General features: G+C 40.1%; 1 protein-coding gene across 1 annotated transcript; it reads left to right on the forward strand.

The window, feature by feature from the left end:
* The first annotated feature begins 30664 nt into the window (after positions 1 to 30664).
* On the forward strand, positions 30665 to 102561 carry LOC126335501 (serine/threonine-protein kinase polo). The gene is made up of 10 exons (XM_049998838.1): positions 30665 to 31235; positions 31325 to 31549; positions 31623 to 31840; positions 31942 to 32037; positions 48812 to 49017; positions 56697 to 56804; positions 62254 to 62424; positions 72906 to 73059; positions 89827 to 90073; positions 101417 to 102561. The coding sequence occupies exons 1-10, from the start codon at positions 31143 to 31145 to the stop codon at positions 101600 to 101602; spliced, it is 1704 nt and encodes a 567-aa protein (XP_049854795.1). The 5' UTR covers positions 30665 to 31142; the 3' UTR covers positions 101603 to 102561.
* Positions 102562 to 144179: the final 41618 nt, after the last annotated feature.

Here is a 144179-nt window from a genome sequence, read left to right on the forward strand (position 1 = left end):
CCACAAAAGTCTTTGGTCACTTACCTAATAGCATCAAAAGTCAGACAGATAGCCATTTAAAAGGAAATTAAAAGAATTTCTTAATGGCAACTCCTTCTACTCATTAGATTAATTTTTGGATATAGTAAGTAGGTAACTTCCCAACATTTCATTAACCTGACACGTTCTACATCATTACGAAGTGTCGTATTCATGATCTATGGAACAAGTACTAATCTAATCTAATCTAAACTGTATATTAATGGTTAATGTATCGTTTTAGGAGTAGAAAATGGCTAGTGAATAGCAGTCCAGAAGCTCTTATGAAAAAAGACCATGTTTACCTTGATAATAATGTTCAGTTTTGACCGCTACATGTCGAACAAAACCAGTTTATGAATGTAGACAACAATAAACTGATGTGGAATGCAGTTGATCACATTGTTTGACATTTCAAATACATCACCTCAACTGACGATGAAGGGGCGATTCCGCAAAGGTTCGACAATCCGTCTAAAGCTGCAAAACACTCCTATGACACAGAAGCAGCCAGTTCCTCTCTCATTCTATTAGTGGCAGATTAATCTGAATCGTCAAAACAGACGTGCTTTGACGATTAAGTGGTAAAATTAAGAGCAGTTATACGTGTTTAGAAAAAGCTTGTGGAGTATCAGAAAGTGCAGATCGCCAGACTTCATGCAAAACTGTCATGGCACAAGGAAATACAAGCACAAGTATAGACAGTAATAGATACTGTATCAGAAGGATCATGCGAAGAAGGACAAATAAATTTTGAAGACCATATGATCCCAATACTTAGAAAAAGATGCCCCTGGCTTGTTGTTAAACCAGATTAGCATGCTATCTGCATGACTGAAAGACAAAAATAAACTGTTTGCTCCAAATTTATTATATTACAGCACTCAGGCATACAAATTTTGTCGGAATGTTTTATATTTCGGTCAGATAATATATTACAGAGGTATGTGGAATGCATACAAGTAAAATGTGGGATAAGTGACAATATGTTTCACCTTTTAAAGCAGAAGGTACAGCATTTCTCCGATACTCACTGGCTGACAAGTCTATAATGGCAAGTTTAACATATGACAACACTTCTGAAAATGTTATTGGCTTCTAGGACTTGGAGTTTACACTCACAGTATATTTCTCCCACTATTTTGTGGTTGCTTGTCCCACTTAGAGTACCGGTAATATAAGATTGAAGGTCGTACTTGTGTCGACAGGTGGCAATGACTAAAACACAATAGGCCTACGGACAAATGGGGTGTCGATCCCTTTTACATGTAGAGGTACATGTCTATGCTTCTTATGTGTGAATCCATGTGCTTATATTCCGTTGATATCAGCGTGGTAAGATGCAGTTCTATCCAACGTCGCAAGTGTTTCTTCAGGAATGTATTGTAACTTGCTACTGGATTCATGAGCTTTATCACTACTTGTGCTTACTTTGTAATCATTTTTAGAAACATCTGTGTCTCCTGATATTACACAAACTCTTGGAGGCAAAAATCTAATTCTAATATTTCGTAAATCACGTAGGAAAAAGATGCAAAACAAACACGGCGCTTCGATGCATCTGAAGTTCTCCTTTCTCGGCGCTTGGAGCGCTAGTGACGCTCCAGCTGTCAAACAGTAACAACTTTTACAGCAGTGAGTGTCGCGACTGTTATGTCAGACATATGTCAGTTATGTCTGACATTTTAGACTGTCTCTACCAAGTATCAGGTATCATTTTCTTCAAAGGCCTGCATTTGTTATTCCATTGAATTAAACCATTTATTAGAATCACAGCTTTCTATAACTGAACTGAACTTTGTTAGTATAAGCTCTTCTTTGACTGTTTTCGTCAGGCGAACCAATGCATTTGTTCCATGATATTGATAGCCCAGTAACCAAATTTGTAATCATTAAATCACTCTTGTGGATGTATTTTAAGAAGCCGACAGCGTTTTTTTATTCAGCCGAACTTTCTTGATTGATAGCCTCAGTGTGATCAGTAGGCAATTTAACTACATTCTCATTTGATCAAGGATTACTAATAAAGTCACATTCATCTTATATTTTTTCAGATACTGCGCATTTGAATTCCATGTCATATATATCGCCATCTCCATCCATGATCTGCGAAACACTGCAAAGTGCATTGCAGAGGGTTTGTCCCATTATGTAAGTCTTTAGCGCTTCTTCCTATTCCATTCACACGTAGTATGCAGGAAGAGTGACTGTTACCCCTCAAATGGTAAGATAAATTTTGTTACATTATTAGCTACATCGGTTCCCAGACCTTATAGTTTTTATCTGATTTTATTTGCACATTTTCACTACAGTATTGAGTATACTTCTTGCACAAACACTTATTAGAAAGGAATGAAGGTTGAATGAATTCATTTTCATATACCCCACTACTACACTGATATATAATTGATTTCACTTAATAAAAATATAACATTGTGTTCAATAGTGTCTTTCTTGCTCATAAATTTGCATTCTCACCAATAAAAAGTTAAAATTTCATTACATATCCTTTACACAATGTCTGAGAAAATTCGAAGCAAGTTGGTGCCCCACAATTGATGCACTTGTAATTAGTTTTCCTGCATTTTTCATATGGGCGATAGTGGCACATCTTTCTTTTTTCAAGTCTATCTGCTCTCTGGTCTGTGTTCCTGTCTGCATCCTGTTGTGTAAGAGTGTCTGTTACTGTTTTCCTCACTTCAGCTGATAAATTTGGAACATGTAGTCTTCTTGTCATATAGGTTTTGCACATTTTATATCCATTATGTCAACACGAGATTTGGTGGCATTATAGAAAACAATAGTGTTAAATTACTGGTAAAGCCATGCATTGAAGAGACAACTTCTCTAATTTTCTTAGGAAGAAACTCTTTGTGGACCTGTTTTGTACTCTTCTCTAGAGTTACAGTGTAGGTGAGTTTCCTGCTTGCCATTTCAGACACCATATCAAGAGATGAGAACCAGTTGTCTTCCATCATGTTGCGATTAGTTCCCATTATTGGTGCAGCAACCCGCACTACAGATTGAGTTGGCTTGCTCAACACTTTCTCTTGAATTGACAATGTCTTTCCATTACTGTCCTTCCCCAAGTATATATATGAATTTAGAAGATATGTGTTATGAACATCAGTAAGACACATGAGTTTTATTCCATATCTGGCTGCTTAATCTGGCATGAGCATTTGGAACTGACACCTGCCTCTGAACAGAATTAGTGCTTCACTTACACAAGCATGCACTCCAATGTACTGTATAGTTTATGACAATTTCATATCAATTTGTTGAAAACAAAAAAAGCTGCTGCAGCTGAATCTTCTTTTTCTCTTTCGTTTCGAGTAGATGAGTTATCAAATCGCAAAGGCTATAAGAGGACTTGACATGTTTCTAAGAACATAAACCCACGTAAAGCTGGGCAGCCAATCGTGTCCAAAGAGATCGGTGACTGGAAATTCACTTATCCAGATTTAAAGATGGCACATAGTCTCATCAACTCTATTACAGATCCAATTTCATTGAAATCAGTGCCTTTGTACGACAGATTCTAAACAACTTTCAGTTTCCTTCTAAATACTTCTAGCTCTGTATTTGTGTGCTTAACAATTTCGATAATTATCTCATCATTGACTAACAATCGCCACACTTCACGGGACAGAGAATTCTTATTCAGACTGAATTTGCTGCCTTTTAGTGATGTTAGTTATAATTTTATGACATTACTTTCCCTCCCTTGTGAAACACTTATTTTTCCCACAGAAAAACTGACTGCTATCTTCTTCTGTTGCACCCCCACTGCTATGGCATTCACCATTTTCACTTTCATTTTCATCATTATGATTATAAGATGACAGATCATCACTCTCAGGAACAAAAAGGTCATCTGGACCATAGTCATCATCACCAGATCTGCTTGTTGTTAAGCTAACTGGACCATCAGGTGACATTCGGCTTGACACATTTACATTCAGGGTCTGTTTTGACATTTTCATTCAAACTGAAATAAAAACGGTAATATTCAACTGAACAGAGATTGTTTACTAAGAGAGTGAACTATTTACTTGTAATATTCTAAAAAAACAACGATCTTTTGTAAAATAAGATATCAGAGGTATGCAAAATATACTTATATTAATTGTAAATTTCTAATAAATTTGTGATAATGGATGGTAACAATTACAGTGTCTCGTTTTCACATCGAAGACAAAGATTCATATGACACATAGCTCAGAGTTCAAGGTTTGTGACATGAACAGTCTAGGTAATATCGGAGATAAATAGAGTGTCATGGTCTGAGGGACCACTTGCTACAATTAACCTAATCTTATCCTCTCACTCCCTATGGGAGTGACATGTACGGGGTCGTAATATATTCCTAGAGTCATAATAAAGCTGGTTTCTGAAACTTTCTAAATAAGCTTTTTCAGGATAATTTACATCTATCATCAAGAATCTGCCATTTATGTTCTTTTAGCATCTCTGTAACACTCTTCAAGAGGTTAAACAAACCTATGATCTTTGGATCTGCTCTTCCTTGTGTACATTCAATATTCTCTTTCAGTCCTATCTGTTATGGGTCCTACACACATGAAAACTTGTGTAGGACATGTCGCATGAGTTGTTTGTAAACAATCTCGTTTGTAGACTGAATGTATTTCCCTACTAATAGACTCAAGTGTGCTAGCTGCTTTATCCACGACTTCACCTGCGGTATCGATCCATTTAATGATGCTACAAAATCACTATAGCAGAGATATTCATCCCAAGAGAATCAGCAGCTTTATTGATATTTAAAACAATTCTCATTTATTCATCAGCCTCAGTCCCATTAAAGTTGTGCAACTGACACCAAAGACAAAGAGAATTGCAAATTCCCTACAAGTGTTACACCCAGCATTGGTATGAGTTTGCGGTTTCCTGTTTGGATTCACTAATATTACAGTCACAGGATGCTACATTTTGTTTCGTTTGTGAAGAGTACAGTTTTACGCTTATGAACATTTACAGCGACTTGCCAATTTTTGAATGCCCATATCGAAATCTAACAGAATGTTTGTGCACTTTCTTTCAGGCTGGGCTTTGTTGCAAATAGCTTCATAATCTGTGAAAAGTCTTATGCTACTACTAATATCGTTTGCAAGGTCATTAATATACAACATGAACGGCAAGGGACTCTACAAACTTCGCTGAGGTACACCCAAAGTTGCCTCCACATCTGTTCATTACTCTCCATTCAAGATAACTTGCTACGAAATCTTCAGTCCAGGTACAAATTTCACTTGATGGCTGATTCGATCGTACTTTTGATAAGAAGTGTAGATGGGGTACCGAGTGAAATGATTTTCGAAAACTGAGAAATACTGCATCTGCCTGAAAGTCTAGATCCACATCTCTCAGTATATCAAGTGAGAAAAGTGCGAGTTGGGTTTCACATGATCGATCTTTTCGAAATCCACGCTGGCTGGCATGAAGGTGGTCGTTCTGTTCTAAATACTGAATTATATTTGAGCTCAGAATATGTTCTAAGATTCTACACCAAATAGGTATAAAGGATATTGAACAGTAGTTCAGTGGATCACTTCTGCTACTCTTCTTGTGTACAGGTGTGGCCTCTGCCATTTTCCAGCTATTGGGAAAGACTTTTGTTTGAGGGATCTACGACAGACTATAGTTAACAGAGGGGTTAACTCAGCTACAAATTTGATATATAATCTAACAGGGATTCCCTCAAGCCCTGGGAATTTGTTAAATTTTAACGATTACAGCTGTTTCTCAATGTCACAGACACTAATACTTATTTCACTAGCTTTTCCAGTGATACGAGAATTAAATTGTGGGAAATGCACCTGGGTTTTAGTTTGTAAAGGAACATTTGAAAATGGAGTTAAGCTCTTTTAACTTTGTTTTGCCCTCCACAGTTTGTTCATAGCTCATCTGTGAGTGTCTGATGTAAGTGTGGTGCCAGTGACAGCCTTTAAATACGACCAGAATTTCTTTGGATTTTGTGGAAGACCATTCCACAGTATTTTGCTACGACAGTCACTGGCGCCTTCTTGCTCCCTTGACAGCCAAATGTGTTTCATTCAACATCTGTCTATCTGTAGGCCTATACTTTGTTTTATACCTATTACACAGTAGCTATTGTTTCCTTAACGGTTCCTTTACAGTAACAGTATATCATGGAAGGCCTCTCGCATCAAGAATAGTTTTCCTCAGCACATATCTGTACAGTGCATGGTCAACTATTCTTTTACGCTTAAGCCATAGTTCCTCTAAATACTCCTTTGACACTACTACTTCTTTATCTAATTCACTGAACATTAGTTCTTCTTAACATGTAGATAGTCATTGATAGCAGTTTCGATGTAGCCACCCTCAAAGAGGTCATGTCCATTTGTTGCCATTAGATCAAATATATTTCCGTCTTGAATGGGGCTCTGCACTGTCTGTTCAAAGTGCTCTTCAGAGAAGGCCTTTAATAATTTTGTTGCACATAACTTTTCTGGTCAAAAATCAACATTGTGTGATTTCATCATACAGTAATTTTATAGTATCCACATTCTGTAACCTTTGTGGTCCCTCCTTTGCTGACATAATCTACAGGCTGTCTGTGAAGAATTAATCGATAAAGACTTTTGTTTCTCATCTAGTTGCTGATGTGATCATGTCACCACACCACAGGTGCAAATCATAGTATAACCAGGACACAGATGAATCTGCAATAATGTTCATAAAACTCAAATCTTCGTCTATTTAAATGAGATTCTTCTTTAGCAGATCCCTTTCGCTAACAAGGAGTAGACTCATGGACAATTTGGGCGTATAGTGTTGAATTATGTTCACGGGAGAAGCTTGTGATCTTGTGGAACAAATGAAGACCCCATAATCAGTGTTTCAAAAACACGATAAACTCTTGTGTCAGTGTTCTCTTTCATGCACTTTTGTAATGAAAGTATTTAGCGGTATACCTTTTCTTGAGTGCATAAGCATTTAAGTAACTCAATTCAAATGATACCATTAACTGCACCTCATGAATAGATTTTGAATACCAGTGTTTACATCATTTGTGAGTTGCAGTCAAAGATAACACACTTGTTGATACCGGCGTAATATGTGTTCAAATATCACTCCAATATTAATTCTAAGTGGTTTGCAAGGCACCAGTAACCCACCAAAAGTCACACTTAGTTCTCCAACAACGCCTAAGTGCCACTAATAATCTTTTGGGTTCACTTGGCGTAACTCACATGCATTGAATTTGTAGTAATATCGTTCACTGATTTCCCTCTAACCATTAAATCACTATTAAGCAGGTTAAACAGGCGCTGATAGTTTGTAAAATTTGACTACATACATGTTGTATACTGAAGTGCAAAATAATCAGTCTAAATGTTCATAATATTAACTGTCAGGGGTACTGCAGCACTTCCAATCCTATTCTGTGCATAAGAACACTTCTTTTGATTTAACTGTCAATTTAAGCCTGTAATATATTCCACTGAGTTATAAGAATAATCATTTATAGTTGCCTGGCTAATCTACAAGCAACAAGAAAGTCAAAAATTAAAGAGTGGCATATCAACCATTCCTCAAAACTGGGCTATCTTAATATATCTTCTAAGAAATATTATATACAGATCATTCACCAACATCACAATCTTTTAATGTTAACAGTCAGGCATCATATATACACTCCTGGAAATTGAAATAAGAACACCGTGAATTCATTGTCCCAGGAAGGGGAAACTTTATTGACACATTCCTGGGGTCAGATACATCACATGATCACACTGACAGAACCACAGGCACATAGACACAGGCAACAGAGCATGCACAATGTCGGCACTAGTACAGTGTATATCCACCTTCCGCAGCAATGCAGGCTGCTATTCTCCCATGGAGACGATCGTAGAGATGCTGGATGTAGTCCTTTGGAACGGCTTGACATGCCATTTCCACCTGGCGCCTCAGTTGGACCAGCGTTCGTGCTGGACATGCAGACCGCGTGAGACGACGCTTCATCCACTCCCAAACATGCTAAATGGGAGACAGATCCGGAGATCTTGCTGGCCAGGGTAGTTGACTTACGCCTTCTAGAGCACGTTGGGTGGCACAGGATACATGAGGACGTGCATTGTCCTGTTGGAACAGCAAGTTCCCTTGCCGGTCTAGGAATGGTAGAACGATGGGTTCGATGACGGTTTGGATGTACCGTGCACTATTCAGTGTCCCCTCGACGATCACCAGAGGTGTACGGCCAGTGTAGGAGATCGCTCCCCACACCATGATGCCGGGTGTTGGCCCTGTGTGCCTCGGTCGTATGCAGTCCTGATTGTGGCGCTCACCTGCACGGCGCCAAACACGCATACAACCACCATTGGCACCAAGACAGAAGCGACCCTCATCGCTGAAGACGACACGTCTCCATTCGTCCCTCCATTCACGCATGTCGCGACACCACTGGAGGCGGGCTGCACGATGTTGGGGCGTGAGCGGAAGACGGCCTAACGGTGTGCGGGACCGTAGCCCAACTTCATGGAGACGGTTGCGAATGGTCCTCGCCGATACCCCAGGAGCAACAGTGTCCCTGATTTGCTGGGAAGTGGCGGTGCGGTCCCCTACGGCACTGCGTAGGATCCTACGGTCTTGGCGTGCATCCGTGCGTCGCTGCGGTCCGGTCCCAGGTCGACGGGCACGTGCACCTTCCGCCGACCACTGGCGACAACATCGATGTACTGTGGAGACCTCACGCCCCACGTGTTGAGCAATTCGGCGGTACGTCCACCCGGCCTCCCGCATGCCCACTATACGCCCTCGCTCAAAGTCCGTCAACTGCACATACGGTTCACGTCCACGCTGTCGCGGCATGCTACCAGTGTTAAAGACTGCGATGGAGCTCCGTATGCCACGGCAAACTGGCTGACACTGACGGCGGCGGTGCACAAATACTGCGCAGCTAGCGCCATTCGACGGCCAACACCGCGGTTCCTGGTGTGTCCGCTGTGCCGTGCGTGTGATCATCGCTTGTACAGCCCTCTCGCAGTGTCCGGAGCAAGTATGGTGGGTCTGACACACCGGTGTCGATGTGTTCTTTTTTCCATTTCCAGGAGTGTACATTGAAACGTCCCCTTAGAAAAATTATACGAGACTGGTCTATGTGAAACGTCCTCTTTGAACAATTATACACGAATGTGCTTAAACTGACACACAATATCTTCAGCGCAACGCAATCTGACTTCCAAAAATTATTATTTAACATATCTGTTGACAGAAAGTTTTCACATTAGCAAATGCTGGAAAACAGATATCAAATGAAACAAGCAACTATGAAAGGCAAAGCATAAAAATATCATTCAATAGTCATGTGACATTTCATAAGTTAGTACAAATTCTCTCAACTCTCGTAGAAAGACGCTTGTCATTGTCAGGTGTGCAGATGTAAGAATGTTTCCAAGTAATGAGCGTGTCGTATTTGCGGTGCTTTCTACAAAGGAATGTCAATAGCGAGGATAATGGCCTCCTTTTTTCTTCACCTGTGCCTCTGAAAGGCACACACTAATGGCTTTCTTTTGTCAGGTGGTTGTCGCGCAGCTGGGTGCCCACGACGCATTACGTGCAGGTGGTCACTTAACTTTCTTAACGAAATATTTACGACAGCAGTTTCCGCTACAGTGGCAGTCTCATATAAATAATTTCACAGGTCAAGAATTTGCGTTATTCATCTGTAGAAACAAAATCCTATTGATATAACAGTGTCCAAAAAATGTTAGTCGGCAGTGTAATATATTCAAGCATTTGCATACATTTCATAACTCTTAACGTACGATTCTTGGTTTCCAACATCCCTTTTCACAAACCAGAGTCCCTAACCACTACTCATTATTCCTTACCTTATTAGACATATACATATTCGTAGACACTTCTTCAATTTTTCATCATAACAGATACGTAGCATAATCAAATAACTCATATAGCATCAGCTTAAACATACCTCAGCAGCATAATTCACATCGTCGTCGTAATAATAACATCATAACACCACAGTCAAATTCTCAAAATCTCCGTAGCTTCCTCCAATAATTTCAAAACCTAAAAAAATGCTCTGCTCATGTCAAAAGTGTCATCTACCTCAAACGTACTTTAAAAATCATGATCTCATACCAAATACGTCATTCAAAGCTCTCATAGTATCACAATGGTTCCGAAAAAGTTTGAACAGTTCACAAAGTACAATTTCATAAGTGTGAAGTTATCCAACTGTGTAATTACGTAAACATCTCTCACTGATGTAGTAAAATGAATGTTTGTCTCTCCCTGTTAAATGATCAGATAGCTGTGTAATTAATGTGTTAGAGAAATATGGTACCGATGTGTAAAGTTATATAAGCAAATACCATATTAGCTAGGGCTCCTTGTGCTTGCCAAACACATGGTACACAAAGTAAGCGTGTACCCCCCTGAGGATCAATGTAATTATATCCTCAGATGTTACAGATTACAGCAATGGAATGAAATGTATCCCGGAAAACCTTTGTATCATTGTACTTCAAATATCTTTAAAAATAAATGTTTTAAGTACAAAATTAATCATTCAAATACGTGTACTGTAGCGATAAACTGTGCGTCTTGTTGTAAGATAATTATGTGGAAGTGTCGTAGTTATCGTCCTCTGTAAGCAAAGTTCTGCTGAAGTCAGTGTACTTACCTCGTGACGAACGAAAGTGAAATGCTTTGCATATAGATATCGTAGTTACTAACCTTATTGCCGTGATGAAGTAAGTACTATACTGTAACGTATTGTTGTGCTACAGAAAAGGCTGTCTCATTGTAGCTATACCACAAAGTTACTACTAAAACATGTTTTGTGCAGTCTGAGTTTAGTTTGCATTGTTGTCTGCCATTGTAGTGTTGAGCACCGGCAGCTGGATGCTAACAGCGCGTAGCGTTGCGCAGTTGGAGGTGAGCCGCCAGCAGTGGTGGACGTGGGGAGAGAGATGGCGGAGTTTTGAATTTACGTGCAGTAATGAACAGCTTATAGTCAAAATCAACGTCTAAGCGGGTAGCATATCGGTCATTGTTACGTCGTGTCGGCGTTTCCATCTCAGAATTCGGTGTACCTTGCCAATTTCTTTCATAATTTCCGAAGTGCCCTGTGTTATTATTTTGTGGCTGTTCCGTATTTCTATGTCCCTCTTTCCGTATTGGAGCGCGAGTGTCCTCTGAAATACGTAATTGTTGTATTACCTGTGTCAGCTGATCTTGTACTTCCCGGATTTCTCTTTGGTGTTGCGTACTAATTTGATTCAGACTTTGTTTGAATTTCCTAATTTGTTCGCACTCTTCTGTGTCATTAAAGACTACCGGTTTTGTGTCATTCAAATTATCATCTACCTTCGTAGATAAATTAGTGAACTGATCCGAAAGTTCGGCTACTTTCTCCGATAGTGAACACATTTCCTCAGTGTGTTTTTCTGAACCAAATTTCAGAGTGTCCATTTGTGTTGAAATCGAATCTACTGTGTCCTTTAAGTTTTCCTGAGTTCTTGCAAGTTGCGTAACCGAATCGGTGGATGCAACTGAGTCCATTTTAGCTTGCAAGGTGTCGTGATTTTCACGAACAACAGTTTGCAATTCTTTTATGGCTGCTTCGTGATTCTGTAATGAGTTTTCATGCCGCGAAAAAATAGGTTGAAAATGCTCACAAATTTGTGTTTTTACGTCATTACAGATTTTTTGACATTTCGATTCAATGTTATGTAACCAGTAGTTAAATCTTCACGTGTTTGTTCAAGTGTGGTGTCTAACTTCCGAAGATTATGTTCCATTGTGTCCAACTGTTGCTGTGTTTGTCTCTGATTTTGTTCCATTGTGTCTAACTTTTGAAGATTTTGTTCCATTGTGTCTAACTTTTGAAGATTATGTTCCATTGTGTCTAACTTTTGAAGATTTTGTTCCATTGTGTCTAACTGTTGCTGTGTTTGTCTCTGGTTTTGTTTCATTTGTTGCATTAATTGCAATAATAATGTATTAGTGTCTGGAATCTGATCATCTATGCTTTTCGGCAGTGCATTTGCACCGGCAACATTCACAGTTTGCCAAGCAGAAAATGTGTCTCGGCTTATTTGAGAAAACGGTGAGGACGCAAAACCTGAATGTACAGTATTTGCAAGATTGTGTCCTGTCATATCGGATTCCTGACGCGAGCTGTTGCCGACCAATCGATCGATAATGCTTCCCTGTTCACTAACTGTTTCACTTCCTACACCATTATTTGCAGCCCGCTCCATTTTCCTATGCACTATTACCAAATTACTACTTTGAACATTTGTGAATTCATTACATGGTGGCGCAAACACATTGCTTCCGTCTTCACTGTCATTTCTCAGTTTACTTTGTAGCCTAGTATTACGTTTTTCACACGCCATTATTGTCACAATATTTCACACGATAACACAGAAAAGCACAATTTGAAGAGCAAAAATAAGAGAACACATTAACATAGCACTGAAAATAATATCTAGTTAATTGCAAGCGCAGCTGCGAAATACTTGGTGCAACTCTACATGCACGCCACAACTGTTGTACTGTACAACAATGAAAGACTACAACTACAAAGGAAATTCACTCTAAGATTACGCACTAGCAATAAACAAAGGCTACACTAACTACACAAACTACGAGAAAAAAATCAGAAGATTCCAGTGAGGTATCCTCGGCTAAGGGTCGACATATGAAACGTCCCCTTAGAAAAATTATACGAGACTGGTCTATGTGAAACGTCCTCTTTGAACAATTATACACAAATGTGCTTAAACTGACACACAATATCTTCAGCGCAACGCAATCTGACTTCCAAAAATCCCTACGAAAGAATGGCCCTGACTATCATTAACCTATACGTTTCACAAATCACTTACCTCACAAAAATCTTCGTTGCTCAAGCTACTGCAATACATCGAGCGCCACTACTGCCAGCTAAATAAAAGATTCAAACTACTGAAGGCACTAACTACTGATAGGCATAGTTAGCAAATGAAAGATTTTAATAGAGAACAAACAATGTATTTACCTCACTAGTCATAATATATATAGCAGTTCATGACACCAATTCTTACAAATTTCAAAACTCCGCCATCTCTCTCCCCACGTCCACCACTGCTGGCGGCTCACCTCCAACTGCGCAACGCTACGCGCTGTTAGCATCCAGCTGCCGGTGCTCAACACTACAATGGCAGACAACAATGCAAACTAAACACAGACTGCACACGGCACAGCCAGTGATTTTTTCATACCGAGCGCTATGTGGCGTTACCAATAAGAAAACCTAAACAGCCTACTTACAACATAAGTGAATACAATCGTATGTTTGTTTTTTAGCAATAAATTTTTAATAATTAATTATGTCTTCCAGGTCGTTTGTCATGTACTAGCCATCAGTTGGACCCCAGTAGTGACTGGTACAATTTGTGTCTCATTGTCAGAACAGCACTGGAACACCTTGCTGAACTTGATAGTTGGTCATGAAACAAATTCCAAATAAACATTTTCAGTACACTAACTCATATGAAATCTATAATATAAAATTATAACACACAGTCCTACTTGCCTGGCATCGCTCAGCAGAACCTGTCAGTGTTTGTCATGACATATTGTATTTATTTATTTATATACACGTCACATTCCATAGGACCAAATTGAGGAGCAAATCTCCAATGTCATGGAACGTGTCAATACATGAAATTACAACATAAAAGTAATAAGAAATAAATTAAAATGTCTATGAACATAAAAAAGTCTGAAAACTCTTCAGTTTCAATTTGAAAGCGTGTGGATTACGGCTAAGATTTTTGAATTCTAGTGATAGCTAATTGAAGATGGATGCAGCAATATACTGCATACCTTTCTGCACAAGTGTGTAAGCACTATATACTCCCCCCACTAGCTGAGCGACTCCAGGTTACCAAGTAATAGTTTAAACTGGATCCTTTAGTCTTGTTTTATGGCTTTATACAGCTACACAGGTAATGTCATCTCATGAATTAGGCTCATTGACTTCACTATACCTTAGCTCTTTTGCTTTGATAATAATCCTTTACTCGTATATTATACATAAATTACACAATTTGACGTTATGACATTTATCTCCATATGGCTATCATTTCTTCATTATAGTGACTTACATTTCCTTTATTTGACTCAGACGTATTAATCTTTACTACTTCATTAACAATAAGATACAGAACTTTGAGGTACAATAGCATTGCTTTCTGTATTAAGTTTGCCACAGTACAACAAATGATTACATACTATGTTATTCATAATCGATACTAAATATAGATTCATAATTATCTTTACATTAATGATTAAATAATAGCATCTTAATATCGTTTGTAAAGACACTGATTTTGTATTAAATCTTAGTGGTCTTTCCACTGACTGCTCTCTTATTGACTATACATTACATAGTTGCAGCAGTTTCGCATTTCTTTTTAGCCAAGGATCATCTTATACTTCTAGTATTATTTGTTGAAATAACTTATGTGTCATATTATTCATCATTTTAACCAACTTCCGTGCTGTTTTAGGACACACACGCCCATAACTTTACTTACCAACTTCTCTAAAGTGTAGTTAAATCTTTTTTTATAGCACAGGATAAAACTTAATGGCAACCTTTCTGATAAAGAAACATTTACCTGTTTTACTTTAAGTGACTACCGTATGCTACCACTTATATCAGCAGAATCTCTCTCAAGCAGTACTATTAGTTTCCCACTGGATAACAGTCCATTTACCTTATCTTTCTTTTCCCAAGAAAACATAGATGACATTACCCTTTCCCTCATATGGTCTGCCTGAAATTACTGCTTCTCTATTTTGTTTTCAAGATATTATTAGCGCTCCATGTTTGGTCCTACTTTAAGCATGTTCAGTAATAGGTCCAATTCTTGTCTATGTCAAAATCTAGGGAATTTTAGCTGTGTTCAAAAATTTATATTTTGGAAAATATCGAATTTTAAATACAAAATTAACACTATTTAGTCCAATTTTGTCTTCTTTCATATGCAACTATGAACAAAATCGTTTCTGATATAACATGGACAAATTATATTATTATCCATGACTTTGTTTTTGTAAAATTAAAAAAGTCATACATTCATATACATACAGTAATGGTTTCATAAATACATAATGATCAGTGCTGAATATCGTATTTAACTACAATAGCGCTTTCTACATGGATTTATACTGCATTTTAATATGAAATATTTTAAAACAGGTTTCCATACACAATGCCACACAGCACTTTTCGCACTAATAACGTATTTTGTAGCAAGATTCTTTCCCTCTTTCTTTCTCTGATTATGAGGAACCAACATAACATACATGGGAGGCATATTTTTTGCAAGTGGGTGGTAAATGTTGCAGGAAATGCCTCTGTGCCAGTCAGTCTACAGGTCTGTTTTGATTATTTGGAGCTGTTGGCAAGATTGGTAATGAAATCAGTTACTTTCATTTTCTTGGTCTGAAATGAACTGTGTAACCAAAATGCATTTTATACTCCTAGTATGAGCAAAGGAAAAAAATGGTTTCTGCAACCATTTTACAGTTCTGTGCATAAACACATCGCACTACAGTCGCCTTCAAAGATATCTACGTCGTCCACACAATCTTCACTATCTAGAGCAGCGAAAATATCTTCAAAATTGAGCAAATCGTCAATTTCTTCATCAGATAAATCATGATGCGTTATTTCTCTTACACAGAATGCCAATAATGTGCTCTATCTGCAGGCGAAAACAGTGACTTGTAACGAAAGATGTACAGCGAAAAAAAGAGGCGTGTTCACTCCATCAGTCTGTGCAAACTAATAAATAACAGTATAAACATCGTATATCGATACCCAGAGTTGCGAAACAATGCGAAGCGCTTTTTAATCAACAAAATACGCTGCCCCATAGAACCTATATGCTTGGCACTTTTGGAAGGGAGCACAGCCCATAGAACCTGCGGGCTTGGTGCTGAGAGAGTAAACTTGTGGGATACTGTGACCCTTCTCTATCGTGTTACCATAACCTTTAAGTGAGCACAAGGGTCTCTGACAACACTACATATGTCAATCATGTTCTGACTACCATGCAGCCCTAGGTACTAAGTACTGAAATTTAGGAAGTACAGCTCAGGTAGATCAGTAATAGTATGCTGCTCATGGGCTTATATGATATTTTAAAATAGTTTCCTTCTACCACCTAATTTGATACATGCATATTTATGTATTACCCCATTTAGGTGTGCTACTAATCTAAGATTAACTGATTTATATTCTTTCCTTCCGGTTATCGCAGATGCTTACAACATCACAGTTCTTTTTTAAATGAGGGTTAGCAATTATTGCTGTATCTATACTTGTAGTTCCAACCTTACTTATGGCTCACTGTTTCTCTTTAGATTTCTACCTAATTATTTAATTACTTTGCAGTACTTAGTTTACCATGTTGCATCCAAGGTAATCTATTACAACTCCTTGCATTCTTTTTCCCTTATTTGTTATCATTAGTATTAATTGTGTTTCAAATGCAGTGTTCTTCATATCTCTGATACTGTAATATTTCCAGGCAGTTAACTTACCTTAGGTGCTTTTGTAAGCTCAACATTACTTACAGTCCCTCATGATACATAAGTATCGGTGATAAATGACATAAGTCTTTTATTATTCCAATGTTTGGATCCCATAGCACTACTGCTTTAGGATGGGGTACTTCTAACACCTCCCATAGCCCTAGGAAAAACCTGAAAGAATATCCCAAGTCCTTTACATGATTTTGAACGTCATCCATAGGTCTGAGCCATTACTTTATCTCCTACCTGAAAACTAGACGCTAGTGCTACTTCATTATGCTTCCTTAATCGGCAATTAGCTTAAGTCACATTCACTTGGGCTTTTTGTCCCACTGGCTAGTCCAACAAGGACAACAATGGCTCTCCTACCAATTCCTTTCCTACAATATCCATAGACACTACCTTTTAGTGATATGAGATATTTCAGTCAATATAATCTCAAATTCAGGGACAAGATCTGTCCATTCAGTATGTCACTCAGAGTATTAAGTCCTACAAAGCAGTCCCACCTCTCACATACTATGTGCTGTGAGATTACTTTACATATATCAAAATCATAACATGTTTGATGTCAAATCTTTCCCAACAGCTCCTTAAAGTCCTTACTAACAAATTTTCTATTATTATGAGACAAAATCCGTTTGGGGTCACCTACATTTATTGCGTAATCCTTCTCCAGTCTTTTGGTGGCTCCTACTTTTAACAAATATAACTGCTCATGTTTAGAGCAACATTCACTCGTGATGAATACATGCTGTAGCCCTCTTTTTCTCTTTGGCAACAGTCTAAAAAAAATCCACAAACACGAGGTCCATAGACCTTTGGACTGAAGGGACGAAAGTAGTTTCGTGTATACAAGATATAAAAATGCAGTGCATTGGCAGAACTGTCATTTGTATTGAGCTACTCATGTGGAAAGGTGTCCGATATTATTATGGTCGCACGCCGGGAATTTAAAGACTTTGGATGTGGGATGGCATTTGGAGCTAGATGCAGGGGCATCCCATTTCGGAAATCGTTAGGGAATTTAATATTCCGAGATTCACAGTGTCAAGACTGTGCCAAGAATATAAAATTTAAGGCATTACCTCTCACCAGAAACAACGAAGTGGTCAACGGCCTACACTTAATAACCGAGCTAATAGACGAGCAACACTGCATGAAATAATCATTGTGGGAGGTAACATAAACGTATCCATTAGGAAAGTACGGCTAAATTTGGCGTTAATCGACTACGGCAGCAGACGACCGACGTGAGTGCCTTTCCTAACAGCACGACATCGCGTGCAGCCCCTGTCTTTGGCTTAAGATAATATCGGTTGGAGCCTGGACTAATGGAAAACCGGGACCAGACAGATGAGACTCCGATTTCAGTTGGTAAGAGCCGATGGTAGGGTTCAAGCGTTGAACAGATCCCACAAAGGCATGGACCCAAGTTGTCAAGAAGGCACTATGCAAGCTGGTAATGTCTCCATTATGATGTGGGCTCTGTTTACATAGAATGGACTGGGTCCTCTGATCTGATCATTGACCATTTGCAGCCACTGATAGACTTCATGTTCCCAAATAACGATGGAATATTAATAGATAACAATATGCCATGTCAGCAGGCTACAACTGTTCACAATTGGTTTGAAGAACAATCTGGACAGTTCGAGTGAATGATTTGTCCATCCAGATTGCCAGACATGAATCCGATCAAGTATTTGTAAGATATAATGGAGAGATTAATTCGTGCACAAACTCCTGCACTGGCAACGTTGGCTATAGGGGCAGCATGACTGAGTACTTCTGCAGTGGCGTTCCAGCGAGCTGTTGAGTTCATGCTATGTCCATTTGCTGCAGTATGCTGGACAACATGAAGTCTGACACGATATTTGGAGGTCTCCTATTACTTATGTCACCTCATTGTAGGTATGTTAGCATACATTTTATATTTTACTGGTTGCATAGTTTCCTTCACTAACTGGCATTCTGGGCATGACCTAAGAATTGTCCATACTAACTTACTGATACTCTTGAAATAATAATGTCTGACCTTATGTTGGAGACATTTCCAAATACTGTACTTGCCATAATCTTGGTAGATACATTGTATTGACCTAACTACAGCAGGATGTGCTATTTTCATTATATCAGCAATATAAAATGTTGTCGTGCAATAACCAATTATTTTCCTTTCTCATCTTTTGTAGCATTTAATAATGTAAGATCTAAAACCAGATCCAACATTTTTGTTTAATAATCATGTGAGCTAATTTTCTAGCACTTGTGTTATGTGCACCAACCTTCAAAAAGTATATTATAAATTTAGTTGCATTTCCTAGGAAAGCATAATCAATGTCATAGTCTAGTGGCACTCTGATTAATGGATCAGTTGCCACATTTTGAACTCCTTCTATGTATCTTATTTCAACATGAAATTTCTGTAAAAATAATGCATGCTTATGATGCAGGAGTTTACTGTTCATGTGGAATGTGATGCTTGGTGATCTGTGTAGACTATGGGTTTATTATCTGCTAAAAGATAGCAAAAACAAAACTGCTAATTCTTCCCTTTCTATTGTTGAACAATTTTGTTTCTGTTTATTGAACGTCCTACCAAATGACAAACTGTGATAGTTATCGCTTTCTTAAGATAGATCCTCTTGGAAAACTTTGCATACTCTAGACCAACTGTTCATCTCACTTGGGGCCTCTCAAATGAAAAGACAATAATGCCCAAAAGATAAATGTTTATTTATCTGTTTTACCATGAAATTGGCTTTGGCTTTTCATTTAAATACATAAAGTTTTTAAGTCGTTTACAAACTGATGATTCTTTTTGAATAATCTGCATTCTAGTACATCTCATTACACATCTAAACTATTCTACATGTGTAAATACACCATTTAACTAACTACAGAAGTACACATTTCATATTATATGTGGTATATCTACATTTTACATAAATGCTGAAGTATATTATGATTACTTATGTGATTTGAATAATTATGTAGATCTGATACTTTTAATTACTAGTAATTAGGATATTTTTCCTCATTATACACATTCTTCAAATTTCTTTGAACATGTTCTTCCACTGAATAACAGGCCATATTTTTTAAACCATATCTCTAATACCACCTTAAATATAGGATTTGTACTGTCTGCAAAAGTTCATTAATTGTCTGGAGACATAGGTGTTTAGGGGTACAATGTATCAATGACAGCCTTAAATATGGCCTGTCCAGCATGCAGTTGTTTCTGTACTGTGCTTATATACAGAATTACCCTGACTTAATCGACCCTGTTTTTAGCTGGGACTGAATGAATGCATATTAATAGGTAACCAATAATTTTTTATTGATAGAATGTCTTAGTTTATGTGGTAGAAAATCACATGTGCAAGTTTACATGTCACATATTTTATATAATTATCTCATGAGAGTCTTTGATATGTTGTGATGCACAACAATTTGACATGCTGTTTCTTTTCTTCTTGTGGATTTAGGTTATAACTAGTTCCTCTTTTTCCGTTATACTTACACATAGCTGGTTAGATTTACATCATTGGCAACTTTTGTTGAATACTTTCTTATTTTGTCTGTCACTGACTGTATATTCATAATGGATGAAATCAGTCATATCATCAGCATACTGGTCATTTTTACAGGCCATGTAGTTGAGAAATCATTAACATACACAATAATAAGGGTGTTCCAACTATCGGTCCTTATGAAATTCCTCTCTTAATTTTCATTAGGATTGATGTCTCCTTGTTTACATAAAATAATATTTGCCTGATGATTGGGATAGATTTAACTAACTTGAATGGTAATTTCAACAATGTTACATGGATTTAAGTATAACCTGTGATGTGCATACACATAATATCAAACAGAAATTTGAGTATTGTAGTAAAATCATCTGATTCAAATAGCTTATTTATATTTGAGAGAAGACAAGTCAATCTCTCCCGTATTTTCTTATTCAAGGCTAGTCTTTAATATTACTATTGCCACATCATATTTTGTGAGATGACAAGAACTTATCAACATTAGCAGGCATTGATGGGACCATGTACATTGTTAAAGCATGTGGGATCTTTATGGTAGTTCTCCATAAAATAGTGCTAACTGGAGCTGAGAACAACCAGGTGTCCTGGTTATTTATGGATAAGCGTTAAAATGGTTTAAGCCACCACACTACCTTTGTCAATACTTAAATAATGTGTAGAGCATGTCATGAGCAACTGTGTACACTTGTCACCTATAGTACATTTGTTGACAGCATAAGTTGTTTACTCTTAATATATGCTGTAACAAACTGACTTTTCTGCCTTTCATTCCAAGATCTAGGCAGGACACTTGTAAAGTCCTTTATGAAGGCAATGGAGTGAGGGGATTTCTCTTCAGGCGAACATACCTGACGTTTTGGAAGATGACTATCAACAGCCATCAAGTAATGTATAACATGAATGTTTGACCATTAGTTGCTTTTATTTTAAACCCAAATATCACCCAGTTTCAGACATGGGCCATCTTTATGGATAAGGGTTAAAATCGTTTAAGCCACCACATTACATTTGTCAATACTTAAATAATGTGTAGAGCATATCATGAGCATCAATATATAATACAGGATTTTCAGAAGCAAACACGATAATACTAAGTGCACACAGAGTAGTACTTAAGAGAAGATACTGAAGAAGAGTAAAAGTTAGAACAAAAACAAAATAGTAATATGAAATCCTTCATCATCATACTTTTCTCAATAAGCAATTCTTTCATGCATTTGCTGTAGTAATGTTGATTTCAGATTGATACGTACTTGGTGTGACAGAACGTGATGGAACAAATCAGAAAATCAAGGTCAATATTTCTCAGGAATATTGACATTACAAGTTAACCTATTTTCGCAATGCCCACACTTTTTGTAGTAGTGGATGTTAAGCTTTGACGTTTTCTTAGTTCAGTTCTTTTTTTGTGGCATTTTACGAAAGTACTATGATGTTCATCCTAAAAACAAGACAGATATCTGAAAGCGAAAATGAATTTATTTTTTCTATGCCTGGCTAAAGAAACTCAATTGACAACAGACACTGAAATCGAACGTTGGATCCGAAAACAGATTTCGAGCAGTAATAAGTCAGGACTCATAAACATATTTATAAAAGAAATACAGTAAAACTGGAAAACGAAAAATACTGTCTACCATGGCAAACTAACCACCAGCTGGCATGTAAACATCACTTTCAGACATGCCTATCTTCCAAGATTTTAAATCTTATTGTATTCGTTGATGTAGGCATTTCCAACAAATAATTTTATACTTTAACAGCTGCCACATCCCACTCAGAGGCTATTTCTTGTATATAAATCACAATATTTATACAATACTTTGTCTCACAAGCTGCAAGATTTATATAAACTCGCTTTCTTGGCTATAGATTAAGTTTATTTATTAATCCAAAAATCTTTCATGACTGTGGGTTACATCATTTGTTTGCAAATATGCGCGTACACACACACACACACACACACACACACACACACACACACACACACACATATGCACAAAATACACACACACATAACACAAGTTGCTCTACTTTGACTGCGGCAGGATAACTTAATATATAGTATGATTCACCTAACACTTGCACTGTATATATTGAGGAAATGGAAAGTGCTACTGATGTGAAGTTTTCACAGAATGGATTGGTAGTCAGGAGCTCATACTGTTAGCCAATATACAAAATGTAATAATATAGAGACAGTGTATTTTTTATGCAAATATACTTTTTATATGGAGCAATTTCTATTGATATTAACAAACTAAAAGTAGTGTAAATTAGAATGTCAATGGTGTGTTGAAGGAGTCTAGAGCGAGTCGTTTACGAGATATCATATTGTGGAAAGTTTCCACACTGATGCTAGTTTGTGCTGTTCAACCTCTGTTAGTTGCTAGGTATGATGCTGTTATGTTTGCTTATAGTGTGCTTATGTGTTCCTTTGTGCATTGTGACTTGCTGGTCAGTTAGTGTGTGACAGTCCATGAAGTAGGTCCTGAGTGGACAATGGGATTTACCAATACAGGAAAAGCTGGCATGCTCATTGTGTATGGAAAGTGTAGGAAAAACGCAGTTCATTGTTGTACGGTGGATGTGGCAAGATATTCTTGTATACATTAACCATCTCGGCAATTATTTATCACCATATTCAACCAGTTAAGCGAAAGGGCTAGTGTAACAACTAGACAACGTAGCTGAAGGATACAAGTGAAGACAAAAGAGTGGGAAATTAATGTTCTTGCTGCTGTTGCAGTTGTTCTGCATGTAGGGTCCCACTCAATCACACAAAGAAGGAGCATGAGTCAGACAAGTGTCCACTCTCCATCGACATAGGTTCCATCTCTCGGCATCAAGAGCTGCATAGAAGCGATTATGATAATTATGTTAACTTTTGTACCTGGGCATTATGACAGGATACTCCAGATGTATCACATACCTTGTTTAGTGATGAAGCCACATTTACCAATCGTGGTCAGGTAAACCGCCAAAACATGCACTACTGATGCCTTGACAATCCCCATTTGCTTTATCAGCTGGAATGTCAGCGCCCATGGAATGTAAATATGTGGTGTGGAATAGTGAACCATCTGCTAATAGGGCCATGTTTCTTACATGGAACACTGAACACACAAAAGTTTCGCCTCCTCCTCAAAGACCATCTTCCATGTATACTAGAATGTCCTCTGCAGACTAAGAGTAACTAGTGGTACCAACGTGATGTCTGTCCAGGACTGGATTGGGCGGAGAGGACCTGTACCTTAGCTGGGCCATTCCCCAGATTTGACACCTATAGACTGAAGAAAAGGCAAAAATACGTTTCTAGCATTTGTAGACTTAGAGAAAGCTTTTGACAATGTTGACTGGAATACTCTTTTTCAAATTCTAAAGGTGGCAGGGGTAAAATACAAGGAGCGAAAGGCTATTTATAATTTGTACAGAAACCAGATGGCAGTAATAAGAGTCGAGGGACATGAAAGGGAAGCAGTGGTTGGGAAAGGAGTGAGACAGGGTTGTAGCCTCTCCCCGATGTTATTCAATCTGTATATTGAGCAAGCAGTAAAGGAAGCAAAAGAAAAATTTGGAGTAGGTATTAAAATTCATGGAGACGAAGTAAAAACTTTGAGGTTCGCCGATGACATTGTAATTCTGTCAGAGACGGCAAAGGACTTGGAAGAGCAGTTGAACGGAATGGACAGTGTCTTGAAAGGAGGATATAAGATGAACATTAACAAAAGCAAAACGAGGATAATGGAATGTAGTCAAATTAAATCGGGTGATGCTGAGGGAATTAGATTAGGAAATGAGACACTTAAAGTAGTAAAGGAGTTTTGCTATTTGGGGAGCAAAATAACTGATGATGGTCGAAGTAGAGAGGATATAAAATGTAGACTGGCAATGGCAAGGAAAGCGTTTCTGAAGAAGAGAAATTTGTTAACATCGAATATAGATTTATGTATCAGGAAGTCGTTTCTGAAAGTATTTGTTTGGAGTGTAGCCATGTATGGAAGTGAAACATGGACGATAACTAGTTTGGACAAGAAGAGAATAGAAGCTTTCGAAATGTGGTGCTACAGAAGAATACTGAAGATAAGGTGGATAGATCACGTAACTAATGAGGAGGTATTGAATAGGATTGGGGAGAAGAGAAGTTTGTGGCACAACTTGACTAGAAGAAGGGATCGGTTGGTAGGACATGTTCTGAGGAATCAAGGGATCACGAATTTAGAATTGGAGGGCAGCGTGGAGGGTAAAAGTCGTAGAGGGAGACCAATAGATGAATACACAAAGCAGATTCAGAAGGATGTAGGTTGCAGTAAGTACTAGGAGATGAAGAAGCTTGCACACGATAGAGTAGCATGGAGAGCTGCATCAAACCAGTCTCAGGACTGAAGACCACAACAACAACAACAACAACAACAACAATCTCATTAGGCATTAGTCCATGTAAAAATTATATATTTACAGAAAAAACACATTCTAGGTATCATTACAATCTTTTTATTGCCTGACAACACAAGTGTCTGACTACCAGTCCATTCTATGAAAACCGCACATCAGTAGCACTTTCCGTTTCCACAATATTTGCGGTGCAAGTTTTAGGTGATTCACCCTGAATAACCAAAAAATTGAGTTGTATAAACCTTGTAGTTTTGAGACAAAGTACAGTATAAATATTGTACATTATATGCTAGAAATGGCCTATGGGTAAGGTGTGGCACCTCTTAAACTAAAAAAAAATACTTGTTGGAAACGACTACATCTACATAGACAACAAGATTCTAACATCTTGGAAGAGTGACACATCTACAGATGACAGTTATATGCCAGCTGTTGGATGGTTTACCATAGCAGACATCATTTTCGTTTTATAGTGTTACTCTTCCAAAAATGTGTTTGTGGTCCCTGATTGATCCCTGTGTGTCAAAATACAGCCGCCAAGGAGTAGTGGTGGAAGGCAAGTGGCACTATGGAGTACGAAGGTTGTCTGTAAAATAAGGTTCCCATGGCGCTACAGTCCCGAAAAGCGATGTTACGGTGGATCCCGCGATTCTGTGATGTACCTTGGTTCCCCCACTCCAAATCCCCTCCCTAGCGAGCTGTCTGCGGAGCTCAGTCTTGGCTTGGCAGCTGTAGGTGATGGATCTCCTCCTCGCTTCACACGCGAGGTGTGAGTTGCGCTCGGTGATCCGTTTCCTGACTCCAAAAAATATTGCACAGGCAGAAATCCATTCCCAGCTATGGGAAATCTGTGGAGACAAGTGTATGAGCGTACAACACGTGCGCAAGTGGTGCAGAAAGTTCAAGAATGGGCATACTGACGTCCATGATGAGGAGCGTTCCGGACGGCCATCGGTTTATGGGCGAAACAATCGCAAAAGTGGAGGCAGCGGTGCTCTCAGATCGAAGAGTGACGGTTCGTGAGCTTTCCGAAATGATCCCTGATGTCAGCAAAACCTCTGTTGACTACATTTTGACGGAGAATCTAGGGTATGCTAAAGTTTGCGCAAGGTGGGTTCCAAGAATGTTGACCTAAGACCACAAACGTCAAGCGTTGAAGCGGCCCAAGAACTTCTTCAAGATCACTGAACTCATGGCGAGGAATACCTCGACTCCATCGTCACTGGAGGCAAGACTTGGGTGCACTATCGGACGCCCGAAACCGAAGAACAGTCCAAACAATGGAAGCACCCTGAGTCGTCGAGATCGCGAAAATTCAGACAAACGCAAAGTGTCGGCAAAGTGATGGCAACACTGTTTGGGACAGAAAGTGGGTATTGTTGTGTGAGTTCTTGCCCACCAGTACAACAATCAACGTTGCCTGGTACTGAGAGACACTGCAAAAATTTCGTGGTGCAATTCAAAACAGGAAGAGGGGTATGCTGTCCAAGGGGGTGCATTTGCAGCAGGATAACGCTCAACCGCACACCGCTAAAGCCACCAACTAGCTCATCGCAAAATTTGGATGGGGTATTGTCTAACACCCGCCCTACAGCCCGATCTTAGACCTAAGTGACTACCATCTCTTCTCTGACATGAGGACACCCCTGGGTGGAACGCGTTAAGGCGACAGAGAAGAGCTGGAAGAAGCGGTTCTCAATTATCTGGCGGCTTGGCGGCAGATTTTTTTGACTCGGGCTTCAAAAGCTCGTACACTGCATGCAAAAATGTATTGACCCCAGTGGCGACTAAGCAGAGAAATAGGTTAAGTCTGAACTTTCCAAAAATGTACGCATTCATGAAATAAACAAGTTTTATACTGTACAATTGAGCTGAACTTTTTGTGGAAATACAAAACTTGCATTGAGTGATGGTACTGAATACTAGTTGTTCACTACAGTCTAGTATGCAGGGTGGTCCATTGATCGTGACTGGGCCAAATATCTCACAAAATAAGCGTCAAAGGAAAAAACTACAAAGAACGAAACTTGTATAGCTTGAAGGGGGAAACCAGACGGTACTATGTTTGGCTCTCTAGATGGCGCCGCCATAGGTCAAACAGATATCAAATGCGTTTTTTTAAAAAAATAGGAACCTCCATTTTTTATTACATATTCGTGTAGTATGTAAAGAAATAAAAATGTTTTAGTGGGACCAATTTTTTCGCTTTGTGATAGATGGCGCTGTAATAGTAACAAACATATGGCTCACAATTTTAGACTAACAGTTGGTAAAAGTTAGGTTTTTTAAATTAAAATACGGAACGCAGGTACGTTTGAACATTTTATTTCGGTTGTTCCAATGTGATACATGTACCTTTGTGAACTGATAATTTCAGAGAATGCATGCTGTTACAGTGTGATTACCTGTAAATACCACATTAATGCAATAAATGCTCAAAATGATGTCCATCAACCTAAATGCATTTGGCAATATGTGTAACGACATTCCTCTCATCAGCGAGTAGTTCGCGTTCCATAATGTTCGCACATGCATTGACAATGTGCTGACGCGTGTTTTTAGGCGTTGTCGGTGGATCACAATAGCAAATATCCTTCAACTTTCCGCACAGAAAGAAATCCGGGGACGTCAGATCCGGTGAACGTGCGTTCCATGGTATGGTGCTTCGACGACCAATCCACTTGTCATGAAATATGCTATTCAATACCAATTCCACTGCACACGAGCTATGTGCCAGACATCCATCATGCTGGAAGTACATCGCCATTCTGTTATGCAGTGAAACATCTTGTAGTAACATCAGTAGAACATTACATAGGAAATCAGCATACATTGCATCATTTAGATTGCCATCGATAAAATGGGGCCAATTATCCTTCCTTCCATAATGCCTCACCATACATTGACTTGTCAAGGTCGCTGATGTTCCACTTGTAACAGCCATCGTGGATTTTCTGTTGCCCAATAGTGCATATTATGCCGGTTTAAGTTAACGCTGTTGGTGAATGACGCTTCATCGATAAATAGAATCCGTCCAAAAAATCTGTCAGCGGCCCGTAATTTCTCCTGTGCCCAATGGCAGAACTGTACACGACGTTCAAAGTCGTCGTCATGCAATTCCTGGTGCATAGAAATATGGTACGGGTGCAATCGATGTTGATGTAGCGTTCTCAACACCGACGTTTTTGAGATTCCCGATTCTCGTGCAATTCGTCTGCTACTCATGTGCGGATTATCTGCGACAGCAGCTAAAACACCTACTTTGGCATCATCATTTGTTGCAGGTCGTGGCTGACGTTTCACATGTGGCTGAACAGTTCCTGTTTCCTTAAACAACGTAGCTATCTGGCGAACAGTCCAGACACTTGGATGATGTCGTCCAGGATACCGAGCAGCATACATAGCACACGCCCGTTGGGCACTTTGATTACAATAGCCATACATCAACATTATATCGACCTTTTCCGCAATTGGTAAATGGTCCATTTCAACACGGGCAATGCATCACGAAGCAAATACCGTCTGCACTGGCGGAATGTTACGTGATACCACGTACTTATACGTTTGTGACTATTACAGCACCATCTATGACAAAGCGAAAAAAGTGATCCAACTAAAACATTCATATTTCTTTATGTACTATACGAATACATAATAAATAATGGGGGTCCCTATTTAAAAAACGCAGCTGATATCCGTTTGACCTATGGCAGCGCCATCTAGCGGGCCAACCATAGCGCCATCTGGTTTCCCCCTTCAAGCGAGACAACTTTCGTTCTTTGTAGTTTTTTCGTTTGATGCTTATTTCATGAGGTATTTGGCCCGGTCACGATCAATGGACCACCCTGTATACAGTCACGACTCTCCTTGGTGTTACATTTTGACAGCTGGATCGACACTAATGCTACAAGTGGTGAGCAAGCAGACAGTCACATGTGTTGTAAGGATAGTGTTTGTTTTTAATTGGTTGGTTAGTTCATTTGGGGGAGGAGACCAAATGGCGAAGTCATCAGTCCCATCGGAGTAAGGAAGGAAGTGGACCATGCCCTTTCAAAGGAACCTTTTTTCCTGAAGCGATTTAGGAAAATTACAGAAAACCTCAATCAGGATAAGATGGATGTGGTCTGAACCATCATCCTCCAAAATGCGAGTCCAGTATGCTGACCACTATATCACCTCACTTGGTGTGTTTTTAATTACAGTTTGCTTAATTAACTAGACAGTTGCTACATTTTTTCGTTCTCTGAGTTAGTAACTTATCAAGAGACATGAATTTCATGAAATACATGTAAAAACAGCCAAATCGTATTGATTCAATGACATAAGCTATGCCTTATTCATGAAGACATACTTTCGAATATGTGTACATTTGCAGCTTACTCTGCTGAAAACAAGAGGATATAAACACATATTTCATGCATGAGAAGCATGCACTTCTGTTTGCCCATGCTTGCACTTCATTGGACTTAGTAATAAGTGGATATTGTGTAAATTTAAATACTTTTTTTCAAAAGCGGATGTATTGAAGATTCTTGCCGTTTGCGATGCAGATTTAGCAATAACTGTCCAGTTGGTTTCTTGTGTGTTGGGAAACAGTTTTATTGTTTTTGACGATTTACTATCGCTGAGTGGTTTTCCCTTACGCTACAGGTTTGTCGGCTTATTTCGTACCTTCAATAATGTAGGTATTACATTCCATACAGATTTCCTACATTCCACATTCACTGGTTTGGCTGAAAGTGTTTTGAACAAATCTCTGCTTTGTTGGATAGATATACAGTGTCTTTCTGCAAAAGGTTAGGTCTTCTAGTGTTTACTACCAATTTTTTGTTGTTAAATGAACACGACGATTCAGTAAATATCTGTACATTACAAGAGAAAAGTAAATAAACTACTCTGGAATGTACCGTTTTGCATCTCTCAGAATCCTTTGGAAAGTAAAGAATGACAAATGTGCAGCCATTTCTTTAATTATTTCTGAGTTTTATGTCTTTACATATACTCTCTATTGTGAAAACTCTATTATAAATCAATATAAACGTTAGTATTGGCACTCATCCGATGTCGTATTCAGAAGTGTCGCTTGCTAGCCGCTTGGGCCATTGCTGTCCCTGTGGATAACGGAAACGAGACGGAGTGTCGCGACTCTTATGTTGAACTATGGTGTTCACACTTGCTACTGCAGTGACACTGCTCTATGCCATTAGCTGTGGTGGCATTTTAGTTGTGTGTGTGAACCCAGCTTTGGAATATAAGTCAATATGTCATAGATATTATAACCAATCCCACCACCAAATTAGGTTGTAAAAAAAGAGAAAATTCTCCAGATAAGAGTTTTGGAGCAAAAGAACACTCTCCAAGAAATTTCTCAGTTTCATATGAATAAAAAATTCGAAGGGCATTCTCTGACGAGGCTGTTCCTTCTCACTATCTTCCCTCCTTCTTGAGAAGCTTCTTGGTGTGTGTCGCCTGCCATTTCTGGCACAGATCACACGCATAATGTTACATTCAATTCGGCTCGTTCAAACAGGCAGATTGTTCAGTATATGGACCTGGCGTCAGTGTGTTCTGGAAGAGTAACAATGCGTTTCAATTTTACTTTTCTGTGCAGCAACAATACAAATATAGCAAGACGATTATGGACAGATCACGAAAATGCATTTTGTTCTGATGTTAACCTGCCATTTTTACTAAAGAAGAAAAAAAACTCGGTAAAACTCAACGTCAACAGAACTTATTCTACTCGAAATATGCTATAGAGCTTACGTCAAAAAGCGGAGAATGTTCTCCGCTTGTGAGAAACTCCTCCAGTTTTGCCCACACGAAATCAGAGGAATGTTCTTTGTTTTGAGCAACTTCCCCCACCCTTTTACTCACGCCGAGAACATTTTCGGGTGAAATATATACTCCGAATTGCTTTATTTATGCGAACCTGATAATGTTTTCCGAAATTCCGAGTATAAGGTACATTCTCCGTTTTATTCACGCGACACATTGATTATGGCTAAAATTATAAGCCACATTCTTGAGAATAGTAATAAAAATACTCTCTGTATGGTTTACAAAAACCTACCTCTAACAGCAAACGCGATAAATACTCCGAGAATAGTTGTCCGGCTGTTATCGTGAGTTTGTACAAGCGGCTCTTTGATGTATCTTGTGAAACAGCTAGTGGTGTCACTTATCACGACTTTTAACTTTTCGTGGCATGGAAAAGAGTGTTGTCACTCGTGTTCCGCACGCAAATTAGGTAACGCATTCTGAGTGGCGTCATTTGAGTTTCACGTGGAAGCCCACACATGTAAAAATATGATCTTTGCTGCGCTGCGATTCATCGTAGAAACTGTGGTTGTAACTGACCAATAGCTGCGGGGTAGACGAGAGATCTTCCACTGTATTGGCTCTCAGGTGTCTTAAACACATTCAAACTGCTGCTGTCTAGTAGTATGCGAAACGGTCAACATAACACATTGATCGAAGTTTTGGAAGCACTGTGTTTTTTTTAGAAAATAAGTTTTATATGTTTATGTAGTAGTTTGTGTTCTTTTATACAAAATGACAGCAGCGAAAGAAGAAACATACATCCCTGATATCATTGTTGATTCTGCTTCTGGGGTGACATACAAGAAAGGGCGGTTTTTCGGAAAGGTGGGTTGTGTAAAAGGTGTTGGATTGGATGTGATTTTATTTAGATACGGAGTAACTGTTTGTGCTACATTATACATCATGATTTGCAGGGTGGATTTGCAAGGTGCTATGAAATTACAGACACAAAAACGGGGAATATTTATGCCGGGAAGATCATCCCTAAACGCTTAATGAAATCAAGTAATCAGCGAGAAAAGATTAGTCAAGAAATACAGATTCATAGCAGTTTAAGCCACAATAATGTTGTTGGTTTTTACGGATATTTTGAAGACAATTACAATATTTATATCGTCTTGGAGTTATGCCGCAGTAGGGTGAGTACGATTGTATTTGCCGTAGTTAGGTCGGTGTTAACCAGTTGCAGAACATTGTGAATTTCTTTTTTAGTCGCTCATGGAACTTCATAAGCGGAGGAAAGCATTGACGGAACCAGAAGTTCGGTATTTTTTGCACCACTTGACTCTTGGAGTGATGTATTTACACCAACGTAAAGTGATTCACAGAGATTTAAAATTGGGCAATCTGTTTTTAAATGAGAATTTAGAAGTCAAAATAGGTGATTTTGGTTTGGCAGCGAGACTGGAATTTGATGGCGAACGAAAAAAGTAAGTAGTTATTGTGTATTAATGGCTTAGGTCACCAAGTAGCTAAAGTGTTGAAATTGGTGTTGAAGGATCAATTTAATAAAGACTTCATTTCGTTACAGGACTGTTTGTGGTACACCGAACTACATAGCTCCCGAGATTATCAACAAGAAAGGACATAGTTATGAAGTGGATATATGGTCAATTGGCTGCATCATGTAAGTCTAATTTTATAATCAAGTTGTTATAAAATATAGCGATACCATCTATTTATAAATAATAAACTGTTGTTTTTTCGGTTTAGTGTTTCTTCGGATTCTAAACTTGTGTGGTCAGAATGTGTATGCTCTGGTATGAGGTAGGCCTTGTGTGTGATTTAAGATTTAACATGTCTCATGTGCAAGTAGTAAAACAAGTGTATCTTGAACTTAAATCGTGTGTATTCCAGTGCCTTGTAGTAAATTATTTTTGCTTCCCTTCAAAGATATTGTCCAGCTACTTCAAAATTACCTATAGGAACCATTCTCTAGCCTGTTAGTTTGGAGGTTGTAGCAGATATTCTCGAATGATTTGTTAGGCATATGATGTGCTGTTAGGCTGTCTAACTCTTCATGTGTAACATACAGTGTTTACTTCCTATGTGAATAATTTTGTTACCATTATGGTGCCCAATTTAACATATAAAAATTCACCGTTTAGGAATTCAGGGTAGTAACAAGAAGGAAAGCAGTGGACAGAAGAGGCAAATAAGCAGCAAAATGAGATTTATGAACATTAAAGTTTTGCTTTGGAAGAAAGTCTTTTGACAGAGACGTAAAATGTATAACAGTTTTTCCTTTGTGCTTGTCTGCAGCTTTCTCGTTTATATGGTGTTTGAGCCACAATTCTCATAAGACCTTTATTACATCCTGGACTTCACATTGTTTTGATTAGCAATTTCCTACAACAGCTGCAGTCTCATGGAGTCTGATGGCTTCCTGTCACCATGGATTGTTTCTGCCCAAAGCCAAAGTTAATGTGTAACTACATATCACAGCACTGTAGTATACACTACCTGTGCTGTGAGGATGTGGTGGTGCTTATTTCCTCCACACGTAACCCCCTTCTCCCCATGTCCACAGCTGCTTGTAACCTAGCCAGCGTTAGTGTGCTTATGCCATCAACATCCACTGCCAAAGGGGGTTGGGGGTGATATTGTGTGTATAGTTCATTGAAATGACGTGATGCATAAGATAGCACATAGGTGTATAACCTGAAATTCTTGTTGGAAAATGAACAGTGTGGGCCCCTTTAGAAAATCTTTTGTGTTCTTGGGATTAGATGGTCCATTTTGTTTCCTTGAGCCATGCTGTCAGATTCTGTAGAATAAAATTCCTGTTCACGATGGTGGAAGACATGCTTCAGCCTGTCATATCAGTGGTAGTGAATGTAACAGAACATATCACAGGAGGTGCTGTATTCTATGTATGTGATAATGGAATTGATGACTGAAAATGGAGGTTATTAAAGGTACAACAACAAGACATCTCCTAATCTATTGGATGCTTGTGTGTTTTCATCTGTGAAAGACTAACTTCAGAGTGCATTACTTTCCACACTTGGTAGCAACAGCTTTGTTCTACTGGTCTGTTTATTAAGTATGATTAGTTTTGGCCCATGATAACATTTACTCAAGGAAAAATTTCTGGATAGGCTTAATAGAAGGCTAGAAGTCTATTATACTCAGGAAACAGATGCCCATATAATGTCATAATTTCAGAAGTTACTAATGTGCAAGTACACTTTTTTAATGCATCTAAAAACATTTGTTTCCTTCTTCACTTTTGATACATGTTCAGCACAAAACCAGATCTGTTGAGAAAATAGTGGAACAACCAATAACAAAAAACTATAAACCTGTTATTTATTTTCTGTAATGGATGATAAATGTGAAGTCGTGTATGTGCCTGAGGAAGGAATTACAGCATTCACTTATCCATGGTGGTGATTTCTTCCTCCTACAAACCAGTAGTATATGCATTTGGGGACATTAAATGAAGCACAATAGGCTGTTGCACCTTTTTTGTGCGATTATTACACTTTGTACCTGTCCCCTTCTATTCCATATGTAAGCACCTCTCTCCCTCCCCTGCCCCCATTTTTAACTGTGTTGACATTCTTTTCCTGCTCTCTTCATCAACAGGATTTTATGATTTGGTTCAAGCAGAATTACACAATGATCAATACATATTAAAAGGTAATTTATGTAAAGCCCCAGTAATTATTCCTGCCACCAGGAACAGTGGTTAACCTTACTAACAACAGTCAACCTCAGTAACAGTGGGCAACTTGTATCTGTGAAGTCTAACGAAATTTAAACAAGGATGCTGTAGCTGTTGACACTTAATTTAGTGCTGGCATGAATTTAACAGTTCCCAACTATTTACTGTGTACTGTCTTGTTCACAGCATCAGTGTTTTACCAGAACTGATTTTTCACAATAAAATCGTGCCAAATGTTAAGAAGTTGTGTTCCATTCCAGAAGAATTTAAGACTCAGTTTTTCGAAATTGATAGTATCATTCAGCTGTGTGCAGTCGTGAAGTAAATTTATCCGTGGATGATGAATATCAAAGAAACAGAAAAACAGAGTGCATTCAGAGTGACAGATATCGTAAGAATGTTGAACTTTGCTAGTTGAAACCTAAGCTAACTACTCTTTGCTTCAAAATCTGAACAGCAGTAGTCTCTGAATGATAAGTGCAGATGTTACCTTGGCATTAATCCAGTCAAGATTCCAGCCCACAAGGTTAACAATACTGCATCTAATCATTTTAGAGAGGTATTCACAAAGGTATAGGTCTGCCTCCTTAGCTGAGTGGTTAGTACGTCTGCCATACAGCGGGCTCGGGTTTGATTTGTGGCAGTTGGAGATTTTCTCTGCTTGGCAACTGGGTGTCCATGTCATTATTTCATCCTCATTGACATGCAAATCGCCCAATGTGACATCTGAAGACTTGCAACACTGCGACCAAACTTCCCTAGGTGGGGACTCCTGGACGTCAATGCAATCAGATTTTCATTTCAAAGGTCAATACTGAGAAAAAGTAACATACAACCAATTTATGAGAATGTTTAATGAAAATGAGGCAGTCAGTAAATTTTTGAAGTGGGGTATGTTTTCGATGAATCTACTGATTTGCAAAGGTATATTCTGAATGTGGTGATTTTTTTCCATCATCTGGTGACTTGGTAAAACCTATCCTTTTCAAAATGTATGAACTTGGAAGATAAATTCCTGCATGATAATGCAGTTATTCAGTGAATAAAGTAGGGGCTTACAGTATGAAATTCCGGCTTATGAATGACATATCGTGCTGCATATTTCAGCTTTTCAACAGTTTAAGTAGGACATAACCCAACCTCAACAATGTGAGATGTCCATATTGTATTTGCGAAAGTAACAGGCTGAATTACTGCTGGGTAAATGACTTCATCATAGCTCTGAAGAAGATTCTGATAAAGGCTGCCAGCTATTAAGTTTGCTATCAAGTAATAGCAGGGCTCCATGTTCCACAGTTTCCTGCCATCACAAGGTGGGGTACTGTTTTCTTGTGCAAATACATTGATAAGATCAATCATTTCAAATGTGCCCTAGCCTCAATGGATCCATCAGCCATCAAGCAGGCCGAGCATTTCAAAGACCTAGAGTTGGAACTTCTTGTTTTTGTGGTTTATGGCTACAAGTATTTGCTTGATGTGATAAAAGATTTGGAAGATGATGGCGTGGATGGATTAGGAGTAACAGTGGAAGGAGTGTTACGGACAGCCTTGGTGGATTTACTAAAGTCAGATTCGAATTAAATTTGAAGAACATTACAGATGTGTAAACCTCTTTGAGTGCTTAGACAGGGTCCCTTATTTTCAGTAGATGTCAAGCAGATCTTTGGCAGTGTAGGGAGTTATTGAGCTCAAAGCTCCAGTAACTTGGCACCAAAAACATTGAGATGATATTTGTAATCCAGTATGGCAGAACCCTGTAAATGGAATAAAGTTAATGTAGCTGATTTAACCCAAATAACATTATTTCATCAGATCCTTTTTTGTATGTATTTCCAGAACCTTTTTGCCCCTCTGTTCTTACCATAATTTGCATCTTAAAATCCTTTCACAACTTATAAGCTACTGTTTGTCTTCATTGTTAAGTAATTGCTACTTCTGAACCTGGAGATCCTCACTTTCTCTATATTGACAGCCTGTGCCCTACTGCCAGGTCATTTATCATTTTGCTGTTGTTTATTTATTTCCCATCAATTACAAATTGCATGTTATCATGTGACTGTTGTGCTTGCAGTCCGTTCTGCCTACATCCATTTTTATTTCTTTCTATACCCAAGCTATGTGGGAAAATGGTTTGCACACTGCACTTTCATACAGGAGGACAACTGTTCAAATCCCCAACTTGATATCCAGAAGTAGCTTCCCTGCGATTTCCTTAAGTCACGTAATGCAGATTCTGGGACAATTCCTTCAAAAGGGCACAACTGATCCCCTTCCTGATGCAAGATTGTTCTCCATATTGATGACATTGTTGTTGGTGTGTCATTAAACTTTAATCTTCCTTATCTTTATCTATTTACATATTAAATGTTACCTCATCCTTGTGTATATTTCCATGTATTTGTGCCTATCCCACTTCTGTTACCACCTGATCAGTTTTAATAAGCTTTCTGATGTGATCAATACCAAATAACATGCAGTATAGGTAATTATAATACCTGCACAATTGGCATAATGTTGTCAATATTGTATTCACAAGTTGGTAACTAAAATACGTGAACTTATGACTGCAATGATGATATTTGTGTGTTTCTGATTTACTGCTTTAGATTGCTGTACTGTTTGTCTTGAGGAAAAGCACCCTGGGTAATAAGAGGGAGGCTCCGGAAGTAACACCCCCCCCCCCCCCTCGATCTTGCAGCTGGCATGTTGAAATTCCACTGCAGTGTAATTTAAAGTTTGTACTACACAGTGTATTTTTTCATGTTGTTGTTGTTGTCTTCAGTCCTGAGACTGGTTTGATGCAGCTCTCCATGCTACTCTATCCTGTGCAATCTGCTTCATCTCCCAGTACCTACTGCAACCTACATCCTTCTTAATCTGCTTACTGTATTCATCTCTTGGTCTCCCTCTACGATTTTTACCCTCCACGCTGCCCTCCAGTGCTAAATTTGTGATCTCTTGATGCCTCAAAACATGTCCTACCAACCGATCCCTTCTTCTAGTCAAGTTTTGCCACAAACTTCTCTTCTCCCCAATCCTATTCAATACCTCCTCATTAGTTACGTGATCTACCCATCTAATCTTCAGCATTCTTCTGTAGCACCACATTTCGAAACTAGTTATCGTCCATGTTTCACTTCCATACATGGCTACACTCCAAACAAATACTTTCATAAACGACTTCCTGATACATAAATCTATATTCGATCTTAACAAATTTCTCTTCTTGAGAAACGCTTTCCTTGCCATTGCCAGTCTACATTTTATATCCTCTCTACTTCGACCATCATCAGTTATTTTACTTCCTAAATAGCAAAACTCCTTTACTACTTTAAGCGTCGCATTTTCTAATCTAATTCCCTCAGCATCACCCGACTTAATTCGCCTATATTCCATTATCCTCGTTTTGCTTTTGTTGATGTTCATCTTATATCCTCCTTTCAAGACACTGCCCATTCCGTTCAACTGCTCTTCCAAGTCCTTTGCCGTCTCTGACAGAATTACAATGTCATCGGCGAACCTCAAAGTTTTTATTTCTTCTCCATGAATTTTAATACCTGCTCCAATTTTTTCTTTTGTTTCCTTTACTGCTTGCTCAATATACAGATTGAATAACATCAGGGAGAGGCTACAACCCTGTCTCACTCCTTTCCCAACCACTGCTTCCCTTTCATGCCCCTCGACTCTTATGACTGCCATCTGGTTTCTGTACAAATTATAAATAGCCTTTCACTCCCTGTATTTTACCCCTGCTACCTTCAGAATTTGAAATGGAGTATTCCAGTCAACATTGTCAAAAGCTTTCTCTAAATCTACAAATGCTAGAAACGTAGGTTTGCCTTTTCTTAATCATTCTTCTAAGATAAGTCGTAAGGTCAGTATTGCCTCTCGTGTTCCATCATTTCGACGGAATCCCTAACTGATCCTCCCCGAGGTCCGCATCTACCAGTTTTTCCATTCGTCTGTAAAGAATTCGCGTTAGTATTTTGCAGCTGTGACTTATTAAACTGATAGTTCGGTAATTTTCACATCTGTCAGCACCTGCTTTCTTTGGGATTGGAATTATTATATTCTTCTTGAAGTCTGAGGGTATTTCACCTGTCTCATACATCTTGCTCACCAGCTGGTAGAGTTTTGTCATGACTGGCTCTCCCAAGGCCGTCAGTAGTTATAATGGAATGTTTCTACTCCGGGGGCCTTGTTTCGAATCAGGTCTTTCAGTGCTCTGTCAAACTCTTCACGCAGTATCTTACCTCCCATTTCGTCTTCATCTACATCCTCTTCCATTTCCATAATATTGTCCTCAAGTACATCGCCTTTGTATAGTCCCTGTATATACTCCTTCCACCTTTCTGCTTTTCCTTCTTTGCTTAGAACTGGATTGCCATCTGAGCTCTTGATATTCATACACGTGGTTCTCTTCTCTCCAAAGGTCTCTTTAATTTTCCTGTAGGCAGTATCTATCTTACCCCTAGTGAGATAAGCTTCTACATCCTTACATTTGTCCTCTAGCCATTCCTGCTTAGCCATTTTGCACTTCCTGTCGATCTCACTTTTGAGATGTTTGTATTCCTTTTTGCCTGCTTCATTTACTGCATTTTTATATTTTCTCCTTTCATCAATTAGTCAATATTTCTTCTGTTACTCAAGGGTTTCTACTAGTCCTCGTCTTTTTACCTACTTGATCCTCTGCTGCCTTCACTACTTCATCCCTCAAAGCTACCCATTCTTCTTCCACCGTATTTCTTTCCCCCATTCCTGTCAATTGCTCCCTTATGCTCTCCCTGAAACTCTGTACAACCACTGGTTCTTTAAATCCAGGTCCCATCTCCTTAAATTCCCACCTTTTTGCAGTTTCTTCAGTTTTAATCTACAGGTCATAACCAATAGATTGTGGTCAGAGTCCACATCTGCCCCTGGAAATGTCGTAAAATTTAAAACCTGATTCCTAAATCTCTGTCTTACCATTATATAATCTATCTGATACTTTTTAGTATCTCCCGGATTCTTCCATGTATACAACCTTCTTTTATGATTCTTGAACCAAGTGTTAGGTATGATTAAGTTATGTTCTATGCAAAATTCTACCAGACGGCTTCCTCTTTCATTTCTTAGCCCCAATCCATAATCACCTACTATGTTTCCTTCCCTCCCTTGTCCTACTGACGAATTCCAGTCACCCATGACTATTAAATTTTTGTCACTCTTCACTATCTGAATAATTTCTTTTATTAGATCATACATTTCTTCAGTTTCTTCGTCATCTGCAGAGCTAGTTGGCATATAAACTTGTACTACTGTAGTAGGTGTGGGCTTCGTATCTATCTTGGCCACAATAATGCGTTCACTATGCTGTTTGTAGTAGCTTACCCGCTTTCCTATTTTCCTATTCATTATTAAACCTACTCCTGCATTACCCCTATTTTATTTTGTATTTATAAGCCTGTATTCACCTGACCAAAAGTCTTGTTCCTCCTGCCACCGAACTTCACTAATTCCCACTATATCTAACTTTAACCTATCCATTTCCCTTTTTAAATTTTCTAACCTACCTGCCCGTTTAAGGGATCTGACATTCCACGCTCCGATCCGTAGAATGCCAGTTTTCTTTCTCCATGCAGCTGTAATGAGAAAAACCTGAACTAAGAAACAAACATAGCGTGCAGGTTACTGTTGTTAACTTACGGAGAGCAGTGAAGTATAGTTAAATATTTATGGGTCAAAGAGCATAAACAGGGTGAAATTCCCAGGAACATGTGTGACAAGTATGGGGACAATTGTATGGGCCATAGCAATGTCTCCACATGGTGAGCATTTTCAAGGACAGCAGAGTGAACCTTAGTGATTCACAACTCTCTACTTGGCTGGTAACAGCTGCAATCTTGCAGAATGTCGGCGCCATTGAGGCAGCAGTTTTGAATGACTGGTGTGTGTGCTACTGTGAACATTAGAGCAGCAGTTGAGCATCTCCTGTGGTGTGTGTGATATTATTAATTACATACAAAAATTTTGTACAGTTACTTCTCACTGCCATATTTACTCGAATCTGACACACTTTTTTCTGGTTTTTGTAATCCAAAAAACCACCTGTGGCTTAAAATTGAGGGCAAAGTAAGGAGTAGTTCTGAAAAATGTTGGTAGGTGCCGCCACAAGTAACTTCTGCTGTCGAATATATGTAGCGCTACACAGGCATGCTTTCAGGCACAAAGATAAATACTGGCACCAAAACCTCTTCGTCAGTAAATAAATTTAAAAAAAAAGTGGCAGGCGAGTTGTTTCTTTGCTCCGAGTTTTGACCAAAGTGTTTTCATACATTCCCCAATGATGTAAATAAAAATTCTGTATTGTTCATCTTCGAATGTAGCAATATTTCAATGTACTACGAAAATCCGACTGGCAAGACCGTTTGGGATGTTTGTCAATATGGCCAACTGTACGTTCTGAATTTTTTCCTAGCTGTCAGAAGAGATGGTTGCTAGAAGGAAATTTTATGAATTGTGAATCACATTCAGTATTCTCTTAATTATAAGAATAATACGAATATAAACATTTTGCCATGTATTCTTTCATGTTTGCTGCTATCTCATTTAAATCCTGTCTGCTTAATAAACTACGAAACTAGAGTGAGACAACAGCAAACGAGGAAGAATAGACATATCATGTCATGTTTGTATTCATATTATTCTTATACTTAATAGTGATAGTCAGAAATAAAGCACGGCAAATGACTAGATGTTAGTCTTAGATGACTCCAATTTCTGTTCAGAATGTAATGTACTAAAGAGGCGTCTGCAAAGATTTTCAAACGCAGAAAAATTTTCGCTTAACTCTCGTTCAGAACATCTTCTATCATACGCAGTCTATTATTTGGTTCTTGTTGATCATTATCAAAGAAAGGAGCAGTGTAAGTAACAACAAATAGCAGCCTCTTGCCATTGTTTCGCCAGTGAGACGTTTCCTTGCGGCGACAGGCCGTAAACACTAATTATCAGAATGCGACAAGCAATGCATGACACAGTACCACAATAAAGTAATACATTTTCTGCTTAGAGTGACGTAAACATCTATAACAAAGAGAACGACACTTATCATATCAAAGAAAAATAAGCAATCAATTCAAACCAGACGAAGCATGTGAAAAAGGAAGAGTGCCCGTATAAATACTGACGGAGAACCTGATGCACAGCATTGGCTAACTGCTAAGCTTAAGACTCAAACCAAACTACTGTAGCTGTATAGTCATTCGTTTGACCTAAATTGTCTCATATTCCAATGGACCATCTTTGTTTCGATTTGCAGGTGCGGCCTAAAACTTTTCTCTCCCCTAGAATTTAGTCTCAAATTTCAGGTGCGGCTTAGATTTGGAAAATATTTTTTCCTTGTTTTCGAGTCTCATTTTTCAAGTCTCATTTTTCAAGTGCGCCTTAGATTCGAGTAAATACGGTAGGTGTCTAAGAACCTGGCCAACACAATAATGACAAGCTTGGATCACTGCAAAAAAGTGGCACGGCTTTCTGAAAGGGGTCAACACTGGTGATGAGTTATGGGTGGGCTTAACTGTACGTGCCTCTCTGGAGTGGAAACATACCACTGGTTCCCCACTACAAAAACAAAACAAAAATATAAATAAATAACGGAGCGATTCAATCTGCTTGGAATGTGCTTGTGACACTGTTTTGGAATAGGCACGATGTGCTATTGGTGGACTCCGCTGAACACAGGACCACAGTCAGTGATGCAGTCTACATGAAGACTTTGGTTAAGTTGCATTGTGTCCTTCATGATAAAAGCCACAGCATTAATGCCGACGGTGTCAAACTTCATGACAATGCTTGTCCCTTTGTTGCTGTTCATGTTTGTGAGAAAATCGCCGGGTTTGGGTTGAAGGTGTTGCAGCATCCACCGTGCATTTCAGACCTTGCACTGTCGGACTTTCACCTGTTTGGTCCCTTGAAGAAATTCCAGACCGACGAACGTCTGTGTAGCAGATGCAAATGTGTAATCAGCAGTCCACAGATGGCTATACTCCAATCGAACGGACTTCTATGAACAGCGAATATTGAAACTTACAGCATGATGAGAGGAATGTGTTGAACATTGCTGTCTATTTAGAAAAATAGGTGAAGATGCTAGTTGATTTGTGATTTTTTATTTATTTTTTTCGTATTTCATTTTGTTACTTATACTTTCTGGCAGTAAAATTATTGTGCCTCTTACCTTTCATTTCTGTTACGATAAACTTCAGTAAACTGGTTGGGGATGGACTTCGGAGAACAAAAACCACACGAACCAGCATTTAAAATTGAATTAAAAGAATTTCAAAATGACAACTACTCTTATGCAGTGTACCTAGAAGAATTTTTGGATATAAATTATTAATTTTACAATTATTAAAAAAATAAAATAGTGTGTAAAGATACATTCTGACATGTTTAACATCCCCTCCCCTGCGGGTCCGGGGTAAGAATAGGCCCGAGGTATTCCTGCCTGTCGTAAGAGGTGACTAAAAGGAGTTACAACCATTTCGGCCTTACATGTGATGGTCCCCCTTGGGGTTTGACCTCATTTTTCAAAATTTTACAGAAGTACGAGCCTTTTGGGGAAGGACGCCTTATGTGGTGTATCACTGGGCCTCAGTGCACTAAGACCTTGGCACTCAGCATTGTAACCGCACCCACTGTTCCTCAAATTGGGCCTAAACGCCTGATGGGTTGCACAAGTTATGCCCATAGTGCGTCCCCATCTGCCCCTACGATCATGATGGACTTTCCATAGCACCCGAAATTTAGCACGGTAGCCAGCCCGTTGTGGTGGGGTCGTCATGTACCCTCTAGGTTGTAGCCCCCTGATAACACAGGGATCGTACTGCCGATACCTGAGCTGCACCCTCCCCACGTCGGCCAAGGAGTAGATGCCTCTCTCCTTGGGGCATCAGGACTCCCGGCAATGGTCATCCTGCCAGGTGGCCCTTGCTGAGGCTGGGTGGCACTCGGGGGGAGAGCCCCTGGTCAGATTGGGTGGTATCGGGGCGGACGTTTCACAGATGAAACGTCACCATGTATCAGGTCGATCTGCGGCCGAGTCTTTTAAAAAGAAAGTGACTGTCTCCTGCCCTTTCCCCCTTCGCCACTCCCTGGGAGGAAGGACAGGCCCGCCGGCTTGGGGCGAAGTACTTCCCCCGCTATTTAGTCTGTTCTCGGATCAATGGGGGACGTTCGCCACCTCCAAGCCCATGTTCTTTGTCCAGCACATCGAGGACATCTTCGGGGAAATCGAGGCTCTCAGTAAAAAGCGTTCGGGGTCCATTCTTACAAAGACCACCTCCGCTACAGTCGGCGGCGCTCCAGGCGTGCGACCGACTAGGGGACATCCCAGTGCCCGTTGTCCCGCATCTGGCACTGAATAGGACGCAGGGGGTTATTTTTCATCAGGACCTCCTGCTGTAATCTGATGAGGAGCTCAGGGCCAACCTGGAGCGCCGAGGCGTGCATTTCGTCCGGTGAGTCCAGTGCGGCCCCAAAGACAGTTGCATTGACACCGGGGCCTTTATCCTCGCCTACTAGTGGGACGTTCTCCCGGAGAAGGTAAAGGTGATGTGCTACCGGCGCGACGTGCGACCTTACGTCCTGCCTCCTATGCGCTGCTTTCGGTGTTTGCGCTTCGGGCACATGTCGTCACGGTGTGAGGCTGAGCTCCTTTGTGGCGATTGTGGACGTCCTCTTTGTGAGGAACATACATGCACCCCACCACATCGGTGCGTCAATTGTGCTGGCCTCCACTCGCCTAGATCTTTAGACTGCCCCACGTATCAGAAGGAGAAGAAGATTCAAGAATTAAAAACTTTGGACAGTCTCTTATTCTGAGGCCAGGAAGAAGTATGACTGCCTCCATCCCGTGACATTGACAACTTCGTTTGCCTCAGTCGTGTCCACTCCTTCCGCAGTATCCTCTTCTCAGTCGTTTATCGGGGAAACATTCCGGACCCCGGTTTCCGAGGTCCGGTGTTCCAAAATGGACCCCGCGTGTGAGGACCTTCTTCGGGTCCCGCCCATCATCCCCGTGCCTCATCGGACTTCCAAGAAGGCCTCCAAGAAGAAGTATTTATCCCCCTCTCCACCCCGGCATGTTTCGTCATCGGCGAATGATGCTGCCCCTCCTACGCAACCCAGGAATGCGGCCGCAGCTGGCGACGACTCGATGGAACAGGATCCGCCTCCCGTCGGTTGTAGCGTTGTTCCCTTGAAACCTGGCCCTCCGCGGCCGTCGAGGTGACCAGCTCTTCATCCGTTTCGTTCCCCCTTTTTTCTGACTATCGATGGCTTTGTTACAGTGGAACATAAGAGGTATTCGATCTAATTGGGAGGAATTAAAACTGCTCCTCCTCCTGCACTGTCCGCTCGTCCTTAGTCTCCAGGAAACCAAGTTGTGCCCAACTGACCGTATTGCTTTTACCCACTATACCTCGGAGCGGTCTGACCTCACCCCCGTGGATGGTATTCCAGCTCATGGTGATATGATGCACCTGATTGTTCAGCTTCCTCCGCCGTTTTTATTGTTTGGCGACTTCAATGCCCATCATCCCCTTCGGGGCTCTCCTGCATCCTGTCAGAGACACCCTCTTTGCGGATGTCGTCAACCATCTCAACCTTGTCTGCCTCAGTACTGGCGCCCCGACTTCCCTCTCGGACTCTACTCATACCTACACTTGGACCTCTCGATCTGTTCTACCACTCTTGCCCGTCGGTTCGAGTGTTATGTCCTTCCTGACACCTATTCGAGCGACCATTTCCCCTGTGTCGTTCGTCTCCTGCACCACACCCCAAGCTGGAACATACCGAAAGCTGACTGGGGACTTTACTCCTTCCTGGTGTCCTTTCCGGACCACGATTTTCTCAGTTGTGACAGTCAGGTCGAATACCTCACGGCTGTTATCATCAATGCTGCCGAACGTTCCATTCCTCGTACTACCTCTTCTTCACGTCGCGTTTCTGTCCCCTGGTGGAATGAGGCTTGTAGAGACGCTATCCGTGCTCGACGACGTGCTTTACGCACCTTTCGCCGCCATCCTACGTTGGCGAATTGTATTGGATACAAACGACTCCAAGTGCAATGCCGTAGAGTCATCAAAGACAGCAAAAAAGCTTGTTGGGCCTCTTTCACCAGCTCCTTTAACAGTTTTACTCCCTCTTCTGTCGTCTGTGGGTGGCCTGCGCCGGCTGTCGAGCATTAAGGCCCACTCCTCGGTACGTGGCCTGACTTCAGGTAATGAGGTACTTGTTGATCCTGTGGATGTCTCAAACGCCTTCGACTGCTTTTTTGCGGAGGTTTCAAGCTCCGCCCACTACTACCCTGCCTTCTTTCACAGGAAAGAGGCAGAAGAGGCTCGGCGACCTTCTTTCCACTCGCTGAATCTGGAAAATTATAATGAACCCTTTACTATGCGGGAACTCGAACGTGCACTTGCACTGTCACGGTCCTTTGCTCCGGGGCCAGATGCCATTCACGTTCAGATGCTGACACACCATTCTCCGGCAGGCAAAAGCTTTCTTCTTCATACCTACAATTGCGTCTGGACCGAAGGTCAAGTCCCCATGCGTTGGCGTGACACCATCGTTGTTCCTATACCCAAACCCGGGAAGGTAAGGTGATGGAGCACATGGTTAACGCTCGGTTAGTTTCGAGTCTTCAATCTCGACGGCTACTTACCAATGTTCAATGCGGCTTTCGTCGCCACCGCTCCGCTGTTGACCACCTTGTGACCTTGTTTGCATTCATCTTGACCAACTTTTTGCGAAAGCGCCAAACGGTATCATTGTTCTTCGATTTGGAGAAGGCTTATGGTACCTGTTGGCGACTAGATATCCTCCGCACTATGCACAGGTGGGGTCTATGTGGTTGCCTGCCCCTTTTTATTGATTCCTTTTTAACAGATCGAAAGTTTAGGGTACGTGTGGGTTCCGTATTGTCAGAAGTCTTCCTCCAGGAGAACGGAGTGCCTCAGGGCTCCTCCGTCTTGAGCGTAGCCCTTTTTGCTATAGCGATCAATCCAATTATGGATTGCATTCCACCTAATGTCTCAGGCTCTCTTTTTGTCGATGACTTCACGATCTACTGCAGTGCCCAGAGAACATGCCTCCTTTGCATCAACTTTTGGCGATATAAAGCGTGCCTTCCGCCATCCCTACGTCTCGGTCCCGTTGTTTTCCCATTTGTGGAAACAACTAAGTTTCTAGGGCTCACACTGGACAGGAAACTTTGTGGTCTCCGCACACGTCTCTTATTTGGCTGCCCGTTGTACACGTTCCCTTAATGTCCTCAGAGTTGTTAGTGGTTCATCTTGGGGAGCGGATCGCACTGTCCTGCTTCGCTTGTATCGGTCCATAGTCCGATCAAAGCTGGATTATGGGAGCCTCGTCTGCTCGGCCATCCCTCTTACGCCGTCTCAACTCCATCTACCATCGGGATTACGTCTTGCAACCGGAGCATTCTACACTAGTCCCGTCGAGTCTTTATGCTGAAGCTGCCGAATTACCATTGACCTACCGGCGCGGCGTACTGCTTTGTCGGTATGCGTGCCGGCTGTTGTCAATGCCCGACCACCCCTCTTATCAGTACTTCTTCGCCGATTCTCTAGACCGTTAGTATGGGTTGTACGTGTTTGCCCTGCTGCCCCGTCGCCTGCTTCGGCAATTGGATTTTGCCCTCCCTACCATCTTCAGAGGTGGTGAGAGCCCGACACCACCTTGGCTCCAGGCTCCGGTTCATATTCATCTCGATCTCAGCTCGCTCCTGAAGGAGGGTACTCCGGCTGCAGTGTATTGATCACGGTTTGTCCAACTTCATGCGTGACTTGCCAGTCTCACCTTTATTTACACTGATGGCTCCAAAACTGACGATGGTGTCGGCTGTGCCTTTGTCGTTGGGGCCGTCACCTTTAAATACCGGCTCCTCAACCAGTGTTCCAGTTTTACGGCCGAGCTTTTTGCTCTCCATCAGGCCGTTCATTATGCGTGCCGCCACCGCCATTCATCGTATGTACTCTGCTCTGATTCACTCAGTGCTCTTCAGAGCCTTGGAGTTCCATATCTGGTCCATCCCTTGGTGCAACGGATCCAGCAGTCCCTCCATTCTTTTGCTGATGATGGCTCTCCTGTCAGCTTTCTGTGGGTTCCCGGCCATGTAGGAGTGCCTGGGAATGATGCTGCTGATGCTGCAGCCAAGGCTGCAGTCCTCCTGCCTCGGCCAGCCTCCCATTGTGTACCGTCGTGACATTAGTGGGGTTGTTTGTAAGAGGCTTGTGTCATTGTGGTGGGATACTTGGTCATCACTTCAAGGAAACAAGCTCCGGGCCGTAAAACCGTTGCCAACTGCTTGGACAACCTCCTCCCAACCATCTCGGCGAGAAGAGGTCCTTCTGACCAGGTTGCGGATTGGGCATTGCCGGTTTAGCCACCGCTACCTGTTCTCCGGTGACCCAGCCCCGCAGTGCCCTTGTGGTCATGCATTGACAGTGCGCCATTTTTTGTCGTGTCCCGTTTTAGTCAATCTCGTGTTGTCCTGTCTCTGCCATCTACTTTACAGGATATTTTAGCTGATGACGCTCGAGCAGCTGCTCTTGTTCTTCGTTTTAATACTTTCACTGGCTTGTCCAAAGACATCTAACTCTTTAACTTATTTTATCTGCATCTTTGTAAGAACTTTCTGGTGTCCCCCCCCCCCCACCCCCCACCCCCCTTGGGTTTTTACTAGATTCCATGTGCTCTTAAAATTGTGACTGGGCGCTAATGACCTCAGTAGTTGAGCACCCTTAAACCCCAAACAAAAAAAAGTTCAACGTCGTTACACGGTGTTGTGTTCATGACCTGTGGAACAACTATTAATCTAAGGCAACACTTACACTGCTGGGCAGTAATTGAATTCAGTTTCTAACTGTAGCTGGTAAAATAAAATAATTATATGTAGTGTAAATAATGAGCAATGAAATTAAATTTACTCACTGATCTCTCTGACAAAACTATTTTAGCTAAGTGCATTCTGAAAACTAGACTATTTCTCTCGGCCTTAGTTATTGTAATGTAAGTGATGCTGCTTACATTACTGCTCATAAGGTTGGGGACAGTAGTTCCCAGCGGAGACTTCTGCCGGAAAACATAATTCTTATTGCTATATGAAACTGTATTGAATATTTAAAGTCGTCAAGTAATGTATAAAATGCTTCTTGGCAACCACCTGCTTTTGTATAAACTCATAGTGGTTAGTCATATCCCATCTTTGTGGATTAGGGTTAAAACAGTTTAAGTCACATCACTCCTGTTGTTAATTAAATAATGAACATGTTTCGTGTGCAGTGGATGTCATGAATTCCAGTTCACAACACAGGACTCAAAAGCAAACATACTAGTAAGTGTAAACAGAGCTCTGGCTCTGCACATGAGTTATGGCCAATTATTTAAGTGATGACAGCTATGTTTTGTTGCGGCTTAAACTATTTTATCCCAGATCTGTGAGTGAAACTCGTCAATATTTGGGTTTAAAATAAAAGCAGCCGATTGTCAAACATGTAATTGTCACGAACCTGTATTGGGTGTTAAACCTGGTTGTAGTTACTTGTGGAGTAATAAAAAAAATGTCATGTTGTGGCTGTTTTATTTTACTGTTCTTGGTTGAGTGTTGGAGAGTTGTCTTATTTATGGTCATATGTAGTTGGTTACGTTAATGTATGTCTTCCAGGTACACATTGTTGATTGGGAAGCCGCCATTTGAAACAAGTAGTTTAAAGGAAACCTATTCAAGAATAAAACGATGTGAATATTACTTACCGTCACAAGCAAAGATTTCAAAATCAGCCGCAAAACTTATTAGACAGATGCTTCAACCAGATCCAAAATCTAGACCAAAAATTTCGGAGATTCCTCTAGCTGAGTTTTTCACTGATGGTAAGTAGCTCCTCATTCCTTCTTATTAGAGTTGGGTTATGTAAGTTTCACTTTCACCTTTATCCTATTGCTTCCCCTAATTTTCGTGTTAGAATCTATTGGGAAATTTGTTAGATTGATTTTCAGCTAGAGAAACAGGATTGTCATTGTTGACACTGTTACATGCCAGTGTTCTTACTGCCAGGATATTTACATTTTGGTTCCATGTAGGCATGCCTGACCTTCAGTACACACATTGAGTTTAGTTAAGCATTTAGTGCTCATTAACATTTTGTTTGAGAAGTTGGGTATTTTGAATTGAACAGTTACACATGTAGTATTATAACTGTTTTGCATAAATAAATGTGAAGTTAGATACTGAATGGGCTCAAACTCTAATTGTATTTGGCCTTCCCCAGTATGTACCATTTTCTATTTCTGCTGGCATTCTGATTCTAATATCTAGTAGATAGAATGTTTAATAGTTCAATTTGGAACTACAAAAACACTGAAATTGATTTACTTGCTTGGGGGGGTGGTGGTGGTGGTGGTGGTGGTGGTGGTGGTGGTGGTCGCTTCGGACAAGCGCCATTATGGTCGCAGAATATGCTTCCTGCAACCACCCTAGAAGGAAAACAGAGGAAGAGATGGTCAGATGAAGTTAATCGACACCTCATGTTCTGTTATTACCAAGCAACAAACCTAGGAACCAACACAACTGGATACAGATCACAAGTATACACAACATTTATTACCAGATACCCAGAATTAAAATTTTTAACAGAACGACTAACTGATAAGATCAGTGTAATAATCAAAAATAACAGGATACCCCAGTCGGAATTAGAAAACATCAAACAAGTACAACAAATACTGGAACAAAATAATGTGCAATCAGAAGAAGAAGAAGAAAATAAAGTAGTGGTCTCAAATGTCCCAGAGCAAACAAAGAACAACACGCATCAATTAAACAATCAGAGGAAAACGATAACTTAAGACAGCCACCAGAACAGGCACAAACAGAACACAAAGTGACACACATGTTAGATATAGATGGAAAAAATTTCAGCTGATACATATATAGAATACAAAGGCAAAAATACAGACATTAGACCATTCTAGCATAGAACACTAAATAACCCACAAGTTGAAACAACAATAACAACTATCAACACAATCATACACAATAAAATAGATGAGAAAAACAACTATGGAAGAGTTAAAACTACTGGTTTATATAGGAGCACTCACTACACTAAATATACACGCTAGGCAGAGATCAGAACTAACCAACGCACAGAAGAAACACACAAAACCAGCATGGCAACACAGGCTACAGATCAGAATAGAACTGAGAAAAGATATCGGACAGCTAACACAATTAATAAGGAATGAAATATCAGACAAAAAACGAAAAAGGTTAGGGAAAATCTCACAAGAAGAAGCGATAGAGCAATTAGACGAAAAGAAGCAGAAATTACAAGCATTGGCTAAACGACTTAGAAGATACAAAAAAAGTGAAAATAGTAGGAAACAAAACCAAACATTCAACACAAACCAAAAGAAATTTTACCAGACAATAGATAACACGCACATTAAAATAGACAATCCAGCAAACATAACAGACATGGAACAATTCTGGAGCAACATATGGTCAAACCCGGTACGACATAAGACATGCATGGTGGATACAAGCAGAAACGCACATAAAAAAGTGATACCACAAATGCCTGAAGTGATAATTTTGCAACATGAAGTCACCCGAGCAATAAATTCTGCGCACAATTGGAAAGCCCCTGGGAAAGGTAAAATAGCAAATTTCTGGCTAAAGACGTTCACCTCAACACATTCACATCTAACTAAATTATTTAAACAGTTAAATTTTAGACCCATACACATTCCCTGATACTCACACATGGAATAACTTATCTGAAACCTAAAGATCAAGCAGACACAGCAAACCCAGCTAAATACCGCCCCATAACATGCCTACCAACAATGTACAAAATATTAACTTCGGTCATTACACAGAAATTAATGACACAACACAGAACAAAATTATAAGTGAAGAACAACAAGGCTGTTGCAAAGCAGCACGAGGATGTAAAGAGCAACTGGTAACAGATGCAGAGGTGACATATCAAGCTAAAACTAAACAAAGGTCACTACATTACGCATACATTGATTGCCAAAGAGCTTTTAATAGTGTACCCCACTCATGGTTACTACAAATATTGGAAATATACAAAGTACATCCTAAATTGATACAGTTCCTAAACATAGTAATGGAAAAATTGGAAAAGCAGGCTTAATATCCAAAAAAGTTCAAATAATATCACATCACAGCCAATACAGATTAAGCGTGGAATATACCAAGCAGGCTCATCAAGTCCTTTCTGGTTCTGCCTTGCTCTGAACCCATTATCCAACATGCTAAATAATACAAATTATGGATATAATATTACTGGAACATACGAACACTGAATCACACATTTGATGTACATGGATGATCTAAAACTACTGGCAGCAACAAATCAACAACTCATCCAATTACTGAAGATAACAGAAGTATTCAGCAAATGCCTATAAATATCTAAGATACAGACAAAATATAGGAATAGATAATACAAATAATAAAGAAGAACTAAAAGAAAAATATAGACAAATACTAACAAACATACTGAAAACAGAATTGACAGAAAGAAACAAGACAAAAGCTATAAATACTTACACTGTATCAATGTTGACCTACTCATTTGGAGTAGTGAAATGGAGTAACACAGACCTAGAAGCACTCAATACACTTACACGATCACAATGGCACAAATATAGAATACATCACATACATTCAGCAACAGAAAGATTCACATTAAGCAGAAAGGAAGGAGGAAGGGGATTTATTGACATAAAAAACCTACATTATGGTCATATCTAAAAACAAAGTTGATGTGACTTAACAAACAAAAGCGCTGTTAGGTCGATAGATACACATACACACAAAATTCAAGCTTTCGCAACCAACTGTTGCTTCTTCAGGAAAGAGGGAAGGAGAGGGAAAGACGAAAGGATGTGGGTTTTAAGGGAGTGTAAGGAGTCATTCCAATCGCGGGAGCGGAAAGACTTAGCTTAGGGGGGGAAAAACGGACAGGTATACACTCGCGCACGCCCACACATATCCATCCGCACATACACAGACACAAGCAGACATTTTTTCCTCTATTATATTCATCTACATTGTGGACAGGTAGACAATTGAAGAAAACTCTTTATAGAACGAGCAGAAACTAGAAAAATACACAAAGCAATCACGCATATAAATACTTCGGCTACACCATTGCAATTTCATAACCACTTGGACAACCCTTTAGATCACATATCAACAGTTACGAAGAAAGTAAATTGGAAAAAGAAAACACTACATGGCAAGCACCCGTATCATCTCACACACACACACATAGATAAAGATGCATCCAACACATGGCTAAGAAAAGGCAATATATACAGTGAGACAGGATGATTCATGATTGCAATACAGGATCAAACAATAAACACCAGATATTACAGCAAGCAAATTATTAAAGATCCCAATGCCACAACAGATAAATGCAAACTTTGCAAACAACAAATAGAAACAGTAGATCACATCACAAGCGGATGTACAATACTAGCAAATACAGAATACACCAGTAGACATGACAATGTAGCAAAAATAATACATCAACTACTTGCCATACAACATAAACTAATAAAACAACATGTTCCCACATAGAAGTATGCACCACAAAATGTGCTGGAGAATGATGAATACAAATTATACTGGAACAGAACCATTATAACAGATAAAACACCACCACATAACAAACCTGACATTATACTCACCAATAAAAAGAAGAAATTAACACAACTAATCGAAATATCCATACCCAATACAACAAATATACAGAAGATAACAGGAGAAAAAATTGAAAAATACATCCAACTGGCTGAGGAAGTCAAGGACATGTGGCATCAGGATAAAGTTGACATCATACCAATTATACTATCAACTACAGGAGTCATACCACACAATATCCACCAGTACATCAATGCAATACAGCTACATCCAAACATATATATACAACTACTAAAATCTGTAATTATTGATACATGTTCAATTACCCGAAAGTTCCTAAATGCAATGTAACATATGCCGTACAGTTAAAAGGAAGTCACGCTTGATCAAGGTCCGTGTCACTTTTCATTTTTAACCATACATAATGTCTGAGAAAGGAAAGAAATAATAATAGTAGTGAAACTAACAGGACAGCCATGGAAAATAGGGGGTTTAGGCAAGCACAAGCTGAATTTATAGCAATATGAAAAACACTACCATCACAAAACAAATATTATCCACAAAAACAAACAGAAAGTTTTCAACATATTATACAAACATGAAAACTGTAGGAATCGCAAATATCACTTCACTTATATAGATCAAACGAAGCGCTCGATACCAAACATCTAACACATGCAACTCCAAAATGTGGTATGGCAAAATTCTATTTACTTGTATAGCTCAAACAAAGCAAACTTTACCAAAATGCCATACACGAATCAAAAACCCAAAACTCCCAAATTCAGTTCACCAGTTGAAACAAACACAAAAAACTGCATACCAAAACAAAGAAACCATAAATAATGCATTAAAAACAAAATGAAAAATAAATTACTTATCAACCAGCCACTGGAAAATACAACCAGGTTGACCACCACTCCCCCCCCCCCCCCTCTTACCCCTGCCCAAATTACACACACACACACATACACACAAGAAAAGCCCTTGGAAACCAAAACAAAATAACTCCTCAAATTATAAAGATGAAAGGTAAAACAAAAATTTTAATTGAGTCAACTGTGGGTTCTTGGTGACACATTGTAAATTAACTACACAAACACTGTTTTTAGCCTTGTTTCACATTTTATTATTAATGTTATTGCACAACCTAGGTTTCAGGTTATAAGCCCATTTTCAAGTACATCCCTGATTCCCAAAGATGACAGAGCAAGGTAGAGCAGTGGCTAGCACACTGGACTCGCATTCGGGAGGGCAATGGTTCAATCTTGACTTAGGTTTTCCATGATTTCCCTAAATCAATCTGGGCAATTGCTGGGATGGTTCCTTTGCAAGGGCACAGTGGACTTCCTTCCCCATCCTTATCTAATACGATGAGACCGATGACCTCGCTGTTTGGTCTCTTTACCCAACCAACCCAACCCAAAGATGATAATGCACAGATAAATGAAATCACAAGGCAAAGATAATCATCTCAACTTCATAAGGTATTGATCCATAACTTAATGTACAACTACATCAATGACCATTTTTAACAAATTACACACGTTGTTACCATTCCCTAATTATACTACAATGACCGGACTAAAATTATGCATCATCCAAGACATTTTTCAATACAATGGACTGGGGCCCAAAGCTCGCTTCTATCCTGTGGTTGTGTTCTCATCTAAAAGAGGTGAATAATTGAATTGGATTTGCTCATTTAATAATAGGTGTGGGGGGTATACATATCTGTTTTTTAATTTCTAAAATTTCCAGTTGATAGTGTTTGGCTCCCTATTCCTCTGTTTGTAAGACTTGGTATTGTGCATTCGTGGTTATTGTTCAGCAATGTTCTGTAAAGGCTGAATCAGGCTCCCTCAATCTCCAGCTTCTGTGGTGTTCTTTAAGCCTGGTACAGATTGACCTCCTCATCTATCCATTTTCCTCTTCTCTTCTCCTCCTCCACCCCCTCGTCTAGCCTCCTGACTACACCTAGCTTTCCTACCCTGTCCCTGCATGCCCCCAAAGCAACACTCCACTGTTCTCCACTCATAACCTGATATCCCTCCCTGCCACAGCCTTCTCATTAACCCCCCCCCCCCCCCCTCCCTGCCCCTCGTGTTCACATTACTGTGAAGTTAGTAAAGTCATCATTGTCATACATCATGGATTTATGTGCAATAATATGAATAGGTCATTCACATAGAACATATGGTTCCAGTGAAGATCATTCAGCGGGGTCCATATTTTCCATTCAGGTGGTATTTTATTCTCATCAACTGTTATTTGTTTTATCAAATTTGATTTCAGAAGTGCTGGTTTTTAGTTATTTTGTATCTTCAAGTTCCTTAATATGCTATGAAAGATGATTTATTTGAATGGCATCGATTGGGCATTGAATAGTTGTTAAACTCACCAAAGTCATTTAATTGGCCTTCAGCTAGAGTTTAATAGTATGGGTACTATTGTTGCAGATCTGTAATTTTAAGGTGAATTTCTGTCTCTTTTTGTTTTATATGAGCAAGACAGTAGTCAGTTTCAGGCACTCTTGATACAATGAAACAACAGAATGCAAGTAGTATCTACACTGCAGGTCTTCAGTTCCAGAGTTCCTCAGAAATCCAAATACATCCAGTATATTCATAGGATATAGCTCACCACCCAAATTTTTTGCAAGTCAACATTCAGCTCTGCTGCTTATAAATTAGGAAGTCTATCCACATTGTGATCTAAATTAATTTCATCTGACATGGCTAATCTCATAAAATTTATAAAACTATTACTTAGCTCATCTGCATTTGGTTACAGGTAAATTTTTTGCAGGGGATAGTTGTTCCCTGTCTCCTTTCTGCTGTTAACTATTTACCAAATATCTTGACATATGTTACAGGTTGGCTTTGTCTTTGCAGGAAAGATTTTTCCCTAATCATTCTTTCAATTCGATGTGTAAATGTAAACTAGTTGTTACTGCAATATTTGCTATGATGATGATTGTTTTAAATCCTTAACCAAGACTCGGCCAGTCAGTTGCATTTCTCTTAAGTTTCTTCCTTGTATGTAATCTATTCAAACACTTCAGTGAAGGTGTGCCTGCTTAAGTTTCTTCAGATACTTGCTCATTATTTTTAAGTTCTTGTCAGTCATGTTAACACCATTGATCCATTCTGGTGGTGGTGGTGAGTTGAATTATGCCTAATTTGCCCCATGGATGGGAATTTGTGTATAAAGTGTAAAATTCAAGTAAAACATCCTTTAATGCCCTATTTTGCTACATCTACACAAACTGTAGGTAAAAAGTATGTCCATGAAACTGACAAAATACAAATATCTAAGTTCCCAAAAAGTTCAATGGGAAATCCATAATGTGGGGTACATAAGAAGATAATGGATAAGTCTACTTCATGCCACTCCTAAATTAGAAATTTCTCCCATTAAAATCAGGCACAGAAAACAAACTAGTTACCCTAAATCAATCAATTCTATGTTCCCTATCTCTGGGACAGTGTAATAATGATCATTCTCCTTGCAGTTCAATAACAGCTTAAGCTTAACCAAATATTGGTTTTGGGGCTTGTGTGGATCCTGTACTGTTGTCTCTACTCCTTAACTACCTTATTTGGGCGAGTGATCTGAATCTTTTGCCCATCCCTTTTCTAGTATGATGGATGGAAGATGGCTTTTTGGGTGCAATGCAGACCAGTGAAGCTAGTCTGTAAACATTTTTACAGGACTTGACACTGGGTAGACCACACTCGGCAACTTCAGTCTGCATAATCTTACGTAAAGCGTGCTAAGTTTTGAGGCACTTCACCATTATTTGAATTTTAATCTCTAGTCATGTTTTGTAGTCACTAATATTGATAATGAAACATTGACATTTCAGGCTTGTTACCAAAGCAGTTGCCAACAACTTGTCTGACAACAGCTCCAAGGTTTGATACTGTAAAAGCGGTGCAAGGAAGACGACCTCTGCTTGAAGTGAATTCAGCTGGTGAGTGTTCACTATATATTTAGTGTGTAGTTATGTCCTATCAAGATTAGTTTCTATCTCGCATATCTTTTATTTCCGACATATTCCACATTTTGTGGTAGGCTGTCCTTCAATGTGGTGACCCATTGAACTGCTTGCTTCACATGTAGAAATGGATAAACAGGGTTGCACAAGCATGCTGGAGTGTTTCTGGAGGCATCAAGACTGTACAAGCAGCTTGATACTTAGTTTGATTGTGCATGTTTTTTTTTATATAATTATGTTTCAATCATCTCTTGAAGTACATTTGCAATCCATTTGGCTTGCATACAGGAGACATGTCAAAAATTTACTAAACAATTACAATGATTTTTACATTAATAAGTAATAGCACTGTAATGTATAACAATATTACAAGGATAACATATTGTACCCAGCTCAAATTTCCAGTTTGTCCTGCATGAATTCATCCACTAAGTAATAACACTTCAGTGCCAGTACCTCATGTAGCTTGCTTGCAAGTGAACTTAAATTCATCTGCATCAACTTGTTCCCTTATAATTTATTATTATGGGTGGAGAGCATAAAATTTTCTTTCTTTCTGGTATTATGTGAATGGACAAAATGGTTTCCCTAAAATAATTAGTGTCTGGTGTACAAAAATATAATTTCATATGTATAAGGAATGTCCGTGAAAATGTTAGTGTGTGCTCGATTCAGCCTGTGCACCAAAAATAGGGTGGCATTTGCAAGCATTTGTCAATGATTTGAGAGGATTTAATATTTATTTGGTCCTGTTAAGTTAAATTCTTACAAAGGTTGTACTTAATGTAGGACAGGTCAATGAATATGATATTAAGTGGAGAAAATCAATACCACCTTCAGACAGTTTCTGTAATGTGTCTGCTGTTAATAATTAAGATGGGAATAGTATTTTCTTTTCTTAAACCTCATTCCACTCAAAATATCACATTCCCTCTTTTGTATCTTTCCATAACACAAGCACAAAGGCAGCCAAAGCCAACACACCGTCTTCGGTGCTAAACATTTCCAGGTAAACTGACACTTGTACGACTGCGCTTCAGCCATGTGGGGCACAAGGAATTTACGCATGTTTGCACAAGCATAGATTTAGCTGTGTAGTCACCTTTATTTGTATAATGTTCGGAAAAGGGCATGATAATGTGCCATAGTATTTTAGAACTGAAAAGAAAATGTAAATTGACAATTCAAACAATATTTGTTAGAGATAATAATTTTTAGATTGTTTGACAATTTGAGACCACTTGCCCTTCATTCTTGCAGTTCAACATTCCTTTTATTGTGGTTCTCTTCATATTCTTCATTCTGTCTGTATCTGGTAGATTCGTCTTGGTCTGGGGTTCAGGAACTCTAGGGTCCAAGAACTCTAAGGTATCCAATGTATCTCTCCTCTCCCTCTTTCTATTATTTTCTTTTATGCCTTATCCTGAAATGTGCTAGTGTTTGTAGTTGAGAAAGTCCTGGTTTTACAAATTGTGTATCCGCAATTTCAGTATTTTAAACAATGGAAAATCTAGGATGGAATGTAACAATATTATGCAAAGGTAGTTGCTACTCACCATATATCGGAGTTGCTGAGTCACAGATAGGCACAACAAAAGACTGACAGAAGTGAGCTTTCGGCCAACAAGTCCTCTGTTGAAAATAGACAGCGCGCACCCACACCCCTTTGACAGCAGTCTCGTGGCTAATGTAGATTTACTGAACTCAGTTCTTCCAGTGTTGATAAGGCATGAACTTGTTGCTGTTAAGCAGTGAAATATCCATAGTATGGAGACTAATAAAAGCAAACTGACAGGGAGGAGGGAAAGAAGTTAAAAAAACATTAGTGTAAATGGAGCATTGATTACTTTGTTTGCATGGATATGTTCTAATGTGGATATGTGTAGGTATAAGTGTGGTGCTTAAGCAGGGTTGCCACAAGTTCTGGAAAGCAGGGAATTTCAAACATGTCGGGGAAATTTTTTCCCCTCAGTAGGTGAAACTGTTTGTTTCCTGAGATGGCTGGGTGCAGCTGAGAATGTGTGCCGCTTCGCTACTCCCTTGATTTCACTGCTTCTCCCCCTTCTACTACTTCCCTCAGCTTGCAGTCAGGGATGGCATCACTTCTTGCCACTGGCCTAGCAGCTACTGAGGAGAGAAAGGGGCATGAGGAGTGTTTTGTTTGGATCTGATTCTGAGTGGCTGGTGATGAAGCGGCTGGAGATGGCGATCATGTGTGCATGAGATGTCTGTGTAATTGTGTGAATGTGTGTACTCTCGTTTTCTGACAAAGGCTATGGCCAAAAATGTTGTGAGAGTGTGGTTATCTTTTCTATGTGCCTGTCTGTGACTCAGTGATCATCTTTATGGTGTGTTGCTACATATTCTTATTGGTAGCAATTCTGAGTATTCGTGCAAGCTATCTCTTACATAGATTGATCATCACAATCACATTCCATCGGCAGGCTGTCTGTGACAAGTGAGTAGCTGGCCACGCAGGTGGACTTCAATGACAAGTCAAAACTGCAGGCCATTTCTTTAGATATCTCTTAACAGTTCGAGCCTGCCGATCTGAAGCCCATTTTTTCCCACTAGTGTGCAGGCCCTGCCAATTAGATCTAGTTTCACAGATCTGCCTGTAGGCTGGGTGTGTTTGTGTGGAATAATGCAGCGGATTTTGGTGATTTATATGTGGACCCAGGACTGTGGTGCTCCTCACTAGGCCATAGGCCAAGGGCAATGGATTTCAGGAATTGTGACTGTCTCACCGCAAGTACATTCTACAGTGCAGCATTTTATAGACTATTTATTCTAGTACATTTTTGACACTTCGAAAGTAGTTCATAAATTAGAAAGTATGGACGATAAGAAGAAGAAAATTCTGGCAGTTGCTGGCAGTCCGTAAGCTATATGCTCCTTTATTTCTTGAAAGAAAAGTCACATAATACCTGTAAAATAGACATAACACAATGGGTAATAACCAACAGTAACAAACGTAGTAAAAACCAACCTTTTATTGAGTCACCTACTGTGTTGGTTTACACAACTATTCCCCCACCTTACACACTTCTTTCAAGAGGTGTACTTCTTTCTTAGGTTATTTCTGAAATCAGTGAAGGTATCATTTCGAGATCTTGATGTCGGTACCAAGATTTCTGCTCAACCTTTTAGAAACGCAAAACTCTTTGCATTTGTGTCAATTTATGTCTTTACTTCCCCTTGAGATCTTAAAATTTGTCAGGGAAAAATGCTAAAACTTATCTGGTAATTAGGGAAATGTCATTGAATTTCACTTGGGTTAATGTGTGGAACCCTGTTCAGTCACCAGGGAACTGTGAAACACTTCTTTAGATTTGTTGCTGAAAAAGATGTCAACTATATGGGGGAAAATGTCACAGTCTGCAGAATGAGTTACCAATGTGTAAATTCATTGTTAAATTTCTTCATTCAGTTCCTTTCAAAGAAAAGAGTATGTCGTGTAATACACTATGATGACCAATTGAGAAATAAAGATTAAAAAAAATGCAAATAATCTCAGGTCACAACTGAACTGGAGGGGCCGCAATCCACATTCAATTGTTTCTGGTACACAAAATTTATTCTTCCTCAATACTTACCTGTTGGGCACAACTTCATGTATACACTGCATGTCTTCATAGTGTGTGGTGGATTGTATTGTTTGTACCACTGTATTTTCTTTTCTGTTCCTTTAGCAAATCGTCTGTGGGGAGGAAAACTGTTACAGTGAATGCACTTTGTGGTATGTGTAGAAAATGTAGCATGAATTTCCTCGTCAGTTGAAGTGGTTGAGTGTGCTTAGATACTGTTGTGTTGATTATAGGTGGCACAAAGCAGATACTAAAAATGTTGTGTTAAGAAGTGCCAGTGATAGTTTCCAGAGCATATAAATTTTACTAAGGAGAGTCAGGAGCAGAATCATTGGACCAGTGAAGCATTCTGCTGCAGTTATGAGGTTAGGCAAAGGCTGGAGTGTGAGGCATTTGACACAGTACCATTTCAGAATTCGCGTTGTAAGTCTCTCTATAATGTGAGGCACTTCTCTCGTAGCATCTATCAGTTTGTGTTGTTATTGTAATGCTGTCAGTCCTATCTAATGAACCAATGGGAGCACTGTGGTCTTTTATAAAACCTACATGCTAAGAATGCCAGACTGACAAGTGATATTGGTGATTTGCTTGGACAATTTTTTTAAGGGTAAATTGAAATTCTGCAACATTTGTTCTGTGAATCTGTTTCCCACTTGTTTTCATGTTGCAACTTCATGTGTACAGAAAGATTGTTCCTTAATATTTTAAGGTTATTGTATCCAGTTACATATCACCGGTAGTGTAATAATACCAGTAATGGCTTTATATATTTATGTAATATTCTGATTTTGTAAATAGTAGGCACATGTTCCTAGAGTAGCTTGAGGCATACTGCATCAGGAACACACATTCCAAACTCGGACAAATCATTGTAGATTTTTAAGACTATCAAATAATCTGAAAATCCTGTTTGTCAAAATGTACAAAAAGGGAAAACTGTCAAATGTTCATCTTGAAAATTTTTGTTCTTCAAACAAGAGCAATAAAACTAACTTGAGAGAGAACTGGCACACTGTTCAGAGGTTGGCACCTACTTGTGGCCAAATTACTAGGAATACTGTATAATAGTAAATTTGTGTAACGTAGATGTTTATTACTGTCGTATTCTAAAACTTTATGTGCATGTGTGTAAAACTAACACAGTAATATCTTTTAAAAGGTTGTATCTAATTGGATTCTAAGGTTAATTCTGTTCTTGAATGTTCTCCCCCCCTCCCCCCCCCCCCTTTCGTCTGGTTCTAATATGTGTTAAATTTGATCAGTGGGAGGGGGATTATTCCAACAGGTTCCAGGAGCACACTGAAAAATCTCTCATTCCAAGGTTAGAGAAGCAGACTATAATATATACTTTATGGGTTCACATGATGAAATTGGAAATTTTTAAAGTAAACAGTTGTGCAATGTTGGCACACTTGGCTGCATTGTCACTTAGTTTACACAAAATATCATCTTAAAAGTAGGAAAATTACGTAATATTGTTAAGGCTATTGATACACAAAATTGTTTAGTTACAGAATCTGAAGCCTGAAAGCAAATACAGTTTTGCTATTGATCTTTGATCATTCTGCTAAAAACCGTAGAGCTTTACTTTCTGTTAGTCACAGATACTGTTAACAGGTGTTAAACTTTCAGCTATCAACCACCAAGTACTGCTTTTGAAACTAAACAGGGTAATCACATTTGAAAAGTAATTTTAATTATTATACAATTATTTATTATGTCAGCATATAAGTAATGTGATTAAGTTGACACTTGCTGGCTTACCTTTCCTGATAGTGTTTTTTGCTACTGTTGATGTTTTTCAGCAAAACAATTTCAGAAATAAAGTTTTTATGCAGGTGAAGCTGCTGCAATTTCTGCTGCCACCAAACCAAACTCAGGCCACAAGTGCTGTTCTGGAGAGAATCCTGTGGCCTTAGAATATCGAAGAAACATGAGATCATTAATTGAACAGTTGGTTGGAGTTTTAAAGACAAATCCTGGGGCTAAACCCAGTACTGTACCCTTGGGTAAGTGTGTCTTATTATGTGTGGTACTCTGTAGCTCTTCAATTTATTATGTTTTGTAAACTTCCTTAAGTCGCTTTTGAATGTAAATAGTGCCAGAACTGTTTGCATCCTGTTTTGATAATGTACAAATTTTATTCACTTCTGTGGACTTAAAAACATTGTTCAAGCAGCACAAGAAATGTATACTTTTAAAACCAGTTCATTAACACATATAGTGTGTGTCTGTGTCTGGGGTTGGGAGAGGTGTATTCTAAAGTAATTCCCCGCGTCTATTAAGATTTGTTCAGTAATGCAACATACTATTTCTACAAACTGTTAAACCAAACTTCATTAGGAAGGAAATCTGCTGTGTGGCTGACAGGCTGCCCAGCAGTTCAGAGAGGTTAACAAGATGTTGAGAGGACAACACTTACTACCCTTATTTTGCAGTTTTGTGCAACAGTAACTTAACTTCAGTATATGGTGCAATAAGACCAAAGCAAATGACCATCTCTTTCAGGGGATAAAATGCCTTATCTGGGTTTTACTTGAGCAACATCCGATCAGTGCTATCTAATGTGGTACAAGAAAGGTAGTATGCTACTCAAAACAGTAATTCCATAGTGCAGTGGGCATTCCACTCTGGAGCTACTCACTGTTGTTTAGTTAAGACCTACAACTGCATCTGGTTCATTAAAAGTATTGCAGGAGTAACTTCCAGTTGTTGTCATGCATGGACAAATATTAGTTAATTTTGAAAGATCCATTTCCGTTGTACTAATATTTGTTCAAACCCTGATCTGTTTTGAGATTTTAAAATCCCATCTCCAGGTGTTTAAAATTCACACATGTGGTCAGGCCAGTCAATGCAAGAGCCCCAACCACTACACATCGGCAGAAACTGTCCACCATTGGGCAGCCTCATGGTAGGAAAGCCAGGAAGGCAGCTGCCCAGCAGTGGAAAGTTTCTGCCGATGTGTAGTGGTTGGGGCTCTTGCATTGACTGGCCTGACCACATGTGTGTGAATTTTAAACACCTGGAGATGGGATTTTAAAATCTTTCAACTGGTCGTGGATCGAATGAGTATTAGTAAAACTGAAGTGGGTCTCTCTCTAAATTATGTTAACTCTCAGTTTGGGATGTCCTAAGTGCCAAATCTTACGAAATATTAGCGTGTAGACTTCCTTCAGATGTGAGCCTCCAGCAACAGTAACATTGTAGTTACGAGAGGAAGAGGAAAATGGAATAAAAGCTTCAACCCACGCTCTTGAAGTGTATAGACATGGGTGCTGATTATCTGTGAAAGTAACAAATTGACAGTGTGGACTTGATTTCAGGAGGCTGAATTCTATATACTTACTGAGAGAAACTAATTAGTTTTAGGAAGTGGAAAGATTGGTCAATACGATCCAACTAAATGCGTCCGATTTGTTACGAGGTGGAGAGGTAGAGGGATGGAGGTGAGGTTTTATAAACGTAAAGGCAAGTTACTCCAGAAGTGATAAAGAGTGAAAGGTGCAATTAAAGACCAATAATGTCTGTTCCTGAAGATAGCTGCATTAGTGAAGACGGCTAACTTCACTGACAGGGTGGAAGTTGTAGAATTTTGCAGCATCTTTCCCAGAACCAATCAGTCCTCTATTTTGGAGCCAAGTGTAAGTTTTGAACAAGGGGCTCAAGAGTCTGGGTTGATATTGGCTAAGGATTTCTCAACCTCCACTGTCGAGTGGAGAATTGTGGGACCCATAAATATATTAGGTGTTAAATACACACAGGAAGTGGGCACTAGGTCAGCAGAGTAAATGTGGCATGCCTAGGTGTTGTTTTTTAGGTTAGGGAAATCGGTCTACAGGGCCAACAGGATACTCTGATTTCAGGCAGGAAGAATACCATCCCCCTTAATTAATTAGAATAGCACTTCTTGCGGCACACTGAAGAAAGAAAATTGTAATATAATTACATGTAACTGCAGGAGTGTCCAGGGAAAGGTCCCAGAACTGTTGTCGCTTATGAATGTTAACAGTGCCCAGATAATACTAGGTATAGTACTGGTCATATTATAGTATTAGATACTTCAGCTTATTGGGTATAGTATGGGAGAAGCAAGTGCTTGCAGCATGTCACAAGGCCAGGGAATAGTGTGAAAGTGCTGTAAATGCCTCATTTGAAAATAACTGGAGCAATTAATCGGAGAACCAGATCGTGAGAAGTGCGTATTAAATCTCCTGGTCATCAACAGACCCCAACTTTTAGACTGTTAATGCAGAACGGGGAATCGGTGATCATAAGGCCTTCACAGCATCCCAGAATGACTGCTAATAGGAATATGGGAAAAATTTTTTTTTTTGCTGAGCAAGAGAGATTACCTAAATAGCCAGAATGAAAATTTAATCCGCAGCATTGGCAATGTTGATCAATGGACAGTTTGAAAGAATCATAAATACTATTTAGACAGGTGTATGCCGAGCAGAGAAGAGCTTTGAGGGGTGTGAAAGACCCACTGTGGTTAGTCGGTTGTGTCTGAAAGCTGTACAAAAACATATTCATAGTGAATTCAATTGTAACCAAAGCCTTACAGACAGACAAACTGACTGAATCCAAAATTAGCATTAGGAGAGCAATGAGTGTAGGGTTCAGTGGATCTGGAAGTAAATTTCTATCCACAGACTTTACAGAACAATGTAAAGGGGGGGGGTGCTCTCTGCTTAAATCAGTAGAGAGATAAAAGCTATCTGTCAGCACACAGACTGTTTACGGCATCAAAATGGAGGATGCAGAGGATGGACATACTAAAGCCTTTTTATAAACTGTTTTATTGAGGAAGATTACTCTTTAGTTCATCCTTTAAATCTTCACAGAAACACAATGGTAACAAATCTCAAAATAATCGTGGAATAGAAAAACAGGTTAAATGCTCAAAAGAGGAAAAGCCACTGGACATAATGGGATACCAATATGATTCTGCATAGACTGTGAAGAAGTACTTGCTTATCTTCTAGCAGCAGTGTACTGTAGGTCACTGGTGGAGTGAAGTGTTACCAATGATTGGAAAAAGTGCACATTATTCCAGGTTTCAGGAAAGGTTGTAGAAAAGATGAACAGAACTGTAGGCCTATATATCTAATGTCCACCTGCTGCGGAACATGTTTCATGGTCACGTGTTAGGGCCTCTATGGAGATAAAAAATGACCTGTAGGAACAAAGTTGATGCTGTGTTCCTTGAGTTCTGGAAGGCAATTGATAGTTCTGTACCACTGCCAGTTAAAAGTAATTAAGTAGAGAACAGCAGTCCAGCTGTATGGCTGAATAGAAGAGCTTATAGCAAACTGAATAAAGCATCTTCACCCCCTGCGAGTCTGGGGGTTAGGATAGGCCTGAGGTATTCCTGCCTGTCGTAAGAAGCGACTAAAAGGGGTCTCTCGCCTTTTTGGCCTTTATGTGATGGTCCCGTCTAGGGTTTGACCTCCATTTTTCAAAATTTTCCCAAAGAGCGAGCCAATTGGGGACGGCACTTTACGTGGTGCATCCCGTGCGTCATGTGCTGAGACCTATTGCATCCTTCATTGACTTGGATTGCACTCCTGCTCATTTTCCAACTGTTGGGCAAGGTCACCCTCCTGGGTGTGTATCTTTCCGTCAACTGTGCAGTATTGTTTCCTACGCTGACGGTGATAATGGACTTGTTTGCTTGGTTGTGGACCTGATATCAAGCATGGTAGCCAGTCCGTTGTAGTGGGGCCGCCGTGTACCCTATTGGTTGTAGCCCCCTGACCTCACAGGGATCGCTCTACTGATGCCTGCGCCGTTAACTCCCCACGTATGCCAAGGAGTAAGTGCCTGTCACCCTGGGGCATCAGGACTGCCAGCAATGGCCATCCTGCCAGGTGACCTTGTCTGCAACTGGGTGGTGCCTGTGGGGAGGCTCCCTGGTTGGAGTGGGTGGCATCAGGGTGGATGACACAAGATGAAGCGTAGTACATCATCTCTTGCTGGTGGTCAAACACCAGCAGTTTTTAAGCGTTCACAAACTCAATTCAACGCACCGAAGTAAAACCCCAAATCGTTCCCCTCCCTGGCCACACCATAGGAGGAATGTCAGGCTAAGGATGGTATTGGCTCTTATTCGTCCTCTTACCTTGTATGTTGGAGAGCTGATGGTTCATCTTTCATGACAATGAAGCCCCAGTTTTTTTTGTTGAGCATTTAGAGGACGAGTTGTTGAAGCAATCAAGGAGCTTCGGCGAGCTCTACAGCAGTGTAAGTGGCACCCTTCCCTGGAGCACCTCATAGTCTTCAAACAGCTCCTTGCTCACGTTCGCCAACTTACCAGATGACGGAAGCAGTAGTGTTGGGAGAGATACCTCTTGACCATTGGGTACCATACATCAGCAACCACCAAGGGACTGCCTTACGCCTCCGACACCCTAGAGTAAGAGATTGCATTTTCTGCCACAGAAACAATTGTTGTAGTCACCTGCTCAACCATGACATCGATGTTACCGGGTGGGGAAGATTCAGTGGTGACAGCACAGGTGAAAGTTTTCCAGTCTGCCTTGTTTAAAGCCCACCTTGGTAGGCGTCCGTGGGCCTGATGCTGGAGCAGTGACGGGAAGATGGGGAAGTCATCTGCCCTGCAGTGGATAGATGGGAGAAGTCCTGGGCTGCAAATTGATAAATCAATGGCCGAGTAACTACCATGAGCCACACTGAAATGTAATGTGTGGTAGACCTGAGGCAGAGGTCGAGTTGGGACAGTAAATTTTCAACATCTCTGCCTCAGCCAGTAAGCACAGTGCAACCACACAAGGGGTTATGGGCATTAAAATCTCCCAAAAGTAGGAAAGGTCTAGGTACTTGATCAATCAGTGCAGCTAATACATTCAGGGGTACTGCACCATCTGGAGGAAGATACACATTGCAGACAGTTATTTGCTGCGTCGTCCTTATTCTGACAGCCACAGCTTCAAGAGGGGTTTGAAGGGCACAGTTTCACTACAGACTGCGTTTAGGACATAAATGCAAACTCCACCTGACACTATAATAGGTGCTACAGTTCCTGTTAATATCCCTTCTAGCCTTGGAGGGCAGGGGTCCCGATTGCCAGGAACTAGGTTTCCTGGAGAACAATGGAGAAAGCAGATGTATAGCTTAAGTTGCCATAGCTCAGCCAGGCTGTGGAAAAAACCGCCACAATTCCACTGGAGGATGATTTTCTCATTACACTGGAAGGCATGGAACATTCAATGAGGCGTCACCTGCTGCCACCGACTTAGTGCCTGAGCAGTCTATATCCATTGTATCTGAGGGTCCAGCAAAATATAGGTCCTCAGCAGATAATAGCTTGTGGGCAGCAGTGATATGGGTGCACCGCAATTCCCTTGGTCTTGAGGATCTTCTTTTTGGATTTCTCTCACTGCTCCATGGGTTTCCCTGGCTAGGACTTCACTGATTCAGTCTCCAAGACGAGTATTAGCGTGAAGCCCTACGACCAGCTTCTTTTGGGCTCTTCAGCCACTGGCAGGTATCATATTTTCCTCAAGCAGAAACCTGGCAAGGGAACGACCCAAGGGACCCCTTCCTAGCGAGAGGAGCCAAAGAAGACTCCCGCTTCTCTGGCACAGAAGCGGTGATTGATATCTGCAATGGTTGGGAGTTGTTGCTCCTGAAGTAGGTGGTGCAGGAGCAATAGGGAGGGAAGTGCTGAGTGCCCCCCTTCCCCTCCCCCCATTAAGGGGCACATGTAGTCTTGCAGCTCTGAGAGGTGACTGGGGTTGGCGGAGCTGATGCTGCTAGAACTGTTGTAGTGGCAGCTGAAGATGTCATATGTACAGGATTTAGACATTCAAATTTCCTCTTAGCCTTAGTGTAGGTCAGTCAGTCCAGGGTCTTTTACTCCATGATTTTCCTTTCTTTTTGGAGAATCCTGCAGCTCCTGGCAAGCACGGTGAATTGTGCTCTCCGCAGTTGACACAGGTGGGAGGCGGAGCACAGAGAGTAATGGGATGTGAAGGGCATCCACAATCCCAACAGGTGACACTGGAAGTACAGCGGGAAAACATATGGCCGAACTTCCAGCATTTAAAGCACCACATTGAGGGAAGGATATAGGGCTTTACATCACAGTGGTAGACCATCACCTTGACCTTCTCAGGTAATTTATCACCCTCAAAGGCTGAGATGAAGGCACCAATGGCAACCTTATTATCCCTCGGACCCCGGTGGACATGCCGAACGGAATTTACACCTCACCGCTCTAAATTGGCGCACAGCTAATCTTAAGTCTGCAAAAGAAGGCCCCTGTGAAATAAGATACCCTGGACTATATTTAAGCTCTTATGGGGCGTGATGGTTACAGAAACACCCCTAGCTTGTCACAAGTGAGTAACGCCCGTGACTGGGCAGAGTATGCTGTTTCGATAAAGACTTACCCAGATCTCATATTGGACAAGCCTTCCACCAATGTTAAACTTGGCCTTCATTCTCTTCCTAAGGACAATACTCCTGCCTCGGTCTATCACTTCAGTTTCACGACCTTTGCATGGAACTTCGCAATAGTACCTTTGTATACACTGATGGTTCTCGGACTGCGTATGGTGTTGGGTGTGCTTTCATCATTGGCACCAGTGTCATTAAATATCGGCTTCGGCACATTGCTCAGTATTTACAGCCGAGCTGTTCGGCTAGTATCATGCCATGGAGTACATTCGGCAATACAGCCTTTTCAATTGTGTCCTCTGCTCAGACTCACTCAGCGCCCTTCAGAGTCTATGTGCACTGTACACCACCTATCCCTTAGTGCAGCAGGTGCGGGAAAACTGTCATTTGCTCACTCTTGTGATGTTTCTGTGGGTTTCTGGTCACGTTGTTCTGGCAGGAAACGAGGCTGCTGATGCTGCTGCCAAGGCTGCAGTCCTCGTACATCAGCCCACGAGTACCATTTTCCCCTCCGATGATCTGTTTGTTGCCGCCTGGCAGGAGCCAATGGTCCTCCCTTCATGGGAATAAGCTCGGGCCTATTAAGCCTCTCCCAGTGGCTTGGACGACCTCCTTTCGGCCATCCTGTTGGTAGTAGGTCATTTTAACTTGGCTCCGTATTGGGCACTGCCTTTTTACCCATCATTTGCTAAGTGGTGCTACCTCACCATTTTGTACACGTTGCAACCAAGTTTTAACTGTTCGCCACTTCCTGACGGAATGCCTATTTTTTAACTGTTTACGTTCCCGCTTGGGTTTTCCATCTGAGTTATTGGCCGTTTTGGCAAATGAAGTGCGGGCTGTCCACCACGTTTTACTCTTTATCCGCCAAAGCAATATGGCGAAGGCCATTTAATTTTTAGGTTTGGAGTTCACTTTCTGTATGGTGCCTTTTTAGCCCTTTTTCCACGTGCATGTTTTTAGGAGTATCTTATTATGTAAATTAGGACTGACATATAGTTGTTCCTTAACTCCTCTTCTTCGTGTTCTTAGTTTTGACATGGGTGCGTGTGATCCCAGTAGTTTTTTGTGCCCTAAAGCAAAGCAAAACAAAACAAAACACAATTGCCCACATTAAAGCCCACTGAGACAATTTTAGATGTGCAACACAGCACACCCTCCAATGCTTTCTTGGGTGCACTGAGAGGGTGGTGGGGCTTTTGAACACCTCTTGGAGGATGGATCAGTCATCTGTCCCATTATTCTGTCCACCACAGCACCAGCACAGCATTTGGTAAGTAATATTCACACTTTTCTTCATAATCATTCATGGATGTGTATAGTCTTCAACCCACTCCAGTTCCATAACGATTGGAATTCGGGCACACGTTCATAGGACTTTATTTTCAGACGTACAATCACCTCACAAATTGTGACATTCCTCTAGTATCACCCTGTATATTTTCTTTGAATGTTTGTAGAAGCCTAGTTCATAGCATCAGAAGTAGTTAAAGCACCTTAATATTTCCTTTCCATGGGTTGACTGATGATCAGAATACTTACATGCTGTGACAACATTGGGTAAGAAAATGTGCCACAAGAGCTGAAAGCAGGAGGTAAGAATGAAGAGGAAAATTCAACCAGTGGGATACAATGTGTATGTATTATTCCTCTGTGGCTGTAGAGTTCTTGTCTTTTGCCATTCTAAGTACAAGAATTGTATTCATGAGATTTTCTACTACAAAGGCCTTTAAATTTAAAGATGTTATGATCATGGTTGCAAAATTGGAACATGAGTAACAAAAAAAAATCAGAAGACAGTTGCATGCAGGAATAAGTGTGTAAAATTATTCAAAATTACAATAACATTTCCACAAAAGATGAAGCTTAAAAAACAAGTAGTTTTACAGATTATTACCAGAGAATATAAAAATAGCCAACTGCTATCAAGTTGTTTCTTATGCAAACCCGTACCCCTGCAATTTTTTCTAAGGGTAAAAGAGGCAGTAGCAAAGATACGAAACATTTCATACCACTTTTGAATGGTACAAGTTGACAGATACATTCTTTCCCAACTACAAATTGTTTCAGGTTGCGTAGCTGTAAGATGGAGCAGAATTTTGCACAAAATCTTTTTTGTGAAATGGAAAAAGATCGTGAGTATGGGAAGGAAAATTTTACTTTTGGCATGTAAGTAATGGTCACCCTCATGTAGGTACGTCCAGCATTACCGTCTTGTGTGATGGAATGTCGTGATAGAATGTCAGTCACTGAAACCCACAAGAGAAGAGGTCTAAAATAGTGCCATTGTTAAAGGAAGTAGTGTAGCACGTGAGTTTGAACTATTGAAACAAAAACCTTTATTAAAGATTTTGGTTCATTCAGGGTTTGCTAAAGAAAAGTGATGAATCCAGGTAAGAGGTGTCTTACAAAAGGGTAAATGGCTACTAGGGTATTAAATGTGAACATAGCAAGAAGTGCCTGCATCTCTGTGTGCAGCCTTAAGAGATAATAGAGGCTTCCTGTTAAAATAGATGCTGGTTCCCATTCCTGGCACGTTGAGGGGCTCAAATTTTGTCAAACATTTTTAACTTGATCTTATTGTACAGTGAAAGCAGGTACATCATTGTAACATAACTTTTATCTGATACTATAAATGTGGGTGGACTCCAAATAATGGAGTTGGCTCTGAGGAAATGAGTTGTCTTAAAGCTTAGTTTTTAGTATGGTTTGTGCCTATCAATTGAACGTCAAGACTGTGGGCTTCATTGTTACCTTTACTACTCACGTTTCATATTAAGTTGGTGATTACAGTTGGGGGGTTTGCATTGTTCAGTGATATGCAGAGTGCAAAACCAAATTTTATGATGTGAGATAAAATGGAGAATCCTTCAAATTGATGTAATAACTACATTCAGGAGCTACTGTCTTTTGGCTATACCTTAAGACATTGCTGAGTCATGTGTGATGGGGTATTAGTAAATGTTCCTTGAAGAATGACACACAAAATGGTTTTGCATCTACAACTGATCGTACCTCACTGACGATGTCTGAGTTTTGCTGAGTATGCTGCTTGTCTTGATTCTCCAGCAACCACAAGGATTGATGCTCTGTGCATTTGCTTAAAAACAGTGTTGAGGGAGGTTGCCCAAAACATACCCAGAATCTAAATAATTGCATGTCTTACCATTTGGGGGTTCAGACTGCATGCAGTGAGGGCTTCATGCTGTACAGGCACATGGTTTTATTTAAATGTCTCTTTTTCCATGTGTGTGTGTTCTTGATGCAGACTTAATGTGCATGTACTGACTCACTAAATTTTGCTAAAGTTGCACAACATTGGAAGGGTTGCACCAAGTTGGGTGATTGACAATGTTCGTTAGCATCAAAAGCATCAACACTTTCTTCACTGTGGAGTGGGGATTTTCTTCTTCTTCTTCTTCTTCTTCCCAAGATTCCACAACAGTGATCTGTATGGTATGGTGGCACTAAGAGGGGCACCGTTTTCCTACAAAAATTTGGTAATGAAATAAACAGGAGAAAATTTGTGCTTCTCAGTGCCAAGACCTTTGTTCGTTATGCAATTGCACAAAGTCTCACAGTAATAGTTGCACAGTAGTGCACATACACAATAATACCCATGAAGCTTCCATTCACAGTGTAATATGTATGAATACATGTTTCATCTAAATAAATAACTAGCTGCTTCCTATCGTAACTTTTTTAAAAGAAATCTGTAGTAGTACGCCATTTCTGCAAGTGTGTCCTCTTGTTCACAAGACTTATTAGCTAATCTATTACTTTCAGTGAAATATTCATCGTACACATTTTGCTTAATCTGTTTTAGTGCAGATAGGTGAATCCCATTACATTTGACTTATCGTTTCTCCGTTCATCTCTACACCATTGACTTATTTAACTTTCACTTGCCAACATGTGCTAGGGCATGCAATCTCCTTTGTCCTCGTTACCCCTTTCTGAACATGGATGCAGCTACCTTTATTTATTTATTTATTTATTTATTTATTATTATTTTTATATAAAGTAACATTCTGAACCTTAATAATATGTGTTGCTTGGTTAACAGATGAGACAACAGATCCTGCATCCCACCCATTTGTGTGGATTAGTAAATGGGTTGATTATTCAGATAAATATGGTTTTGGCTATCAGCTGTCTGATGATAGTGTCTGTGTCATGTTCAATGATTACACGAAGTTGAGCTTGCATCCCAACCGAAAGTAAGTATAGTACAAAGATATTTGCATGTAAACCAGTTGGTTAAATAAGATAGGCTCTCACTTTAACTTTTTTCCATTCGTTGATCCATGATTATAGGGCAATCTTCATTACAGTATGTTCTTGGCATTCTACACAAATTTGTAGACATGTCTGTTTTGTAACCATACCATTTCTGCTCACTCAGCTCTCTAATTTTTATTTAATTTTCTAATTTTGGGCTGAAAAGCCTACAAATGCATTACATACAGTTTAGCTATTTCAATTTTGCTGAAATGAAGTTTGGCCCAGATAGGGAACTAGATCAGTTTCATTCCTTTCTGTGCAAAGGCTGAATAAAGATTTAACAAACAAATGCAGTCAGTGTCTTCAGACTTTTACAGAGGTGCATGTTCAGTTTTGATGTCATGTTGTTCTGTTAAGTCTCCTTGCAGGTAACAAGTATTTGTTTCTTCAGGCATTGAGTACTGATACATTTTACGGTGTATAGAAAGTGCACAGTATGTGAGCTTGGAAGCAGATAATAAAGTTCCATGAGAAAAAGAATATACTTGATTTACTAACAAAAAAATTTCCTGGAAGCTTCATACATCAGGATAAAACTGTGAAGTTGTTGTAGTATTGTACTTAGTGGTATTATAACCTTTAATCACCAATAATTGCATGGATATTCAAACACACACTTAGAAACAATAGCTGGTTACATAACAACTACTCAGTAGCTCTTATTCGACTGCCGTGCCGTGACATGTGGCTAGCGCCATTCGTAGCTAGGTGAAGCTCCCGAGCTCAGCCGAGTTGCGGAGCGCTCTATCGCCATTTGCGCGTACTGTCGTGGCGGCACTGTTAAATGTTGTGGCACTGTCACAACAAGTAGTGTGATCTTAGCTAGGCATTTTGCTGACACACTGCAGTGTGTTGCAAGTAGAGGTGTTGCTCATTCTCCGAACACTAATAAATTCCTGAAATCCATCTTCCGATTTGGGATGCACTAGTAAACCCCAAATTCTTAAAAGAATTGAACCTCCATGTACAAAACAGTTCCAAACTTCTGATTGCTTTACAAATGAATAAACGGGTTCATTTCCTGCCAATAAGCATGTAAGTTAGGAAAAGGTTTAGAAATATGTTTTTTATGTTCATTGGAAGTCACAAAGTACTCTCATCGTGAAACACTGGATAAATTTAGGCAGGGAATTGCACTCCATTTTAAGGAAAGCTAAGTTGTTGTTGTTGTTCCCCCCCCCCCCCTCTCCCCCCCCCACCTCCACACACACACACACACACACACACACACACACACACACACACACACACACACACACACCTCAATGTTTCATTTCCTGCCTGTCGTACAGTGATAAAATTTTGCAGGTACATTTCTTGGTATATATGGGAACTGTCGGCAGAAAATTTTGCAAGTACAGTTCGTTGTAAAGAAGTAATAAACTAAAATGTCAGACCTAGTGATGAAGTTACACTGCAGGAACAGAGAAAATGTAGCAAGTGATGAACTTTTCCTTTCATCATTTTGTGGATGGTGTCAGAAAGAAAAAGTTCTCTAAAGGTTACAGTATACTCACCAGAGCAATGGTGAGTCCATTGGTTTGCTGCAGGGGGTATCTTGAGTGGATACTGTAACACACAAAATATTAGCTCACTTTTTTACAACATAGGTAGAAATTACTGAACTTCGTACTCTGTTTCCACTGGAATCGAATAGTGTTTAAAAGTTTTTCTGAACATTGAGTTAACACTTGGTTCAGACAAATTACAAATCTCTCATTCAGAGTATATTTAACAACTGCATTCACTTCTAGTTCTGTACAAGACAGTAATCACACAGCTCGTGTCCTAGGCTATGCTGTTGCCTTTCTCATTAAACATTGATGGGGCAGAGTAGTACTGCGCTAGGCTGTAATTAGATGGGCGGTGTAGCAACACTTGCAAGGCTTTGGCTATATGTGGTCGTGTTGCAAGGTATCAGCCTTGGTTTGGCACCTCACCCTAAAGACAACACCACGCATTGTGTGTAAATTTCGTTGGAAATTATGTGGTCTCATTCTCAAATAAAGTAAAACCGCAGTAATCTGGCAGTCTAGCATGTTCAGTAGTTTGGCATCGCTCTGTACGTACTCAACATTTCAGACACGCTCAGCAGTGGTCAACAATTAAGTCATGTAGTGCGAATAGTCATTCTAGTCACATCTCGAACAATTTCTGTTGTGCACCAATTGTGTACAGCGATTAAAAAGTGATGTTTCAAAGTGTAATTATGATTAACGCTGCTCTGTCGCAAGTAGAGTAGTGATGTAGAAATAAGGTTATGGAAGAATATAATGTTGATTCTTGAACAATAAGAGATTTTTTGAAAAAAGGTTAACTTCAAAGGTTCACCTCACAGACAAATGCAGTAAAAGACAGTGGATCACAAAAGCTTTGAAAAAGGCCAAAATAGATCAGCTGCATAAAATTTTGTGCAAGTGTTACTATTCCAATAGATCTGAAAGACTACTTCATTGTTAGCAAGTGCAAAAGGCAAAGAGCTTTTAATGGAGTTAACAATTTTATTGGAATTTGAGGCACTTATTCCAATGCATGGATGACATTGGAATTGTGCAGGGGCTGGTTTTTAGCCTACTCTCCAGTGACCAAATTGGTCTCAGGGAACATATTTGCCACTTGCCTTCAGCAAATGCTACTTTCCTGATTCAACCAATGGATTGGGGAGTCATTCAGAATTTAAAGTCTCTTTACAGAGCTTCTTTTCAGGAGCTTATCAATTCAGACTGTTCAGTGGTCTTCCTTTAACTTGAGTATTAAAGGTCCTATTTCTCTCCCCTCACCTCCCTCACCTCCCCCCCCCCCCCCCCAAGTTTTCGGTTGTTTTTTTGTGTTTCTATCGGCTGTACTGAGCTGAGGTAAGTACTGGCCAGCTCCTCTCTCTTTGTTAGTATTTATACTAATGTTGAAGGTTTGTAACACACAAATCATTCCATTGTTACTGGCTATTGCATCATAAGTGAGATGACTGTGTAATGGAGTAGGACAAAGTATTGGTGACAGATCCCATACTTTGAGCCAGTCAAGTATTTTAGTCTGTCATGCATCCCTTCTCTTGATTTCAAACATCAGGAAACAGCTTTGCATTTGTAGGTGTCTTTGGGGGGGGGGGGGGGTTGTTTTCCACTTGAAGAACAAGAACGGCAGAAGTTTGGGCCCATCCAATGTGTTTGACAGCATTATAGTATAACACACTTAAACACCATGATGTTTTGATGGTAACCACTTTTGTCCCCTTCTCATGAGTTGTGTAATCATGTCATATCAAACCAAATTGGTGTCTCCTCAGTGTTGCCTATTTGACACAAAATTCATGTCTTTTTGAAGTGTGCCATGAAGCTTCTTAGTTTCTTCTCAAAATCCTGTGGGGGATTTGACATGTTGTACAGTGTCTTGAGATAAGCCTATGTGTTTCATAAAGCAATCAACCCATTGATCACTAGCCTTTAACTGTTGGCTCAGTATATGAAAAACTGCAGCCACCTCTTTTGCGTTGTTTCTTATGGTGTCAGTTGTCACAGGTTCCCCATTCTTCCTTTTTTCACGGATGAATTCCAGAACTCCTACCTCAACACCAAGAAGACTTCCTTTTGTGAGGGCCACTGAATCTCTTTCAAGAAGTGGTGGTTGCAAATAATGCCAATTTGTTTCTTCCATAAGCAAATGTTACTCTCGGCTACATTGAACTCTTGTCCCACCCACCTGTTACCATATTTTTTAGTGCAGAAGTGACTTTATGTTTGAAAGTAATGTCACACAATGTTATTTCTGCTTGCCTAAATTTCAACGACATTGCAGGTGAATAACAGATACATGTTCGTACTGAAATGTAATGAGCAACTGAATCGTATGTGCACCTCAATTTTGAATACTGCATATAGTAAAAAGAAGTACATTAAATTTGTGTAAATACAGTACATGTGTTGTTGTGTTCAACTTTTACCTGTAAGGTAATACCACTTAATGACTAGATAAGACAGCATTCAGTCAGTAATTATACAAAATACTGAAAATAGTTTCTGCAGTTCTTATGCTGCAATTGATACAGGGCTTTGGTGTTGGTTATAGGATAGCGTTTTACTAATATAGATTCCTTGTTGAAGTATATGGTGAAACGTGGGTGAGTAACTGTCGTCATAAGGTTTCTGCTGTGAGACCACAGCAAGCAGAAGTGTGAAAATTATTAGAAACTACTAGAATTTTTGCAGGAAAAATGCAAGTTCATGTTAAATGTTGCATCATTATTTTGTGTGCGTGTTTCATTCTTAGTAGTAAATCAGTTCTGCTTGGCATACTTTCCATTAGAAGGGGCCAAATATTTTGTTTCATCATCAGTGCTATATTCCTGTGCGTTTCTTGACAAATTTTGTCTGTTTCTTCAATATTTGCTCCACAAGTTTGTAATAGGGCTGATTTCTGGGCTGTTCCAAGCCAGGACGAAGTTCTTCACAATTTTCAGCCAAGAGTGTGCAACAGACATAACCTTGATCACTTGCTTTTTCATGCTGGAAAGTGAGTCAGAGAAACTTTAATTCAGCTGAGGCAGAATATTTTCCTGGGACTTCCTGTATTGCTGCTGTGTCATTCAACTTTCAGCATGTAATAAAAATTTGTTTGCTGAAAACAGCACAAAGATTCCAGGTTGTAGATTAGATGGCTGTTTAGATGAATGCAAGAATTCACTGAAGGAATGTGATTCAGCATTTTCTGTTGTTTCGTCAGTGGGTTTTGTTTATTACTTCATCACACATTGCACAATGTTCCGTTGTATTGGTAGTTTTGTATCTACCATATATTCTACAGATTATTGTTTCTGATACTACACTCTGATGTTTCAAATATGTTAAATAATTTCCTGAGTTGTTCTTCATTTATAACTGTTATTGTTTTTGACAGTAACGTGTGGGCTGGTGGTAGAAACTCAGTGTTTTTTTGCGATAAGATAAATATGTGCAAAACTATTGTTCAAACAGCAACAGTAATAGTGATAGTAAGAGGTGTTTTAATATATCTGTAACAGAAATCAGACTAAAATATCAAAAACTGTAACAATAATAATATCAATAGAAGAGGGTCATTTGTAATGAAAAAATAAACAAAATCCATAAAATGTTGAGCAGAAGGTACTGAAACATGCTTAAGTAAATCAAAACCACTTACTTCCTACAAGAGTTGCCCTGTTTCTCTGCTTCAGTCTGTAAATTTACTGGACCATCTACTGTCCCATCCTTTAGGTGGTCATCCAGTTGTTTGTTCCCATGTCTGTAGTTTCCTGTTCAGAAATTTTGGCTTGTCTTGTTAGGTCCACTCTTTCAATATGATACTTGCAGTTTCTTGTCTTCATCCATTTATTTACGTCTGGTATTCCACACTACCTCTTACTGATACATTTCTTCTTTTGTTCCATGTGCTATCCCATGGATCTATCTTCATACATTATTTTCCATTGCTGTCAACTTCAGTTCCATAATTTCTGTTTTTGCTGCATATGTCGTAACAGGATGCACCACTGTTTTATACGTTTTTATTTTTGGCTCAGTTGCCTCATCTGAACAGGTCTCAGAAGGCCCAATGGTATTGACTGCCATATCATCCTCCACTGGTACCAGTTGACATTAGGAATATGTAAAATAGGTTTATTTACCTTTGCCCCATCATTCCCAAACTGATGCTAATGTTACTAGCCTAGTTGAGTCTTTTACTAACCATTGCCTGTGTTAATTTGCCTTTTGTTCCTGGCTGATGTGTCAGAAGACTAGCAATTGCTAGTACAAATGTGTACCTCAAGCTCATGAGGTAATGCTTCAAATCCTGATGAATAAGCCTTCTGTGGATTTTGGCAAGTTACATGATTTTGCATTCAATTTTAACCTTTAAGCGCGTGTGCTGATTTTCGCAACATCGGAGGGCATGTGGAATACTTCACACATCTAAAGAATTACTGTCTTTGTGTTAACAGGGTTAATGTGTGTAATCAAAATCACATTGTAATCTTAGTTTAATTAATGATAATTAAATGAACTTATATGCTAAATCACTGTTTAATTAAACAATAATAAAATAACTTTCAATGAATCTCACTGTTGCTGCATAAAGATGTTACCACACAGTAATGTCCCACCTCGAGCATTAAACAGTGCACTTGAATCGGACTGCAGTGTAATGCATATTTAATTACTAATTATCTTGTACTGCCTCATTGTGGGGTTGTGCTGCTAGCTTATAATCTAGGCCATTTTATTGCACAGTTCATATTTCTTTTTCTCACCTGTTTCACTGTGTATTTTATATTGCTGTTGTTAACCTGGATGTTTGACAACACAACTTGTCACTATGATAGCTGAAGCAATAATGAAGGAATAGATACAGGCTCATGATTGTAAAACGTCAGTGGAACTGTGCAAGACCATGTTATTTGTGGTTGGCGCACTTAATAAACAGGTGCACCCGCTTGAGGTTTATGACTCGGTCTACTCTCCCATCTAAGTCTTCCTTGCTGTACAGAATATTCATGTCTGACTTAATTGACTTACTGACTTATGTGAAATTTTAGGGCAGAAGTATATTTTTCTTGCGAGTGATTATTTTTAAGTAAGATTTTTACAACAAAAAGCATTTTATGAGAAGTTTTACTTACTCTGTATGCATCCTCAAAAAGCTAAAAGGGTATCTCAAACTCTGATATCTGTACAAAATACTAATGCAATTGTTGTTAATCTATTGAGAGGTGCAGCACTTTTGAAAAGTCTGTGTACATCATATTTTTGATGAAAGTAATTCAATTTGGCATTGCTAAGTTTGTGTAAATGGTCATTCAAAGAGCAATTGAATTGCTCATTGTTAGAAGCCTGATTTATATATAGATAATTCACCAAGACAATGAAGTTAAAAGATGCTGTAAGCATTCCAGTGCAAAACTAAAAATTCCCCCATGAATATACTGTTCTGGAATGAAAGAATGCCATAAAGTAAGACTGATACATAGTGGATTTGTATGTAATGCAGTTCATTGTATTACAGTCTGCACATAAGATTCCTAAATGATTTACCCATACAACCCTCAAGCCTTTAAAACAGGAATCAGATGGTACAGATGCAACTAAACTCCACATTGAGTTTGTATTTTCATCATAAAACACCCTATTAACAAATTTCTGGGCACTCAGATATTGTTTCTTTAATTAGATGATTTAGCTAAAGTGTTCTAATGAAGTGTCTCATAGTTAGAAAATAGGTTTTCCAGCGCATATAATTGAAACTTCGTGTCTTGGTCTCAACGAAACTTCATGTATGTATATTATACCACGTTTCTCATTAACTCGGCAGATAGTTGTAAAATCACTAAATGGTGTCTAAATGTAAAGGTATTATCTAGAATGAAGAAGGAACTGTTTCATTAGTCTCGTCATATAGATAAGTAACGTTGCAGAAAAAGGAAAAGTTGTTAAGTATAAGTCACTTATTTCTTGAGTTTGGTGTTTGTTTCTTTTCTTTTTTGGGGGGGGGAGGGGAGGGGTAATTAAGATGCAGTTAGCTCCTTCCTATCAGAATACTGCAAAAACAGTAGTTGCCGTTCTAGCTGCTTGATGTTGGTTAGAACCAGCTCACCTGTATAACTAAATGGCCAAAACAGCCACCTAGTCCAATCATAGGTTGACTCTCTGAAGACTTCAAATGACAATAAAGATGTTAAATTGTTAACTGTATTTAAAGAGTTGTCATGTACTCATTAAGGGGAATAATTCCATATTACAGGCTTAATACAGTAAGACACGTACCAAAGTTTGGAATTGTGAATATATCCCCGAGGCATCATAACACAGTGTGAAAATTATCCAGACAGTACCAATCTGCTAATTAAAAGTATGGCACTAAGAAATTGCATGTCATGTCAAACCTTTTTGTGATATTTTCTTATTCATGCCACCCACAGAATGTAAGGGAAATAAGATTTTTGCTTAGTAAATTTTCATTATTTATGCAGTAATTTTTATTATTGATTACTTCCTTAGTATTGACTTCGTAACACATTTTGCAGACAGTACCAACATAATCATTGATTGTACTTGCCAAATTATGTTGCAGTATGAAGCATAACTCAGGAAGCATGGAGCCATAAACAGACATAAGTTTAAATGCGAACATTTTAGGTTGGGCTTTACCATAACTGTTATTGACATAAACGAAACAAGTCTACTGTTACCACTCGCTGTTTATTTATCTCAACGATACATTTCAAAGGCTTAAACCTCCATCAGGTGGATTTAAATTTGTTAGTATGACATTTGCATGTGTATTGGGTTAAGTTTTTTTTGGGGAACTTGTGGCACTGTCGAGTGGAGAAACAAAACACTATTTCAGAGCACAGTTTTAGGTTTCTTATGACAAAAAATATTTTCATTTAATGAACAGGCATATTAGGAAAACCAGCTTTCTTCAAATTGAGATGTATTATACATGGAGTTACATTCCTTAAAGAATAGGGAGGGGGTTAGTAGTCCACACTAAATCAAGATTAATAGTTTAACAGCTGCAGAAAAACTTAGTACAGCTGAATCTTTCACCTCTTCCTCCATCTCATAACAACCCCAAGTTGCCTCCATCAAGCTGTGCTTGGTTCTTGACAAACGAATTACACAGTCATAGGTAGCTGATGATCAGAATTTAGGATGTCTTCATAGATTTCAGAAAATTTCACTTATTGTAACGGCATTCAGGGAAATTGTGTTCTGCAGCTTCTGATATTGACCTACAGCCAGTGTTGGGAAATTTTGTAAAAACATTCTTTTAGGTTACGTCATTCCAGGCAGCTGGAGACATTTGCATTTACTGTAAAATATTCTCATTGCTAGCTTTCTTCGAGAAATAAAAATTAGTTCTGAACAACATGCATCCTGTATTTGGCTTTTGTGGGATGAATTATGCACAGCCTTAGGTACTGCAGGTGACTTACACAGTTCGCAGGAAGAAACACTAAAGTTCTTCTGAGGAATGTAGTTAGCTTTGTGTTGTAAGGCAAGTGTCAATATGAATTATTGTCCTTCCTTCTGCACCATCCTGGCATCTAAACTTCATAGAAGCTTCAACAATCATACAGGCATTGCTAATAAAATCATAATAACGTAGTAGTGTCCATATGTTTTGTAGCTTAAAGTTTTTCCATTGTTAACACTATCCGGTCTGGCGACACCACAGTTGTCGTGAGCGTAGATGTTTTTAAATGGGTGGTAGATGCTACTCATCAGGGGCTACATCCTTGTACATATACGCGTTAACTTTCTGGTTTCATATGCTACGCTCTTTTAAATTGGTTCCATATATTGCTTTGTTGAGACAAGTACTGTTATGTTAGGTCTGTTTACGTCATTCTAAGCTTAAAAATTACATTGCTGTGTGTGCCATTCATTGTTTCCTTCCGGACAGAGCACTTTCTCACAAGACATGTCCAACCTGCAGCCATTTCACTACTGCATGTCCATATTGTGCCGGATTGTAATTATATTTCCATTGGTCAGGTGCTTCCTTCTTGCCTGTTTCTTCATTTACTAGTCAATAGTTACAAATATTTCCTAATAATTAAATTTAATTAAAAATAGTAAGTAGCCAAATAACAAGAAATTACCTAATACTTGCTAACAGAATCTTCCATCGGTTCATGGTAGAACATTATAATAAATGAAAAGCACCAGTTTGCTTTTGTTCTATAGTATTAATTTCATGGAAATGCTCGTAGTTTTTAATTAATTACCTGTTGAGTGTCATATAAATTAAATAAAGTGACTGATGATAAAAATTTCGATTAAAAACAATTAGAGTAAGAGTCAAACAGCTGCTTCGTACAAGTTTGCATTACGTAGTTCGAATGCCAACCACTTGACTATAGCACCTACGCACAGATACAGAAGTAAGAAACTAAAACATTCCTTGTGGTTTTCTGAGAATTGCTGGAGTAATGCACCTTCTACTTGGACATCGTTGCTGTAGTGTCCTACTAAAGGTGTGCAAAGTTATCCCAATGATGTGGTCTCCCCTTGTCAGTTCAAATGTTGTGACAGCTGATTACTTCCTCATAGAGTTCCAAAAGTTTGTGGAAGGTGAGAATTTCACGCCAGACCAAATTCATAATGCATACAAAAATGGTAGGTATTGGAAGTGCCTACCAACCAGTCATTGCTTTTAAGAGTGAACTTCGTGTTCCTGGACATGGCGTCTAAAGAACACATTAAAACTTTGTGCATGGCTAATGCTTCTGGGAACCACAAAGTGGAACTACCAGTGATTTGAAAATCAAGAAAGCCCTAAACATTCAAGGATATTATAGTTAAGGATCTCTCTTTGCATTGTTGCAACCAAAATGCTGCATAGATGGATTGTGAAATTTTCAAGAACTAATTCCACACACTATTTGTACACAAAGTTCAGTGAATTCTGGAAGAGAGGATTGCTGTGGAAGGATGTTATATTGCTTGATAACAACGCTTCAGACCTGGAAGAGAACTTCTTATCTGATAACTGACTCGTAGTAGAAAAGTTTTTACCGCCCAAGGTGACAGCCATTGTAAGGCAAATTGTCCAAGGCGCAATTGTGTCGGTAAAACAGTGCTACCAGTTTGGACTAATGAGAATGAAAATGCTACTTGATAAGGATGATTTGGTGACTCTCTAGAACTAGTTGACCACTCTAAATGTTGTACGTGGGATTTCTGATGCCTGGCAGAAAGTAAAGCCACACACACTATTTCAGTAATGGAGAAAAATTCTTCCACGTATAGCAGGAAGTGATTTTCGAGGTTTCAGTAATGATGAAATAACTGCACAAATGATAAATCTGGCAATTGATTTAAATAATTTGAAGATTTTGATGAAGAAAACTTGAATGAATGGCTGAAGATCAGTAAACTTGAACGTGGCTTTCAATACATAATTGATGCCAAAATGTGACGGATACTCCACAACAAAACAAAGAAGACAGTGAATGTGAAGGCTGGGATGAAGAAAGTGACTTAGTTATTGTATCACATTGCAATGTACTGACAATCTTCTACATTATAAGGGCTGGAGGTAATTTCAGTGCAATAACATAAGTTTCTCAAGAAAATTCGAAACGCTCTGTAGAAAGACGTCATTTTCTCTCAGAAGCAAACAATGCCACACTGTTAAACAGACCTACAGTACCTTTGCACAGAACTAGGATGAACTTTTGAACAAAAACAGGTGTGGAAATACCTCGGTTATTGTGGTTTTTGATTATTTGTGCATCTTCTCCCTCACATTACCCTGAAGAATTGGGAGTATAATTACTTTTGCAAAACTGTATAAGTGAGTTAAATTTAGACGCCAATAAGTTTCTTTTATTTCTGACTAAAAATAAACAAATCAATTGCGAGAAGGTCCGTTTCCCGCATCACACACAGGTTTGGCATCTGCTTTCCCAACACTGCAGTGAAAGTGTTAATACTACCCATATCTACTGCCTCCTTTTCTCCCATGAAATTTGCACTCTACCGTCCCATCCCACCCCCAAAAGGAGCAATTGAGCCAGGCATTCAGTGTGCTGAAAAAACGTCAGTTCTGAGCATCTGAACTACAGCTCGGATCTTCTCTCAAAGCTTGAAGGCTTTGTGATATATGGTGCTTCATATTCAAGTTTTGTGTGTACAAAAAAAAATGTATGTATATGATCACTCAATATAATACCTGAAACTTCTGGGACCTGATGAAACTTGGGATGAAGTAATGGTTGGCTTTTCTGAAGAAAGCAACACAGCTCCAACCAAGTGACAGGCCGCAGTTACAGTTTTTCTCTCCATCATGTTCACTGTATCGTCATCAACATGGACAGAGTGGCGCAACTGAGAGAGCTGAGAGGAAAACTGCGTGTAGCCTGCATGTAGTTTAGACAAATGTACAGATTTACACTCTAATTGATACCTGCACAGTTAAATGAAGGTGTGTAGGCCTCTTCAAATGATTAAGCGTGACTGTTTTCCCATATTAATGGAGAGAGAGCATAAGTTTCAGCATTCATGAAGGGACTATTTTTGAGAATATACCACATAAAGGAGTGTGCCAAATTGTGTTTGATTGCTATGTAAGAGATCAATCTTTCAGTTACTTTAGACATCCCGAACAATTGTCAGCTTTTCCTAAATCTTAGTCTTTCTTGATTTGCTGGTCCTTACTACAGTTTTCAGAGGGCAAAATTCGATGCTTCGATAAACCATGTATGATCACTTTCCACTTGAACCTAATAGAATCTTTATTGCGACCTCAGACTGCATGAGCTACTTGCAGAAGTTGACACTAGTTAGAAATTACCATCTAAACAGAATGACTTACCTATTGGCAGTCAGAATAGATTGTGACTCAATAGGGACGTGAAAAATCCTCATCGACAGATTTACCTAATTAATACTTCCTTATAGGAATACATGCATGGAAAGCTGCATGCATTATCATACCTGTTATGGAATTTGGAGATGGTTGCCACTGTGGCTAGAATCTACCTGGCTAGTGTACCAGCCAGCCTGAATGTGGGTTTTAGGCAGTGCCTCACATCAAATTAGGCGAATACTGGGCTCATATGTACATCCCACATCAGTTACATGATTCATAAACTTTTTGAAAGTCATTCTTTTCCAAATGGATAACATTAGACACAAATGGTTGGGGTACACAATTTTCGCCCTGGAGGTGAGGGGTGACAACAGGGAGGACATCTGTACATGGTCTGCTACCATTAACATGCTAACACTGTGAAGATTAGGCATAAGGTTAGGAAAATGAAGGAGAAAATGCAGCTATTGTGTAGCTAATTGCATCCATATGCACTATTTCACCAGGGATAATTTATGAATAAAAATAAAGATAAAATGAGAAATAGACAATAAACATATTTAATGTCAACGTGGGTGGTTTTTGATGAAGTGAAGTGAAGATGTGCCACTTCCAGGCAAATTCCTGAAGCCCAATTGGAGAACTTCTTTTGTTCACATGGCAACAAAGACTTTAGTGGTTTTGATTGATGGTTTTCAATATAGAAATGTCACCATGGAATTAGCCAAATGAGCATTGGAGCAGATGGATCAGAATGCCATAGAAGCATTTAAGGCTCACTACAGCTGTAAACTGCACACTTCAATAGTGAATTCAGACGAGCAAATGGGAAGTTCCTTGGGAAAAGGTAAATTTGAAGGTGCTGTGATAAAGCATGACCAATATCAGCAGCGAAATGCGTAAATTCTTTGTGGGATGTTTTTAATGTGCTCAAAAACTGATGTTAGTCTTGATCATGTGTTAATTATTTTTATACTGAAATTGCCAGACATAGAAACATGGATTGTGCTAAGATGTCTGCAAACAATGTAGACCAGGTACTGTATAGCCATTCTTGACCAATTCTCATTTCAACTGAGGATGTGAGACATTTTGAGCCTTTGAGAATGGTGTAAGGCCGAAACGCGTAAGCCAGTATAAACCACTGTGTTGTTGAAGAAAATGCAAGAAATGAAGAATGTAGTAACAGCTTTCAACAGCAGTTAACATCCAGTATCATGATGTTCTGCTGTGCAGTATCAGTCTTATAGCCTTGAACTGCTGGGTAGTGATGAATTGAGGAACTAATTTAAGAGATAATTGATGACAAAAAGTGTGTTAATGTAGTTATAGTCATGTTGGCTAAGACTGAACCAAATCTGTGGTAATGCAATTGAAGAGGAGGAAGAAAGTGTAGACAATTTTCCCAGCAGATGTGGTACACTGGGTAATACAAACAGTTATGCAAGTGGAGAAGGAAGTGAATGAAACCATGTTCAGTTGTCGCACAAAATTAACGTGGAACACTGTGCTTAAAAAGAAAATTTGTGAAATGACCTGTCAGCAAGATGACATACTTAAAATGGAAGAAAAATGAAGCTACAGTAGCTTGCAGATGGTGTTATAAATAGTTGTGTATTTTATAGTGTTTCATATACTGTAGTGCAGTACAGCATTTCATTTGTAAGTACTGTAGTATTATTGTTTTGGTTGCCATTTTGGTGAAATTTTCCTAATCACTGCAGTCAAGTTTTTATACATGTTTTGCTTCTAATGGTATTTAAATTCTGTACTATATACAGCACAGTACAGTGTAGTGTAAGATTGCATTATCTACTTTCCAAAACTTTCTAGGTGTAGTATTCTCATCCCACAGCTGTCTCGATACAAGTATTTGCACTGTAACATGGGAGTGTTCCCCAACAGCTGCTTTAAATCGGGCTTCTACCGCAACACTCAAAACTTTGTCTAATTTTCTAGCTTTGTATTGTTATATAAATTACAATATGATGTTGGTTGCAGCTTAGGTGTGTAAAGTGTGTTCTCAGGGTTTGATAGCTTTCCTTTTCCACTGCATACAGTAACAATTTGTCTTTGATCACAGCATTTAACTATAAAGCTGTATTGTTTGAGCTGATATAGAGGTGTTGTTGTTGTTGTTGTTGTTTTGGTTCACAGCTGATGGGCCAACACTCTTAATTACGAACCATGCAGTCACAGTTCTGTTATTGCAACTTAAAATAATAGTTTCATTAGTAAAGCAGATGACTTCGGATTTTTGATAGTGAGGGTAGGCAGAAAGTTCTTGTAGATACTTGACAAATTTCTAATGCCAATACAAAGACATCTCTCTTGCCAAACCTCTATTCTCCACAGAAGTACTTCAGGCCCACGTAACTGTTACAGTATCTTCAATCCCAAGTTCAGTTTGAACACTTCAGTAAGCATGTTCTTACTGAATATAGTATGCTCGTGCATTCTTCTGACCTGTGAGCTGATTTCACCAGCTGTTTGTAGGGTGCCTGCAGTATAATTCTAAATCTCAATTGCTATATGGCTTCTGTGTTTCTCACAGACCCAGAGGTGAAAAATTAGTAAATGATTGGTAAAACCCATGGAATGGGCCAGGGATTGAAGACAGGACTTTCATTAACACATGCTCTCAAGCACTTTAGTACTTATTTTATTTTTTCTGATTTACACATTTAGTAGCCAACAGCCTTGCTGCAGTGGTAACACCAGTTCCTGTCAGACTGCTGAAGTTAAGCGTTGTCGGGCTGAGCTAGAACTGGGATGGATGACCATCTAGTCTGCCGAGCACTGTTGGTAAGCTAAGTGAACTCAACCCTTGTTTGGTTAACTGAGGAGCTACTCCATTGAGAAGTAATGGCTCCAGTCTGGTAAACTTACATACGACTTGGTGAACAGCGTACTGACAACGTGCCTCTCCATATCTGCACCAAGTGAAGCCTGTGGATTGAAAATGACAGGGCGGGCAGTCAGTAATGTTTTGCCTTCATGGCCTGTTCAGACAGTTTTTGTACATTTAGTGACATTGGTTATTTACAAAGTACTTGACATCGCAGGAGCATTTTAAATATGTCCAAAAAAGTATGTTCGTTTATGAATTAAAATACCACATCAAAAAATTTGAGTCAGATGATGATCAGGGAATTCAGTTAGGAAATAAGTGTTGTAGAAAAGATTATCTATTAGTCCAATAAAATGATGGTAGAACTTACGAGCACATAAAATGTAGATTGATAATAGTAAGTACAGAACCACAGAAAAATAAAATAAAACATGTATTTAAAAAAAAATTGTGTGCGAGTATCTTCAGTACATTTGTCGGGAGTGCGGCCCTGTCTGAAAGTAAAAATCAGAAGATTAACAGTGCATACAAGAAGGGTCTTAAAGCTTTCCAAAATTGGGTGGCAGAAGAATCTGAAGATTTGGTGGATAGCTAGAGTAGTAAAGGCATAAGGCACCTCCTGAGGTGCCCAGGTAGAGTTATTTTGGTAATGGAGAAAAAGGATTGAATATAAAAAGTTTATTAACACAAAAGTGGGCGTGCGGGGTACTTTGTAAAAGTGTAAAGAATAGCTGTCTTCATGTTGCCAAGGAAGACGTTCTTGAGCAACATCAGTTTCATCTTGGTTTAGTGAAACAACAATAAAGTAAACTTAAGAGTAAAATCATTGTTTAATTAAACAAGAAAATAAAATTTAATTGTATCCCGTTGCCGTGTACAATTGTTAACTCACAGTAATGATCTGTTCAGAGCATTAAGCAGTGGAGTTGCATAAGATCCCAGCCAAAAACTTATTCGATTACTAATTGTCTTGTAGGCAACAGCCTCATTGTGGGATTGTGCTGCTGACTAAGAATCTGAGGCATTTCCTTGATCGCTGTTTATTTTATGTTGCTGCTGCTCATGTGCATGTATGGCAGCACAACTTGTCAGTGTTAGCTGAAGCAATAATCAAAGAATAGTTACAGGCTCACAATTATATAACAGTGGAATGGTACAAGACAATATTTTTGGTTGACAGACTATATATGTGGGGTGGCCCCTTGAGGGTTGTAATTGATGAGGGGTGCAATAGTTAGGCATCTATGAAAAATCTTGCCCAAAATAGGCTACTGTGGAAAGATGTATTAAAGTATCTTCAGGCTGATCACAACTGACATAACTGCCACTTTACTTATGGCTGGTTGCTGTTGGTCGGCTTTTTTTCCCCCATTGTGAGAGAAAAGTAAAGTTGCTGATTTCTGCTGCCACTGCACAAATTGTCTTCAATTTCATCATACTTTGCTTCTATTGTGTTTCCATGTTGTTCAATTTGCTAGTAATAGGAGTAAAAGTAATTAATAATGTTGGTTTCTTCCAGGAATCTCTATTACATACTGGAAAATGGAGAAGAAAAGTTCTACACTGTTGATAGTTACCCTGATACATTGGCAAAAAAGATGAAGTTGTTGAAGTACTTTGAACGCTACATGCAGGATAATCTGATAAAAGCGGGAGCTGCAGTTCCTGTAAGAGAGTGCGATTCCATTAGCAGACTTCCATACATGTATCAGTGGTTTCGGACGTCCAATGGTGTTGTCATGGTGTTGTCAAATGGAACAGTTCAGGTATGACTTACAGAAGTTAAATACAAGCGGTAGTTGCGAAGGAGAGATGTTTTTCCTCATGTTTGCATTACAGTTAAGGGTCACATTGTTTCTGTTGTAGTAACTATCATTTATCATTATGTTTACTGAAGGATTGTTGTAAGCCAGGTTGAAGATGGCTTCTCATAGATATATTCGTAACTTTCTCTACTGTGTTGGAGGACAACCACCCAGTCACCACTTGCTTAACAACCAGAATTAGACACAAGCAAGTTTTGGAAAGAACTGAAGTAAGTGATACCTCATCAAGCAAGACCAGAAACTTGGCTATCTTCGGACAGGTGCTTTCTTGAGCTAGAATGTGCTGGCTGGGTACATTAGGCTATGACTGCAGTTCTGCTGCTTGATGGGTGTGAGGGATTGTTGGATGGAGTGGGGGAGAGGTGGTTTGAGGTACGGAGGGGAAGGGTAGCTGACAAATAAGAGGGAGACAGCAGTTGGACAGAAGATAAGTACAGGAGGGAGAGGCAGCAGGCTCATGGGATGAGAATCGATGTGCCTCCAGCAATGGTGGGTTGATACAGAGCATGACAACAATGATATGGAAGAGTTTATTGGAGGGAATGACAGAATAGAGGAACAGGAGACGATGGGGGAAGGATGATTGGGTGTAGGGCGAGTGAATTTAGGGTGTTGCAGTAGGGAGCTACTGGAGATAGGTATGAGGAGGATAATGGGAATGAAGGGTGAAGGATGTGTTGAAAAGACAAATGTTGTCTAAGCAGTTAAGAGAAGCTGATGGAGAGAGAGAGAGAGAGAGAGAGAGAGAGAGAGAGAGAGAGAGAGAGAGAGAGGGGGGGGGGGGGGGGGGGGGGGGAGTCGTTTTCCAGATCGCCCAATTCACGAAACAACTGTTGAAATTGTTTGTGCGCGCACCTGTGCATTCTGCCCATGGGTGATCAGTTTAGTTGTAAGCATTCATTTGATTGGACAGTTAATTGGTTGTCATACCCACTTAAACTTAACAGAAATGTCATTAGATGGTATAACATGAATGTTTTCACAAATGGCCCTGCTTTTAATGAGGTGGGATAAGCGTATGATGGGACTGTAGGAGGACGTGCTGGATGAGTGTACTGACAGGCTTGCACCCATGTTTTCCACAGGTATAAGACTTGTGTGGTATGGGTGAATGTGCCTTAAGATGGACCAAGATATAGTGAAGATTCTGTGGGTACCACTCTAGGTGGGGTGAGCTGGATGATCATTTCTGACCAGTGATAATGATAGTAGTTCTGGCAAAAGACATTGTTCAGTTGTCAATCCAGTATGATATTAGATTTTTTCATGAAATAGGGGAGGGAGGGGAAGGTGGCAGGGGGATGCTCCTTCACAGCAAGTTGTTCGGAGTAATGGGAGAAGGAGTGGGTAGGGAGGTGGATGAGGAAGTGTTGTGAGAATTGTAGGTGGCCTAGCTTTGGGGATAGTGTCTGTCTGAAGGCCTGATTGAGACCTTCAGCGTACTGCACAAAAGAAGTCTTGTCGCTGCAGACAAGCTGTCCATAGGTAGCTGAACTTCATGGGAGTGTTTGGTTTTTTGATGTGGAGGGAATGACAGCTACTGAAATGCAATTCTTGATGGTTCATGGGCTTTGTATGGATGGAACAATGAGGGGTGGTCAGTGTCCAGGAAGGTGGCAAGTTGGGCTGAGGATGCCCAGGGGGAAGCAAATGGGAGAGTGGGTATTCTGGCTGTGGGGGAATTAGGATAGAGTTCCTGGCCACGAGTCTAAATCGTGAAGAGATCAATGAACTTGAGCCACACGCATTGTTTGGACTTTTGTGTGGCTAGGAACATTTCCTCTAAATGGCTTGCAAACAGGTTTGAATATCTTGTTCAGAATTAAGAATTACATGAGCATGAGAACATAATTTGTTTGGTATGTGCCACCTACTGTTTGGTGAGAAGTTACATCAACTGCATATCAGTTAGTTCTGCTGTTTGATGTGAAAGAGATATGAAGGGAATGAATGTCCATAGTTGCCAGTGTGGAAATGCTGCTGTAAGAGTTCCCAAACCTACCATCTCTACACTTCCATGAATAACATATCTGCCTCGAATTAGTTGTACTGCTGCTGACAGTTTTGAAGCCCCCCGTTTTATTAAACATAACAACACTTTGCTCGACTTTGGCAGTAATGGGAGGTTGCATTGCCATTTGACTTTCAGCATGCTGATCTGTGTGACAGTTTTGTACATATCGCAAACAAAATAAAAACGTATAACATATTTGCCTGACTATAAGATGTCTCATTTTTAAGAGGCTCCTTCAGAATTTTTCTGACTAATTAAATTTAAAAACTGTTTTAATGATACAAAATATCTATCAGAAATGTTAAAATTTTATTTTAAACTTATTTATTGCGTACACTTTGACAAATGGAGAAGTAAAAGAAACAAAAGAAATGGTTTACATTAATTTTTGTCTTGACATCTTTTTTGCGTACTAAGCCAGCCATTGCTGTTACTACTTTTGTCATTGGTACTACAATCCTAATTCGTAAGCCTCTTGACATTTCTTCCTTTGACAGTCTTTCCCATAATGCATCATACGGATTCATCCGTAGCATTGGCTAACAGTGCTTTCTGACTCTTTACATAATCATTTAACTGGACTTTCTGCCCTCTTTGAGTGAGGATCCTCTAGCCCAGCATGGATATTGATTTCTTAAGTCTCCCTCTGGAGTGAGGGCGTGACGTCCTTCAAGAAGCTAGTCACTGTAAAGCTGTTACAAGTGAGCCTTCAAAGGTCTATTCATAACGTCCATCATTTGAATTGTGAGGTTATATTGCCAGGAGTTACTAAGAGATCTGCATTGTTCTTTGCTATCAGATCCTTAACTTGCTGGGCTAGGTGTTCACTAAAAGAATCCAGCATCAACATCTCTTCTGGTGTGCAGAGGGCCTGGTATTCTTTTTCAAACAACCTTCAGTCAAATATAGCCTCAGGTCAGATCATTCTCTTATCACCTAAAAGCTAAATCATATAGGCAGTTTCCCTTTTGGCATCATTTTCCTTTGAACAATGACCTAGGCAGGAGCTTCCTACTACCTGCTAGTAGTACACTGAATATTACTGTTATTGTGGCTTTCAGTGCCAGAACATCTTACAGGAATGCTTTCAAAGTTGTCCACATTGACAATAAAATTTGACAGCATATTAGAATAAACAGCTGTTGGATGTTCATCATCGGTATAACCTAGCAAATAATTGTTGTTTCTGTTAGTGATCTGGATCACTATATGGCTGCGATCACCTGGTCCCTGTTGCAGGCTGCCAATCTCACAGCTTTGAGGGCCAATAAAAATAATTGTTACTACTTCGTATATGAGGGGCAGTCGAATATAAACTGAATGCCTGCCACAATGGGACTGTAGAATTGGTTGCATTCAAAAGTAATCACCACACACATTAAGACTTTTATCCCACTGGGTGACAAGATGATTAGTTCCTGTTTTGTTGAATGCGGTCTGCTGCAGACAGATCAACAACCTGCTCCACTGTTGCACTTCATGTCCAACCCACAGATGTGCAGTCAGACCCGGGCTGCATGGAGGATCTTTAAGCATTTCCCAATCAAATTGCTGAAGCATAGCCTCCAGCTGATAGGCAGTATGGAGGTGGGCATTATTGTGCAACAGCTTGATGGCAAATGACAAAACCAGCAGTGTAAGCATCCCACACCTCCCCTGCCAAAGAAATCAGAAGCTTGTTGAGTTCTTACAGTGTGGAACCACAGTCAATGCACAGTGATAGGAAGACACTTTGTGGAAACTGCATTGTGCCAAAAAGTGAAAATGCCCAGGAATGCTGCTGGACAAAATCATTCTGTTACACAGTAATACACGCATCCTTGCTTCCAATCGGGTAAAGGCTACACTTAGGCAATTTGATTGGGAAACACTAAAACATCGTCTGTATAACCTGAATCCTTCACTGTGTGATTTTCACATTTTTGGTGACCTGAAGATCGATGCATGTGGCTGTTAGTTTCTATTAGATGAGGGACAGCAAGAGTGGATGTGGTTGCAAGTCTGTCAGCAGCTGACAGGAATTGATTCTCGTCTCCCAGTGGGATAAATGTTTCAACATGTGTGGTTATTACTTTTGAATGGAACCATTCCATGGTCCTGTTGCAGTGGGGTTCGGTTATCGCTTGACTGCCCGCTTAAAATTATTGACGGAATGTAAAAAAATTATAGTACTGTTATAATCGCTTGTATTAAAGTTCTAACATGGTAAGACAAGAAGTACTGTTTGAAACATATGTCTTGATACAGTGAAACAAACAGCATACAGATTATCCAGACCATATTCATCCAGTATTTGAGAATTAGGGCACTTGCCAACTTCCAACGAACTTTACACAATTTCGTATGTTTTCACAACTTTCTCTTGCCCTCCTGCACAAAGTAATGAAAGGTAAAAGTTTATTGCTTACTACATTTTTGCTGTTCATGCAGCAAACTTTATCATGAGGTGCCCTTTGCAGCTTGCTTCGTATTCTGTACAAAAACATAATTTTCAGGAAATGAAGTTTAAAGTTCAACCTAACGTTTCACCTTAAGTCACCTATTCAGAAGGTCTCAGATTTGTACTCAGGATCCTTTCCCATTCTCCTTGTGAATGTGTGGGTTGCTACCTCTGTGAACCTGTATGTGATGTAATGTTTCTTCAAAAAGTGGATGTGGTAGGATGTGGTAGGAAGGTGACGTCAAATATTCAATTATTTTTCGGGTACTTCAGAAACGATTTCATCATTGTAACTCTACTAATAATTAAAAAATAAACTGAAATTTGACAACCCCCTTAAAATAACAGGACAAGTATTCAGCCATGCGCAGTTAAATAATAAACTCGGACAGATTATGAAAAAATGTTTCAGGAAGTGAATTGATTTCGTACAATTTTATTATGACTCCATGAATTGTGTTTTGTAGCATACATTGATTTAGAGGTAGTTGCCTGTCAGTCATCTAATTGAAATGGCACTTAAAACATTAGAAAGGATGACAAAAACAGATTTCGGTTCTTTATTACAGACAAACTGTGAAAGATCACAACATATTGTACATGTTAGAGGAAGGTTCAAAGTATTTTACTCCCCCACACACTACGCCATACACTATATGTGAGCACCAGGCATTGCTCAAGAAATATCAAAACGGTAGTCCATTTCATTTGATACAAGAATCAAGAAGTCTCTATTTATCTAATTGATAGCTTTAACAACTAGATGTCTCAGCTCTTGAAGAGTTGCTGCCATAGGTGGGATAAAGACCCTGTCTTTTAAGTAGCACCCTACCCTCTCCCATACAAAAAAAATCACAAGGTGTAGGCTGATGACCTGGGAGGCCAGAAGCAAGGAAGAAGATTTTGTTGTCCATCTCTTCCAATTAAGTGTTGTGGTTGGTGGTGTTAAGATAATGTTACACCTCAAGGTGAAAGTGAGTTGGGATGCTGTCATGCTTAGTTGTGAAATCATTGAAATATTTGTGAAGTTGAAGAACCAACCAATTTTGCAGCATGTCCGTGTATGACATTCTTGTCAGTTTCCATACACAACACATTGTTTCGAAGAGTCTCTTTAATGCCTAACAACGATGTCAGGATTTTGTGACCCCAAATTTTTACATTGGCAGTTTAGTTTACCCAGTATATGAAATGTAAATTCATTTGGAAAGGTAAGTCATTTGGTAAAAAATATCCTCTGCCATATTCTGAAGAATTGAAATGCAAAATTCATACCTTTTGTTGCGGTTGCTGGAATGAAATTGCTATGGTAATGGCAACTTGTGAGGCTTCATATGCAGGCATTGCTCTGGAACACGCCACACCATTGTTTGAATAAGTTGAAGTTCCTGGCCTGCCCATCAGAGGGCTCTGTGCTAATGAATCTCTGATACTCATGTGGGGGACAGCCTTTGTCCCCACCCATGACATTTGCATGTTGATTTTTCGTCAGGGTGCTGGTGATCATGATGTCGAGCGCTCCTTAAACCCAGATCATCCATCATCATCATCTGATACGCTCGACATTTTCATCCGATATGTGTAGCTGATCAGTGCTCTGCCCTTTGCATAAGTGAGCAACTTCAAAGAATTTTGTATGCCAGTCGTAAATTGCTGAATCGATGGCAGAATGTGTGTTGTACTGGAAGAATTTGCTTTATGCAAATTCTAACACACAAAATATCTCTTGTGGTGTAGTCACCACATTGCTACGAACAGTGCAGCTGTCCTTTGAACTCTGTTCTATGCAGTTATGTGAGCATTGTGTTCCTGTTTTTTAGTGTTCTATCTTTTTCAATCACCTGGTGTTTTATTCAGTATACAAGGTCTGTTCAGAAACTAACAGACTTGTAAAGAAATCATTATTATTTACAGTTTATTCATCATTGTCCCTTTTGAAGTACTCCCTTCCCCAATTCACACACTTCTCCCAGTGGTGTTCCTGTTCTGCAAAGCAGTCCTGGATACCTTCATTTGAGATGACCTTACAGGTCTGTGACACATTTGTTTTTATGTCATCAGCAGTTTGAAAAAGGTGTTCTTTCGGTATTTATGTTATTTTGGAAATAAGGGGCACAGTCTGGCATGTAAGGTGGCTGCGGGAGGATAGTCATCAGATCTTTGGCGCAAAACTGGTGAAATGGTAAAACTGAGTGTGCATGCGTATTGTCATGGTAAGAGAATCACAAATTGTCTCACCATAACTCTTGTCCCTTTTAGCAGATGTTTTCACTCAATAGTTGAAAAATAATTACCAATTGACACATAACAGATTATTGATTTTCTGAATTGTATCAGCTGAAATGGAAGGCTTCCTTGCAAAGGACCATTTTCAATTGACTGACAGGCAGTTCTAAATAGTGTAAACAATTTGTAACATTGCATACAACCCAAAGTACCATCTCCATAAGTTTGTTTCAAAATGTGAAATCTTCGAAATTGCCACTAACACTTCAGTGTGTTGCACTCAAATAACAGTATCACAAAACCTAAATAATATGTATATTAGCACTCTAAAACAACATGGTTACAAAAGAGGTGATGGGTAAGGCACAGCTGCCATCCACACATCACTAAATACCTCTTACGGCATGTAATTCAATGTTTGGTTATTTTTTGAAAGACATTGTATGGGTATATATTACACAATTACTGTCAAATATACAAAGTTTCAAAAAGTTGAGGATGACATTAGTCTTGGCACAGGGAAAAAGGGCAAAATGTATGAACTGTCACACAGTGGTGAGTCAGCTATTTGTAGTAGGGGAAGTTGCTCTCACCTCCTTAAATTTTCTCTAGAGTTAGCTTGTAGGTAATGTCCCTCTAAAACCAATCTCTCATGGATCGTGAAAATACATCTGGACGAGGTGCTAGTCATATCACAGAATGGAATTCCATGTTCCTTTACATTGTTGAACATGAAATGATGTGGCTGGTAAGTCAGATTTTTGCTTTATGGAGAGGAACATGGTGAAAGGGTGAGACATTGTTTCACATCAGAAGCAGAACTTGGAGTACATGATGTGAATATAAGCTGTTTGAAAGCATTAGCAAATTGAGGATCTCACAAAAACTTGTCACTTTTTCTGTGATTTGTTACAATAAACCGACAGGAAACTACATAGTGGTGGACAATTGCAGATACCTTTAGACAGTGTGTACCATATGCACAGGTGTGAATGCCAAGTTAAAGCGATAACTTCATGTGCTGTGAAGAGAAAGGTAGCAAGGATGTGTCCACTTTGTTCCAATTTTTTTCTCTAGTTTTTTCTGGGTCTTCCTACTTAATTTGATAGGAGAAATTAGACCCAAATATTATCCCGTGAAGCAGCTCTTAGTGTGTCAGATTCCATAAAGACGTAAAGAATTGTCATTGGAGTAAACAGAATAACAACTGTCACAGAGAAAAGACTTCACCCACTCCTCGTGTCAAAAGCAACACTTTCCACAATTTAACTGCCAGCTTATCAACTGTGACTGCTGCCAATGAAATGCCCTTGATTGATCCCAGAGGGAAGTGCCTTCTGACACCATATGCCACTCCTTGCTGGACATGAGGCACCACATTTCTGGTCAGGTGACTAAACCCAGCTGCCATTATAGAAACATCTCCCACTACGTGGGTCATGAATCTGCCAGTCATCATTGGAAGCCCTCATATTTGTTTCGGAAGATTTTTGAGGTAGTTTAGTTCCCCCCCCCCCCCCCCCCCCCCCCCCTTAGCACTACACCAAATCAAAATGTGTTTCTGCTTTTTGCCATAAAGTTTGCTCCAGTGCTTCTTGTGAGAAGTTTCTTCGTAGATCAGCTTGTGACCATCATTTGTGACCCTGCGCTGTCCTTCACACTAAATGCATATCCTTTCACCTCCTTCCGCACCTGACGCTCTTTCTCCAGGTAAACTACAAACTATTCTGAATTTTTTTTTTTCCCTCGTATCACCAGATAGCATTGCACTTTCCCCCTCCCCTCTCCCAGCCTCTCACTCTGTGCCCTACAGGGCTTCTGCAACTGATAGCATTGTGAATAACTGTCTACACACCCTGTTCTTTCATGTCAGTTAATTTTTGCCCTTGCAGAACACTAGACTCTTCCAAGCCTATACTTAGAGGATAAGTTTCTGAGGAATGTGAGGCCACTTGGCCGTTTGTGAGTGCTCAGCCCTAATTAAGTTTCAGATACACTTACAGGCAATGTCCATTGCTTGACATAGTCCCACAAGAATGTATTTTAATTGATAAAGTGGCGAAAGTTCATGATTGTAACAGAGACTGGACATTCATCATTGATGAGTTTTACTAATTGGAGGCTGAGAACTTTGCGCAGTGTCTAATTCTGATGAAGGCCTGTTTGGCTGAAAGCATTGTGTAACAGTCTTTTTCTTGTGCCTATCTACGACTCAGCATCTCCGCTAAATGGTGAGTAACAACTATCATAATATTGTCAATATTCAATCCTGGACAAAACAACGCTATCAAGGAGACAACTACTGCATGGCACTCATCCTTTAATTTTTCCCTGAGGATTCTACTGTCCTGTCTCATCATTGCATTGGTCCTACCAGCTTACACCACAGTTCACCTTTTATAACAATCCACTCCCACCTTATGATTGTGTAGCCTTATAAACAGTAGCTCACAGCCTGATGTGATGCCCCCTGCTGCTGGCTCACCATGTGTAGCATGGTTGTCTGGATTATTCACCTCTAATGCTGGTGGACAACTGATGGTTAGTTGCATTGTTTCAGTGTATTCTCCATGAAAGTGGTTTTTAGTCTCAGTATACATTCAGAACTACATTTAGGGCTGGGGCAGGGTTTTTGCGTCGTGTTCTAGCTCCTACTGCGTCTGAAGGGTCCCCCAACCCTGGCTTCTTTTCTGTTCGCTGCAGTAACCCCACTTTTCCTGTGTTTTAACTGCTTTTACATGTGGTCAGCCTCATCTCTGTTGTACTGTATCTTCTATTTTAGCGATAGCACTTTTGTGTTCCCCTGTTCTAGCCTTCTCACCTTTAATGTTGCTTATCTCCCAGCTAGAAAGTGTTTGTTGCTCTTTAAATGTCTTTGTCCTGATTAGGGTGGCAGCAAGTTGGATGTGAGTGTTATTAAGTTTGCCATAGGTGAGCCCTGGGAGACCCATAGTCTGATCTGGCTTATGTGATGGTCTGATCCATATGTTTTTACTTCTTAAATAATTTCTTGGTTCTGGCATCAGTATTGCTTTCAGTGCCTCTATTTTACCACTCCTACATACTTCAATAATTTAATCAAATTTTTTTGGTGGGATTTGCTAACTCTTGATGAACTACTGAGAGTTGATCTCACACTTCAGTCCCTTGACCTCCAACCAGCTTTCACAAGAGGGAAGCTGTATGTGTTAGGGTTTTCAGAAATGGCATGTCTTAGTAGTTAACCCTGTGTTATCACAAAAGGTTTTTCATTTTTTGCTCCAAGTTGAAGTAAGGTGTTGAATAGTAGCTTCTGATAACTTGATTAGATGTGTGGCTATGTTAGAATTATTAAATCTGAAGTGTAAGAAGAATAGGGTTAGTATATCATTGTGATTTTGATTAAAAGTAAGAAAATTTAAGCTTTCTTTGGATGTGTAGGTCTTTCTTTATCTGAAAATAATTTCCAGGTTTTCTCTGAAATTTACAAAGATATTCTGTGGACTTTAGACTACATTGAAAAATTCTTCCCTTGAAGAAGATAAAGATTTGATTACATTGCCTTTATTAGGGTTAACTTTCACAATGGGCGTAATTTTCCACCCTTACAGGTTGCAATTCAATTTTCAGTCATTTACTTAAGAGGCGACTTTCTGTAATGTATATTACAAGGTGAAGAAGTCTCATAGATTTAAGATGCAATCGTTTGAAATTGTTAATTTGTTACACAACATTTATTTTTACAACTATTTAAATGTTGTGTAAGTACTCCTAGTTGTTGCACTAAAGCAAGCCTGTTGTATTTTACTTTATATCAAACAGTATCACATTTTTGTGCAGTTTTTGAATAGTACACATAAATGAACTGTTAGAGCACAGAATTTCACGTTCTGAAAAATTCTAGTTTATCTGTAGCAAGTAATTTTTCTCATAAAACTAAATTCCTTGGTTTAAACTTACTTTCATAACTATCAAGTGCAATTGTTACATGTGAGTCTGCAAAACTGACATTCAATGCTGCTGTCCACATTTTCATTATCACCACCCAGAACACATTATATTTTAACGAATATTTTAAGTTTTGTATTTGAGAATCAGAAAGGCCCCCATCACAATTGATCACAACTGTCCTGGAGCTCTTCTCTGAATGATTCTTTGGTTTTCTAGCAGAACCGTGATCAATGGCTGTTGTAAAATTTTCATCTTTCTCCTATTTCTCAATCTGTGTTAATGACGTCTTCTGCCATACACAGACTAACACTTTCATCAAACTCAGGGTCGTTAAAACTGACACGTTCCTGCGAACATGTTTTGTACTAGGCCTATACTGAGGAGGGGGAAAAAAGAACAAAAAAGGTAAGCAATGCAGTGTCAATAACACGTTTCAGACCCAAACAAAGACGACGATAATGCAGTCCACAGCAGGATTGGTGGTTTAAGGAGGGTAGAGGAAGCATTGTGGTATTCCACCAGAACTGACCTTTGTAGACAAAGCCTAAAACTTTAATGCAGTCTGAGAGACCACACCTCATGAGTTAAGGGTTAAATATGACAGTGTAAATAAAGCTTCTGTTACTCATATGTGTTTATTTTCTGTACTAAACTCAAGTGTTTATTTTTCCAGGTGAACTTCATCGATCACAACAAAATTATTCTTTGTCCATTGATGGGTGCAGTGACATTTATTGATGATAGTCAAAACTTCAATACATTCAAATTCTCTTCAATAAAACAATACGGATGCAGCAGTGCATTAGCACAATGCCTCAAGTTTGCATATGACAAGTTGTCTTCACTACTAGCACCATAAGTCACCATGCTTAGTGTTGGTATATGAATACTTCAATGTCTACAGAAACCAGATGGACACTTAGTGTTTCTCTGTAGGTTTCAAAAGGCCTGTTACTCTACACGTATAGTAGTGGTTGCAAACTGATGATATGGTCTTGGCGTGTGTAGCACTTGATAGTTTGTGTCATGAAATCTGATTTTTATGAAGTTATGGCACAGGATGAGAGTTGGGAGCTAAGTTCTATGAAAAGTGCATATTTCATGTGATCCTAACTAATGTGTAGAAGGAAGAAACTGTTCTAACAGCCATACTTGTAATAAAAATTGTGAAATGAAATGACAATTCTGAGCAAAAATATTGTGACAGTGGATCATTTTAGACTGTGGAACTATGCCCATATTTTTAAGAATATTTCATTGAGATTGACAGGCAGTTTTTTGAAGCTCCAGAAATTGCTAACAGTCACCAAAATAAGTCAACAAAGTATTTTTTTATAGACTATTGTTAGTACTATTTTTGTTTTGCACACTATTATATATATCATTTGTAAATTTCTATTGTTGGATTTTGTTTTCTCTCTCTCCCCCTCCCCCTCTCCCTCCTCCCCCTCTCCCTCTCCCCTCCTCTTCTGCCTTGCTTTCCGACACATTCTTTTCCTCCCCTCGCTGTCACTACCTTTTTTTATATTTTTTACTAGACGAATGTGAAGTTTTAATGTAGTGTGTGTGTTTTATATGTTAATGTTTTTTCATCCCTTATCTGTTCTTTTGTATATTAATAGATACCTACTCCCTGTGAAATAAAATATTTTAAACTGTAACAATCTCTATTCTGCCCAGAATGTGAATGAACTGAACATGCACGTAAAATTCCAAACAACTGTGTTGAATGCAACATTTGTTTTATGTGTAGTGACTGATTATTTTGAAATCTTCAAATTTATGGTTTTTCTGATTTCATTAAATCACACAAATGAACTTGGGTTAGACAAAAAGTTTTTTCTTAGTGGTAACTGTTTGTTCAGACTAGCTGCATTCCTGTTAGGAATGCATATTAGGTTCTTGCATGTGCAGAAGGTTGCCCAGACCATACAGTGCAGCCATTGTTTCAAATTGCCCATTTCCAGCAGAAATAACAGATAAAGAAAATACTCTCCACTGCCTGACAAAATTGTTAAAGACCCAGAAGACATGGTGGAATGTCAATGTAACTTTTTGCACATACTCACTATTGGTGGGTTTGTAAATGGGTAAGCATAAGGTAGTGGCCACCAGAGTGCATTAGTCTTTTTTTATATATCAGGCCTCATAGGATATACAGTGTGTGAACAGTGCCAGATGTTGATTACTGTGAAGGACCCTAAAATGCAGTGTACTCATTTGTCAGTGTTACCAGTTTGGGAGGGGCTTCAGTGTTGGTCTTTATGTGGCCTGCTGGTCAAATAGTGCGGTATCCAGATTTGCAGGGCATTTGTATGTAGCAGTAAACCAGATGTTCGACTGCATGTGAAAGAGATGGGTCACCATTGACTATGTACAACCACAGGTGGTTTGTCATATTGTGCACCACAAGTGTTGTAACATCTTCATATCTGCTCTCACCATCAGTGAGCTATGAATGAATGGTCTCTGTGAAACGTTGTTCACCTTGCACCATTGGTCAGAGTAGTAGTAGCAGCAGCTGGACAAAAGTGTCACATGCCTAGGCTGCCATTAACACCACAAAACAGATGGCTGTGTTTAGTGGTGTCAAGAGTGGGAAGCATATGCCATCAATGAATGACGCTGCTTTGTTCAGCAATGAGTGGCAGTTCCACATTATCTCAGATTACCATCATCAGTGAGTATGGTGGTGACCTCTGTAAATGTTCAATTCTTCCAGTGTTTTGGAGATGCACAGTGGTGTTACTACTGTTGTCATGATGTGCGGAACCATCGGATGTGACTTATAGTTGTTGCTGGCAGTGACTGTGACAGTGACAGCTCGTTGGTAGGTCTTGGGCATCTTGGGTCCTCTGGTGTTACCGTCAAAGCCACAGTATCGTGATGCCATTTTTCAACAGGACAGTGCTAGCTACACATGGCTTGTTACCTGCAGTATAATGTTTCCTCTGTGATGGAGTAGATTTACGTTGCTAAAGGAAATTGCTTGAGAAAGAGGGCATATAGACTTGTACTTCGCTGTCAGTGTAACAGGCTCACAATTCATAATTCGTGATTACGTTAATGTTATTACAGGTGTGCCAATGTTATTTGTACTTTGATGTCGGCCTCTTTAGTGAAATACTAGTTGCAGGCTCTGAAAACGCTCGCTATCATTAATAGCGATCTGCACGAGATGTAGAAAACTGTTAATTGTACTTCGACAAGCCTCCATTCCTGAAAGTGTTAAAAGTACTTGAAGTAACTGGAACCTCTGGTTGTCATCCGTGAAAATAGTGATCATTACTCTCAAAATAAATGCATGTACACCACTTCCAGTAAATGCAGTTATTGTTAACTAAGAATGCTTACATCAGTGGTGACCAAGGCAGGAGGAAGTTAGCTAGCTGAAGAAGAGTATTTTTAAAAATAAGTGGAGACGAATTTGCAAAATTTTAGAGATGAACATTTCGTTGATTCTTATCACAGTTATTGATTCATATTAAAGTTCGCCTTCTCAGGCCATGCATATAAAAGGTTACTCAATTACAGATTCCTAATATTTATTGCGAAGTATATACAGCTTAACATGCCATTTCATGTATCGTTTCATTGCGCCCTTTGATTCAGGTGAGGAATTTTATTTATAAAATTTCTTTGTGAAATTAAATGTTCTTTTCATAGCTAGGAGTTTCTATCTAGAACAACCTGTTCACGTGACACAGATTAGAAAGCTACCAAAAGTTTGAATATTTTTCTAGAAAGAAAAAAATTGAAGTAGTCTCGTCATCATTTGAGGTAAAATGTTGTTAATTCATATTGGATTGTGGTGATGCTAGTATTAGAGGTGAGATTAGGAGAAACTAAGGACCCATCGTTCGAACCGGGAACCTCAGGAAAGTTTTTCAGGACAGTTGAGTTCGATACTTCCAGGCTGCTTTGTGTAGGGCTCCAGGAAGTTGCATTGACATTCAAAATTGGTGGTTTACATGGAAAAGGCATAGAAACAGTCATGAGAGTGATAGCACATGCAAGTTAATTATGCATACAACAAAATGCATATCCCAAGTGAATAATTTAATATTTAATGATATTAGGCATTAAACTTAATTTTTGATATATGGATTGTTTTACATGTGATTGTCATAAAAGTAACAGAGGCTGTGTTACCATTTGGTAACTGGAGTGCTCTCATACTGTACATCCATATTGTTTATAGAGTGTTGTGTGTAGCTCATGAAATAGTTCATTCACCTGATAGCAGCTAAATAGAAGTAGCAAATCAGGTGTTATAGATGCCATTGGCTTTATATATCATGTAGATTACAAACATTTCTTCGTTCATCCATTTAAACTTCAAGAATGCAGACTCTGTATCAGTTTCTGCCAACAATTAAACTGACTCAGTGGCTGACTTGTTGCACGTGCCACTGTTGCTTGTCAGTAGTAACAACCGGAGTGTGTGAAACTCTCGTGGAATTTTCAAGCAGTTTTTAGCTGGAACTTTGACTGTGATATAAATTCTCTTGGATGGAAGAACATTCTGAGTGGACAACGAGAACTAATCTCAAGATTGCCAGAGCGTATTCCAGTTACATAAGTGTACATTAGTTATTTGCTGTAGTCTCTGCCTGAACCAGTTATACTGTAATCTATTCATGTCCATTTTAGTACTGATTGCTTTAAAATGACTGCAATCGTAATTCCTCTATGCCATGCCATATTTGAATATTGCTTTACATACATGTTTCTAGTCCGCTCATGAGAAATGTGATTACAATAGTTGCTAACGCATCTAATGTACTTTCATTTCATTACATTATTTTTGATACTTCCTTTACTTTTGTTATGATGTAGTTGATTTCAGCTGTGTGTGTCAAACTTCACTGCTGCTATATACGCGCATATACACAACCATATGTAGATACGCTATTTCATAAAAAGAAAACAAAATTCATTGCTACTGTTCCATGATCATATCAACGTTGCAGTGATACTGTGCACTCTACCCTTACTGTTAGTACAGTTAATTTTATTCACAGGCCCACTCACTATCACATGGCTAACATATTTTACTGTTTGATAGCACATCATTATAACAAAACAATCAATTTATGACAAGATAATGTAATATGATAGATCTGTAATAGGATAGATCAAAGGTCTAATCACCAAACGGTGGCAGAACACACGAAAGGTGAGGGAAGCTTTCAGAGCCCATGGCTCCTCCTTCAGGCAGAAGGACTGGAAGGAAAGGATTGGAGAGGTCTAAGGAAAAGATGTAGCTTTCAGAAAAAGTCATCCAGAACTGTGGGTCAGGGGAGACTTCCTGTCCAGTAATGACATGTCCACTCCTTTCCCTTAACCAGTCTTCCTTTCCCTTCAGTCCTTCTGCCTGAAGAGGGAGCCACAGGCACCGATAGCTTGCCTAATTATAACTTTCTTTGTGTGCGCGTGCGACACTTGGCAAGTAGATTTCTTATCTATCCACTTTTTATGCTTACATTCCAGGCAAACAATTCCTATCGCAATTTTCTTATCAGACAGAAAATCGCATGAAAGAAAAACCTTACACTAAAATGCCGATTGAGCATTCATTGACCCAGTTCAAATACATGATGATTAAATAAAATCCTTAAATTATAGGCTAACACATACATCTTAGGTACAGATGGCAGATAGGTTTATATTATATCTTCCCCTAAACTTTCTAATTGCCAACCCATAATCCTTTTTAGATTGTATTGCTAGAATATAGCATTTAGCTGGCTATCAGTGTTTGATGTGAACTACTAACATACTCTTTAACATTTTACACAAAAACTTTCAACCCTTATAGAAGGATGTCAATTTTTTCATCCTCCCTACCAATAGATGTGTGATCAAACTGCTTTTACTTCCGTACTAAATGGGTCAACATCTATTCGATGCCCTTAACTAGTACTTAGTGTTGGGACACACAGGCTATAGTACATTCTTCACAAACCCAAGTGTGTGTTTTCACTTATGTGGGAGGCTTGTTCTGTATGTCCTAGCTCCTGTTGCTATACCGATAACATTTTTCTGCTACTGAAACTAAAGCTTCATGGGTTTTGGTGATTTATGTTTACAATTTTGAATGGCAGCATATTCAATACCCACATGGGTGGAAGATTGTGTTCCTGAAGGGTCAATAGAAAATGTACTCAGAATTTTTGTAGGTAATACCAGATGCAATTCTGTCTCACTACCCAAGTTTGAAGGCTTTATCTTTGGCAGAGTGACAAGCTTTGAGAATGTGTTGTGCTTATCGCAACATACGAGGCAAATAGCAATATAGGTTAAATTTCATGTAGCTCTCTTTTCTGTGCCATAATGCCCGTACATCAATAATGACTATGCCATTAGAGCGCGCGCACGCGTACGCTCTCTCTCTCTCTCTCTCTCTCTCTCTCTCTCTCTCTCTCTCTCTCTCTCTCTCTCTCTCTGCTCACCACTCTTCGGCAAGTTAATGCTTGGCTACCGCTGGGTCCCAGCCTTTGCAGCATAATTTCCTTTCCACGCTGCATTTTTATTCTCTTGCTGTTCTTTTTGCCCTCCCTTGGGAACATGTCTGGGCTGTTTTTGCAAATGTATTCTGGATTTTTGGTAGTCAGTATCAGAATTCTTTCCATTGCTGTATTTCTTTCTTCGTCACCTCCTATCCTTCCCACCCTTTGGCGTTTTAGATTCCTCTTTTTTTTTTTTTTTTTTTTTTTTTTTTTTTTTTCCCCCCTCTCTTTTCTTCCTTAATTTCCAGACCCAGGTCAACAGGTAGGGTTTGCACACACCTGTGGTACGGGGGGGTGATAGGCTGAGCTGGTACCTGACCAAATTGCTGATTCGTCACTAGGTCAGGTGTTCAGAAGACGTGACCTGAGGTGTGAACAGTCATCTAAGGTGGGTGACGCAGGAGACACTGGCAGTCATGGGGATTTTGTCGCAATGAGCCAACAGTCTTCAGTCAACGGTTATGAAATGTAAATGGAATGAGGCTAATTCAAGACCTTCCTAGCTGCACCACGGTTCCTTGTGGTTTTATGTACTGCAGATCATCAGTCCTTCGCTATGGTAAATCAGTTTATTATTCAAGAAGGTGTTGTTGAAATTGCTGATGCTGTGAAATCCTGCACTCGTCTATGCAATGGCAGTTCGTGTTTGACTGCTTTGGATTCTCAAGTACAAAAACTGCTTTGCAGCTTCGCTCCTCCATGCCTGTCCTGTTCATGGCGAGGCCCATTGAATACTAAATTCTCCCCATGGTGCTATTTTCAGTTGGCTCATTTACATCTACATTTATACTCCGCAAGCCACCCAACGGTGTGTGGCGGATGGCACTTTACGTGCCACTGTCATTACCTCCATTTTCTGTTCCAGTCGCGTATGGTTCGCGGGAAGAAAGATTGTCTGAAAGCCTACATGCGCGCTCGAATCTCTCTAATTTTAAATTCGTGATCTCTAAGGGAGGTATAAGTAGGGGGAAGCAATATATTAGATACCTCATCCACAAACGCACCCTCTCGAAACCTGGCAAGCAAGCTACACCGCGATGCAGAGCGCCTCTCTTGCAGAGTCTGCCACTTGAGTTTGCTAAACATCTCCGTAACGCTATCACGGGTACCAAATAACCCTGTGACGAAAAGTGCCGCTCTTCTTTGGATCTTCTCTATCTCCTCCGTCAACCCGATCTGGTACGGATCCCACACTGATGAGAAATATTCAAGTATAGGTCGAACAAGTGTTTTGTAAGCCACCTTCTTTGTTAATGGATTAAATTTTCTAAGGACTCTCCCAATGAATCTCAACCTGGTACCTGCCTTACCAACAATTAATTTTATATGATCATTCCACTTCAAATCATTCCGTACGCATACTCCCAGATATTTTACAAAAGTAACTGCTACCAGTGTTTGTTCCGCTATCATATAATCATATAATAAAGGATACTTCTTTCTATGTATTCACAATACATTACATTTGTCTATGTTAAGGGTCAGTTGCCACTCCCTGCACAAAGTGCCTATCCGCTGCAGATCTTCCTGCATTTCGCAATAATTTTCTAATGCTGCAACTTCTCTGTATACTACAGCATCATCCGCGAAAAGCCGCATGGAACTTCTGACACTATCTACTAGGTCATTTATATATATTGTGAAAAGCAATGGTCCCATAACACTCCCCTGTGGCACGCCAGAGGTTACTTTAATGTCTGTAGACATCTCTCCATTGATAACAACATGCTATGTTTGGTTTACTAAAAACTCTTCAATCCAGCCACACAGCTGGTCTGATTTGTGTATCTGTATCGAACGCCATTTTTTCATTTGTGCGAGGATTTAGAGAAGGAACTGCAGTGCGGTCTTCCTCTGCGAAACAGCTTTACAAAAAGGTGTTTAGTATTTCAGCTTTACGTGTGTCATCGCTAGCTCTTTATTCGCACGAAGTAATGGCCGCTATCGACAGGGGATCTCAAGTTGATTCCGTATTTCTAGATTTCCGGAAAGCTTTTGACACCGTTCCTCATAAGCGACTTCTAATCAAGCTGCGGAGCTATGGGGTATCGTCTCAGTTGTGCGACTGGATTCGTGATTTCCTATCAGGAAGGTCGCAGTTCGTAGTAATAGACGGCAAATCATCGAGTAAAACTGAAGTGATATCAGGTGTTCCCTAGGGAAGCGTCCTGGGACCTCTACTGTTCCTGATCTATATAAATGACCTGGGTGACAATCTGAGCAGTTCTCTTAGACTGTTCGCAGATGATGCTGTAATTTACCGTCTAGTAAGGTCATCCGAAGACCAGTATCAGTTGCAAAGCGATGTAGAAAAGATTGCTGTATGGTGTGGCAGGTGGCAGTTCACGCTAAATAATGAAAAGTGTGAGGTAATCCACATGAGTTTCAAAAGAAATCCATTGGAATTAGATTACTCGATAAATAGTACAATTCTAAAGGCTGTCAATTCAACTAAGTACCTGGGTGTTAAAATTACGAACAACTTCAGTTGGAAGGACCACATAGATAATATTGTCGGGAAGGCGAGCCAAAGGTTGCGTTTCATTGGCAGGACACTTAGAAGATGCAACAAGTCCACTAAAGAGACAGCTTACACTACACTCGTTCGTCCTCTGTTAGAATATTGCTGCGCGGTGTGGGATTCTTACCAGGTGGGATTGACGGAGGACATCGAAAGGGTGCAAAAAAGGGCAGCTCGTTTTGTATTATCACGTTATAGGGGAGAGAGTGTGGCAGATATGATACACGAGTTGGGATGGAAGTCATTAAAGCATAGACGTTTTTCGTCGCGGCGAGACCTTTTTACGAAATTTCAGTCACCAACTTTCTCTTCCGAATGCGAAAATGTTTGTTGAGCCCAACCTACATAGGTAGGAATGATCATCAAAATAAAATAAGAGAAATCAGAGCTCGAACAGACAGGTTTAGGTGTTTGTTTTTCCCGCTCGCTGTTCGGGAGTGGAACAGTAGAGAGATAGTATGATTGTGGTTCGATGAACCCTCTGCCAAGCACTTAAATGTGAATTGCAGAGTAGTCATGTAGATGTAGATCCTCTGTTTCAAAGCCATCATCATCCCGGAGTGTCTGGATATGCTGTTTCAAGCCACTTACTGATTTAACGTAAGACCAGAACTTCTAGGATTTTTCTGTGAAGTCGGTACATAGATTTTTATTTTCGAATTCACTGAACGCTTCACGCATAGCCCTCCTTACGCTAACTTTGACATCGTTATCGTTTAGGTTCTGTTTGTCTGAGAGGTTTTGGCTGCGCTTAAACTTGGAGTGAAGCTCTCTTTGCTTCCGCAGTAGTTTCCTAACTTTGTTGTTGAACCACGGTGCGTTTTTCCCGTCCCTCACAGTTTTACTCGGCACGTACCTGTCTAAAACGCATTTTACAATTGCCTTAAACTTTTTCCATTAACACCCAACATTGTGTGTCGGAACAGAAATTTTCGTTTTGATCTGTTAGGTAGTCTGAAATCTGCCTTCTATTACTCTTGCTAAACAGATAAACCTTCCTCCCTTTTTTTATATTCCTTTTAACTTCCATATTCAGAGATGCTGCAACGGCATTATGATCACTGATTCCCTGTTCTGCACTTTAGAGTCGAAAAGTTCGGGTCTGTTTGTTATGAGTAAGTCCAAGATGTGTGAAAGTGTTCCTGGAATTTATGTACACCTTGTATTAAAGAAAATCAAAACATAACATACAAAAATCCGCACTTCAGGTTCACAGTGTTTTCTAATAGTTAGGTCACACATATTTAAGTGATTTATCATCACATTTCAAACTAGTGTTCTTTTGGGTTCACAATGCTGCAGCAGACTTGGAAAAGGAATCCGTGCGTTAACCAATGTACTGATGGATATTTGTTGTTTTTTGTATCTGATGATCCATGCCTCCTACATTGCGTAAATCACGTAATGGAGATTCCTTCAACCCTATGTGGAGTAGTTGGGTTGGAAACTAGTTCTGATTTAAGTGCTTGCGTGTAGTCGTTCTTATGAATCGTCTATTATTTCAATCACTAAACTGAGGGGGTCTATTTTAGGCTGCAGCTGGCCATATTGTAGGCTTTTTGATATCTTGGTAGAATCACAAAGTGTCTGTCAGTTGTTCACAATTTGTAATTAAGCTCAGTATTTCTTAATAAAGAAGCCTCTAATTCCAGATTTCATCAACATTCATTGCTAAGCTATGTCTACTATTTCATAATGAAAGATTCTACTGTGCGCTGGAAGCCACAAGAAATTAGTAGTGGAACAAAGGTGGCGGGCAAAGACATGACAACGTTGCACTGACATCATGGTGGGGAAGTTCAAAATTTCTTCATGTAAATAAGTCAATAGGGCTGCCTTAGCGAACCTAACTTCAGATGGTAGGAAATTCAGATTTATTGGTGGGAATGTCAACTTTTAAGTGCTCACCTTGAGATCTGGACACACAACTGACCTAGTTCACAACACAAGCACAAGACGCTGCTGTTGGCCCTCCTCCCCTGCCATATCTGGAAATAGGTAGGAAATTCGCTCAGTTTGTGTAGAGGTGCTGGACCTCATGATGGTAGGCTAATATAGCACACACAAAGCATTGTTTAAACAATTTAAGAATATTTAGTTCTGAAATCGCAGTATACCTCGAAATTGACATTGATGTTTATTAAACAATTTTGGCGATGTTAAACAATTTTGGCGATGTTAAACAATTTTGGCGATGTTAAACAATTTTGGCGATGTTAAACAATTTTGGCGATGTTAAACAATTTTGGCGATGTTAAACAATTTTGGCGATGTTAAACAATTTTGGCGATGTTAAACAATTTTGGCGATGTTAAACAATTTTGGCGATGTTAAACAATTTTGGCGATGTTAAACAATTTTGGCGATGTTAAACAATTTTGGCGATGTTAAACAATTTTGGCGATGTTAAACAATTTTGGCGATGTTAAACAATTTTGGCGATGTTAAACACTTGCAATACTTTTTCATTCAGGTAGTGAAAAGACCGATATGATTACACTGTCGCAGATCGCGCTAAATACACCTGATGATTGTAACTTGACGTCCACCAGAGCTGCACCCACTTGTAGGAGCTATGCGCTAGGCTCGTAGCACCAGCCAGGGCCTACCACGCGGCAGCCACAATGCCACGCTAATCACTTAATGTTGCACGAGGAAATACCTCAAATTTTCCCCTTCTCCCTGGCACACTTTCCTTGTGGCACACCGATACCCCTTGTCATGTAACATGCACTACTTCAAGGATTGTTAAACCTGGCAATGTGCAGAATATTGTAACATACGTACCTTGAAGATGTCACAAAACACTCTAATGATGCTGCATCAGAAGATCTGCCACAGAAAATGTTAAACATTTGGCTTCACAAACTGAACATACCTCACAAAAGGCAGTACTCGAAACACACTTGCGCACAAAGCCCTGAGAGCTGTAGATGGAGCTGCGACCATCTCCAATCTCTGGAATTGTGTTAATATTTACTATCTGAGCTATGTCAATGAGAAATGATTCAGCAATCGCGAATTAATTTACCGATCCCGAAACCGATATGAGCTGCTATATCCAATCTTATGCGCAAAAAACTATTTGGAAGCTGAAAAAAATATCTCTAACTCTAAATAGGACACCCACCACATTCAGAGTTTTAGCTGCTTATTTGAAGTCTGTCAGAGAGAGAAAACGTAGTCCTACAGTTGCTGTGGTGTTCACCAATTTTCTGGAATGCTAAGTGGGCTTAGTTTATATTTATTGCTGGAGTCAGGGATGTTAAGGCTGCTACTTTACATTTTTGTCATTTTTAGAAGCTCACTAGTATCTAAGCACAGACAGGAAAATCAGAATAATTACCGGTACATGTCTGAAAGTTCATGACATATTTCGAAACTCTCAACACATAATAGGAAAAAAACAAAGAAAACAGAATTCGAAGCACTGTCCAACAGATGAGAAAAATGGCTAGAGATTTCAGTGAATTTTCGATGTTCTACAACTGCTAGTCCTGAGAAGCTCTGAACCAGAGGCGGCTGGTTTGCTCCGAATACTCGAAAAAAGACATCATGTGACTGACATCATTCAACTTTCCATAGACGCATTGCCCCATCTTGTTCAAATCATGCCGTAGAGGCTCCTACGCCCTGCACAAAGGATGTCTTGTGATATGACGTCACGGAACTTCGTGTGAATGGAATATTCTGATTGGTTCTTACTAAACTTGCCCGCAAATTGTTACTGTTGGTGTGGGGTCATTGTCTGCCACTTTCCACAGACGGGCAAATTAAGATAATTTCAGTGGCAAAATAATTTTTACAAATCTAAAACATACAGCAGTGATGCTCCACTAACAGTTAAACCCTGCAAAAGTGTTCTACAGATCACGAAATACGGAAATTATCGCCAAAGACACTTCCTCGATTACACTGCTTCAATGTTTCGACGTGAAACCAATCTCCAACCAGGCTATATCACGACAAATGATTGCACCATCATACTATGGCGATGTAGTAAACTCAATTCGTATCCTGCTCCATATAAAATCAAAACTTCTGCATCCTACACATATCCCTCGACCATCAGATACTTATACATATACTGCGGAGATGGACAGATCACAAAAAAAAGCACATGTACCGTATATAGTCGTAGCACTATATATTTTACTTGAGGTCGGTCGGTCGGTCGGTCGGTCGGTCGGTCGGTCGGTCGGTCGGTCGGTTATCCACTATGGTCAACGGTCACGAGGCAACTGACGTCCAATATGGTAGCCTGAAGGGCGATCAGTGCGCCCTCCGCAGGCAGCAACACTCTGAACTGTTATACAAAGGCTGTGCGGCTTCCCCCAGCACAAAGGCGTCCGCTAGTGGTACTGTTTCCAATCTGACCTGCCTGCTGCCATGGTTTCTGCAACGAGTTGCGACCATCTCCACACTCGGGGATTACAAGGACATTTACTGTAGGCACTGTCGACGATAAATGCTTCATCAATAGCTAAATAATCGACCGATTCGAAACTGATGTCAACTGCAATATTCGTTTTTTTAAAAGGCTTAAAACGGCATATTTGTGAACGTTTATGCTGAAATCGTCGAGTAGCATACGAAAATTTACGGAATTTCATGTATTTTCTCATGGTTTGCTAGAATGTCATATTATTTACGCGATAGTTCTCGATATCAGTCACATAGCATTATGCTACCAATAGCTTGCACAGTATCATACCGAAGATAGAGTGGAAAATATATTTCTAGAAGCCCGAAACTTTAGCGAGATCGTTATGTGAGACATGCTGCAAACCACTGAATAACTGGAAACTTGTTTCGTCTGTGAAGACCTTGACATTAAATCTCGAAAATAGAGGAAACTGGTAGTTCCTTTTTTTTTTTTTTTTTTTTTTTTTTTTTTTTTTTTGTTTTTTTTTTTTAAAAACAGTTATCGATGTCAATGGTATGACAGATTCTAGATCATCCTTGCAATTTACAAACTGAACTAAGGTTTTAATACTTGTAACTGTACAGGGTAACAATTGCTGAACTACATGAAAATAATCGTAAATTAGTAACAAACTTCGGCATGCACACATTTGATAAAACATGTAAACGTCACTACAGACACTTGGATTTGAGTTACATGTTCGATATGCCTGCCATCATTGGCGATGATGTGGCACAGAGGATTAGTGAAATTCTGCTGACGTGCCAGAACATCAATGCTGTCGATGGTTTGCTGAATGGCCGTTTTAGGCTCAGCAATATTCAACAAAATAAAGAGGGTAAATTTGTAGAATGGCAGTACAACCAGTCAATTTACATGGGAGGGAATAATTGTCCAGTGCAAACACTCGCCCATATTGAATCTTCTCAAATTTCCATAGAGAATACTTGCAACATGTGTGATCATAAAGGCTACCCAATGTATACTGTGTCAGTTTGCCATTCATCCATCTAGAGGGCGACACAGTTAAGTCGGCTGCATGCTTGTACCTCAGCCTGTGCAGTTTGGGTGGCTCAATGAGAGCTCATACTCTTCGCCACAGATGTCAGTTCGTTCTGGCCACCGGCTGCTTCTACCACGCAGCTGCGCACGAGGCAGAATCGCCCAGGAAACCGACCAGATATTTATCAGTGTAATTACAATGAAATATTACGATCGTAGCGCCAATATGGCGACATTCAACAATGAGCAAAGTATCAGAAATACGTCCTCCTGATGATTATATTTCTGGAAATATCAATATATATATACTGTTCTTATGATTAGACATAACTTTCCAAATGAAACCTTTCATCCCCTTATGGCTATCAATGTGTTGAAATAGCAATTTCTCAAATCATATTCATAGGTCCCTTATGACTGGACAAAGCAATTTTCTGTGCACATGTCGGAACACTGACCGGAGTAGCTTTACGTCGCAACACACACCTTATAAGCCCGATCACACTAAATGTATCATACGTGTCCTACCAGGTATAATACTTCACCAATAACTGAATGCTGGCGGCACCAAACTATACGGAACGAAAATCCGCAATGGATGGAGATGCCTCATTGTTTTGTTTGTGATTGGTACCATTGTGTCTTAGGAAGAAAGACATAACAGTTTTATAAGCGACTTGCTATTAAAACACAATTGGGATGACTGTGTTAATGTCACCATGCATAAAAAGAGGTCGTGGTTGTACAGGCACACCCAAGTATCACTAATGATATCCAAGTTACAGCTTTACAAATCAAGTTACGATATTGCTTCCGACTGAAGTGGTCTTACACACAAATTCCGCAACATTCAATATACACTCCTGGAAATTGAAATAAGAACACCGTGAATTCATTGTCCCAGGAAGGGGAAACTTTATTGACACATTCCTGGGGTCAGATAGATCACATGATCACACTGACAGAACCGCAGGAACATAGACACAGGCAACAGAGCATGCACAATGTCGGCACTAGTACAGTGTATATCCACCTTTCGCAGCAATGCAGGCTGCTATTCTCCCATGGAGACGATCGTAGAGATGCTGGATGTAGTCCTGTGCAACGGCTTGCCATGCCATTTCCACCTGGCGCCTCAGTTGGACCAGCGTTCGTGCTGGACGTGCAGACCGCGTGAGACGATGCTTCATCCAGTCCCAAACATGCTCAATGGGGGACAGATCCGGAGATCTTGCTGGCCAGGGTAGTTGACTTACACCTTATAGAGCACGTTGGGTGGCACGGGATACATGCGGACGTGCATTGTCCTGTTGGAACAGCAAGTTCCCTTGCCTGTCTAGGAATGGTAGAACGATGGGTTCGATGACGGTTTGGATGTACCGTGCACTATTCAGTGTCCCCTCGACGATCACCAGAGGTGTACGGCCAGTGTAGGAGATCGCTCCCCACACCATGATGCCGGGTGTTGGGCCTGTGTGCCTCGGTCGTATGCAGTCCTGATTGTGACGCTCACCTGCACGGCGCCAAACACGCATACGACCATCATTGGCACCAAGGCAGAAGCGACTCTCATCGCTGAAGACGACACGTCTCCATTCGCCCCTCCATTCATGCCTGTCGCGACACCACTGGAGGCGGGCTGCACGATGTTGGGGCGTGAGCGGAAGACGGCCTAACGGTGTGCGGGACCGTAGCCCAGCTTCATGGAGACGGTTGCGAATGGTCGTCGCCGATACCCCAGGAGCAACAGTGTCCCTAATTTGCTGGGAAGTGGCGGTGCGGTCCCCTACGGCACTGCGTAGGATCCTACGGTCTTAGCGTGTATCCGTGCGTCGCTACGGTCCGGTCCCAGGTCGACGGGCACGTGCACCTTCCGCCGACCACTGGCGACAACATCGATGTACTGTGGAGACCTCACGCCCCACGTGTTGAGCAATTCGGCGGTACGTCCAACCGGCCTCCCGCATGCCCACTATACGCCCTCGCTCAAAGTCCGTCAACTGCACATACGGTTCACGTCCATGCTGTCGCGGCATGCTACCAGTGTTAAGGACTGCGATGGAGCTCCGTATGCCACGGCAAACTGGCTGACACTGACGGCGGCGGTGCACAAATGCTGCGCAGCTAGCGCCCTTCGACGGCCAACACCGCGGTTCCTGGTGTGTCCGCTGTGCCGTGCGTGTGATCATTGCTTGTACAGCTCTCTCGCAGTGTCCGGAACAAGTATGGTGGGTCTGACACACCGGTGTCAATGTGTTCTTTTTTCCATTTCCAGGAGTGTATTTCTCACATACAGTATTTGTAATGCACTGTATCTCGATGCTATATAGGCAGTGTAACAAAGGTTCTGTGATATATCCACTAGGTTACAGGAGAGGGAGGATGGTGGTTGATTGAGATTGATTATCTGCAGTAGATGGTGTGCTATGTGAAGAATCATTAAAAATGCAATGTCTGGCGTTAGGAACTTGCTTATTAATCATAGTGATGTTGTAACTGTTGGGTGGTAACATTTACTGACAAAATGCAACCTAGCGCTAGATTGCGTACTTATGGCTATCCTGTGTGGTCGTTTTATAGTACGACTTTAAAAGAGAGGGAGATTATTAATTGATGACCGATGCGTCGGTTCTCGATTGTGTTCAGGAGACGTACGGTTTGATTACACGAAGGGGTTTTCTTAATTGACCTTTTCACCTGGATTGCCTTCACGCAATCAGAATATTCGATGAAAATACCTAAGGGACCTATTTGAATATAAAAATGGAAAAGAAAGCAAATTAGCGGAATTTCGTAAGAGAAAAATTAAGAAATCGGAAGTTGAACACATTAGTGGTCTCCCAAATACAATCGAGACAGCGCAATAAAGAGCAAACCTGTAACAAAGCACATATATAATTTGAACATCATTTTTGGTTAGTGAAAGGAAAGAAAAGAAGAAAATTACTGCATCGTAAAATATTAATATATTTTGAACAAATTGGCATTAAACTCCTAAACATTGACAAATACACAATAAATGCATGACTTACATCTGATATTTATTTTGTGGATGGCGCAGTCCAGTAATCGCTGCTTTCAGTCCACTCCTTCTTAAGATTAAATGTCCTTGCGTGTGCGTAAGTACATTGTATCCACACCCAAGTTACCGAAATGTTTGTTCGTCGTTTCACATAGTTTTTACATAAAATAAAAATACAACTTGTAGCGATGCTATGTTGTACGTCTTAACATGTCAGCGACCAACAGCACAAGGGATAATCTTTCTTCTGTTTCTCAGCTTCTTGCTATTCAGCGCTGCGGCAATGATTCTAAATATCTGCGCCCAGCGGGTCATAGTGTTTATTTAGAGTATTTAAACGCTGGACGCGCGTCTAGGTATAGGCGCGCATAAAAAAAATTTCATCTCTCTACTCCCGCGCTGTGATTCTTAGCATCTTTACGAACTACAGCTCGTTGGCTGTCCGTTTCTTTAATGACAAGTATTTCACAAAGCGAAGTAGCTGAAATCCATTAATATTATAAATGCCAGATTGAAGTCGTAAGAAATGTACAAAATCCATGACCAATACACTGGCTTTTTCAGATCTATAGTGTTACACTTTCTGGTAGACATGCTGTCTGCATGCTGTCTCCATTCAGCGTTGGATTCTGTGGAGATGGCTTTTAATGATTACAGCCACTGGTGAATCGTATTCACGGCACTAGCGTATCTCAAAGGGAGTCACCTTTTTGAAATTGTGTGCTAAGAACTCCATATAGAAAAACTCCAACGTGGTTTTAGTGTGTCTCTCTGCATCTTGTAATTGTTCCTCAGTCTCTGCAGCGCCCCCACGTGATCATTCCAATTAGTCAGAAATGAGCAGAAGTCACTGAGTGCTGTATTTACCCCTTCTGCGTCCCATAGAGAAACTGTGTGAGCTGAGTTAATTTGGCAGAACCTTGTTTTGACCACTCAATGGAAATGGGAACATGTTGTCATAGTTCTGCAAACTGTGTACATTGTGTAAGGTCGGTGCCGAATGAAGCTTTCTCCTGAATGTGAGATATTAGAAAAGACAGTGCAAACATTTATAATGGTGTTTCTTATTGAGAAAATTAGGACAACTGCACATCATACGGGAACTGGAAGAATGCTGATGATTTTGCTACTACCATGCAGTGCTTTTCCAAACTGCATACAGGTACTGCAGTCCCAAGGAGATCTGCATCTCTCAGGATGCATTCGTGTCTGTCACTTCTCTCTACCCTCATTATTTTGTACCATCCACCACAAAAAATTGAACAATAATAACTCCACTGACATTTCCTGATAGAGAACTCGATAAGGAAACTTCCTGGCAGATTAAAACTGTGTGCCGGACCGAAACTCGCACTCGGGACCTTTTCCTTACGCGGGCAAGTGCTTTACCATCTGATCTACCCAAGCACGACTCACGCCCCGTCCTTACAGGTTTACTTCTGCCAGTACCTCGTCTCCTACCTTCCAAACTTTACAGAAGCTCTCCTGCGAACCTTGCAGAACTAGCACTCCTGAAAGAAAGGGTACTGTGGAGACATGGCTTAGCCACAGCCTGGGGGATGTTTCCAGAATGAGATTTTCACTCTGCAGCAGAGAGTGCGCTGATTTTAAACTTCCTGGCAGATTAAAACTGTATGCCGGACCGAGACTCGAACTCGGGACCTTTGCCTTCGCGGGCAAGTGCTCTACCATCTGAGCTACCCAAGCACGACTGTGAGGACGGGACGTGAGTCATGTTTGGGTAGATCAGATGGTAGAGCACTTGCCTGCGAAAAGCAAAGGTCCCGAGTTCGAGTCTCGGTTCAGCACACAGTTTTAATCTGCCAGGAAGTTTCATATCAGCGCGCACTCCGCTGCAGCGTGAAAATCTCATTCAACTCGTTAAGGTATTACCGCATCTCTCTCTTCTGATATACCAGGAAACAAGTACTGTCTGCATGTTGACATTGAGCATATGTGGTGATTCCATTAAATATATATTAGTCCACTGCAGCAGGTGGCCAGTAACTGAAATCGCTTGCACGGACCAGTGTAAACCTCATCACCTGTACTGTAGGAGGAACATTTCGCATGGACTACGAGTTGCAAGAGAAAATCCCTATGTTGTTGATTGATATATTATTTTTCTGCTGTAACACATCCAAGCAGTGTATGACCACAGCTGTGTATACAGCCATAACTTTTTTTTCTACCAGGACTTCAAGGTTTGTGTCAGATGCTAAACTAATTTTAACATGTTCTTATCCATTAGCTCCCACAGGAAGCTGGACATCACACAGTGTAAATTACGCTGCTGTTGCTCACATAACACACAGTATGGCTGAAATAAGACAGAGGCAGTGTTTCTTATCGACAAAAATGTGGAGGACATCACAACATATGGAAACTGGAAGAATTTGTGCAACTGTGGAGCGTTTCCAAATAGCTGTCCGAAGATGATCATCTTTAAATATCATCTCATCTTCCAAAGTGATGGGGTAGCAAATGTCTTTTTGTTCTGTTTGGCTGATTCTTCATATTGCAGATCTCTATTTCGGTGCTGGCCGTTCCTGGCAAGTGTTGTTCACACCAAGACTCTCTCCCTCTCAAACGAGAGGTGTTAGTCAATAATTAAATGGTAATCAACAATGTACCAGTGGACAGATGGGATGGAAAAGACGCCATCGAATGGGACAATTTACAGCAACAATCACCACATTTGATAGTGCAATCAATTTTACTAGTTTTCCTGTAATTTCAACGACAATCAGTGACATGAAAGCAAGTTTTCCAATTTGTCTATCATTGCTAAACCACCCCACCACTACTTTGTGTGTACTTGATACTAGATTAGATCAGATTACGTTCCATACTCCCAAAATATGAGATGGTTCTTGTAAGTGTGGAACATGTCAGACTATATAATATAAAAACATAAAACATCTGAATATAGTACTCAATATCATGGTTATTGGTCAAGAAATTGTGAAAATAAGCGAATACAATAGAGTAAACAGGAACTGCTAATATTTACAGAATTAGTACTGTCAGAATGAAACAATTATGTACTTCTAATAAATTTATCACTTACAAAACACGTAACCTTGATTGTCGTGACTAAGTGCTGTCGGAACTGAAATCTAGCAGACATTTTTAATTTAGCTGGTGTAACAGTGCTGTTAAGATAGTCATCTACAGAGCAGAAGGAGTCACTTATCAAAAAGTCATTCAAATCCTGTTTAAACTGTGCTTTATCTGTAACTAAGTTTTTAATGGTTGCTGGAAATTTATTGAAAATGAGTGTTCCTGAATAGTGCCCCCCTTTTTGGACCAAAGTAAATGATTTTAGGTTTTAATGTAGATTGTTCTTGTTCCTAGCATCGATACTATGTATTGACCTTTTGGTTGGAAATACAGATATATTACTTGCAACAAATTTCGTTAAGGAATAAATATACTGAGAGGCAGTGATCAGGATAGAGAGTTCCTCAAACAGGTTTCTACATGATGTTCTTGAATTAAAACCATAAATGATTCTTATTACACGCCTTTGCATTCCAAAACCTTTTGCTCAGTTTGACAAGTTACTCAGAATTGGATCCCGTGTGACAATAGAATGAAAGCAAACAGATTGTTCTAGCTTTTTTGTATATATGTCTCCTACATCTGACATCATTATTACTGCAAAAACAGACTTGATTAGGTGCCATAGCATTTCTAAATTTATTATTGGGTTGTAATCCCAGAAATTTAACAATGATATGCATGTCTTCATATGTCACATGCATGCTGGGAGGAAATATCTAACATGTTCTGAACTGCATGTAGTGGATCTTTTCAAAGTTCAATGCTAGTGAATTAACTGTAAACCATTTATTAATGTCAGTGAAAATCTGATTAGCAGCATTTTCTAAATCTGTACTTGACTTGCTACTTTTTGCAATGTTTGCATCAGTTGCAAACCAAACAAACTTAGTATCTGACTATGTAACAGATGAGATTCATTAATGTAGACAAGAAAAAGTAATGGACCCAACATGAAACCTTGAGGAACACCACATGTAATTAATTCTCTATCAGATGAAGACTGCCTGCTTACTGCACAGGTATTCATGGTGGCATCCTTTGTTTCCTGTTGGTGAGATAAGACTCAAACCATTTTTGCAGTACCGCCCATTACACCATGATATTCTAAATTACTTAAGAGAACGCTGTGATTCACACACTAAAACTCTTTTGACAGGTCACAGAAAATTCCAGTAACCCCTAATTTGTTATCTAGTGAATTAAGTACGTTCTCACTGTACACATGAATAGTTTTCTCTACACGGAACCCTTAAGAAACTCAAACTGTGGCTTGAACAATGTATTATTTGCTGTCAGATGCTTTGGGAGATTCTTGAACACAACTTTCTCAAATATTCTTGAAAAAGCCAGAAAAAGTGAAGTTAGTCAGTAGTATCTCGTTATCCCCCTTCTTGTAAAGAAGACTGACTTCAGCATATTTTAACCATTCAGGAAATGTACCGCTGATAAGAGTTTGATTAGACAAGTAACTTAAGACAGATCTCAATTTGCTTGAGCACCTTCGATTAATTTGTTGATACATTATCGTAACCTGTAGAATACACGGGTTTTAAGAATTTTGTGATGGATGCTACTTATTTGAGAGAGGTGAGCGTCATTTCCATTTTACTGACATTATCTGTAAAGACTTGTCTCAGGTAGTCCTTTGCACTGTTTACCAAGCCTGATAAACACAAGCTGCCAGTAATAGAAACAAAGTACTTCTTTTTAAGAGGTTTGCAACAGTACATTGAGAATATGCAGGGTGTTTCAAAAATGATAGGTATATTTGAACCGGCAATAAAAACTAAACGAGCAGCGATAGAAATATACCGTTTGTTGCAATATGCTTGGGACAACAGTACATTTTCAGGCGGACAAACTTTCGAAATTACAGTAGTAACAATTTTCAACAACAGATGGCGCTGCAAGTAATGTGAAAGATATAGAAGACAACGCAGTCTGTGGGTGCGCCATTCTATACGTCGTCTTTCTGCTGTAAGTGTGTGCTGTTCACAACATTCAAGTGTGCCGTGGACAACATGGATTATTCCTTAGAACAGAGGATTTTTCTGGTGTTGGAATTCCACCGCCTAGAACACAGTGTTGTTGCAACAAGTCGAAGTTTTCAACGGAGGTTTAATGCAAACAAAGGACCGAAAAGCGAAACAATAAAGGATCTGTTTGAAAAATTTCAACGGATGAACATGCTGGAAAGGTAGGGCGACCGCGTACGGCAACCACAGAGGGCAACGCGCAGCTAGTGCAGCAGGTGATCCAACAGCGGCCTCGGGTTTCCGTTTGCCGTGTTGCAGCTGCGGTCCAAATGACGCCAACGTCCACGTATCGTCTCATGCGCCAGAGTTTACACCTCTATCCATACAAAATTCAAACGCGGCAACCCCTCAGCGCCGCTACCATTGCTGCACGAGAGACATTCGCTAACGATATAGTGCACAGGATTGATGACGGCGATATGCATGTGGACAGCATTTGGTTTACTGACGAAGCTTATTTTTACCTGGACGGCTTCGTCAATAAACAGAACTGGCGCATATGGGGAACCGAAAAGCCCCATGTTGCAGTCCCATCGTCCCTGCATCCTCAAAAAGTACTGGTCTGGGCCGCCATTTCTTCCAAAGGAATCATTGGCCCATTTTTCAGATCCGAAACGATTACTGCATCACGCTATCTGGACATTCTTCGTGAATTTGTGGCGGTACAAACTGCCTTAGACGACACTGCGAACACCTCGTGGTTTATGCAAGATGGTGCCCGGCCACATCGCACAGCCGACGTCTTTAATTTCCTGAATGAATATTTCGATGATCGTGTGATTGCTTTGTGCTATCCGAAACATACAGGAGGCGGCGTGGATTGGCCTCCCCATTCGCCAGACATGAACCCCTGTGACTTCTTTCTGTGGGGACACTTGAAAGACCAGGTGTACCGCCAGAATCCAGAAACAATTGAACAGCTGAAGCAGTACATCTCATCTGCATGTGACGCCATTCCGCCAGACACGTTGTCAAAGGTTTCGGGTAATTTCATTCAGAGACTACGCCATATTATTGCTACGCATGGTGGATATGTGGAAAATATCGTACTATAGAGTTTCCCAGACCGCAGCGCCATCTGTTGTTGACAATTGTAACCACTGTAATTTCGAAAGTTTGTCTGCCTGAAAATGTACTGTTGTCCCAAGCATATTGCAACAAACAGTGTATTTCTATCGCTGCTCGTTTAGTTTGTATTGCCGTTTCAAATATACCGGTCGTTTTTGAAACACCCTGTAGATAGTCTGATATAGTTAGGTTATCTACATATTTCTAGGACTCTGATTATAGTGCATAATTTACGATTACGATTGCCCATCTACCCCATGTGGATGGGAGTCACAAAGTATTCTTGCATTCTTAGTTGGTGGTTGGAAGATCTCCCAGCATTGTCTTTGACCATCTCTCCCTACAATACTGTCAGTGGTTTAATTTGCAACTGACCAGAAGTAAGAGGGTACTATACCCACGACATTCCATGTATCGAGCCGAGTTCGTAACTGCTGTCCAGCGAAGACTGTTCTGCACCAGTTTTACTCAAGGCACCCATCGAAGTGAATACGTTCTCTCCAGATGTGCGCATGGCGATGAGGTTAGCATCCCCTATTGGTGTATAGTAGACACGAGCGTGTTGTGGTGATATAACAGCCAGTTAGGAAGAAACATGTGGTTTATGTATGATGGAGCCCCAGATGGATGGAGTTTGAAGCATTTTACGTAAATCAACTGCACTATCAATCCTAAAGTATTGTTCTAGTGTCTGGAGTCAGTCATGATGACTGCAATACCCTCAATAATCTGACATATAACCATTCTTTAAGTTTTCTATCCCAATCACTATGGTGACAAATCTTAAGAAGATGAAACTACTTCCTTCTACACCACAGAAAAACAAAGATTCTTTCTGATACATGCACAGTATATCTTTCCAGAGGTGTACAGTGAACACTGTTCACATGTGATCACAGTTCAGAAATTATACTATACATGCATCAGTTCTATGAAATGATCGTCACCAATGGAGAATGCCTCTTACAAGGAAACATACAGAAGTACAGCAGCAGTGTTTGACATCTGAAATTACATGCCATGCTGCTTTCACGCTGGGTTCAGAATACAATCTCTTCTACACAAAACACGTGTCAAGCAAATGTATACACAGAGATTACAATACCTCACAAACACCTGCCACTGACTTGGAACCACTATAGTTATGAAACTAAAGACTCTATTTATATCCAAGATGTTGCAGGGGAATGGAGGATGTCGCATAAATCACAGTTCTTCTAGAGGAGGGTGCCGAAACAGGTTATCCTTTGATGGATATGTTTCATCACACATGCGTTGGAAGTTCTCTGCAGACTGTAGTATGCAGAGGTTTGCTGTTAATGTTCGCAGGTAGATAGTGTTCCAAGTCACACACAGAACACGCAGTTGTATACGAGTCGAACGCAGGTTATACCACATGACTGATGTACCCTCGGAGAACAATAGAAAAAATGGTTAAATGCTCGATAAATGACTTGCAGCAACATCTCCCTCTCTCTAGGTTGCATCAGTCTATCATTAAGTCATTTCTCGTTAAATTACATCTCAACCGATCACTCGTTCCACTTTCTGTCATTTTTTAACGTAGATCCAAGTCTGTTGTGTCCTGCCTACTCTTCAAATATGGTGTGCCTAGGAAACCTGATTTCTCGGATCGCTAGACAACAATTCTACATCCATACTCCGCAAGCCACCTATTCCAGTCTCGTTTTGTTCGTGGAAATAAGGATTGTCGGTATGTTTCTGTGTGGGCTCTAATCTCTCTGATTTTATCCTCATGGTCTCTTCACGAGATATACACAGGAGGGAGCATTATACTGCTTGACTCTTCGGTGAAGGTATGTTCTCGAAACTTCAACAAAAGCCCGCACCGAGCTACTGAGCGTCTCTCCTGCAGAGTCTTCCACTGGAGTTTATCTATCATCCCTGTAACGCTTTCGCGATTACTAAATGATCCTGTAACGAAGCGCGCTGCTCTCCGTTGGATCTTCTCTATCTCTTCCATCAACCCTATATGGTACGGATCCCACACTGCTGAGCAGTATTCAAGCAGTGGGCGAACAAGCGTACTGTAATCTACTTCCTTTGTTTTCGGATTGCATTTCCTTAGGATTCTCCCAATGAATTTCAGTCTGCCATCTGCTTTACCGATGATCAACTTTATATCATCATTCCATTTTAAATTACTCCTAATGTGTACTCCCAGATAATTTATGGAATTAACTGCTTCCAGTTGCTGACCTGCTATTTTGTAGCTAAATTATAAGGGAACTATCTTTCTATGTATTCGCATCACATTACACTTGTCTACATTGAGATTCAATTGCCATTCCCTGCACCATGCGTCAATTCGCTGCTGAATCTCCTGCATTTCAGTGCAATTTTCCATTGTTACAACCTCTCGATACACCTCAGCATCATCTGCAAAAAGCCTCAGTGAACTTCCGATGTCATCCACAAGGTCATTTATGTATATTGTGAACAGCGACGGTCCTATGACACTCCCCTGCGGCATACCTGAAATCTCTCTTACTTCGGAAGGCTTCTCTCCATTGAGAATGACACTCTGCGTTCTGTTATCTCGGAACTCTTCAATCCAATCACACAATTGGTCTGATAGTCCATATGCTCTTACTTTGTTTATTAAACGACTGTGGGGAACTGTATCGAACGCCTTGCGGAAGTCAAGAAACACGGCATCTACCTGTGAAAACGTGTCTATGACCCTCTGAGTCTCGTGGTTTCACACGACCGTCTTTTTCGAAACCCATACTGATTCCTACAGAGTAGATTTCTAGTCTCCAGAAAAGTCGTTATACTCGAACATAATAAGTGGTCCACAATTCTACAACTGATCGACGTTAGAGATATAGGTCTATAGTTCTGCACATCTGTTCGACGTCCCTTCCTGAAAACGGGGATGACCTGTGCCCTTTTCCAATCCCTTGGAACGCTGCAAGTAAATCGTATTAATAAACTTTATTACAAAAGGGAATGGTTACAACACTTAAATTTTGTGAAGTGTCGCAGACAATGAGCGACTGACAAATATAAGCAAGCTCTTCAGTATATATAATTCGTAATATAAGTGAAATAATACAGTTTCTAAGTCTCTGCTATAAGGCTCTTAGAATGGCGAGTCTTCAGCTGCGCTGCAGCCATCGGAGCAGCGCTCATGTCCTCTTCACCTAGAGGCAGCTGCTGTCTCGGTGTCGTCCTAGAGAGGGGTTGGCCAGCGTGCTGTTGGCTGCCGTAGTGTCGCAGCCGTCTCTGCTCTAACGTCCTACACCATCGTACCTGTGCTTGACGTTGCGCGGGAACAAAGCTAATTTAGAGGCACAGTTTTCTCTTTTTCCAGGAAACAATCAAAGGCAGCAGTCACATTTCACGTATCACTGTTAACACAATAGATATACAGCAGAATATTTGTACCTTGCGTGGCTCATGTACCCGCCATCATGTATTTTACATCCTGTTTTTAACGTACTTCCACCCCACTATGTTAATTTAAATTACTACTGTCACTGAGTTTCTGCTTTGCTTGATCGTGAGTGGTGTAAGCAGCACGTATCGATAAGTCCCCTCTCGTTGTATCTTTGCTCGACCGCTATTACTTCCCACTCATTGTCTGTTGTTGTTTATTGTATTTTTTTTTGTTTGCATGGAGACACCAAGTGGTGTCTTTTGCAAAAGTCATAGCATTTTCTTACAAGTTTATTACAGTCCTATATACATATGTGATTACATATACATGATGCAAATGTACCATTGTACCTAATAAGGCACAATATTGGGTGTTACATCGTACCTATTACAAATATTCAGATTTTACACAACTATATATATATATATATATATATATATATATATATATATATATATATATATATATATACAGTAATTTATTTTAGTTTGATATTAATATTCACTTAAAGAATAAAAACACTTGTCAATCAAGAAATATTTCAGTTTCACTTTGAATAAGTTCCATTTGTGGCACCTTATAGACCTCGGTAATCTGTTGTACCATATTTGACAACTAATGCATGGACTGTGGTCTGTTGTTTTTAATTTTATTCTTTGTCTGCAGTAGCAGTCTTTATTTCTTGTATTATAGACATCCATATCAGAGCACTTTGTTGCTTTGTTTTGATGTGGGTGAGTTGGTCGCAGTTCGGGTTGCGAGTTTGGGTCTGCCAGTCAGTGGGAACGCGTCTGGAGTCCAGTCCGGACCTGCCAGTCGGGGAGTTGCAGTGCGGCACCAGTGCAGTCGTGCTGGAGCAGCAGTGAGGTCTGCGTCGACATGGCTCGCGCGACCACTGCCGCCACGCACCACTTGAGCCGGGGCACGGTCTTGGTGGATCGTCGGTCGGTCGGTCGTCCTTCTGGGCGACGCGTTTGGGCTCGCCGATCGTTCATGTGTCGGCTGTGTGTGCGTGCATCGATTCCCGATTTGTCTTCGTGCATGCTTAGTTACTGTTGAGTGTCGTTCAAGTCTCCGTGCAAGTGTTTGTCAGGTTGTGTGTGTAGTTGGCGTTATTTCTTTTGACAAGTTATCTTAAATGTTGCTGGCGTACTGCCTCTGAGAGGTCGATCGTCTCATCGGGCGACGTGTAACTGGTTCTCCGATCCCTTCTGGGCCCCTTCAGTTGCCATCTTGTGGAACTTGGGTCAGTCCTTTCCTGGTGCAAGGATGTCGTTTAGCCAGTGGGCATATTTCCTCTGCATAGTTGGGTCCGAGCCATTATTTCCGCCCTCGTGTGTCTGGAAGTGATTGGAAGACTCACCAGCAGTGCAGTCGCGACGGAGCAGCATTCATGGACGAACCAGCAGGCAGTCGGTCGGTTGGTGCGGACCAGGGAGGAGATCTCCGTGCGGTGCAGTCGCCTGGGTCCACTGTCAGGCCGTGCGCAGTGTCGCAGCGTGTGTAGTGCTGTCCGATCGCTTTGAGCTTCTTGGTACACCGACCCAGGACGTCGGAGTTCAGTGTAGTTTTGATAGCTAATACATACTCCATTGTGGATTATTACGTTTGTAATCTTTCCTGTTTGAGTTCATGCGTACTTATTGATGTCGTTGTGTCGGTCGGTCCATGGCTGTCTACCCGTTGGGTTCCGATGGATCAAGTGTAGCTGGGCTCACCACCTGTCTCACCTAAGTGAACGAAGGCAGACCGGCCTCCCTAGAGGTCTTCTGAGTGCCACTGGTGTTTAATTATCTCTTGTCAGCTATTTTAAATTTTAAGCTTATGATTATTAGTTTGTTTTCTTAAAATTTTGCAAAATTAATTTTTAAATTTATCTTTCAAGCTTTAACACTGCGGCCTTCTGCCTTTAAAGATTATAGTAATATATCTTGAAATTTTGAAGTTTGATTGTGGCCCTCAGCCCTGGGTTTTAAATTATTTTATTGCTGTCTTAATTGAATTTTTGATTTTTTTAAAGATTTATTGTTGGCCTTCTGCCTTTAAAGGTCTATGGTAATATATTCTAAAGTCTTGGAAATTAATTGTGGACCTCAGCCATTTGTATTGCACTTTGCGTATGTTGTTTTTTAAATTATTTTATTGATATATTAATTTGATTTTTATCTTGTTAAAATTTCTTGTTGGAGGCCTTCAGCCATGACAGGGTTGCTAAATTACAATAAATGACATTTAGAAGCAGAAACTGACATCAACCTTTGGCCCCTTTCCACAATCCTATTACCTGCTCTGCCCAGCGGGTTTAGTGGGCATTTCAATATTGTTACAAAACCATTCCGCAACTGTTCTGTAAGGCATTTGTTAGCTGACACTGCATGATTGTGATCGGTGGAGAGTACAGAGAAGCACATTGTAAATACTGTTTGTTAGGGTGTAAAACACCTAAACAGACCTGTACAGGGTCAAAAACGCGGTCCATTCAGTAGTTGTATATTGCAGTCCTCCCATCTGGTAATACAGCGCTATGTAGCTAAGAACACTTCATAAAAATCTATAAGGTGCTTGTCGTGAACTTTGGAGTCATCCTCGTCAAAGGTTCTGTTGAAGCCACTTTACTGCTGCGACGAAAAATGACTGTTTCCCTGGTTCCCATTGCTTTCATGTCAGATAAGAAGGGGACTACCTGGACCGTCGCCTGAACTGCAGTTGTAAATCCTCCAAATACCACTCAAACTTCCTGCCCCTGACCACTGCTGAAAGACAGCAGGGTTAGCGGGAAAACACATATGGACGAACTACACTACTAGCCATTAACATTGCTACACCACGAAGATGACGTCCTACAGACGCGAAATTTAACCGACAGGAAGAAGATGCTGTAACACGCAAATTATTAGCTTTTCAGAGAATTCACACAAGATTGGCGCCGGTGGCGATACGTACAACGCGCTGACATGAAGGAAATTTCCAACCGATTTCTCATACACAAACAGCAGTTGGCCGGTGTTGCCATTGAAACGTTGTTGTGGTGCCTCGTGTAAGGAGGAGAAATGGGTACAATCACGTTTCTGACTTTGCTAAAGGATAGATTGCAGGTTCAGGAGGGTAATACGGAACGCCGTGCTGGATCCCAACGGCCTCGTATCACTAGCAGTCGAGATGACACGCATCTTATCCACATGGCCGTAACCGACCGTGCAGCCACGTCTCGATTCCTGAGTCAAAAGATGGGGACGTTTGCAAGACAGTAACCATCTGCACGAACAGTTCGACAACGTTTGCAGCAGCATGGAGTATCAGCTCGGAGACCATGGCTGCGGTTATCCTTGCTGCATCACAGACAGGAGCGCCTGCGATGGTGTACTCAACGACGAGCCTGGCTGCACGAATGGCAAAACGTCGTTTTTTTCGGACGAATCCAGGTTCTGTTTACTGCGTCATGATGGTCGCATCCGTGTTTGGTGACATCGCGGTGAACGCACATTGGAAGCGTGTATTCGTCATCGCCATACTGGCGCATCAGCCGGCGTGATGATAAGGGGTGCCATTGGTTACATGTCTCGGTCACCTCTTGTTCGAATTGACGGCAATTTGAGCAGTGGACGTTACATTTCAGATGTGTTACGACCCGAGGCTCTACCCTTCATTCGATCCCTGCGAAACCCTACATTTCAGCAGGATAATGCACGATCGCATGTTGCAGGTCCTGTACGGGCCTTTCTGGGTACAGGAAACGTTCGACTTCTGGCCTGGCCAGCACATTCTCCAGATCTCTCACCAACTGGAAACGTCAGTTCAATGGTGGCTGAGCAACTGTCTCGTCACAATACGCCAGTCACTACTCTTGATGAACTGTGGTATCCTATTGAAGCTCCATGGGCGGTTGTATCTGTACATGCCATCCAAGCTCTGTTTGACTCAATGCCCAGGCGTGTCAAGGTCGTTATTATGGCCAGAGGTGGTTGTTCTGGGAACTGATTTCTCAGGATCTATGCACCCAGATTGCGTGAAAATGTAATCACATGTCAGTTCTAGTATAATATATTTGTCCATGAATACCCGTTTATCATCTGTTTTTTTCTTGGTGTACCAATTTTAATGGCCAGTAGTGTACTTGCGAGGCATAAGCCAGAAGGCGGTGTGGAAATTCCGAGAGCGTAACAGCTCTCCCACGCGCGCTGTAATTCACAGGTTGCGTCTAACAGGGGCCAGGGCATCACTAGCCCATCCAGCTGCAGTCGCTTTGCGGATCTTGCACATGTTCGGTAGTATGTCCATATGTATCTAGTGTGGTCATGTTTAATGCAATTGACGATAACCACCATTCCACATCAAACACCATCCACCACACAACATCGATCGGTGCTGCTTATTATTCAGATTTCAACCCACCCCTCTGCCCAAGTCACGCTTTACGCACTACATACTGCTGGAGCAAGCATTGCATACAACGAAACCAAGCGCGAGGCGTCCTATATGCTTAACAGTTCAACTGTTGCGATATCAGAGAGTGAGATATAGCAATTCAGTTATTGAAATTGATAGAATGAAGAATGAAATAATAATAATAATAATAATAATAATAATAAAGTTAAACTCGATCGCCCATTTTCTGCAGGACGATTCACTACCTTCAATACATAAGTGGCCATCAGTACACATTTAGCTTCATCGACCTGTTGAAAAAGATTGTGTGTCAGTTAAGCGAAATTTTTAAAACTTTTTGAATAAAACAAACTATATTAAATTCAGTACATTTCCCGTGTGTTTACATTTCTTTATTTTTGTTTGTGTGTACAATGTTCGTGTAACTCTACTCTATTAAAATAGATTACCTAATAACAAAGTTTACTTATACCTAAAGTCACCTAACTACCAGCTGTTACCCACTATGGAGGTTCAAATTAATCTGTAGCTGCGAACACTGCAATTCTGGTAGTCTGTATCGACATCACCCTCGTTTGTAAAATGAAGAATTCAAGCTGTGATATTCTTTAACCATTTTACTGTAGCCTGGTGATATACTCTAGGCAACGGCCTTGCCGCAGTGGATACACCGTTTCCTGTGAGATCACCGAAGTTAAGAGCTGTTGGGCGTGGCCGGCACTTGGGTAGGTGACCATCCAGACGCCATGCGCTGTTGCCTTTTTTCGGGGTGCACTCAGCCTCATAATGCCAATTGAGGGGCTACTCGACCGTATAATAGCGGCTTCAGTCAAGAATACCATCATAACAACCGGGAGAGCGGTGTGCTGATCCCACACCCCTCCTATCCACATCCTCCTCTGAGGATGACACGGCGGTCGGATGGTCCCAGTAGGCCACTCGTGGCCTGAAGGCGGGAGTACTGATGATATATTCTAAAAGCTGGCAACAGTCTGGTGACATTGGTTTAACCTAACTCCGTAGCTAGTCACAGCCTCACACGATAAACCAATAGCTTCTGCTAATGACACACTCCTATATATCCCAGGCATCGTCTTATTGAACACAGGGCATATTCTAACTGAATGACCAATAGTGTAAACACAAAAGTGTAGGAGGTGACGCTGCTGACTAAGTTCTTAATAATAGTAAAGTGTTATTAGTAACAAAAAACGCTCCATACTTACTCTCTTACAATAATTACTTTACTCGTTAAAAAAGCTTGCTGACAACGTGTGTAGTGCTACATTATGTTCGATATATCACAAGAAAGACTCCTACACCGTTTCCTTCGAAGATCAACCAATGTTTTTTATAAGGCTGCTGACCAACTTTCTAGCAATGACTTGTTTGTCACTGTAGCACACTCCTTACTAAGTGGATGACTTCTATGTCCAATATTTCTTCGGAATTATACGTATGTAAGCCGTGGACTGTTAGAAAAAAATAGACCTCTATGGAAGTAGCTCTTGCGATAATTGTAGCCTACAGCCTGATGAACTTCTGTATTTCGTTGTAATACATCACGCTAATCGAAAACATGTTTTGTACGTTATAAATAATTATTGATTCGAAGACCAATCGTAGCTACCACCATACTTACATTATCAGTGCGTAGTGGGACCGTGACACTGTTAGAAAGACAATGTTTCTGTCAACAATAGCTGCGAGAGCATAAGAAAGCTTGTCTCCGGTCTTCATTTTATAGGAAGTAACGTGGACACATGATATGATTTCAATCATCCGGCTGAATAAGTCAGGATTCCACTATTAGTTCAGCTGTCGGTATAGATGTTTTGTGCAATCGATTAAAATTATAGGTACACTTTTTTTTTATAAACTATTAGAGGTCTCATCTGTCTTTCTTTTTAAAGTAGAGTATCGAGGTTTTTACATCCTACCATTACCGAATAATCCATTACAACTACATTCTTCGGCAGCCTATACACACCCAGCTAAAAATATAAACTGTATTTGAATTTTAGGGGTCATAAGCAGAAAGACGTCACGATGAATTCCATCAGAGCTAGTATTACTCAGATTCATTAGACAAACTGCGGAACGATTTTAGGTATACAAGTAATTGCTAATTTTAATAGGTATGTTAGACAAACAGTGTCTCAAATACACACCAGGAAAGAATAATTTATTCTAAAGGCCTAACTGACTATTCATATACGGCTTCGTTCAGACTATACTTCGCAGGAGATAACAGCATCATCTGCAAAAAGTCTGAGGTGCAATGGGAGTATGAGAAATCCATCTACAGAGAGAGTGACACATAAAAACAACTTTTTATGTTAATAATCAGATCTTTATTGAATATTATTTAGTTCATAAATGATTTCAGTCTCATCATCCTCTTCTTCTATCACATCGATAAGCACCTCGTGCTCCTCAGGGAGCAGGTACCACGCAGTAGCGACATATCCGCTGCATATAATAATAACCTGAAATCAGCTCTGTGGATTACACACACACACACACACACACACACACACACACACACACACACACACACACACACACACACATCAAGCACCAAACACAAATGCATTGACTATCGTTCCGTGGGATATGCTATGATTCTAGCAGAGCAACACTAGAAGGCTACGATCTCCCTCTAATATAGAAACTTGCAGTCGCTCATGCCACTGACTTAGAATCAGAACAAGGATCTGTTTAGTAACGTACTGATGCAGCTTTTACGTCGCCATCACAAGGACAATGAACATAGGTACTAAGCGAACAGATCCCATGACGATAGTTCTGCTTAGGACATCTATTGCATAACGATAGCGACGTGCTCATCATGATATCCGTCATTCAATATTTCTGAGAGCCTCGCCAATTTGCAGGATGCTGTGTGTGTAGACTGGTGCATCTAGTTGAGAGTTACTAATAGCCACCTATTTTCCACTCGGAAAATGAAATGATGAAGAGAATCCTCTGTAACGCCTTATGTATAACGCAAAATACTTACCGTTGACTTGAGGGGTCGTTTAACACTGCTTAAATACGCAATAACAGAATAATAAAATCAATCGTAAAAAAAGATGACATCGGAATGCTGTCGCAGGCTGGGAAACTATGGTGATCGGACAAACTTCGGAGCTACTGTAGAACCCTTTCATGCACAAAAACGTTTATAACTGATTATGGTTTGAGGATGAGCAATCGTAAAGACGGCTTAAACGTCAAATTTCGAATGAATCTGTATGTAGGGTGAAGTTCTACATTTGCACTCCTATACAACGAACTGCTGACATCGATTCGGAACATATGCTTGACAATTACTAAATGAGAGAGGAGGTATGCATAGAGTACAAAATATAAGGGAGAAAGGTGTCAGAATCATGAACTGTGTTTACACAGAGCGGTGTAAGACCTTGGTTGGAGCTGTCAGCTGTAATTCCATGCTCATATTCACCAAATCTAGCGGAATGAATGGTGCGTAATTTGCACTATGTTGGATAGCTAATATTAAAGTAAGTAAATAATAGAAGTCGAATCAGCATTGTAAGTATGTTGAGCTCAGATGTATTGCATTGAAAATGTTTTATTTCGTTTATGGAGGCAGAATAGCTATATGTATCAAATCCCTTTCAAGCTATCATGACTTGTTGATTTCACCATTACTGAACTTGTAAAACAATCATCAACATCACAACTTCCACACTTCTGTATGTATATCATGCAAATAACTCACAGCACATCACCTACGGTACTTCTGAATCGATCATTAACCTGTGGCACGTATCATCAAACATCGATCTTAGAAATATCGAGTGACCGAAATGAGAAACATCGCATCCCTATCTCACTGTTTTCATTATCTTAAGCCTATACAAAAAGTATCATTCACAATAGACATGCAGATTACACCTCTACAACGAAACACCTGTGTCCATGGTCAGTTTCGTACCATATGTAGGATCACAGCAGATAATGCATATTCACACATCCACAAACCATGACTAGCACACCTGTTCCCATGATGTAGCCTTGTACGGTGGAGTACACAGGTCTGCTGTGTGTACTGTGAGTGAAGGATTTGAAAGTTATCTGAACATCAGATACTAGGCCCTCTATTACTACTGGAAGCTTATTGTAAGAATAGTGAAAACATACTGTATAAGCAGAAAAGAGTATAGTTACTTGAGTGGTATTACATGTTGGAAATGGAGGAATTCATGCAAATAAGAGACTATGTGACCATTATATCTGGGAGGGATATGAGCAAATCAGCCGGCTGTATCTGCTGCTACCACACTGCTCTAAGGACATGCGTAGTAGCTCACTGAAACAGGGCACTTTTCAAGAAAGGCGGAAGTGCGCTATTGTTAAACTGTTGCATAAAAAGGGGGATAAGTCTCATGTTAACAACCACTTCCCAGTACAAAATTCTTGAAAAAATTATGTATTCAAGAGTAGCACCATATATTTTTTTAAATGAAATAATAACAAAATGTCAATTTCGTTTTCAGAAAAGCTTTTGAACAGAAAATGCTGTATATGCTTTCACTGATCAATGTTAAATGCATTGAATAGCCGAACATCATCCACTGGAATATTTTGTGATCTCTCAAAGGGTTTTGACTGTGTATATCATGAAATTCTTCTAGACAAGCTTAAGTATAGTGTTATGAGTGGGATAGTGCACAAATGGTTTAATTAATATTTAACTGGAAGAATGCAGAAGATGAAATTGACAGTACAGATAGTCTGAAAAAATCAGGAGAGTCCTCTAACTGGGATGGAATCAAGAATGGTGTCCCACAGGATGCAGTCTTAGGTCCCTTATTGTTCTTAATATATATTAATGACTTGCCACTCTATATTCATGAAGATGCAAAGCTAGTTCTTTTTTCTGATGATACATGTATAGTAATCACACCCAAGAAACAAGAATCAGTAGAGGAAATTGTACGTAATGTCTTTCAGAAAATTATTAAGTGGTTCTCTGCAAATGGACTCTCACTAAATTTTGAGAAAACACAGCATATACATTTCTGTAGAGTAAATGGCATAACACCACTGATAAATATAGACTATGAACAGAAGTCTGTTGCTAAGGCAGAATATTGAAATTTTCTGGGCTGTGCATTGATGAGAAATTGAATTGGAAGAAGCACATCAATGATCTGCTGAAACAGTTAGGTTCAGCTACTTATGCTATTAGGGTTATTGAAAATTTTGTGATAAAAATAGCAGTAAATTAGCCTACTATGCCAATTTTTATTCACTGCTTTCATATAGCATCGTATTTTGGGGCAATTCATCACTAAGAGAAAAAGTAATCATTGCACAAAAGCGTGTAATCAGAATAATAGCTGCAGCCCACCGAAAATCACACTGCAGACATTTATTTAAGGAACTCGGGATGTTCACAGTACCTCCGCAATACATATATTTGCTTATAAATTTTTTTATTAATAACCCACCCCAATTAAAAAATAACAGCGAAGTTGAATTGCCCTCTCTGTTTATTGATTGGATAGCCACTGAATTGCTATTTATTTATTTAATGGGATAATAATAATTATTAAAAGGTGGCAATTTTATTTAAGCACTGTTTTTACTCTTTCGATTGTTGCGAGTCAGCGATAGTGCAATGCTGCTCGCTTTGGAGAATACACATTTTATAAGAATTATTTGGTCCAGGAAACACTTTTGCTATCACGGTTGCGATTTAGACGGTATTCGCGTAATTGTACTGATTAAAAGTTATCGTTTTCGAAAGACGCAGGTTCGATTAAAGCTGTGTGCAGTTTTGCGCGTATAATAAAAATATTCATAACACGTCGCGTAACAAAAATAAACATGCGAATTACAGCCGTGATCAAATAAAGAAAATATATGATAACATAAATGTTCTTCGCTGTTATTCAGGACAGGCTCAGATTAGACCTTGCAATTTTTAATTATAGGAAATCACAAGATGTCACACTTTAGAGGTATTTGTTTTGAATAACTTTTATTTACCTTCTCTCTCTCTCCTTTTTACAGCCTTTATACCTTCACATCGATTAAGGAACTTTTCCTTCTCTACCGACCAGTACGAGAACAAAATTCTGTAGAAACTGAAATTTGTTCAACCTGAGTATGCGTGGTTAGGTGTAAGAAAGGGCCCCTAAGGCCCTAATCTTGCCAGGTAAAATAATTGCATAAATAAATAAATAAATAAATAAAATTCAGACTCAACAAAATGTCTTACATCGAATTATTACATGCTCAACCCTTAACAATCATATATAGTTTCGTACTACAAACAATGCTAATTTATTCCGTGCACTAGAAAGTCTTTGATACACTGAGCACAAAAATGATAACAATAAGATTATAATTACATTTTTAGTGTCATGAATGCTTCTTTAACTCATGAAAATAACGTTTGACATCGTCGTAATATTAATTTTCATCGTTGTAGCACTACATTGCCCCCTTTGGATGTACAGTCACACTTGTTTAACTGGACATCCATGCAGGCTCATTTTCCTTGTCTGTTCTGTTTAAAGTTCACTGTGTTCTTTTACTTGGAAGCATGTGCTTTGTTTACTTTTAAATCTCAGGGATTTTGAGTTTCGCTCCACCATTCGGGCAAAGGGCAATGGGAAAAACCTCGGAAAAAAACAACGGGGAGCGAGCACATCTTCCATACCCTCTTTTTTAATTTTCAACACTTGAATATTCACTTCGTATGACATTTAATAATGATACAATTTCTTGATAGTACGATGTCTCACCCCATCAGGTAACTCTGCGATGGACGGCGATGACGTGGCAGGGTGCGGCAAGGGATGACGGATGATGTCGGTGCAGTATGCTGCCCTCACTGACATGTATGCTCAGCATCCCAGCATACAGTCACATGAAATTCAAACAGCTGTATCAGTTCCTTAAATTATCATCTAAATTACATCATACACTCCTGGAAATTGAAATAAGAACACGGTGAATTCATTGTCCCAGGAAGGGGAAACTATATTGACACATTCCTGGGGTCAGATACATCACATGATCACACTGACAGAACCACAGGCACATAGACACAGGCAACAGAGCATGCACAATGTCGGCACTAGTACAGTGTATATCCACCTTTCGCAGCAATGCAGGCTGCTATTCTCCCATGGAGACGATCGTAGAGATGCTGGATGTAGTCCTGTGCAACGGCTTGCCATGCCATTTCCACCTGGCGCCTCAGTTGGACCAGCGTTCGTGCTGGACGTGCAGACCGCGTGAGACGACGCTTCATCCAGTCCCAAACATGCTCAATGGGGGACAGATCCGGAGATTTTGCTGGACAGGGTAGTTGACTTACACCTTCTAGAGCACGTTGGGTGGCACGGGATACATGCAGACGTGCATTGTCCTGTTGGAACAGCAAGTTCCCTTGCCGGTCTAGGAATGGTAGAACGATGGGTTCGATGACGGTTTGGATGTACCGTGCACTATTCAGTGTCCTCTCAACGATCACCAGAGGTGTACGGCCAGTGTTGGAGATCGCTCCCCACACCATGATGCCGAGTGTTGGCCCTGTGTGCCTCGGTCGTATGCAGTCCTGATTGTGACGCTCACCTGCACGGCGCCAAACACGCATACGACCATCATTGGCACCAAGGCAGAAGCGACTCTCATCGCTGAAGACGACACGTCTCCATTCGTCCCTCCATTCACGCCTGTCGCGACATCACTGGAGGCGGGCTGCACGATGTTGGGGCGTGAGCGGAAGACGGCCTAACGGTGTGCGGGACCGTAGCCCTGCTTCATGGAGACGGTTGCGAATGGTCCTCGCCGATACCCCAGGAGCAACAGTGTCCCTAATTTGCTGGGAAGTGGCGGTGCGGTCCCCTACGGCACTGCGTAGGAAACTACGGTCTTGGCGTGCATCCGTGCGTCGCTGCGGTCCGGTCCCAGGTCGACGGGCACGTGCACCTTCCGCCGACCACTGGCGACAACATCGATGTACTGTGGAGACCTCACGCCCCACGTGTTGAGCAATTCGGCGGTACGTCCACCTGGCCTCCCGCATGCCCACTATACGCCCTCGCTCAAAGTTCGTCAACTGCACATACGGTTCACGTCCACGCTGTCGCGGCATGCTACCAGTGTTAAAGACTGCGATGGCGCTCCGTATTCCACGGCAAACTGGCCGACACTGACGGCGGCGGTACACAAATGCTGCGCAACTAGCGCCATTCGATGGCCAACACCGCGGTTCGTGGTGTGTCCGCTGTGCCGTGCGTGTGATCATTGCTTGTACAGCCCTCTCGCAGTGTCTGAAGCAAGTATGGTGGGTCTGACACACCGGTGTCAATGTGTTCTTTTTTCCATTTCCAGGAGTGTATTTCACACACTCTTTCACTCAACATGAAGAATGTGTTTTTTTTGTGAGGTGTTCTACTGTTTTTGAGTTTCTTTATGGTAATGCAAGTCCATTCGTCCTCCCGACTTAACTGACTATCTGCAATTAAAGGTTCATGTAATTACGTTCCAACATTGATACAGTTCCGCAACGGGTTTAATGATATAGTCAGTAGCAGTTCCCAACACTGTTACGACTCACCACTGTTGCTGACTGATCGATAAAAACACTTGCTCTTGAGTTTTAGTTTGCCTGGAATGTTACGTCCACGCATGTGGTCCCAATAAGACTCTGAATACTTGGCATTACTAAAAACTCGTAGCACAAAATTTGAAAACGAAATAATGGCAACACAACGCACTCATTGAGCGTCCACTTTTGTGTTAAATTTCACTATTTCTCCAGTGAAATAAAGTTCGTATGCGCAGAGGATAATGTTCACTGGAAGTGTTTGTTCATAGGTCATCTGTGACATGTTCACTCCACCAGGTAGTCACTTGATCACAGTTATCAAGTCTGACAAGGTAAAGTCCTTGTGCTACCGATAAGAATGTCTTTACACAGTCTAGTTACATAATAATTAATAACTGAATGATTGTACTTATCAAATGAATTACATAATTTTAGTTATTTACAATATAAAAGCAAATCCTAAGTCGTATATTTTCTCGAAAAGGTGCTCCTGGACTTACAAAGAATTGTGCAGTGATAAACACAAGTCTGTATATGTTTGTCTGTGTAATGATCTGTTCAGTCATGGACAACATCTTGTTCAACCTGGTTTATAGCTCATGCAAGTCCGAGAACTAACTTACGGTAGAAAATTTGTTAAACCTATATGTAACTGGCGTAAGCTTTACATGTTGTAAGTGTATCCTGTACACAGTCTAAAAGAAAAAAAAAAACATAACCTGCTCACCCTAGTGAGTTCAAAATAGTTAACAATCAACAAAATGAAACGTTTATTTTCTAAAGTCACTATATCCTACTGTTGTGTGAAATACGCAGTTCTGTTCACTGTTCATAGTTTTGCACGCATAAGTTCCTGAAAGTTTACTAAATCTCAACAAGTTTGTATTATGTTTGATTAAGTGTCTTAGGGTGGAATCATCTTGAAGCAATTCTTCTTCTCCTTGCTCCAGCTCAGCATCCTTTTCTCCGTCGAACTGGAGCTGAAATTTTCTTACAACTAATTGGTATTCTGAGAGTGTCATCCTCCAAGCAGTACTGATGCTTCCGATGTTGTATGTTCCTATTCTCGCACACGCCAATCGCAGTGTGTCCATGAAATACTTATACACTAGGCCATTAATCAATAATTGTCACTTAGCCTACTCGCACGGTACTTGAGTCTTTGATGTTTGACTTCACTAGCATAGAACAGAATAACGTGGCTGAACAGTAAGCAACAAAATTTAGATAAATTAGAAAATTATTCACTGACTTAGACAACGTTTCAATCATTGCCTAAATTCAGTGCAAAAATTAAGTTCGAAGGGTGGTGATATGTAAGGTGTCAGGCAAATCCAACACCTTCCATGAAAACCCTGACATGATAAGCAAATCCAGTAGTATGTCACATAGCTCCGAATAAATCGTGACATTAAATTAACCAAAGTAATATGAGTAACGAGTGAGCAAATGGAATACCACAGACTAACACAAGAATGCCTAAATGCAAATCATACCTTCCCACCATAAGACCGACGCAGTTCTGAGAGGAGAAACGAGAACAGAAGCCGAGAGCAGAGCCGTGTTAAGCTAGAAGGCCCTACGATAAGGGGCGGAGTGGACACCCACGTCGCCCGCCTACCGCTAAGACCACACCACACGCACGTTTTAGCATGAGACTTTTTCGCGTCTCTGTTACGTCAAGGACCACCCCTCAGCCCATGTAAAAAGCTAGAGCCCTCCAGAAAAACAGTATAGATCTTACGATAACACAAAAAGGGCCACTACCACCCGCAAGTTTTAGTGTGAGACTTTTTCACGTCTCTCTTACATTAGGACCACCCCCCACACATGTTAAAAGATAGAGCCCTCCAGAAGAACAGTATAGATCTTACGATAACGCTAAAAGGACCACACCAGCTGCAGGTTTTAGAGTGAGACTTTTTCGCATCTCTGTTACGTTGCAAACTTTAAAATCTTTACCCCACCACGAAAAGTATAACGTTTCACATTGGATAGACAGAATTTTTGTAGGCGGAGCTTAAGGTTAACATTGAGACCCTGATTGGTCAGATGAGAACACATGGTCATATGAAAGCGCATGGTGTTCACATTTGCCACTTGAAGTAAAAATCTGAAACGCGATGATTTCTCTGTTATATAATTATTGAGAAGCCACATCAGCCACTGTAATTTACAACAAGTTAGACAACTAATTAAAGGTAATTGAGGGTCACTGTAGACCTTTTTGATAGTTTCCTCTTTTGTGAAACTTAATTTAAACCTAGATTATAGATGTGATGTGGCATAGGTCATCCTTCGATCCATTGTAGAACTTGGAAACTCAATCAGGGAACATTCGTTCACATTTTTGTTGAACACAGTTGGTTTTTACCATCCTGTATTAAAACATTTCCTTTTATCAATAGTGCAATTTATAAACGATGTTTTGTGAGTAGAATAAAATTTCCAATGGTAAACTTAACTGCTTTTTCGACCTTATTTTACCAGCTAACTAAAAATAGGAAAGCCTTGAACCCCTTCCACTAAATTTAGTCAGTATTAAGATACTTTTGCAGGGAGTGCAGTGGAGCTGACGCTGAAATCATTAAGTATTTGGTTATATCATCGATAGTCTCACTGAACTATTCTGAATTCTACATGTCATTTGTGGTCTGGCGTCTCCTTACCAGCAACAGGTCCCAGGTTCAAGCTAGTCAATTCCCTAAAAAACACGCTCAGAGCGTCGTTGCGCGAAAGTGATAGGGAGACACGATATAGAACAAACAGACACCACCATGAATGTTTAGAGACAGTTCACGGCTAAATTCTTTACAATAAGGAAGGTGCATTCTTTGGCTCCCATTCCAAAAATAATACAAATTCGTGTCTGTTCCCGAACTAGTTGGGCTTTCTGACTAATGGCTCCTGTAACTCGACAATTAGTGACTGGAAAAACCGGAATCTTTCTAATCTTCTTTAAGTGAAGAAAGAATGATTCATTCAGCACAGAAACAGATGCTCCAGTATCTAAAATCACCGTAGTTTGAATACCATAAATATCAAAAACTATAGCTGCTTGCGCAACTTCCCGTTCAAGCAAATTACACTTCTTCCTAAAAATCTTGACGTAATTCCACTCGTATATCGACTCCGTCATTATATCTTAACATGTGCATAGTTGATCTACGTTGCTGAGCAACATCAACAGAATTATTCCTACACACTGCATCTTTTGCGTCGTTCGACCCGATCGCTGCTGATTCTATGCGACGCACATTCTCATTGTTCCTACAGCTGGTTGTCTGCACACTTGGTTGCTCGTTATTACTAACATCATTCATGCAAATGCCCACTAGACACCTTGCGACTGACACACGGGAGCAGAATGTGGTCGCATCTAGTTTGACTGACTG

This window comes from Schistocerca gregaria, chromosome 2, assembly GCF_023897955.1.
Source record: "Schistocerca gregaria isolate iqSchGreg1 chromosome 2, iqSchGreg1.2, whole genome shotgun sequence".
Lineage (NCBI taxonomy): Eukaryota > Metazoa > Arthropoda > Insecta > Orthoptera > Acrididae > Schistocerca > Schistocerca gregaria.

What these genes read in the sequence shown, in the direction of transcription:
- LOC126335501 (XM_049998838.1), top strand. Translation starts at nt 31,143, where the DNA reads ATGACAGCAGCGAAAGAAGAAACATACATCCCTGATATCATTGTTGAT. An exon ending in TGGAGTTATGCCGCAGTAGG is followed by an intron (nt 31,550 to 31,622) that starts GTGAGTACGATT and finishes TTTCTTTTTTAG; the next exon opens with TCGCTCATGGAACTTCATAA. An exon ending in TTTGATGGCGAACGAAAAAA is followed by an intron (nt 31,841 to 31,941) that starts GTAAGTAGTTAT and finishes ATTTCGTTACAG; the next exon opens with GACTGTTTGTGGTACACCGA.